General features: G+C 38.9%; 1 protein-coding gene across 1 annotated transcript; it reads left to right on the top strand.

Annotated features, from left to right (window-relative positions):
- The first annotated feature begins 1,169 nt into the window (after positions 1-1,169).
- On the top strand, positions 1,170-90,488 carry DTWD2 (DTW domain containing 2). Its single transcript, XM_064438112.1, has 6 exons — positions 1,170-1,386; positions 27,713-27,803; positions 33,227-33,321; positions 47,555-47,744; positions 82,342-82,470; positions 86,748-90,488. Exons 1-6 carry the CDS (start codon positions 1,247-1,249, stop codon positions 86,916-86,918), a joined length of 816 nt encoding a protein of 271 aa, XP_064294182.1. The 5' UTR covers positions 1,170-1,246; the 3' UTR covers positions 86,919-90,488.
- The last annotated feature ends 53,691 nt before the right edge of the window (positions 90,489-144,179 follow it).

Here is a 144,179-nt window from a genome sequence, read left to right on the forward strand (position 1 = left end):
TTTGGAGTTTATACCAACTTGTCTTGTCACAAGACTTTCAGCTTAATAAAAAAGTTCCCTCCCCCTCATTGGTCCCCCTGTCCTAAATTAGGTGACACATAACACTAGTAATAAATAATAATTTAAAATTTGCATAGCAGTATTTTCCTTTCCCTTACCTCTTCTTTTGAATTCACAATATGTAGTTCTACAGCCAGCTTCAGAATAACTGGTCTCTGATTTTTTTTTTTTAATCTTGCAAGTAAAATGCATTCTAGCAGCTATACAAGAAAATTAATTCATATGTAGCTTAAGCTACAAATATAAAACTATCAAAACTACAACACCTAAAAGCAAAGCAGTTTTAATATTGTGCATGTATCTAATACCAGCAGGCCTAAATTACATCAAGTGGCTCTGAAGATTGTAAATGCGTAAACACAATAGATTTTATTTTGGATGCGTAACAGAAAACAGGAAGCAACACAACCCGCCAGCTCATCTGCCGTTGCTAGTTTCAGTGGAGGCTCTCCTGCTCAGAGATTCACTAGTTACTGCATGCCAGCTGATTTCTAAGGTAAACTGCAGCACCCCTGGCGTCGAATTTGATTTAACTGTATAACACACTCTGACATATTCTGTTCACGATCACATCTGACTTAATGAGTGGAGTATAACTTGCATCTAAGCCCTCGTCTATACCTAGAGTTTCTGTTATTTCTTAAAAGCAGACTGGAAGAGGTTGGAAGAGAGCCAGACCGTGTCCGCTCCTTCACCGCCCTCCTACTGGCATCGATGGGTGCTGCGGCCCCTCGGGGGGTTGCGTGAGCTCGGGGGTAGGGGGCGCCTGTAGGGGTGGGAGCGCCCAGGCACCGGCTCTGAAGCACCTCAAATGATAAAATGGTCACATATGACCAGCGGCAATTGTTTTTTTAAACAGAACCAGCGACCGCCCCTGGCACCGCCGCCACCGGCGCGCGCGGCCCGCGCCCGCCCGCCACGAGCCCCGCCGCGAGGCGCCAGGCCCGCCCCCGCCGCGCCGCTGAAGGGCTCCCCGCGCCCCGATTGGGCGAGCAGGCCCCCTCCCCGCGCTCCGATTGGGCGAGCAAGCCCCCTCCCCGCGGCCCCCCGCGGCCCGATTGGAAGAAAGCTCGCGAAGGGGTGGCTCCTCACGAAAAGGCGTGTGGCGCTTCACGTGAGGGGGACGGCGGCCTTTCCCGCCCGCCTGCGCCCCCTGGCGGCGGGTGGCGCCTCCCGCCGTGCCGGTATGGAGCGCGGCGGCGCGGTGGCACCGGCCCCGGCCCCGGCCCCAGAGCGGGGCCAGCAGGGCGAGGAGGAGGGCTACGCGGGCCTGTGGGAGCTGCCGGTGGAGCGCTGCGAGAGGCGGCCGGAGTGCGGGCGGTGCGGGTACGGGCGCCGCGCCGGGCAGAGCAGGACGGGACGGGGAGGCGGTGGGGCCGTCCGGGCCTCGCCCCGCCCCGGCGCGCGGGAGGCTGCGCCGTGGCCCCGGGGCGGCGCGGGGGGCGGTGGGGCACGGGTGGCGCCGAGCTCGGGGTGGGGGCGTTTGGGGGAGCGATAGAGGCTGCCCCGGAGCTGGGGCACAGCTTTGGTTTCTTTTTCTGTTGTTTCGTTTTTGGTTTTGTTGGTTTGTTTGGGTTTTTTTTGTTGTTGTTGTTGGTTTGTTTTTTTTTTTTTTTTTTTTTTAAGAAGTGTCTGGTTCGCACCAGGCGTGTAAATTTGGCTGTGGAGGGTTGGAGCCGGAGCCTCCCCTCCCAGGCGCAGCTGCCTCTGCGACTCCGGGCTAGGGGGAAGATGTTCCCCGGAGCGTGGGGGAGGGGGAGGGTGGGCTGTCCCCTAGGACCCGTGCAGTACCTCGGGCGGTAGTTCACCCGCGGAAATACCCGCGCAGGTACAGTACTGCTGCTCAGTCCGTGGTGCTTTGCCAAAAGAAAACAAGAAACTAACCTTACCTAGCAACTTCACAGCTGGTGGTGAACGCGTTCAAGCACTGGGGAATGGAGGGGTCAACACAGCTTGGGGTCAACGCGGGTATCTTCTTAAAGCAGCCACTGGCTTTTGATGCTATAGAAATATCTTGCAACCTGATTATATGACTTATGTACATATGTCCTTTTAATGGAGTGAGTTGGCAGTGTGTCAGGTGTACCTGAACTGAGGGATGGTGCAAACTGTTCCTGTGGAAAACTGGCGAGGAAAAAAATTTCCAGGACCTACGTTGTTTTGATCTGTTTCTTGTTGATTGGTAAATCAAATAGAAAGGCATGTAATTTTACTAAGAGTGTAGTTATAGTCCCTTTAAAACATCAGAGGTCAGGAGCTGATCTTTGGTGATGTTCCTGTATATAAGTAATCGTAAAAATATGTATCATGTAAAGTCATAACATTTACAAATGTTAACTATTAAAATAAAAAATAGTCATAGGCAATAGTTGATGCCCAAAGAGGAAAACCAAGCATGACACTCCCCTTTTGCTGCTCTCTTTTTCTCCAGTAAGTTTTAGCTCAGGGAACTTAATACGCCAGATGTGTTTTTGTATTTGTTTAATATGCCACAGTAGATATTTTTTTTTTCTTCTGTGAATTTCTGCAGTCCCCCTTGAACCAGTGTAAAGTTCTGGTATGCTGGCAAGAAGGCACCTCAGGCCTACAAACTGTGTGTGAAATGAATTACCTTATTGTTTATTTTCGTAGAATCATAGAGTGGTTTAGGTTAGAAGGAACCTTCAGCGGTCACCTACTCCACCCCCCCTGCAGTGGGCAGGGACATCTTCAACTAGATCGGGTTGCTCAGAGCTCTGTCCAGCCTGACCTTGGATGTTCCCAGGGATGGGGCTTCCACAACCTCTCTGGGCAACCTGAGCCAACATTTCACCACCCTCATTGTAAAAAATGTCATCCCTATATCTAGTCTAAATCTACCCTCCTGTAGTTTAAAACCATTACCCCTTGTCCTGTCACAAGAGGCCTTGCTAAAGGGGTTGTCCCCATCCTTCCTATAGTCCCCATTTAAGCACTGAAAGGCTGCAGTAAGGTCTCCCTGCAGCCTTCTCTTCTCCAGGCTGAAAAACCCCAGCTCTCCCAGCTTGTCCTCATAGGAGAGATGCTCCAGCCCTTGGATCATTTTTGTGGCCTCCTCTGGACCTGCTCCAACAGCTCCATGTCCTTCCTGTGCTGAGGGCTCCAGAGCTGGATGCAGCACCGCAGGTGGGGTCTCACCAGAGCAGAGCAGAGGGGCAGGAGTACCTCCCTCGACCTGCTGGCCACGCTGCTTTTGATGCAGCCCAGGATACAGTTGGCCTTCTGGGCTGCAGGTGCTCATTGTTGGCTCATGTGCAGCTTTTCGTTCACCAGTACCCCAAGTCCTTGTCTACAGGGCTGCTCTCAATCCCTTCATCCCACAGCCTGTATTGATACTGGGGGTTGCCCCAACCCATGTGCAGGACCTTGCACTTGGCCTTGTTGAACCTCATGATGTTCTCACAGGCCTAACTCTCCAGTTTGTCCAGGTCTCTCTGGATGACATCCCATCCTTCTGGCGGGACAACTGCACCACTTAGCTTGGTGTCATCTGCAAACTTGCTGAGGGTAGACACGATCCTGCTGTCTAAGTCATTGATGCAAATATTAAATAGCACTTGTCCCAGTACAAACCTCTGAGGGACACCACTTGTCACCACTTGCCATCTGGACATCGAGCTGTTGACCGCTACCCTCTGGATTTGACCATACAGCCGGTTCCTATTCCACTGAACAGTCCACCCATCAAATCCATATCTCCCCAATTTACAGAGAAGGATGCTGTGGGGGACTGTGTCAAAGGCCTTACAGAAGTCCAGACATGACATTTTGGTTGTGGCTTCTACCTTGCTCTTTTGCATGTTGTATTCAAGGTGTGAGCAAGCCAGGGATTTATATCTTGGGTGATATGCTTCTGCTTATTGTTATAAGGACCCTTCCTCACACTCTGGCTGCTTAGTTTCCTAGTGATCTTTCAGTAAGGGACTTCTTTTAAACGTCTTTTGGAAAGCCGAAGTTGATTTATGAAAACTGCAGCACCCTCACCCCCATATTTGTCAAATTTTTCAGAGATCTTAAGTAGTTTTGAAAAGCAGGATTTCCTTTTGCAAAAGCCATACCAATTCTTCTCATGTAAATCATATATTTTCTAAGTGTTCACTAACCATATGTTTAGTTATAGTTTCTGCTTACAGTAACAGTTTTCTTTGTTGTGGATTTTTATTTTTTTAAAGTTGTTTCACGTTTGCCATTTCTAGTCCTGAGGTGCCAAGGAACTGCTGAATGAGAGTTAACCCTCTGTCATTCCTTATTCAGCTATTTAACCTTGAGTTCTTTAAAAATGCCTATAGGATGCTGCTGATTATTGTTGCTTATTTTGTCAGTGTATTTAATAAGCTGTGCTCTAGTTCCTTCAGTTTTGGACATTCTTTGATGAGTCACCTACAAAAATGGTTTCTAGAATAGGCACCTCCCTGTTTTCTTTCATAGTAAAACTTGATGGAAAGTATTTACTCAGAACCTCATCACCATGTAGTACTAAAAGTTTTGATTGAGATTATGATACAAGACTGAATTGTGCACTCTGTTTTTGCAGTGTATCCTCTCCATCCTCTTCCTCGGGAACATAACTATGCTTGTCATTGAGCACAGCATTCTGCGGCATGACTTGGAGTAAAAGTGAAAAGCTCAGTGACTTAGGGTACATCATAGGAAGGAATATTATGAATCTTGATTATTAACCACATATTATCATGATGGTGATGGTTGGGGGCAGGTATCTAACTGAATCCCTTAATTTTCTGAATTACGGATTTTTACTGTAAAGCACCTTAATCAATGTGATTTAAGAGTATTTGGAATCAATGTTTATAGCAGTGCTGGTCTGAATTCAGTACAAGAGCATGGAAGAATGGGTTCTTTAGCATCATCTGGTGATTCCTTATGGGGACTGACTTAAAGTGTTGCCTTTTTCTTTTTTTAATATGGCAAGACATCTAGCTGATTGACAGCTTTCTAACAAGTGCTCAATCAGTCAAGAAGTGAAACAGAATTGTGGGAGTAAGGTAGATAAGTTTTAGTTTTGGATAATGTGAATGACTTGGGTGTCCTGAAGGAACAGAATTGTTTCTAAGTATTATGTGTTTGAAACTTTCTATTGCTTATGGTGGTTGTGGAGAAAATGCTAGCATTTGCAATAGCTTATGGTGGAGAATTTGAATGAAATACTGTAATGAAATTTTACATTGTGAAGGTTTTTGTGTATGTGTATAAGTGCTAGGTTAAAAAAAAGGATTGTGGAAAATGATCCTACGTATAGTTGGTGTTTGAGGTGGTGATGGCTGATGCAGATGAAGTATGTGCAGTTGACTTTATGCTGTTTTATTTCTGAGGCTACAGTTTAATATCTATTCTGTTTGCCGGCCAAAACCAGAAGAGGTCAGTGGGGATAAACTTTGAATCACTGATTGTTATTTGATCACTTCTTAAGGCTTTCTCAGCTGACTTAAATGTTCAACTTGCTTTCAGAAGTTAAAGCCCCACATTTAAATTGGAGAATAAGCTCAATATAGTTTCCAAGTTGCTGTTAGTGTGGAAAACAAAATGAGGAGGCCCCACAACTGAAGCCATATAGGACAACAATCTGCTTTTGTTGTGTGACCGTCTGAGAGCAATACAACATTTTGGATTTGTGCTCTTGTGTGGGTCAGAGGTCGCTCTTCTCTAAGTGCTTGGTGTGCCTTATGGTAGTACAAAAGCAATAAATGCGGAATGACTTGTTACCAAAGACCTCGACTCTGCATGTGCCAAATTTTACTGTAGTAGGAGAACTTCTAAGGATTGTTTTCAGGAAAATGATACTAGGAGTATCATTTATGATCTATGGGCATTGCTAGGTCTCTCATGGGCCATCACAAATCCCCACAGGAAACAGTCCTCTATGTTTGCAGGACTAATTTATGTTGTAAAGGTAGAATAACAACCACTAGTATTTCTCAGGTTCTGCTATGATATATTCTGTTATACAGTATTTGTATTTCAAGGGGGGCGGGGGGAAGAGAAGGAATCACGTTAACCCTTTAATACAAATGCTTCCTTTGCCTATATCTAAAATATTACAGATACTACACTTAATCTGGGTACTGTGTGAGTGCTCTTGATAGCACTGATAGATTGATAACAACATGTGGTGGCATAGTGCTGCTTCATATTTTGAGGTAAAATATAATGTTCTTACATAAGTGTCCCATATTTGTTATAATCCTGTTAAGTCATGTAAAGGCTGAGTCTGAAGAAGCAATGTGGTCGTTCTTCAACGCAATAATATATGCAGTTGCTTTATAGCACATTCTAGCACATTGGTATGGTATTTAAGTGTAAATGTGAATTTTAGAGATTAATTAACTATCAGAGAAAGTAAAATAAGCATGCATTAATTCTTTTAGCAATGCCTGCTGCCAGAAAGTAGTTTCATAGCCTTTGATTTCTTTGATGTTCTTAAAAAATGCCTAGAGTTCATTTTTTTCATTGCTCTAAGTTTATTGCAATTTTTCACTCCCAGAAAGTATTGACTCCTTATCATGGTTTAAATGAATTTCTTGTGTAACTGAAACTGTATATTTCCCCATGGTTCATGACTTGTAAGAGGCAACTTACTGTTCTGTAGGATATTTTTAAAAAAAGTTTCATGTATTTTCTATTATGTTTGCATTGAAAAAAAAGAAAAAAGTACACATGGTTAGGTGACAGGCATCACCTGAGTGAATTTTATTATTCCAGGTTCTTAAGTGATGTATCAAAGGCAAATTTTTTAAAACGCTATTAGCATGTTCAGACACTCCTGAATCAGAGCAATATTTTTGCTGAATTTACTCATTTTAAGTATAGTTAAATGAATAAAGTGGGTTTTACAAGTGTATCTGGGAACCTATATATCAAAATTACATGGATAAATAAGGTGATTCTGCAGAGTTTAGAACGAGCTAAATTTGTGCATCATCAGGAGACAGAAAGGAAAAGGCTGAGCAGATGAAACAAAAATGAGATCCATTCACATGCACTTTAAATTTGGCAGCAACTAAAGCCAGGTTGTGCCAGTAATTATTTTTCGTCATCAGGAGAGGTGGGTTCACCGTGTGACTGGAAGGACTTTTGTAGGATTTCAGGAGGGAGTTGCTGAATCTCACCATTTGGTATTAGTGTGTGTATTTACAGCACTACTGTGAAGGACAGCAAGTATCATTTAGTCTATGGGGATCTCTGTTATTTGGTGAAGCAGTGATAACAAGGTACTAGTAATATAGCTAGTGAAGCTGGCAGGACCTCTTGAGATTATCCAGTCCAGACCCCTGCTCAAGCAGGGTCTGCTAGAGCAGGTTGCCCGGGACCATGTCCTCTTGGGTTTTGAATATTTCAAAGGATGGAGACTCCACAACCGCTCGGGGAACCTCTTCTAGTGTGTGACCAGTAAAGAAGTCTTTTCCTGTGTTCAGATCAAGTTTCATGTGTTTTACTTGTGCTCATTGCCTCTTGCCCTTATAGTGGGTGCTGCTGAGAAGATTCTGGCTCTTTTGTCTTCATTCCTTTCCATCAGGCACTTATACACAGGGATAAGAACATCCTGAGCCTTCTCTTTTCCAGGCTGAAGAGTCCCAGCTCTCAGCCTCTCCTCATATGAAAACTGCTCCAGTCCTATAGTCATCTTTGGCCATGTGCTCGACGTGGTCCAGTAAGTTTGTCTGTCTTGTATTAGGAAGCCCAGTACTGGACTCAGCGCCCCAGACGGGGCCTTAGCAGTGCTGAGTAGAAAGGAAGGATCACCCTTCTAGACCTCCAGGCAGTGTTCTTAATGCAGCCCAGGATGCTGGTGACCACTTTTGTGGCAAGATCAAGGACACTTTGCTGGCTCATGATTAGCTTGTTATTTGCCTGGTCCTTCTCTACAGAGCTGTTTCCCAGCCATTTGGTCCCAAAGCAAGTACAGGTGCCTGGGTTATTCTTCCCCATATACAGGACTTTGCATTTCCCTTTCTTGAAGGTTCACGAGGTTCCTGTCAGCCCATTTCTCCAGCCTGTCAAGGTCCCTCATGTCAGAATCCAGTATTCCCTAATGAGATTCTTCTGCATATTCTAGATAGGAAAAGGTTGAACGCTTAATAGCAGGTTTACTTTTTTAAACATATCTGACATTACACAAGTTTTGATTTAGCAGAGTGATACAGCAGTGTCCTGAAATCACAATAGAATCACAGTATGGCAATTGCAATCTACAGCAGATGTTGGATCACAATAGAAATGTGATTACCAGTCTCTATATTCTAGCCAATGTTGATTAAATGATTGTAGTTTGTACACTAAATTCTGTGGCTTCTATTGGCTGGATTTCAGTTGATTTTTGTTCTGCATATTGTATCCAGAGTAGTTTATCATGCTGTTACTTTTTTGGCCTGTATTAGCAGTAATGAGTTGTGCCAGAACTGTTGATGAATTAAGAACTTTAGTGACTTGAATGTTACTTCTGTCTGTTGGGCTAGATTTCAAAGGCATTTATTAATTTCCTATTATATTGTGATCAGATTAATGGGTAGTAGCCTTTTTAGGCCACTTACTTTGTTCTCAGCCAATGTGGTTAGCATCAATTTTGATCTGCTGGCATTAAAGTAAAAAAACCAAAAAAAGGTGTGTCAGGCTTGCCACATCTTTTTGATTATGGACAACTATAGGCTAGTAGGAGCACAACCAGATGTGAGAATTGCAGCAGAGAATAATCTTGTTAATTAAAGCAATTCTAGTACCTTTGATCTGCTTCTTTTCTGTAATTACACCAAGTGCAACTTTGCCTTGGGGATGATGGTAGTGTTTTGTAAGAGAAGTGAAAAGGTGTTTCAACATTGATCAGACCTTCCCAATTTAATCATAAGGAATACTAAAAACACCAGTGGTTCCTTTACAAGAATTGGTATTGATTTTTATGAACATAACACAAAGCAAAAACCTAAAAAAAAGTATTTTACCTTCCATGCTATGGTGCTTACAAAAGTATATGAGAGCTAAAGACTGTTATCCATATACCCAAACAAGAGTTGGTTTAAGCACAGCCAATTCTGTGATTTTTTTTCTTGTAATTTTTGTGTCTTGCATCTGAGATTGGCATAGGTGTATTTCACCTAGAACATGAAACAGAACAGTGTTTCCTTTTGAGGAAAGCCATCTCTGACACGTCCCAGAGTTGTTTATGACATAAAACTACTGTAGAGCTTGTCTGAGCATCCTGTCACTGATGTGGTCTTACTTCACTCAGATTCTTCTTCAGTTACCCCATCTTTTTATTTTTTCTTCTTTTATTTTCCTCTCAGCCTAATTGAGTTTAATTCTGACAGCCAAGCTTTCCTGTTGCTTCAAATGCACCGCTCAAATGTCCCTCCCTTCTTGAACCTGTACGCCTAGAATTTCTTAGGTGGTGTTTTTTTTGTCCCTGACTTCCCCGATAATTCATTATCAGGGTGATCTGACTTCTTCCATCTCTAGTTTTTTGTCTGCCTTTTACTCATGATTTTTTTTTTGGTCTTCCATTTCAGTTATGGAAGGTGGTTGCTAGAGTCTTCTCTCATCCTTCTAGTGACTGTATTTCAGTCCACCTTCTGATGTCCCATCCAGATTTATCCCTTGCAATGCACCAGTGTGTCAATTTTCTGATTTTTTTTTTTTTTAAGTCAAATGCTGTCTTCTGAGTACTGGATTCAGTTTTCTCTTGGCTTTTTTATAGCTTTACCAGGATTGTACTTTTGCTCCACTCTGTTGAAATGTTTTTTTTGTTGAAGTGTGTAATGCTTTCTGCTTGGAACAAATAATCCAACTTCAAACTCCTGTATATGTCAGCCTAATAGTTGCCTGGGTTGTAACTGGAAGTGTAGCTCTTCTTTGGCTTCTAAGGCATAGTCCTCAGCTATTTATTTGTTTTTTTCTATCTTTCTGTGTACCATTTGTGACTTACACCAATGATGACTATCATTTCTGGTAAGAGTTTCTTTTCAAATTCCTGTCCTCAGTTCCTAATGCTATTAAACATGTATGTCAATATTGCAGACCTGCAAACTGTCTGTAACAGGTCGTTTTCTTTTAATCTCAGGTTTGTCTTCTCACAGATGTCCAGCTACATCAGTGTAGTCACATAAAGGAGAATGGGTCTTTGCTGTACTTAATTTTTGTCTTGCATTGTGTACTGTGCACTGGGTACTGTGTAAAGAAAATAGACAAAATGAGTTCTGGAGGCCTCATTCTCTGGCTCTTCTGGCACAAAAGTAGTAGGTAGTAGACGGTTTATGTTGTAGTGTTAACTGGATTTTTTCTTTCCTAATGAGTAGCCCAGTACTTACTGTGCTGATCTTTATTTCTTTCTACATGTTTTTTCTTAATTGTTTCTATATTATCAATCAATAGTACAATTTTCTGAGGGTTTTTTTTTGTTTTCTTTTCTTTTTAAGTGATCAACTGTTACCCAAAAGGCTAGAGGTTTTAAATAAAATTGAGTGTGCATGCTCCTTACATTTTGAAAGGAGCACCCTAAAAAGCATACTTTTTGCATGAATGGCCTATACAACCTTACAATGTTTGTTCTAAAGCATTTTCATTTCCATGAAGTGTCATGGAACAGGCATTCTTCTGTATACTTCTGTTTAGTACCAGCACTTCAACATTTCTATTTATTTAAAAAGTCCAGCTTAATGAAATTCAAAATAAGTGAATTGTGGACTAGGGGGAGAATAAATGGAGTAAATTGCAATGAATGTGAAATGTTCGGGAATTGCATATATTGATGCTCACATTAGATAGTGGAAAGAAAATGCTCCTACCCTTAAATAAAGCACCTACAATTTGTGGGTTTATTAAGGAAGACAAACATTCTGGAGAAATCCACTGCAAGAAAAGTTAATCAGGGATAAGGTCAGACTGTTATGAGGGGACAGTGACTAACCATGGCTAGTTTTGTTAACACTGGATTCTATTCTTAACAGCTAGAAAATGGTGATGCAAGAGAGTGGTATTTTACAAAGAAGGATGCACGAACAGGATGATTTGGGGGTTCTTATGATTTATAACTTGTACGGAACAGCAGTAGTGGTCTACTTCGGTTTTATAATATACAGAACTTGTTTTTCCTGATAGTTGTAAATTCAATATTACACTTAGGCAATTTGGGAATAATCCCTTTATCTTTTTCCTCAATGTCTATTAGGATTTGATTTAGAAACTCGATAATTTCTCTCTCTATGTTGGAGTTTTCATCAAATGGAGTTTTAAGCCTGTAAAATCATTAGGGTTAAAATGTGTTTTGCTATTTTTAATAGAAGGACTTGTTAACTGTACCTTCTAATAGGGAATTTCTTCATCAAAATACTAAGGAGAGGAGCAATTAAATCCAGATGTGTTCTTTCTATTGGAGCCCTACATCTAATTCTCCATGAACATCTAAGTTCTTTTAAACACCGTAATGTATGAAAAAGCAGGCAGCTAACGCAGTATGTTCAGTCGATTTTAAGTGCCTTTTAGAATATGTCAACCCCAAGTAGACTTAAAACAAAACACCGAGTATAGCAAACTCTCTTATATGTATAGCCCCATCGTGCCTTAGGAAACTGAAGCTGAATTCTTACGGGTATGTATGTGTTTAAACTCAATTAGTTTCAAAGGGATCTAGACACCTAAACATCTTAGAGCCTCAGTTTCTAAAACTACTTTGGTAATGTCTTTGACATGTATAACAGTACAGTGGATATAATCCGTCAAACCCTATTAAGTTAGTTATCCTTTAATATCATTCTGTTATGAGCCACTGCTTTGGTTTCATATTCTGTTAATGTTTGCAAATACATATTATGTAGCTATTTGGAGAGGGCTTAAGGGAGAAATTTAATAAGGGCACTATCAGAGGTCTGATGAAGTCATGTGCCACAAAGACAAGTGGGGGTAGGGGACAGAAGGAAGAACAGCATGCCCACCTTCTTTGCCAGATTAATGGATTTAACAGTATGTAACCATGATGACAGGTTTTGAAATAGTGGTGGTTATTTTTGGCTGAGTGGGTAAGAATACTAGGGAGGCATTTGACAGTTTTCTACAATATCCTGGTACCCAAGCCAAGAAGATACAGCCTAGATGAATGGGGCTATGAAATGAACCAAGAGCTGGCTGGACTGTTCAGCTCAAGTGATCAACACCTCAGAGTCTATGAGAGAACTGCTTAGGAGAGCTTTCCATGGGGGTTTATTCTGTGTGCAAAGCTGGGGAACATATTCCTAACGTCCAGGTGGAGGGAGCAGTTGCTGTACTGCAGGAGGATAGAGGTGCCAATCAGAGAGATGTTGACAAACTGGCTTATCATTAGGAACCTCACAAAACTCAGCAAACTCCAAGCCTTGTGCTCAGGGCTGAACAAGCCCTGGCAGCATTGCAAGTCTGGATACTGGCCGGCGAGGCAGCCACTCTGCAGCGAAGACCTAGGGCCCGGAGCTGGGCAGCAGGCCGAGGGGGCCAGCAGCATACCCTGGTGGCAGGAGAGGTCCAATGTATCCTGGCTGTTTCAGTGAGGGTGTAGATGTGTTTCAACTTCACAGAAAACAAATTACTCTTTGTGAGAGTGGTTAAATGCTAGAGCTGGTTGCCCGCTGAGACTGTGGAGTCTCCATCCTTCGAAGTGGCAGACCACGTTGCTCAAGGCCTTTGAAATTATTACTGCTTTGAGTGGGAAGCTCACCTAGATGGCCTCTGGAGGTACTTTCCAATCTGAGTTGCTTTGAGTCTGCTTATAACTTTGTACTGTTGTGACCTGTCCGAGTTAATACCAGTGGCCTCTCGGACCAGGCAATGCTAATTTTCTCTGTTCAAAATCTTACTGTTGTGGTCCATCTCATCTCTGCCTCTTAATGAGGTACTCAGGTGCATTCTAACCTTGGTTTTGTTAGCTTTTGTGAGCATTCTTGCCAAATATACTACATTAGTTATAAAACTAGTGTTTCCAAGTTACACAAGAAAGGTTAATCTATGCAAGACTTACAGACTTCTTATTCAAAATAAACTATTATCCTAAGGTATTTTTCCTGAGACATGCTGCCTGCAAAGCATCTTGAGTGGTCATTAGGTGCAAATTAATATGGTTCTGGGGTTTGATATAGTGACTGCTATATTCAGCATTGAAAAGCACTTGTGCTTAATTGGTTGTATACCTTAAAAGCAGCATCTATCCCCAAAAAGCTTTAGAATAACTTAATGAACTTGATTCCTGGTTAAATAAATAAAATATTACGTATTCAGTAAAAATCAACATGTTTTAACGAAATATAACAACTCTTTAGTAACAGGTATACTAATTCATTGCATTATACCAGGAAACTGCTTGATTACTTTTTAATAAGACCGATTCTAGATCAAAATCAAAGTGAAAGTGTGTTCAATTCAAGTGCCTGCTATTCAGGAAAAGGACGCTAGAGTGTAGTGTAGCATTTATAGTACTCTTACAGCTAAGAGGTATCAGGAAGTCTTCTGAACAGAACATTGCTTGCACAATGCCTTTTCTTCATATGGTGTTATAATGTTCAATTATACAGAAGTTCTCTGAATGTATAAACACAACTCCATTCTTCTACCATCTAGGGCAGAAGTGCATAGTATACTAGAATACTTTAATTGAAGATTCTATTTAATATTTAACCATTTTCCTAACATTGGTTATTCATCATATGAAGGTCTTTTAACTCTATTGCTCACATTCAGTTGAAGATAAACTGCAGAGAATGGTAGATTTTCCTTTTAGCAGGAGTATGTACTCTTTAAAGAAGTTTTGTCTGATATAAGGCATCTGCTGTTATGTTAATGCTAAGTATAGATTAGAGTGAGCTTTCTATTGTGTATTCATTTGTTTTACCAAAGTATAGCAATACCTTAATTTCATTGCACTTTTTTTTTTTTATTTGTGAAGGGAAGAAAGCTTAAATTAATAGCTCTAAGTGACAAGGTATGGCATTGTTGCATGGATTGAGAGATACAAAAACCTAGCTCTTAACTTCTGAAAGATGTGTGGGCACTGAGCCTGCTTTCATTAAAAATCAATGGCAGAATTCACTTCTGACTTCATATGGTGCAGAACTGAGCTTTTAATTTAACTCCTCTTTCTCTTCTGTTTGTTTCAAACTAAGATTCGGACTTGTTTTGCTACTAGCAAATAAAGTACACATGCCAATAGCCTGTGTCTTTAAAATACCCCATTAAATAAAGTGAAGTTGTGTAGGTAGACCTAAATATTGAAAGACCCTTTGCTTATGTGGAGATAAAAAAGTCAGTTTTGTTGATACTTGTTCTGTTTTTTTGGAACAAGAGAATGCTGTGGATGTAACTTTAACTTCAGAACTGAAAAACTTCATAAAAATGGAAAGTTAGTGTTAGAAGCTTTTATTCTTGCATAGATCCTTGCAAGGTTACCCTTAATGACAAGTTGTAAATATCCTTTTATTAATCAAGAAACCAACAATAACAAAACAAAAATTCATAAAGCTTTTAGGTGATTTAACTTGAGATTTGTAGACCACATTTGCAGACCAAATAGCTTCAGTTGTTGTTTGAACCACTGAATGCAGCTGAAATGCACTGTCACTAGCTCCAGCTAGCAGTGTCTTAATCCCTCAGTTTCTCAAGGTGCCTTTCCCCTGGCTCACTGCCATGTTCATTGTGACCATTTATTCCACATGGGGTGCAAAGCCTGTGCTCCTTCACACCAAGGTACCAGACTGAGAAGGAGAGGGGGAGAAGGACTGGTTAGCCACAGTTTCTGAGAGTCCTCCGTGGGGAGGCTTGTTGGGCAGGTGTGCAGGGGGCTAGCAAGCCTACCAGACCTGAGGCTAAAGAGAGGACCCTGCCCACAAGTCCTGGCAGGTCAGAAGAGGTCATCTGCTGTACAGAAGTCCAAGTTCAATGTGTAATATAATTTTGGTCCTCTTCTGGATTGTAATGAAAGCTTGGTGCCAGCAGAGAATGAGTGTTGAGTTCTGTGTCTGGTGGCTTTTATTGCGTTTGAAGGACCCTATCATTCTGCTGAAAACAGGCTGAGTAGGAAGCAGAAGCAGACTTCCTTTAGGCTGTGCTAATCAGTTAGGTATTTTCATGTGTGTGGAGCTACAGATGTTAGCAATGCACTGGACTGATTTGTCTTGGAAATCTGTTTAAAATGTTATAAAATCTGTGAGTAATTGTGTACATATACAATTAAGACTTACATAATTATTTGTCGCTAACCTAAACAGAAACTGAAAAACTGCTAAAAGTACTAACTGCTGGTGTGTGTATTAATGCTCGCTAAAATGCCATTCCACAATTAATTAAATAAATAAATTAATTAATATTTTATTTATTTATTATAAATAAATTAATAAATATTAAATAAAATTTAATAGTGAATGGAATTTTTTATTTTGAAGCTTGCTGAAGTTGGAGTGGCGGAGGAGCGGGTGCAGCAGTGGAGGGGCCGTGGGCACAGTGCAGCCCAGCAGTGGTGGTGGGCGGCTGGGTGCTGCCTGCTGAGGGCACCCACTGTGTGGCGGGAGCAGTCTGCGTCAGGTTTTGGCTTAGTGGCTCTTGCTAGGAAAGCCACACAGCAGGTACTTTCTAATGTTATGACTATACTTGCTTCTGTGGGCTGTTCTATAGCTTAGCGGTCTCTGCCTGTTCCAGTCCATACCTTGAAGATAGTTTTCAGCTTTTTATTTTCAGTTCCAGTCAAGAAAATCAGATAATGGAAATATTTTGGGCCAGGTTAGGACAGACCTTCCCGATACATGTTGTTGTTGCAGGTAAATAGGCAACAACTCTAATTCTAGCCAAGTAACTGCTCACACCTTTCTTCCTTTTTCATGTATATGCCTGTAGAAAGGGCTTACTTTATATAGGTCAGATTTTATAACTGGAGTTCATAAAATCTGGCCTACACAAAGTTCAGATTCTGTGTCTCTTCAGTTAAAATCAATGGAGAGGCATAAATTAAGGAAGGGTTAGGAATGAAAACTTCAAGAGAGTCTCTTGGGCAGTCTTTATTTTTATAAGCATTTTGTATCCTTATGTTGGAAATGGTTTGGTACAGCATGTTCAGATGCAGGAACTTCTTAACCATCTTTTAAACAAGCTGCATGTCAACTTAAATAAACCATAGCTGGACTGAACTTTATCACATAAAGCCAATGGCACAGTTTCTCATTTTGTAATTATTATTTCAAAGGCAAAAATAGTAACAAGCGTTTGGGGAGACACAGCTCAGTTTGAAGCAAACATTTGAACAAATGTACTTCAGTAGCATTGCAAAACAATTATCAGTCAATGGGATCCACAGACCTCATTTAACTGAAGAAGCATTAATTTAGGAGCTTCATATGCTCTTCAAAAATATATTTCTGTTTTTACTTTATGCTGTTAACTGGAGTGTTCTCTGCATATACACAAATGGATGAAAGAATCAAGATGCTGATTCTGTATTGTTGGATTTTTTTTTTTCCCTTCTTTTTCTTTCTTGAACTGGTGGGTTCCTCTGTTCCCCAGGAAATTCTGAGCTTTTCCACAAGACTTTTTTGGTTACAGAATTTTTCTGGTTTGTCATTTCTTGTGGCAGCCTCTAAACTTCTGAGACAGATCGGGAATTATAAAGCTGGCAATGTAAAACTTCAGTTCAACTTCTTAATCTTAATGTCTCAATGGCTCACTTTAAATGCCGTTACTGCTTCACCTTCTTCAACAAATTTAAAGCTTTGCTAACTGCCTGGCATCAAGCTTGTCAGAGTGCCAGCTATTTTGCCAGACTGTAGAGCCAAGATGCATGAAAATGTCAACAATCTCAGGCTCATTAGTTTTTGGCTTTCCTGGCCTTTCTGTAATGACTGCAGTGCTGCATAAGCTAAATGCTATTTTTTTTTATTTACTTGTATTAATTACAGTGGAAACCACAGCCAACTTTAATGTAAACAGTCGAGATAGTTGAAAGAGTGTTCTATTGATTTGTAAATTTCAGTTAGTTGCAAGGAAAGCTGCCTGCCAATGTCTGCTTCCGTATAATAAGTTAGGAAAATATACAGGGTGAATATATTATTCTTTTCTTCTTCATATATTTTCTCGTTTATAGCGTTGGAAGGTATTAGTTGTTTTTAATATGTTCAGATTAGCCTTGTAAGGCTGCCATGAACATTTCAGGCTAAAAAATCCAAAAACTTACTTGTTTGTCCTTTATTTATGTTTTAATTGGTCAGGCAAAAAGGTTCTTTGCCTTAGGAAATGGTCACATTAGAACACTGCATAACTTAGAGCCTTTAATAAAGGCGGCAGGGACCTTGTCCACATTTCTGAAATATATTGATTTTTGTCTGTATACCTTCAGTGTGAAAATATGTAAAATAACACTCCTTGAGGACAGCTTACACTTAACATATAACATTCATTCAGATGCTGTAGTAATGAATCTACTAATTTTGTTGGGTTCCCTGGTTACCTTCTATTGTAATGTCAAAGTCTAAAGGAAATGTCCAAATTAATTTAAAATTCTAATGTAATTGCCTGTTGCTGTAGTGTTATAAACTTCTCCATAAAAACCACTTCATCTTTAAGTGCTAATTCTCTATATACAACTATCTCTTCAATACATAATAATGATAATAATAATAATACAAATTTGTTGTACTATTTACTCAGTGTTCAAAACCACTGTGAAAAATACAGTAAAGCAAAATAGAAGGGAAGTTTGGAATGATAAATAAACTACCAAATGCTTGATAGGGAAGGTTTTTTCTTTACTAATTTTAGATATTTTTACAAATACTCATTTTCTGGAGAGAAGTATATTTTCTTATTTGTTTAATTTTTGAATAAATTCACTAGTTGATGTGATTTTCCAAAAGACAGGAATGTTGTCCTTAATGAGAACTCTGAGCTTGCCATGAAATCAATAACTGCTTCCATCTCTTACCTCTGGAGACTTGCCTTTTTTGTCCAATTCTAGTCTTAAATCTAGGACAAATGACATCTTGTAATCTTTGTAAGTAAGGCTTTTCAAATGTTTTGCTACAGTTGTTCAAACCCAGAGCAGTTGAGCTTTGACTGAAAATCATTACAAACTGATAGCTGTTTGGTGCTGAAAAAGAAATGAGTTGGTGATGTATAGCCCATTTCCAGTGACTGGGTGTCAACAACAGAAAACTCCAAACTCAAAATCAGCACTAACACAACAGCTTCTTTAAGACTTGCATTGAGTATAGTTTTGATGATTTTGCTTTTTGAGATACATTTTGTCACTTTTTTTTCAGTAAGAGCTCAGGACATAGTTCCTGAAATGTATAGGGTTACTCTGAAAGTAATTGTTAAAACAGAACCACATATAGTCTGTGTTCTTGTTCAGAACACTTGCTGAACTTTATTTTCTGCTGTTGAGTGTAGGAGATGGATATGGTCTATATTTGTTTCTGAGATCGGTGGCTCAACAACTTGTTTATATTGTTCAGTAACAGTAAAACATGCACTCATGCTTAGCATGCTGATGAAGACTGAAAGACCTGAGAGCTGCTTGTACATGGCCTTACAGCTGTGTTCCTTTAAATAATGATTTGTGCCGGTAAACCATACTCAGAACAAATGTGTGGTGGAGACTTGACCAGTGGTGAGCAACAGGTGCCTGGGGATCAGCATAAATACAGGGCAACTGCAGAGTGATATTTCGTGGCTGATAAGAATAGTGGCCCTGGGATTTTCTGAACCAAAATTTATATCTTCATGCTTTAATAGCTCTTGACGATAGATACCTTTCTTCTTGCTGCGAATTTTTTGTTCCCATGGTCATGTGCTAAGATGTACAATGAAACAGATGCTAATAGGTAATTCCTTTTGAACTTACTCTCTGCTGGTATGGCTTTATGCCTCTGTCAGTTAACTGCCTTATTCTTTGGGTTTTCTGAAGTCTATTGCTCTGGGCAAAGGCCCAGGATTGTTTCAAATTTGCAAGACAGCAGTAGTTGTCAAACTGATGGGGAAATCTTGGTTGAATATGATGGAAAACAGAATCAGGGTTTTGGTCAGGAGGGTTGTAGCCCATGTTGCAGCCCATATTTCTGTACCTCTTCTCTGATGTATCTCTGACCCCATCCCATTGCTATGTCCACTGGCCCTGATAGTTCCAGTGGTAGAATACTAGGTAGGTTCAAAGGCAGTTTTTGTCTGAAAATATTGTACTGCTTTTTGGGTGCCTCTGTTGTGTATCATGCCTCTTTACACAGTGACCAAGCTTGCTTTCTTGTGGCAAGAAAGAAGAGATGCTATGTTGTGTCAACTACACAACTACCAGAAAAGTTGTTTGGAAACCAACTTGTCAAATACAATGGTAATCTGTATTTAATTGCTCACTTTTATGGTCCTGTTGGTTTGGAAATTTGTGATACTGCCTTGAATCTCTTCTGCTACAAAATCCTGAACTTAGTCTGGTATATTTTAATGAATTTAAAATGTAGTGCCACAGTGGTTTTTGCTGGAACTAGATGGAAAAATTTTGAAACTTGTAAGAGAATACATTGCAGGTTCAAACTGGTCTGGCCTGGTAATGCCCTAATACAGGTTTCTAGAAGGATGCTTCTCTGTTTCTGTCTGGAACTCCAGAGCAATGAAAGGAGGAAGCTGGTATTTGTAGACATTACACGGGGTCCTGATATTCAAACTCAGTGCTTCTAGCTCGTTAGCACAGTTCATATTCCCTATGCATTGGAAAATGATCTTCCACAAAATGTAGACACCAAATGACTTCATAGCTCTCTCAGGGTACGGTGGTAGAGCTTTTGAATGAATCAGAACAGGTAACCCAGACTTCTGATCAGCTGAGTAGATTTATTCTTGTGTCATATTGCTTGAAGTTGCTGTCCCTAACTGTGTTGAAAAGGATACAAAAGCCTTTGCACAGGATAACTGTAAAATTTCTTTATATAGTTACCTCTTTACACCTAACGGCAGTTTGTTTGCAAAGTAGTTGATGCAAGTTGGCAGGTAACATGGAAATAAATTTTTTCTTGTTGTGTGTGACCTTTTCTTTGGATACAATGTCTTCTGTGCACGTTTTTACAGAGGAGGTTAGCAGAATAATTACTCTTGTGCTCTTTAAATGCTTCTAGAGCTGATGAAGAAGTTGAGGAGCTGGATATGCGATGGAGTATTTGTGTGATTTGTCCAGGAATACAGTAGATGCCATCATCAGTTTTGAAAGTTGTATTTTGTTAAAAGGTGATTAATTATATAGGTATATTAATTAAGTTATAAATTTGAAATTCAAAAGGCACAAATAATTTTTACTATGGTTTGTATTAGATGCTTCTCCATTTAAATGTATTGTTTTACTTAGGAAACTGGGATATGTTCCATTAAATTAGCTGGCTGCACCACTTGAAAAAAACCAACAAAACAAACCAAAACCATACGCCTGTCTTATTTATTTTTAACTTCTCATGGGAAGCAAACCTCAGCGATATGCCTCCCTTTTTTTGTTTTATTTTTCCTTTTTTCTTGCCAGGAAGCTGGTGCTATGCAGGTTACAAAGTTCAAAAGGAAGTGCTTTGTTGATTGTTCTCGATATTCTCTCCACCTGTGTTTCTGATAGTGTGTTTTTAATTTATGTCACTGCTGACTCTTAATTAACTTTGTAAGAATTTAATTTTAAATTTTTATGCCTTAATACTCGTGAATGCCAAAGTGTTTTGAAAGAGACTGGAGGAAAGCATGGAAGCTGGAACACAATGGAGTCAGAATAATCTTCTGTGCCTCATTTTTCTCAGGAAACACCATTAAACTAAGGCTTGGAAATTTTGCTTGAGTAAAGAATGTTCAAAATAAGTCTAGAAGAAACCTAAACAGTGCTGATGGCTCCTTGAGTTTCTCTGCATTTCATGAGAGGTGTAGCATTTTTCAGGAAGGTGGCTTTCCAAAACTTACTTCAAAGGCAAATTGAAGAGCTGGTAGGCATGTAGTTAGAAAACTGAGGCTAGAGAAGGATGAGCTTCTGTTGCATTTTACTTGGGATAAGTTTTTATTTCTTGATCTTGTCTTTGGGAGTCAGTCTTCTGTGTTGTTAATTTTAATGGCTGCAAGGATAGTAGTAGACGTCTTAAAAGTACAGTAATGCAAGCAGGAGAGTTAAAACAACAAAATATGATGACCGTGACTTTAATAGTTTATTCTGAAGTATGGCAGAGATGATATTTTGTTACTTCTGTGCACCAGGGTAACTGAGCATGGGACTGAAGGACTATTAGCACTGCAACTGTGAGAAATATTTACATGGTAGTGTTGCACAGCCATCCTGTAGTGCCTTAAAATCACCCACCCACATTAATGACAAATGACCTGCTACTGAGACAATACGGGCTGCTCATAATAATGGAAGCAGTGGTAGTGATTGATTTGGCTCATCCTGTTCAATTTTAAAACAAAAGAAGTGGGACAACTCAAAGTAATTAATTAATTTATTTTATCAGTATTATAGTTCAGTTTCCCTCTTAGTAGTTCAAAAGTTTGTGTGAGTTTCTGTTAACAAAGCAGATCAGCAGAGCTCGTGTATTTGGGACAACAGCTAGTTGAAATCTGACTCATATTTATTAGAATCAGAGGGTGGATAAGCCTTCAGAAATCACAGGTCTACTGTATAGCCTTAGCTAGAGTGACCTTAGGCCTGTCTTTAATATACAGTTCAGCTGGTGACCATGGCAGTTTGGTCTTCTTGCAGGATCTATGATTATTATTAGCAGAGCTAAAGAGAATACCAAATCCTCCTGCTGGCTGCACTGGCCCTCAGTTTGCCACACGGGCCTTGGCCGTGTTTAGGACAAAGTAATCATTATTTTACTCTGTTCAGTGCAAGAGAGAGAGGTTTTAGTTTAATAGGGATGGCTTCTTGTCTTCCATCAAAGTTGTGGCAGTTGCATTAGGTCACATACTCTGTAGCCATAGGGCGAGGGAAAGCAGAAGCAGAATATACTCAGCAAATTCTTTTTAAGATGGCAGTAAGTCTTGTCAGTTACAGAATGTTACGTGAAAGGAGCTGTAAGATTTTGCCCAGGGAAATGCAGAAGTACATACAGACAAATCTTAGAGCTAAAATACAAAAAGTAAAAAATTACGACTTGGTAATCTCAACCCACTGCAACTGGCATTGTATACGTTCATTTTAAATTGCACAGACTGACTGAGAATAGAAGAATAGCCATACTAGAGCATATCAAAGGTCCCCCTACACAGCATGTTGTCACCAGCCATGAACCAATTTAGTAATGAGTGTATGTATATATATATCTGAAGAAGAACTCGTAAGCATGTGCTGATGGTTCTCTCTCCAACTGCCTTTATCTCAGGGGACTTTCTGAGTTGGCTGTGGCTTTGTACCTTCATTGATAGTGCTTCCGTATCTGATGGATTTTTATTTCACAAATTTTTCCAGTTTCCCTCGAACCCATATAAAGTTTTTGCATCCACAGCATTGGTCAGCAAGGAGGTCTGTGACCCTTGACATGAAGAATTACTGTTTGTTTGTGTTTGTTTTTGACCTGGCTTCTTCAGCCGTTTTTTGCACTTGGAGTGTGAGATGGGGCTAAACCAGAGGTTTATGCAGTGGCGTAATAATGTTCCCTCTTTAACTCTTTCATCCTTTCCTAGTAACACTTAACATCTGATCTGCATTTTTGACAACTGCCAGGCATTAAACTGCCATTTTCACAGAACTGTTTATCATAAAGTCTTACTCCTGAATGTCATGCCATATTAACCTCAGACCCTGGGGTTTTTCTGTATGTAGGGTTAGGATTGTTTCTTCCTAAGTGCATCATTTTATGTTTATCTATGTTTAATTTAATCCACTCAGTCTTTTAAGGTCCTTCTATAGCTGTAGTGGTTGAGGTGGAGGATGCAAAATGTAATCTTAAAACCATTTTTAATTTGAGTTTATCCTCTAACATAAAGCTAGCAAAAATAACATTTGTTCTCAGATTTTATAAAATGTATGGGCCTGTGCCTTTAAACTTCCAGCACAGCTGTCCTGACTGTTGTTTTAAAACATGTGTGTAATGGACTTGTGTTAGTATAAAACATGTATTAAAACATTAGTATAACACAAACGTATGGTAACTTTGTGGCTTTTCTCCAGACTTCTCAGGTGGGTTTTGACCTCGAAACCCTTGGTGTTTTGACCTAAACAGTAGAGGAATCTAATTTACTTGAAGCAGCCGTTTCTGTTTGGGCAGGCATGTTTCTTTGAAAATACAGTGTCTGCTGCCTGACCTTGGCAATATGCGTTGGAACATGAAAATGTTGCCACAAGTGATAGTAGTTTAAAAACATCAGCTTCCTCTTTATTTTAATATTTCAAGCATTGTTTCTAGAACATGTGTTTGGCACACTTAACCTCTTTTTATCTTTCCCTAGAAACATCTACAAATGCTGAGCATAAAATTATAACGTTGTTATTCTTTGCTCACTCTGGGTTTAAATCCTGGAATTACCTACCTTTAGTTTTCTGAATATGGGTGTAAGAGTACACTCATTTGCATTCCCAGAATGGCGCCTGTTTTCAGAAGCCCTTTGGACATGTAACAAGGTAAAGTTAGTCTTGAAGCAAATACAGACATTTATGTTTGTAGGAAAATCATACAGAGACTTGGAAAGAGTTTCAGAATTAGCCCACTATTTTCTAGGGTGCTGCATATTCACTTTTGGGGTATCTCTGCCCAGAAACTGTAATCACACTAAACCCCACACCACAGTACAGCACAGTCCACTGTCCAGATTCAGTTCTGCTGGGAGAATAGACAAAATGTTATTCTGAATCTGAACATCATTAATTTAGATAGGAGTAATGGAAGGAAAACTATGAGAAGTACACAGAATTTTTTTTTCTTTTTTTTTTTCAGTCCCACAGATGTGATGGGTTACTTTATCATAAGTTTTTAAAACTAGAAATGCTGTATTGAAAAACAGGTAAGAACCCACTGGATAGCTTTGTGGTGTAGTGAAATTGAATACAGGTGAATAATACTGCTAAAATTATCCTCCTTCAAATCCTAATCCCTACCCACAAACCTTTTCCTTAATATTCTGAATGCTACTCTTGCTGCCTGGAGCAGATTGCTACTTTCATTTCCAAAAATGTGAGAAAACTGATGTTAATCATTAAATAAGTTCCCTGGTGCTGCCCCCACTCTTCTGTAACATCAGCTGTGTATGTAGGACAAGACTGCAGCAGAATCTTTAAACAAAAGAAAAAGACAAAAAGCCTTTTCTGCCTAGGTGGCCTTTCTCAGAGCAAAGGTGGCTTCTGTGGTAGTGGAACAGAGCTGTTGTTCTGCAGTGCTTCCTATCCGGCTGATGTAGGCTGGTAATGTCAGTTTCACATAGGAATAATGGGGTTTTTTGTCTCCACAAAATAACCAAAGTGAAAGTACAGAAACAAGCCCCCGAGATGGGGTTGTAAAACTACGTATTCAACATCATTAGGTACCTAATTGGGTGCTTAAAGTTAAGTAATGCATATACAGATGTAAGTAATTAAATTATATTGGAAAGTATTTTATTTGCCATGGTTTGTCCTCTGGTCCCTTCAAATCAAATTATAGATAGAGTTTATTCTGTAACTATTTGACAATGCTTGCTTTCTAGGTAATTTCCTTTTTCAGTCTGGGGTTCATTTTTTTTTTTTTTTTCGTGAGGTTAACAAAGCTTAAAAAACTACCTGTGAAAAATCCAAGCCAGTGTGGAAAATACAAAAAGCATATGCAAAAGGGAGACTTGAAAATAAGTAAGTTATATCTAGCCAAGTTTGTAATAGTTAAACACCCTGAGGTCAGAAATCACCGGAAACTGTTTCCGTCTGCTTGTAAAAGCTAGTGAACAATGCAGCTCTTCAGACTGAAGTCACCAGCTAACTGTTTTGGAACAGTTTTGTGTAGTAAATTTTCATGCCTTAATCTCTCAACAGTGGAAAATGTCATAATGGGGTAATGGGGAGAACTTTAACAGCTTCTCTTGTTAGCGAAACCAGCCATTTAATAATGGGGAGACACTAAGGTAACGCACTTAGTACAGAATAGAATTTTCACTAAAATTGACGATCAAACAGAGGATGAGCTTCTACTTAACCACTGGGGCACAGGCAACAAACAGCCTCCAGCAGTATTTGCTGCTTCCAGGTTGTTAACAGAACTGTTTTCAGAAATTTCTGTTTAAATTGTGAGAAAATATTGGTGGGGGAAGCAGTGGTACAGCACTGGAGAAATTCAGAATCTAGACCCACCAGACCTGGAAGCAAGGTCGGCTTCGGTTCATTCACAGTGAAGGTCCCTGGCAAAGCCCACCAAATAGTGATATTAATGAGTACTTAATTTTAGGCTCAAACCCTGTCCATTAATACAAAGAATATGCCAGATTTCTACAGGTTTAGCAACAGGAAAATGCCAGCACTGGAAACATGAAGGAAAGACAGACAGTAGGCCACTGGAACAGTATGCCAGAAAAGAGTACGAGAATAATTTCTGTTTTGTCATTAGGCTGATTTCTTTGCCATGGGCCTGCCTTTTACTCTAAATATTCTAAATTACTTTTGCCAGTGCTTATTTTGATCAGTACCAATTCCTTCCCTTGCATCAACACTCCCCTACCACTTTAGATTTAGGCTGTTGTTGGGTAACCTTTAACTGTATACCCTGTGAAGAAGGGAGTAGTCCCTGTGTCTCGGTAGTTGGGGCTTGAAGAAAGGGTTTTTCATTGTCACAACCTGTCAGCACTTCAAGAGGAGTTTATCTATTGTTATTGCCTTTCTGTAATGTTGCAGTTTACTGGTAAGCACTAATGTTTGACAGTTATGCCGGCTTGGATTACTGTAACATTATGTAGTAATGTAGGCTGGGTGCATGCTCCTGTGAACACGCAAGTGCAGTGTCATCATGGGCTCACCATGAACTTCATCTGGACCCATCTTCAGAATTCACTTCTGTAAATAGTGTCTCATGCAGTGATTCCTTAACGTCTCTCGTGTGTGACCAACCTATGAACTGTTACCAATAAAAACTACAAGGAGGATGCAGGCGAAGCTGTGTTCTGGGTCCCTAGCATTCTGCTTAAAATCCTGACTGTATTTGTTAAGCTCAGAGAGCTTCATTTGCAGGGATGGTATGATTTTAAGTGGTGAATACTGGTAATAGTTTCACTGTTAAAGGAAATCCTTAATTTTTCTGAGTTATTGAATAACATATGCCTGTAGCTATAGTGATTTCTCTGTGTGCACATGCATGTGTCTGTGTAGTTTTGGTGCGACAACTTCAATTACTGTATGTATAACTTCAAGCTTAATTCTTTGCTTCTCTTTATTCTTGATCATACAACATAATAGTTTCATGCCAAGCGATATTTAGGTTCCTTTCTTTGGATACAGTTCTTCTGCTATTAAGTATTTATTTATACTTAAGTATTTATTAATAATTAAATTAGAAGTTCCTGATAAGGATTTTTTTCATACTGCATGTCTACTACATCTTTCAGTATACATGGTGCCCTGGTTTTGGCTGAGGTAATTTTCTTCATAGTAGCTAGTACAGGGCTGTGGTTTGGATTTGTGCTGGAAACAGTGATGATAACGCAGGGTTGTTTTAAGTTACCACTGAGCAGTGCTTGCTCAGAGTCAAGGCCTTTTCTGCTCCTCACCCCACCCCACCAGGGAGTGGGCTGGGGACACACAAGAAGCTGGGAGGGGACACAGCTGGGACAGCTGACCCCAACTGGCCACAGGGGTATCCCATACCATGTGATGTCATGCTCAGCGTATAATGCTGGGGGAGAAGGAGAAAGGGTGAGGGACATTCAGAATTATGGCATTTATCTTCCCAAGTAACTGTTACACTGGATGGAGCCCTGCTTTCCTGGAGATGGCTGAACACCTGCCTGCCCATGGGAAGCAGTGAATAAATTCCTTGTTTTACTTTGCTTGCTTGCACAGCTTTTGCTTTATCTCTTAAACTGTCTTTATCTCAGCCTATGAGTTTTCTCACTTTTACCCTTCTGATTCTCCCCCCTATCCCACTGAGGGGGAGTGAGCGAGCAGCTGTGTGGGGCTGAGTTGCCGGTTGGGGTCAAACCATGACAGATGGAATTATAAAAAATGAACCCAATCATAAATATAGCTTGTCTGGGGTTTTGTGTGTATATACTTCTAAAATTTTCTATTGTAAATAATGCATTATAAATACTATATAAATTATAAATATTATATAGACTATTATAGTAATTTATCAAATTGTTGAAACACTAACTTGGTATGAAAAGCAGTAACAGACTTCTCTGATTGGGCTATGGATATTAGTAAGTTGCTCTTCTTGAAGATGATGAAAGGATTTTTAGAGTCGTTTTATCCTAACCAGGCCACAGAAGAGATCTGAACACTGTTCTCAAAACTCTATTTCAATGAAAACCTTGCGGCTTTATTTCTAGAAACAGAAGGAGTTTCAGAAAGAAAAATTACATCAGGTTTAATACACTGTGTCATAAGGGGAAGTTCTTAGTGTGCCTCTTGGGATGCGGTATATATTTGTGCAACGTATTTTATGCCATGTTTCATAAATTGCTGATTGCTTTTGTTATTCTCTCACTCCCTTCTCTCACATAGCCGTCCTCAGAAGGTGTGTTTATGTCCATTCCTGCCAATACATCCACTAAAGGTCTCCACCTGCTTGTATATAATTCAGCATCCAGCAGAGGTGAGTAAGGCTGTGCTAATTGTTGGAGTTCAGCTAGAATCTTAATGCAGCAAATGGGAAGCAAGAACAAACAGCTATGCCGTTAACATCATATAATGATTTTTCCTTTTAAACTTGATGATTGAAATGCCAGTTCACCTGAGTTATTGTATCTTTTATTCAGTTCTTTTGAATTATTGTATCTTGTGAAATCACACCTTATTACTGCAACGTCCATGCACAGAAGACATCTTTTCTTATCTGAATAGTCCTGCTAGAATCTGAAGTCTGCTTGCCCTGGTACAAATTGCAGGAATTAATCTTGACATGATGTCTCACAGAGGTGCTCAGAGTTGATCCAGGGAGGAATGTGTTTTGATTATACCAGTGGTCTTTTATTGACGTTAGTGCTCTATTAAAAAGATTAATTAGGCAATTCATCTTAGTGATGACCTTAGCTGTTTAGCCAATGAAAAACTGTAGTTTAGCTCAGAACAGTATGTTCTGGTTTATCTAGTAGGAGAATTTATGTTGATGTTTTCTTGTCTGTTAACAGTGGAGTATGGTGGTGGATTATAAGGATTTTAGAAGTTAGACTGCAGTTAAACAGATCTGAATAGATGGTGGGTCTACAAATTAGACTGTGAAGTTTAGAAACCTGTACACTTTGGGTCTGGCTGTTTACTCAGCATTATACAGGAGCTCATTCAGCACACAGAGAGTTTTTGCCTGAAGGAACTTAAGTAGAATGTAGAAGAGCAAGTTAGAGAAAAGTTTCACAGAGAAACAAAACAGAAACTGTTTCATATTTCATCCCTAAATAAGAAAGCTGTGATTTTCACTTGGCTGTTTATAAGAGAATATTGTGTTGTGTTACTTCTTATTTCAAAAATACTTAAGTATATACTTAAGTCACTTGCAGAAAAAGGAGTTTTAAACATGTGCCAGAGAATTTTGAACTGGCATTTGAATTTTGTTGAATTTCTTATTCACAGTGGAGGGTATTAGAAAAAGTTTGCAGGTTCTTTTTTAGATTTCATACAACACTCCTATCTCCTTCTGAAAGGACTTCTATTAATCACAACAGCTGTCTGTTACAATGGGATGCAACTTTTCCATTAGTATATGTTACATAATGATAATTCACATGATAAACTAATATTGGAGGAGCACTCTATTTGAAGACAGTCCACCTGAGAGGCAAAATTTAACTGTCTGGACTATACGAGGGCACTTGGCCTCAGTGATAAATCCAAACAAATGGTTGGAAGTTAAGAATATCTTACAATGATCTTTGAAAGTGTTTGTCTTAGATGATCACAGGTGATGCTTTTGATTCTAGAACAGCAGAGGCATACCTGACAAAAGATAGGTCCTTTTGCTGTAGCTGCTCATACTACAAATACAATCAGTGTTGAAGGTGCATAAGCCTTCTGGACTGTATCTGAGCCTTCAGTCTGCCATTTCATTACAGATACACTCTAAGAGCCTGTTTCAAAAGTATCTCATTAAAGTAACCAGACAGGGAATGCCTTTCCCCTGCTGCACATCAGTGCCGACTGTCATCCTCCATGTGGTTCATTATTTATTGGCTTTCAAAGTCTGAAGTGCAGTGAAGTAAGCCACCAACTATGGTCAAATGATGCTATTGAGACTTGTATTCAGGCAAGATTGTAAATTAGGAAGTCAGGGGCAACATTTCCTGTGTTCTGACTAATGTGTCTGTGACTCCACATTCTTACTATCCAGAAGCCATGCTGCCAGATAGACCTGTATAGGTATCAGGTACTGTGAAAGAGAGAGGAATCATTTATTGCAGAGTGGTGGATCCTGGGTGAGGGATCCTACCATCCAGCTTCCATTTTGCATAATAGGTCATGAATTAATTAGATTTTTATTTGTGAAGGAATTCAAAGAGAATTCATCATTCCATGTCCAGGGGTAAATACTTGTTTTCTGAATAGTGTTAGTGTAGCATTGTTCATAATGACAGTAATTTAAAAATCAAGCATATAGGAACCCAGTATCCCAAACCCACCATCAGGACTAGTGGAAAGGTGAAGGAGTTATTTGCCTAGACTAATTTCTTTTTCTCCTTTGCATATAGATATATATGTAAAAGTAAATAAAATAATTTTGTCATTTTTTCCCTTCTCATGCCTACTGTTACGAACCTTACATCAGGTCAGTGGCATAGCTAGGTGTACGGAACCGTGCACACGTTTGTCTTACTTTTGCCTTTTATCATCCTTGGAGTGATCTCCAGCAGAGTATAGGCCGTTATGTACTTTTTAAGACCTAAGTGATAGGTATAACTCAGGACAGAACCCTTAAAGCATAGCAGAGAGTTTCTGTTAAGTGGTTCTGCTTTCCTTCTTTCTTTCTACATGTGTAAAAATTTTCATTGTTAAGCATCTGAGAAGAAAACTTAGATTGTGTGTATTTAATGAATTTATATATTGATCTACTGCCAGTAATTTGCTTTGACATTCTCCTTGTATTACTACTTCTGTATATTATTCCTTATTGAGCAGTAAGAATCAAAAACAAGTGGAAAATTTTTGCTAATTGCCCTAACAAGTCAAACAAAAATGGCTGCTGGGTGTAATGAATATATTTTTTAGTTAGGACTGTCCTGGTCATTGTAGATGGATAATGCTATGCTAACCAATTGTACCACTAATTCCCAGAAAAGAAAAAAAAAAAAAGGTGAAAGTAAGTTGTGCTGGGTCTGGCTGGGATAGAGTTAACTTTTCCTATAGCAGCCCTCATAGTGCTGTGCTTTGTATTTGTGGCTAGAACAATGTTAATAACACCAATGTCTGGACTACTGCTAAGCAGTGCTTGCACAGCATCAGGGCTGTCCTTCTAACAGCCCCCATCGCCCCCAAAGGCCAGTAGCCTGGGGGTGGGCAACAGATTGGCAGGGGACACAGCCTGGACAGCTGACCCAAGCTGACCAAAGGGATATTCTCTACCATATGATGCAATAAAAGCAGGGGAGGGATGCAATTTGTTATTAAGGCATTTGTCTTCCAGAGCAACCTCTACACAAGCTGAGGCCCTACTTCCCAGGAGGTGGCTGGACATCGCCTGCTGATGAGAAGTAGAGAATAAAATCTTTTTGTTTTCCTTTGCTTCTGCACATGGCCTTTGCTTTTCTTTATTAAACTGCCTTTATCTCTACCCAAGAGGTTTTTTTCATCTTATTTCCCCCCCCCCGTCCTGTTGAGTAGGGGGAGTGATAGAGCAGCTTGGTGGGGCACCTGGAGGCCAACCAAGATCAACCCACAACATAAGTCCTCCAATCCTATTTCTATTTATGTCCTTCAATGGTAAAATATTGAATAAACAAGGAGTTGTGAATCACATATTAGAACACTGAGAAGAACAAAGGAAAGAGTAATTGCTTGCTTTCGAACCAGTAAGTGGAAAATAGCCAATAACAAATAGATTATATGTAGTCTAGTTAAATACAAATGGTTTTTAATGAAGAAAATTAAACCTTTTTTAATGTTAGTTTGACTTAGCTGTTTTTAAGCTGCTGTTCTCAAACAATTCCTTTCAGCTTTGAATTTTATGTTTTGTCTTCCTGTAAACATGGATTGTTTTTTAGATTGGAAAATTCCATTTTCCTGGTTGGTGAGAGAATGTATTTATTTGATATAAAAGGTAATTCTGAAGTATTGATATGACATGGGAGGGAACAGGTGAATGACTTTCCCTTGAGTGATGATAGCTCTTTTGGTTTTGCTTATCAGAGACAAATAATTGATTTTCTTACAGTTCTTTTATTGCCACTTCTTACATTCTCAGGAATAAGGGAGTCTTCTGACTAGTGGAGTGGTATTTAATTATGTTGAAATAAAGACAAATACTGTACCACTGGTGATGGGTTATTCTGCTTTGCTGAGATAGAAGAAATCAATGGTAGTTTGAAGGATATTTCTCCCCTTGCTAACACGTCACTCCCCAGGTACTTTGATCTTCAGCTATCCCTAAGAGACATCATGCCGCTGCTGCCGTGCAAAGTGGTGGTGGATGTAGCAGGACAACTTATTCTTTCAAGTGCATGATGTTTCATTTATAGATGATCAGTAGATAGGGATCAGAAAAGCAGAATTAATAAAAGTTTTCAGCAACAGTGATAAAAGTCTTCACAGAACTAATTTAGCAGCAGTTTGGTAGCAAGACAATGTGAGAGCTGCAGGCAGCTGCACATTGATACTTCTGGAAGGTAACAGCTGCCCAGAGAGAGCTAATCAAGGCCTTATGTGTTCACAAATACTGAATTGTTGATATACGGCTCATAAATCAAAAGACGGACCAAACCCCCCCTGGGTTTTCATTAATTAATCCTGTGGTTTAGGGACTAATCTTTGGATTTTCATTGTCTGAATCATGAGACATTCAGGTTGAGAATATTGGAAGAACTCATTTCTTCCTGGGTTTAGGGCTTTTGTAATCCTCACCTGACCTCTAGTATCTTGCCTCCTCCTATATTCAGCTAATAGCCTTCATTTGTTCCTATTGTGATACATAAATAAACTGAAACTTTCATTCAGCTCCCAGTGTTGGCTTTCTGTCTTCATTAAATGCAAGATGAATCTATGCTCCCTCTTCCTTGACAAGAGACCAAAGATTCACATCCTAAATATTCAAACTCAGTTTGTAGTACTTCTTGTCTGGACAAAAACTAGTGTGTTTCCAGCTGTGTTAAACAAAAGACAGAAAGAAATTGCCCTGTTTACTAAGTAGATAGTTTCCTTCAGCTGGCAGCATGTCTCTCTTCTTCTGCTTTCTGAGTCCCTGCTCCAACGCAGCTCTCTTTAATGGTCTTTGAGATCTGAAGAGCCCTCGTCCCCACCGAGGCATGGCAGTCACCTTCCTCATCAGTGGCACAAAGATGTAGGCAGATGCCTGGCCAACACAACCCTAATGGCATGAGACAGAGAGTTGTGGCAGTGTTGGTGCTGTTGTGCTGGTTACTGTGAAGTCACAGCAGAGTGGAGAAGTTTGTATTTCACACTGTCTGTGCTGATACACCAGTGCTTTTATTTTTAGCACCTGTTTGTGGAAATCAACCCCTCCCCTCATTTTCCAATATAGAGACATGAGCTTCCCGCCCTATTACATTAATGCTAATACTGGTTTTTGCCTATTGTTTAATATTCTGTGAAGTTTCATTTTTGTTTTTGATACTGATACCCTAGTTCAAATTTATGCTCATAAATTTATGCAAATTTATGATCATAGGTTACACTAAGTTTTTAATACTGTCAATCAGAACAATATGATTTGAAAGCATCAAAATTGGGTACTTTTTCTGGTAGATATTTTTTTCTGTTGTCTGGTAGTCAAAAGAATTTGAAAGTAAACAGAAATATTAAAAATTCATAGGATTCCTCCTTGATTTTACTCAAAAGTAACTTTTTTTTTCACAGGAAAGTCGAGTGTTAAGGACAGTACCTTTGCTGGCAGCATGTCTCCCTCCAGACAAATGTAAAATTTTGGTTGGTCGACGTTTTGGGGAAGACAGGTGAGCAGGGTTGCCTGTGTATTTTCTGGTCCTCTGTAAATTATGGAGATATTTTTTCAGTGTTTTTACTAATACCCAGCAGTGTTCTTAATTTTTCTAAAGTGTGCATATTAATTTTTGATACAAGCTTCTGATTTCCAGTGAAGATAAATTATGTATAATAGTCAGAAACACTTGATATGTCTTCCTCGAGATAGTAGCTTTTACTGTCTCAGTTTTGTGCTCTTGGAAAATTCAGGTGGTTACTCTGCAACTCTCAGCTTTTCGCAGTTCTGTTCGTACCTGGTACTAGGTTTGTCTTGCTGTTCTCTGTGGTTCGTTTCATACTCTATTTGCTTTGTCTGACAAACTATTTGGTGTTACTGAAATATAAGCAATAGTTTTTACTTGAGAAGGGAGTCCAGTGGTGAAAACCTGTTAGAGAATGTATTTTTTCAAATCATTTCCTCTTTCTCTTAAAATTAATTTTAAGAGTGTAGCATTAAGAATACTTTAAATTATTTTTTATTATGCTGAGACCTTGGACAATATTGGTCTCCCACGTAATGTCTAATCTTCATTAGATGAAGCTAAGGATTAGAAACCAGTTCTTGGTACAAATGCCAATGGAATTTTACTGCATACATTTTCAATAAAAGCAGATAAAATCATGAATACTGATGAAGGACATTAATTCTAAAATTTAATCTTTGGAGAAAACTTTTTGTAGAATTCAGTGAACAAAAATGTCAGAAGGTGATTCAGAATGGTGCTCCCACACCTTTGTGCTGCCTGTGTAGTAACCAGAGCACATTAGAAATACATTGCTTTTCTATTAGTCTTCTGTGATAATAACTGTAATAATTATCTAAGAAGTTCCAGGGAAATTCTACTGTCTTCCCATTAAACCTGAAAATGAAGCAACTTTTCATACTGATGTGCACAGGGCAGAACACTATCAATACAATCTGCTTCTAGTAAATCTCAGTAGAATTTTTTTTAGAAGTGATGATTATAGTATTAAAGCTTCTTCAAGTTTGAATCCAGAGATCTTTCTCTAATCTAAAGGAGCCTCTTCAGGTCAAAAGCAGTTGTGGAACATCTCAGCCTCAAAATAGTTTAAATAGATTCATAATTACTAGTTCCTATGTTGTTTTTTTCCCATAAAATATACTGAAGCTGGTGAAAGAAATGGAAGTTTTCCTTAGGTTAATATGAATTTTGGTGATCTGGCTTACCTGGATGTAGGGCTAAAAGTAATTAGGTAGTAGTCATGGCTCCACTCTTAAGTATCTGCAGTATGCCTGCTTTGCGCTGTGGATCCGCGTGAGACTGCAGAAATTGGGAGTGCTCAGTCATGGAGTTCATTGCCACCTTCCTGGTAGGAGGAAGGATGAGAAGGGGAGAAAACTTATTTTCTACCTTTGCAATGTGTTATTTCAACATAGTTTTTTTCCTTAGCTACATATGCATTCTGCCAATGTTTTAATCCATATTTCTCATTTGTAACTAGCACTTGGTACTTGACTAGCTGGTGAGAGGATCATATCAGTGTAATTTTGGACTTCTAGCATCTTTTCAGGCCATAAACTGGGTAGATGTGCTCAGGGAGCTCACATTAATCACCTGGAATGACTTAAGTTCCTTCCCTGGTGTGGTGTGCTCTAGGAACAGGCATCTGCAGACGGGTAGAAACATCTCAGTGTTTACCATGAATGGGGAGGGCTCTACGGGTCCCTGCCCTGCTCTTAGGGTGAAAATCTCTGCTAGTGGGACTTCTAAACCCTCATAAATTGCAGTGTTTCGGCTCGCGTTTTATGGCATATTAAACTAAACAGGGCTTGGGTTTTTTCTGGTTTTCTCAAAAGCCATGCTGTCTGTAAGCAATTTGGTAGCAGCTGTACAAACAACTTAACCTTGCCCCATGTCAGGGGAAGACTTCTGTGTTTGTTACTTTGAAGAAAAAAAATTATTAAAGAGTGCTTGCTGATACATAAGTATCATTGTTTTGAAGCTCATTAAGGCCACGTGCTTTTTTTGAAGTTTTGTGATATTACTTGCGTCCTTTGCGGCTTGCACCAGAAACGCATGGGTTTAAAGGGAATAGAAACAGTATAACTCTAAATCTGTGCTTGCAATGATCTTGCATGTGAACAGTGGCTGCAGGTGGAGGGGTGATGTGGCACACACATTTTTTTTCTGCATACGTATAGAAGCCCTACCGTGCAGCAGACCAGGGAAAGTGATGTCCTTGGTGGTTGCCCATACATCTGTAAATTGTCAGAATAGAACGGTAGTGGCCATATTTGTGTTATCATAAGATCCAGCAGCTCTTGGCAGCATCTCTGAAAATGTAGAACACTTCAAGGTAACCTTTGGGAACATAAATAATTGTCATTATGGATTTGGGTGAAAATTAAGCCATACACAGCAGCTGATATTTTTTAAAAGTCTCCATCACAACAGCTCTAGCAGTGGCATACCAGCCAGCAAACTGACAGTTGTTAACCTGTAGCTGTCAGAAGGCGTCTGCTTTCAGGTGATGGAGAACACACTACCTGAGCTGGGTAGCTCTTTCAGTCTTCAGTGCCCCTCTCTTGAGGGGGAAGGCAAGCTTGTTACCCGAGTGTATGCAGGTTAATTTTCGTCATTTGTCTCAGTGCTACAAAATTACATTTTTCCTGTGCTTTGCAATCAGCATCCAAAACTAATGAGGAGCACAAGGGGATTTCATAAGGAGCTCCACATAGAAATGGGTACTACAGAGTAACTGGGATGATATGAAAGCTTAAAATTTAAGCCTCTGATGTTTATGACAGTAAGAATGGAAATCAGGACTTTTTTTAACTTATGTTTGGGTGAAAGAGTAAAGATAAAGCACATTCTTGTTTTTGTTTTTTTTTTTTTTTCTTCCCTTTAGCATTCCCTCTACCCAGTTCTATCTTCTCAGGTCACCTTTTCTTGTGGTTGAAAGCTGATACACAAATTATGTAGATTACATGTACCATATTCTTGATTGACCTTATTACAGAAAAGCTAAAGAACCAACTTTTGCAAGTCCTTCCAGAAGTAAACAGATAATCAAAGCTTTTTGAAATTGGTATCTTCAACATAGAATTAATACAGTAATGGTAAAGATAGAAGTGATTAATCAAATTGTTTTTATGTGCTAATTTGTGATTTTTTCCCAGTCTTGTCCATTCTTCCTGCAGCATGGCGTTTCAATTCTACAGAAAGTATGTAATGTTTGCATGGTGACTTGACTCATCAGATGGCGCTCCTGAATTAAAAGAGCAGTTCTTTCTGTTGGTTATCTGTGTTTTTTTTTTTCCCCTGAGTACTCAAAGACTTTAACTTCTCACCTTTTTTGTACTGATTATGTTATTGTCAGATATTAGGGTTAATCTGTGATGTGCTAAAATGATTAAGCTAAAAGTGAACAGTTTGGCATGAGTACTTACAGAACAGCATACTATAAAAATAGCGCTTCTGTGAGTTGTTAATATTTTCTGTTCAACTCTTTTTATAGATTTACAATGAACCCAGTGTCATAGTAGCATGTCAGTCAGGGGTGTGGGAGGGTGGGGTTAGCATCTCTGCCAGATTGGAAATTGGATTTTATGTAAAAGTGTAAAATACTACTTTGTGTGCCTGACATACCTTATTAGTATAGATGCTGAGCCTATTAAATATAGGCACCTTTTAGAGATAGGCTAGAAGGACAGCATAAGCAAGCAGAGGGCTCAGTTCACTTGTACTGAAATTTTCAAAACTCCTATGCAAAGCAAGCTTCCTCACTTGCATGAGCTCAGGCTGATTCCATAGTAACTGGAGTTTTCGTGTCTGACTTTGTGAAGTGACCACATACCATGTAGCAGACACTGAAAAATTGATAGTGAGGATTAGCCAGACTTACCAAAACTGTGTGGTAGGACTCTGGTTAATTTCTAAATTGGCAGTAGTTTTAGTTATTTCTATTAATTTCTGTTATAGGCTGTTGTTTTGTGCTGTTCATGCTGCAAAGCACAGGATTATATAGAATGATTATATCCTCGACTAAATATGTTTTACCAATAAATTTGGCTAGAGACTGTTCTAATAGCCTGTACCTTAGATTTTTGAACCTTTTAGAAAGGAAAATGTGAAAGTTAGTTTATATGGATATCTCAGAATATTTTATCCTCTGTTTGTGAAACAAATTGATTTTAACTGTTCGTGATAATTGTAATGTGTGTAACTTAATTACTTTCATTAGGAATGTAGGAAAATATTTATATGCATTTTTTATCATTATATCTATTTTATTCTTCTCATGACTATAGTTGCTGTTTGCTTCAGGTCTTTTTTTTTTTTAAATAGTAGTTTTGTATTGACAGCTGGTGCAATTCGTATTGCTCCTTTTAGGCCTGTCAGCATTCAAATGTGCATAACTTATACATAATTTCCTTTCCTTTTTCCCCTGCCTTCTTTGGTATGTTCATGTGTTAGAAATTACAGACATCTTTTGTCTTTCTCCCATTCTTTGCTTAAATCTTCTAGCAGCACAAATTCAGATAGCATTTCCTAATTTTTCCTCTCTTACACTATCATTTAGTGTGATTATTTTACAAATGCCATACTGTTTTCACTATCTACCACCTATCCAAGCCTTTCACATTTGACTTAAAGATTTCTAGGTCTCCTTAGTTGATGGTATCTCAAATTCTCTGTCATTAGTTAGGACAACTTCTGCTTCATAGTTCTTGATCAAAACCTGTTTTTTTTTAAAATCAGTATCTCTGGTTCAGTGCTTCTGCTTGTCAAAGTCATATATAATTCTTCAAATGTAATGTTCTCTTAGATTTCTAAATAATCCCACCTCCCTTTGAGTAATTTCCAGCAGCTTCCTGCTTTCTGCTCGTACTCTGTTGTCAGATGGTTTCCGATTTATCAGTGTTCACTGCCAAGATTGTCAGCCCCAAAGCTGCTTCCTGTTCTCCATTGGTACAGCTGACCTTCCCACCCATGGCAGAACTTAATTCCTGTGGTCACCTTATTCTCTCCTTCAGCTGTGCTATCTTTGCAGCTAAGCAATTCTAAATTTTCATTTAAGTTAACCCAGTGTATTTTGCAACATGTACTGCCACCATTAAGACTCAGTTTCTTGAAATGTGCAGATCTTCCTCAAACTCCTTTGTGTCTTCCCTCAATACTGATGATTTTTCTAGGATAATATTGATGGAATGTAGTAGCGTGGTTTTTGTTCTTGCCATGCTGGCTTTGCTTTGTTCTGCTCTGCACTGGCAAAAGAAGGTATTTTTCTGATCCCTTCCTTTCTTCTAGCTTAACTATTTCATCTGGTGTCATGTTATCTTCTGATTTTTCTTGGCCTGGTCTCATCTCCCCTATTACCTGTCTTTCAAAACTTTCTTTTAATCTTGGGATGTTTTCTACATTTTGATATTCTTGAACTGTTTAGTTTCTGTCCCTCTGTCATCATTTTGGTTTCATAATGCTGCTGTTCTCCGATTCAGTGCTGTGTACTGGTTTCACATAGGCTTACTTCTTTCCTCTGCATTTGATTTTTACTGATTATCTACAGGCACGTGGTTGTATCTTGCCCAAATGGTAAAAACTTGCAAATCTGTGCTCTTTTGTAATAGAAGGAGAGGTCCTAATTCTCTGATATGTTCTCTGATATATGGTGACCGTTAAGCTGGACCTGACAATTCTTGTCTTGACTTTAATCTGTTTCAGATATTGTAGCATACTTTTCTTTCATATTGATAAACATAAAGATCTTTTCCCATGAAAGTCCATCCAAAACATGATGAACAACTGTTTTCTCAGCTTATTGAACTGCTTTGTCCTGATTGTTTGACAAGTTAGGATGATATCTCTTGTTGTCAGACTGAAAATAAGTCTGTTGTTTTCAGAGCTTTTTTTTTGCCTGGTGTCCTGTCATCCCACTCACTCTAGAATGGGTACTTTTACCTCCTGTTACTCAGAGATTCCTGTTTCTTTTGGGTTGTTGGCTGATTTTTTTCCCATGTGTCTGTGCTTGGTTGATTGTCCTGTAAACACTTGTAGAGTTAATTAGTCTCTGTTTTGTCTCACCAAAAAACTCAATTTGTCATAAATTTCAGTCAGGCTTCTAATATACTGAAAATACTTGAGGTTTTTGGTCCCCGTTATTCTGAGAAGTTCCCATTAACCTGATGGTTTTCCACAGCTAATAAATTAGCATGCGTTCTATAATATTAGTACTGTTTGCTACTAAATGTCACTGTTGGATTTTTAAAATTTGAACACTTGCCTTTTGCACTGGCAAAGCTTAATAGGTTCCTGCTGAATTAAGACCACTTAGAGAGTTCGAGAGAAACTGAGTATAGAAGTGTAATAAAAATGTTTATGATACAAAAACTGGATTATAATGAGGTAAGATAGTGTTTAAATTACACATCTCAAGAGCATGCATCCCAGAAATAATGAAATGCTACTTGTCTGAAGTACGATCCTGAGAATGTATGAATCTGCTATGACAGAGTGGTTGGATTCAATTCAGGCACAAATGACAAATCTGAATAGTTCTGCTTAGCGGAGATTGTTATCAGAGTAAATGGGTTATATAGGCCTGCAGTGCCTGCTGCATACCAAAACTAAGGCTAAACAGTGGTTTGTATGAGAAGCAAGTATTGCAAGTATTTATCTTAGAGAGTTCAAGACCATAGTTGCACCTTAAAACATATCTTTTAAATCACATAATGTTTTTGCGCTTTACATTAGCTGTCAGTCATGGGAAGATATGTAACAGACAAAAAATTTTATATTTATGTATTTATAGAAAGAGGAAGTTGTAATCTTCAGACTGATATTATTTTTAATTATTGCAATAAAATGTTACCTGCATTGAAGTGGAATACTGCAACTGTAAATGATACAAATTAATTTTTCTTGGGAATCCCAGCATTTTCTAAAGTCTACAAATTATTAATGGAAACTCGAAGCTGGTAATATATCTAAATACAGCAGGTACAGCTCCAGGAATGAATGTTAGTAGCAAAATCATGGGTTGTTAAGTACATGTGTGAGAACAGTGGAAACGTCCTGTCTGTATGGAGGATATTCCTTCAGCATAATTTGATTACTTGAAATCATTAAGTTTACGAATAAGATCAACTAAAGGCCAGTGTTGGGATTTGATATTCATTACACGTATATATCAGCACAGTTGGAGAAGTAGGGATGGGAAGATCCTCAGGATGACACTGTTATTCCTCTGCAAAAGTGAGATCAACTGCACTTAGGCATGGTATTAATATCCTGTACAGGAGAGTGCAGAATTCTCAGTGGGTCTGTTTTAACATGTGAACTTATTATCATTAGAAAGCTTGTGAGGTTTTGTCCCTGTTTAGTTTTAATCTTTATTACTGCAATTATACTTATTATTTCTTTTCTTGTCCTCTGTGGACATGGAGAATAGGTTATTTCCTCCCTCTTGTGATTTTGGAGACTATTAACTACGTTTCCCTTTGGCCTTCTTTTCTCTAAAACTTACAATCTCAGTTTATTCAGTTTCTCTGGGAAAACTTTTACCCCTTTTGCTGTTGTTTTAGTAGACCTTCTCCAGCTAGGTCACAGCTATATGTTTGTGTCTTTGAATTTCTGTTGGTTTTTTTTTTTTTTTTTGCGTAAGAAAGGACACTGTGCTTTAACTGCAGTGGAGTACTTTTTGAGATGGCCTACATTCTAATGTAAGAGCTGACTTGTTTGTTGGTGCTGATGCCTGCATTACTTTGTTGATAAGATCAGCTGTGAAATTCAATTTTTGAGGTTTTACTTATTCCTAATTTTAGTTATTATTAATTTTGCCTCTGGATCACAGATCAGTGTTGTGGTTCGTGTTTGTTCCTCTTCCCCCCCCCATCCTCCCCCTCCGCCCTGCCCCACCCTCATGCTCTGGTTTTAATTAATGTGCTTATTTTTTACCTAGTTTTTGTGGTACACACATAGACTTGTGCTATGCTTTTATAACCATCCTTAGTATGTTAATGAGTCTCTGTTGTATCTATATTAATATTTGCTTATACTTCTTATATTTCATACGGTTTATGATATCACTGAAGTGTTCAGGATTTGGCGACGATTCTCTTTGTTCCTTTTTTATCCTTTGCATTTTGTGCCCTTAATTTGTACTTCTTTCTTCTGTGGAAATAATAACTTTTTTTTTTTTTGTCCTTTCATACTTAGTATTGCTCATCTATTCTGTGAACAACTTTTGTTCTTAAAATTCTGTTGTCTCTGTTTGGAAAGCGTGTTGGAGAGTCTCTGCTAGTTTTTAGCAACCTAAAAATGGTTAGAAAAGAGTACTCCAAGCCATCTGATCCTTCATATGCCTCCACTTTATTCTTTTCCTCTTTAGTTATTATTTAGAGACCCAGAGAGAAAAGACTAGATCTTGGTCTGCCTTGTAGGCTTCAGAGAAAGTAAAACCTCTTTTTACCTGAGTGTATTTTTCAAGCAAGCCCTTTTTCTAGTAACATCCAACATTTTTGAATGTAAGGTCCCTTTAGTTCCTATCAAGTGTCACTTCTGTCACATTTTTATAATTACATTGCTTAATACTTACTCTACAGTAATTCACAAACCTAAGTCATGTCTTACAGGCAACCAAGCTATGTTCATTATTAGGTCTTTTCAGGTAACATCAACTAAAAACTGTTATAAACTGTTACAGTTGTAATACTTCCAAAATGAAACATTAAGCTGTATTCTTCTTCTCCCCTCTTTTCTCCCCAGTGGCAATTCAGAAGTCAATTAAATGATTGCCTTGTCTTGGGTGGAATCTTACAGAGCTGCACATTTTTTTCCTTGTTATGTATGTATGAGTGAATTGTGTATATTCATAATTTCATCAGAGATTCACTATATATTCTTCCGAGATTTTTACTTAATGATTGAGATTCATGGCTTTGAAGCCCAATCATAACAAGTGATAATTGCTGTTATAGTGCATAAATATGTGTGACAAAATAAATTAAGGATTTGCTTAATCGATTGTCTTCATGGAAATTAAGTTAACATAGAAGATTTTTGTATTTGAACTTCTTTACCACATCCACTTCTTTAGTGAGAAAACCTGTTTCTGAAGTAGCATGCAAATCGAAGTAATTCTAAAGCCTACTAAGTCTTGGATATATGCTAAAGTATAGTACCTAAATTAAGAAGGACGTTCTCGTTATCACTCAGTTAGGAGTTTATACCATTCTTTTGCAGCATCTTTGAGAAAGGCTGAGGAGGAACAGACTGTTTAAGATATTTTTTTCATAGGTAGCAGCGTTATCTTTCTTTTATGCCCTGACTAACACAAAGCTGTGAATTCTTTAAAAGTCAACCACTGATCTGTAAGAAGAAAAGTACATGTTTAGAAATTCGGCTTCTCAGTCTCCTTTTGAAATTTGGTGGCTTCAAAGTGTCTGCCATCAGCATGTCTGTTCTGACTGAAATGGAAGATAAAATTGAAGTCCCCATTAATTCTCTGAAGTTAGCCATGCTTCATGCTAAGAAAGGTTTCTGCAAAAGTGCTATGTAAAGGTCTAGGACTATGATAAGGAATAAGATGTAGCTTAAAGTAGTCTCATACACTGACCAGAAACCACACTGATCCTTACCCTCTACTTCCCCTCCCAGTTTAGCCCTTTGGGCTTACTGCTGTGCCTCTTTACCATGCCCATTGTCTTTGACTGTCTCCTGGTATTGAGCCACAGTCACACTCCAGCATTTGCAGCTGAGGTTTCAAAGATGGCAGGAAATGTCAGTATTCTGAACGCTGAGAAGAGGAGCTACAATTAAAGAGGAACTTCCTTCACTGAATTGTTCCTGAGTCCAGGTTGTCACAAACTAGCAGGCAAACTAATTTGTGGATACCTTACATAAACAAAGCTTTGTTGTGAGGAATGCCGCTCAGCTATCTTGTCTACAGCAACTGCTGCCCCCAGCACAAACATCCCCTCTCATTCTGCATCTGAACTGCCGAAGCTGCATGTCTTGACAGCAGGCATGTTGTATTTTGCCATGTTTGAAGTCATAAGTGCTGTGAAACTATGTACTGCTTCATGTCACAAGATGGCAAGAAAAGCAGGACCATGTTTGCAACTGTGGGCAGCTGCTGTGTGAAATTCTTCCATCATCATCATCGACTGTTCCTTTGGTAGCTTGGACTAGCTTACTCTGGTGTGGCTGCTTGCGCTTGTGTTCCTAGCTTGTCCATGTGCTTATCATACTAACTCAGCCTTCTGCTCCGAACTTACCTCTGTGTTTCTGTTGGGTTTAATTTCCCCACATATACAAGTCCAGCTGGAATACAGGATTATATTCCTGAATTTAAATAAAAGCAACTTGAATTTAAAAGGAACCAAAAACCACCCAAAAGGATGAAGAGCTCACAGAAGTGTGGCTACAAGCCTGGTGAGATTTACTGAATTATTCTCTCAGCTCTAGCAATTTGGAGGTCTTGGGATCAGAGATGTGTCTTGCTAAGAAGTTGCTTGTCTACCTCCTAGTGCAGTAATCTAGTGTGTGGCCTGAAATTTCTGTCTAGTCATTCTAAACAAGGAAGTCTGGACTACCCACTGACCTGATACTGAGTTTTTGATGCTACCCTTACTTTGCAGGGAATATTCAGGCAGGGATGAAAAGCAAAAATAAGTTTTCCTGCATAACATAGGACTGAGCAAAGAGCTTCTGCTGTGTCTCTGAGGAGAGTTTCGAAACTGGCGTATATTCTTTAATATTTCATGAGTCGTCATGAATACAAACATCAGCCTTAATGAAATTGTCTCCTGTATTTTTAATAAGCCATACTATTTGTCTCAAATCACTCTTGTACTTAAACAATGGAATAAATTATTGGTATTCAAAAAAATCAATATTAACAGTGTTTGTGTTTTTATAGTAGGATTATATGCACTTACTTTTAGAAGGAAAGCTCTGTGAAGGTGAAATCTAATTCCTAGTCCTTTTACTTATATGCTGAACTAAGCTTAAGCATACAAGTGAAAGCATATATAGAAAAAAAAGTAGTACTGTAGGGTGTGGATCAGGTTTTCAAAGGAGCTCAGCAGGCAACAACTCTATTTCAGCATTATAGTGAAATGGCTAATTTTTCACCATTCTTTCCTGTAAATTTCCTTTTAAAAAATCTGACTCTTGCAGAGAAAATCCTGCCCTGTAGCAGTATTTCAGAAGTAGTGTGTGATTAAATTCACTGTATTACAGTGTTTACCCAAAGCAAGCACATCAGAAGCATACTCTTGCTAAGTGGCTGTGAAAAATGATATTGTTGATAGGTACTTGCCTTTTGAATGCCGTATCAATTTGTTCAGTTAACAGATTCATTTTTATTTACCAGATACAAATTCAGTCTTACTAAGACTTTTCATTTCTTTCACAGATCTAATTAAATGCAGATGAAGGATGTTCATAAAAACTGTTTTGGGAGACAAATTCTTAGTGTTGGTAGTATGTGAGTAGAAAAGGTCTAATTGCACTGTGTATTAGCAATAACTAACACTAAGGAACGCCTTAAAACCCAGCAAATACAAAATCTACAGTGGAATTAACAGGATGTACTTGTATAGAAATACAGTTTTTTTTAAAAATTTGTTTTATACAAACTATATTCCTTTTTAAGCAAATCATTATGTGTTTATGTTTAGCTCATTCTTCCTGTGCTGTTCTAAGCCAGGAAGAACAAGCATGTTTTATGAATGGAAGATGCATGTTTTAATAAAGCTACTAGTGTGGACTGTGACTGTCAGTGTGAATCATAACCTAGAAGGGGTTGTGCAGCATATTTTCCTGAGAACCTGTTCTTGTGAAAGGAAAAAGTACTAAATCACTCTCTGCATGTGCTCAGAGTCACTCCAGGATTAAGTCTATGGATAGTAAACTCTCTGAAGATAGCAGCAATCCCTACTAGTTTGCAGGGTGTTCTGAGTTCTTATGGCAATGTATGCATAATAAGCCCTGAAACCCTAGGTTAAAATTGTGGGAAAAATTTACAAAATTTGTTTGAACAACCCCCTGCCTTTGCTTTTACATATAAACTGTTGTAAACTGAAATGGCTGGATTTTTGTATGAATAAGCATTGAAAACCAATGCTTTCAACTGAATCATATTTAAAATACTAAGACTTCAGTTGAAGTGTTCGTAATATAAACTTGTAGTGCTTCATAATGATTACGCTTTTGGATTAGTTTTAAAAATTCTTTTTTTTGTTTGTTTTTAATCATATAAGATATGGTAATGATTTGAAAGCTCTGCTATCCAAGAATTAGGATACCTTGCTCTTTGAGGAGTTGGGTTCTCAAGGCAAACATCTGAAAATAATGACTGTTTTTCTAGATTTAAACCTTGAGTGCCAGGTAGTCTATAGTGAGATACCCCCTTGGTTTTGATTTTGTGTAGCATGATTCTTGGTTAAACTAAAGTGATACCAAATTACCATACTGTAAGTAGAGGTTTAAAAAAATAGTGGGCAGGGAAGTTTCCATGTACTTCTATTTGCCACAGACTTATCTTTACAGATTTCCTGTTCCTATTTACACTTCTTTTCTGTTCATTTTGGAAGGAAAGAGCATTACTCTTTTTTTTAGTAAATAATGTTGACAGTAATGAACCTTGTAGTGTTGAATCAGTCTGGTCTGTTTGCTGGGTGGGAGCAGGATGGTCAAATATTGCAATACTGGCCACGGGTTTATTGGTACACTGAATTAAGTTTTTCTTTAATTTCAGATATTTCCCATATGGTCCTATATGAGTCTTTAGCTCAGGATCTCAATGTCTTAGGCATTTCAATTCTGCCTGAACCTGATAAAATTGTGTTTTCACATATATCGCCAGAAAGTGATAATGGAGTGCATAGATTTAAGTGCACCCAGTATATGTCAACTCAAACCCCATTATTAACCATTTCTTTCTTCCCTAACCTATTTTTCTGTTGTGTCCCACCCCGCCCCAAGAAAGGAGATTCTCGATTGTTGGAGGAGTGGTGCAGGTGCCCAACTCCTGGGGCTTAAAAGCTGTGGGGTCACAGTAACATTACAAATTTCTCTGTGTGAACTTATATATCTACGTCGTCCCTGTGTCTGCGTCTGTGTTCCTGCACCTAGTGGTACTTGATAGGTAGCATGGAGAACCCACTTTGTGTGCTGGCTATTGTTAACCTCGTTCTGATACACGTTATTTTCTCTGATAAGCTGTACTGGCTTCCCCTTTCACTTCAGAGCACAAATAGTCACATGCTATTTCAACTACATATTGCTCTTCTCCTCTTACCACATCAGTTACTCTTTGTAACTGTGAGGTATTATGCAGAATTAATTTCTTATTCTTTGTCACATGCTTCAGACAGTCATCCCTTGCTTTTTACTTCTTCCTGTTTTCCGACTGAGGCAATTCTGAAGAGTATGTGGTACTGCTGAAATTGATTAAGACAAGTAATGAAGTTCGTGTTACAAGGCCATTTCTCACATTCTCCCGTACCAGCCTACTTGACTAGGTGGTTTTTGAGGCTTCTGATACCACTTAAATGACAATGCCTTTCATAGATCTTTATAAACTAACTTCAGTGGTGTCATGCAAAAACTTAAGGAAAATCTGTGTACATTAAGTGAACACTTAATAGACAGTAGCTATTCCTCTGGTACCATTGCCAAATGTAGAAGACAACAGGAAGGAAGAAGAGAATGAACAAGTTTGGGGACTCTAACTGTAGAATAGTAATTTAAAAAAATGGAGATGGTGAAATTTCAAAAAACCCATCCTGTAGATGTGGACTATGAATTACTAGTGTTCTTTACATAGGGTTCAAAATGGGATGATTGTAATATTTTTGTGTCAAGTGCTTGAACAAACTTTGCTAGAATACGTGTTAAATTTTGATAAACAATTCAAAACATCTTTGGGTCAAATAGACATTAGAGAATTAATGATTAAAGCATCGGAAACTATTCCTTCTACATTGCTTTATCAAGCTTTCATTGATTACTTTTGTGGGTGGTTTTTTCCTCCCCCCTTAGGAGCTGAGGGAGAAGCAATGACTTTTGAGGTGTTGGAAAGGCAAAGTGGTGGCTGAGCAATGGACTTTCTTTGAAACTTAAGTAAAATTTTGAGATGATTACTGGGAGTTAGTAACTTGGAATATCTAGAAGTATGTATTGGTCATGAAAACTTTTAATAATTATTGTTATTTTGTGTGTCTGTGCATTGAAGGTATCCTGAATTAGCAACTGTGTGCAGAAATCCCAATACTCTCATTTTGTATCCTGGAGCTGAAGCAACCAATTTGGAAGAAGTCGCTGTGATGTGTTCTAATCCATCTGTTCTAATCATCATTGATGGAACATGGAGTCAGGCTAAAGATATATTTTACAAAAATTCTCTCTTCCGGCTTCCCAAGCAGGTGAGTTGTATGTACAAGAAAAATTTTATGTGTCTAATAGATGCTTGCTTCCTGACCAGCCAGAAGGGAGTGTTTTTGTAAGGATGAAAATCATGGAAAACTTTTTTTTCCTTCTCAGCTGTAACCAGCCGACAAGATAAGGAAAACTTGATCAATCAAATGAAATGACCTATAAGATTGTGAGAAAGATGTCTGTAAATATTGGGGGTTTTCACTTTGCCACTTGAAATTTGTTTTTGTTTGTTTTGAGTTAATGCGTCTAATTTCATAGTGAATCATTGTTTTGCAGAAGTGAAAACTGGTTTGTGTAGGAAATTTTTGCCTCTCGCCTAAAATGTTAGAACATATACAATGAAATAAACATATTTTTTCCCCTGCAGAAGTATTTTGCATTGTAGTAATATGAAAGCTGAAAGTAGGATTTTGTAGCCTCTTATGAAAGTGTCACACTCTTGCCCACATGTTTGGTCTCCACCATATTAAAAACTTTGACTTTTGGCAAATGTTCCATAGAATTTAAGCAGAACAAATACTGGCCATGTGTGGTCTGGGGCAGGTTCTTGGGCTTTTTTGGTTAGTGTTTTTTTTTTTTTTTTTTCCTTTTCCTTAGGAACATTGACACCCACCCTCCTGAACTGCCAAACAAGGCTTAAGCTGTGGTTATACAATGATTACAGCTGCTCCTGCTGTAATGAAAATACCAATTGGATTGTAATACAATGTTAATAATATTAGTGGACACAGGTTGCTGCATTGTGAATGGTATGACACTATTTTTCAAGGAATTTTTAGTGGGTAATTGAGTGCGGCACAGGAGTCTTGAATGTAAGTTTTGAAGGTATACTTAATCTCATGTGACTCAGTTGCTGTTACTGAGTGAGTTTTTCCCGTTATTACATTAAACTCATATTTATGTCATATAAACACACCAGATGGCATTTCCTTATGTACTACAATGGTGTGTCTGAGTTAAATGCTGAAATTACAGATTTTTTTAGGAAAGGCTCTGATTTTGCACGCTGTAGTTTGGTATCTGAATTGTGCATCATTCATTACCAGCTTCTCTGAAATCCAGAAGATGGGAAATGTTACTGGTTGGATTCTTCATAGCTTTGAAAGGAAATGTAACTTTTTGTTTTTGTAGTTTTGTCATATGCTTGTCAAAGGAGCATGGAAAAACTGGTCAAACCATTACATTTCTTCTGTTTCTGGAACTTGTCTGTAATACCATAAGTTTGAATTTGTTTGGAAGTCGAATTGCTATCTAAAGTTTAGCACTGCTATTGCTTGAGGTTTCCTCTTGTGTTGGCTCTTAAAATGAGGTTCTTGATTTTGCTCCTGGGTCAGTTCCCTACAGTCAGGCTGGTAGGGAGCTGGGGAGTGGCAGAGCACACAGCTCCTGGAAGGGTGAAGGGCCTATGGCCCTTTTGAACTGTCAAATGCAATGAACACAGCTATTGTGTAAGCAGCTGTTTTAATTCCAGCCTTTGTACTCATTTATAACTGGTTCGCAGTTTCTCATTTATTGTGCTTTTTAAAAACTTCTGCGGACTCTAGGCTTTTGGTGTGAATTCACAAATAAGTGTTAAGAAGTATTTTGTTTCCATTAGCTAGCTCAGTTTGGCTGTCCAAAATCATATATAGAAGTTTTGCTACAGATCAAAATGGGGCAGAATTTTGTCCTGATTACTTGGGTTCTTGTAGGTGGCATGATGCCTGTAAGATATTTCTACCCATAAATTGTTATAAGAGTGTGTCATGGGGGAAAGTTTTTCAACATGTATAAAAAATACTGCCCACTGGGTGGTATAAACAAGGATTTTATTTCTAGTTCTCGAGTATTTCTATAAGACTAGGGTTTTTTGTCCAGGTTTAATTTATTGACAAAGCTGCCATTTTCTTTCAGGGGCATTATTGAAAGCACATTTTAGAAAAAGTATTAATACCAACAGTTTTACTAATAGAAAAAATTTTCGTCGTTGTTGGATCACCTTTTCATCAGTGCAAAGATTACTACCCCTTCAGGAGGGCAGAGGAGGTGACAATTTGCAAACTTAAAGACCAAAGCCTTATGACTATGATGTTAGAACAGTTTAAATGGAGTTCTGTTAGTCAATATGCTACTAATTCAAAAAAAGAGCTACTGTAAGTCTCTTAAGTAATTTGCTTTATGGTCTGAAATCCCTTTTATATCAAATCTGGGAGTTCCTTTTAGGCTCTTACTATAGTATAGCAATTGGGTTATATTGGTGTGAGTGAAACAGAAGAGTAGATTCTAGGTTTTAGTCAAATAATTTTGGCTGTCAGAGGAAGGTGGTGAAACAGATGGAATTTACATCTGTAAACTTAAGGAATTGATTTCAAGGTATTTCAATTTAACTGCAGCTTTGTGAATAGATTTTATGGAATTTATCTCACTGCAATCCATTTCAAATTTTGCAGAACATTTGTGTATGCTGAGGCACCTGGCCACAGATACGTGACTTGCCTTTAAGTGAGAAAGTGTTTCCATTCATAATCTTTTGAGCCCTACTAAATTTCCTAGCATAAGTCAAAAAATCGCAAATTCTGTAAACTAGCTATTCTCAATTGCAGCGTGTATTCCTGAGTTAGAAAAAGCAGAAGAAAACACCTTTCCTGATTCACTTGGAGGGAGGGCTAGATAAAGGAAAAAAATTGGTTGTTGTTCCTATCCCTTTTAAAACTTGCAAAATAGTTTCAGCTCTGCTAGCCAAAGCCAGTAGTCGTTCCAATTATTCTTGTTGTTTTGCAGCTTCTTCCACTCCCCACGCCCACTACACCCCCGCCGTTTCCTGGGAGAAACAGATTAATATCTTCAAAGATCAAATTGTTGCAGCTGAACTTCAGCCCGCTATTCCACAACAACCCTTTCCTATTGATTTGTACTGTGATTAGCATCCATTTCTTGAAAATTAACTTAGGGAGTAGCATAGCTGTTCTAGATGGCCTTCCTTCTTGCTTCCCTTCTCTTATGTACTTGCTGCTGACAGAACTTCCTCTCAGTGGGTACATGTAAGACAGTAATCTCTGCAAAACCTGGAACAAACCAGAGAGTATTGCATGTTTTCTGACATTGTTTTTTCATCCAGTCATTTTAAAGGTGTGTTTTCGTGCAGTTTTAAAATAACTGACTTAAGTTATTTACTTCCGTTGTGTGTAATTCAACTTTGTTTGAAGTCCATGCCACCTTCCTCTATAAAGCTGAAACCTGATCATTGTTCTGGTTGTTTTGGGGTTTTTTCCTACTGACAGACTGTCTTCGGTAGTGGATTTTGATTTTTGGAAGATCAGTTATTTGAGTGTTTTCCAGGTGATTGCTGCTTTATGGCACTTAACTACTACCTCTGTCTCCCCATAGTCAGTGTTTTTGGCAGGTCAGATTGGTAAGAACGTTATGATATGAGAGACAACTGTGTGCAGATAATCCATTTTGTTATCTGTCTCCTAATCTTAAATAGCATCATCTTCAATTTCTCTTTCATTATGGTGTTGAGAGTAGCTTCTGGGCTGTTAGTTACTCAGCTTAGATTACTGCTATTTCCTAATAATTGCTGTGGTAGAACCTATTTCTTTTCCTGCACTGTAGACTATAAAATTTTATTTTTCTCTAATCAGTTGTTAACAAGTAAGCTAAATTTAGATTCTAATGACCTGTTGAAATACAAATAGCTGAACCTGAAAGAAATTGACAGTATTTCTTTGTTTAGAAAAAAGCTAGTGTGTTGCATATAATTTCACTGTAGTACCTGGACTTTTTGGTAATGATGTTTGTCTCATTTCATTTTATTCCTAATTAACACTTATTTCTCTCTGCATGACACTTGCACATTTTTGCTGAGAAAAACAAATCAGCAGCCAGCTAGCGAGTGAAACAATTGTTGATTACAACAGATAATTATTGAAAATAATCAAGGGAATTAACTAACATGGGCTGAAGTCCTATTTCCATATGGGAAAGGTGTTGGAAATAAAGTATTTTCCAGATACCTTCTTTAAATAAGTTCATGCTGGAATTATTTCCCCCCTGTGTTATAGTTCCATTTTGCCTGTGAACCATACTTTTATTTAAATGAGTGTAAAGAAGATAGTTAGTCATGCATAAACTAGCAGACTTCATTAAGTAGTAAAAAGTGAAATGAGATAGTTGGTCTAGTTTTGTCCAATAGTTGAAAAGTTCTTTAAGCTCAGAACTGCACTGTTCCAAAGAGCAAAACTTTATATATTCCTAATGTAAATGCAGGGGCATAAAAAGAATCTGTATTATGTGTAGAACTATTGATGTTTGTTTTAACCTGCCAAGCATAGGTTGGCATCGAGTAAATAAGGTGCAGAAAATAATACTTCTGGATAAATTCTTCTCTTACTTAAACTTCGGTATTACAAATAAATTAATTTGGCCGCACTGATGTGACTAGAACATCACCTGAGGTGCCTGTCAGAAACTGCTGACAAGAAACATATCTATGAACAAAATACACCATCCAAATTCTGCTGTATCTCTTTCTGATTGCAGTAAGTGTCTGAGATGACAGAATTGAAGTTATTAATCTGGTTTGTGCATTACCATTGTGGAAGAACTCAATGTTAAAAATAAATTCCTTAAAATTCTTTTTTTTTTCAAAGTTCTAGCTTTTTGGTTTTTGTCACAAGTACGTAATGATCTATTAGGCCTTTTGGCTTATCTGTGTTACTTTATTTTATGGCAAGAATGAAAGAATCCATGGGTGAAATTTTAGGGGTCATAAAAGATATTTATTCAGAGTAGAGTTCCATAGAGACTCTGGAAACTACCAGGTCACTAATACCCAGGCCTTGCCATACATTTGAGAATTTACGGTGTTCCTTTCAGACTTACTCTTAAGTTTCATAATTGACTTCAGTTCTCCGTGTGGGACCACTTCTTTATGCTGTGGTTTTTTTTTTTTTTTCCTTTCACACGAGACCCCCTGCAAAGGCTGCTGGACCAGAGTCATAGAACCATAGAATGGCCCGCATTGGAAGGGACCTCGGAAGATCATCTGGTCCACACTTTTGTGGGAAAGGAAATCTGGATGAGATTATTTAGCACCTTGTCCGGTCACATCTTGAAAAACTCCAGTGATGGGGACTCCACCATGTCCCTGCGGAGGTAGTTTCAGTGACTGATTATTCTCACTGTAAAAAGTGTTCTTATATTGGGGTGAAACTTCTCCCAGTGCAACTTGTACCTGTTGCCCCTTATCCTCTCCATGTGGCTCTTTGCGAAGAGAGAGTCTGTGTCCTCTTTGTAACTGCTTTTTAAGTACTGCCCTTTAAGACCTGTGATGAGGTCCCCCCTGAGCCTTCTATTCTTCTAGGAGAAAAGAAGTATTGCAGTGCTAGATGAGGTAATAGTCAAATACTGAAGACGATGTACCCTTCAAGTCTGAAGAGACTCCAATGTTTAATTCCATTTTCAAGTGTTGACACTTTGAGTCTTAAAATGATATCTGCATTACACTTGAGAGGTTGTTTTCCTGATTGTGCATATGTCCTTGAGATAGTTTTGAAGCAACCAGTTTAAACTAGTCTGTCATATATAAATCTCAGTAGCAATCTTACCACAGCAGTTTGAGGTCACAGCATGTGCTGTGTAAGTGTGGTCATGATCCTGGTAAACAGTGGCTTCAGCCAATGCCATTCAGTACTAACTGAATTGAACCTAGCTATATAAACGCTCATATGGTCTGATCATTTGCTGAAAGTTGACGAGAAGTGGACTAAATACATCTGTATTTTGCCATTTTACCTTCCTACATTGTTTTAGGCCTTGTAGCGGAGCGTAAAATATAATTAGTATCCCTTAGGCTGTTAAAATGTTCTCTTTATTAAAATAATGGACAGAAAAATTATGGATCATTTAACACACAAATGATTCTTCTAAAATTCTGAAATCCTGCCTAATGCAAAACGGAACTGAAAAGGTCTTTGATGTGGTGGGGCGAGTGAAAATAACGTAATGAAAGTAAAGTAAGATACTATGCCAAGAAACCTGGAAAAGTGAGCAGTAGTATTGACTATGCTGCATGGAACATTTTTGCTTTTTGAGATAGTACCACTAAATGGTGATAGAGATGAGCATCAGTGTGGAAAACTGAAATATTAAATTTTTGCTGGATATTCTTATCGGTCCTCTTGTAGTTGATACTTATACTTGTCCCTACACATCTGTCTGGATACATATATTTTTCTAAAACAGTGTTAGGACATAATAGTGTTTCTTCATTGAATTTCTTTTTAAGGGTGGAATGATACTCATGATAAAATGGCAGGCAGAGAGAGACTGTTAGTGTTTTACATACTTAGAACTGGTATTCTGAAAAAGTCCAATTAGAATTAATATTCTTCTTTAGTTTTCTTCTTTTGTTCTGTGATTTTGAGTGAAATGTGTTTTTCTAAAAGGTTAATAATTTCATAAGAACTACTGATATTTAATATGTATTAAAAACAATCCAGTAAAAAGAATTAATTTCCTTTAGATTTACTTTACTATGACTTTAGACTTCACTAAGATATTAGAATGTATTTGTGTACTACAGGAAATGAAAAAAATTTGCTGCTTACAAACAAATCTCCTCTTACTGTAGGAGCCTATTACACCAGAAAGACTAGGTATAAATCACATGTCATGTGATTTTGTAGAAACTTAATTTGCCCCAAAGGGTTTTCTGGATTTAAAAATGTTATGTTTTGTACAAAATTTTGTGAATGTAGGAGCAAAGATAAGTGTGTGGGTGTTAATCTGGACCCCTCTGTACGTGAACATGGAGAAAAACGTGTAACTACATGATAGCCCTGAAAGTTCACGAATTGGTCTTCCAGATGCTAGTTGTTAACAGCATACTCTTGTACCTTCACTCCCGCGCAGTGTGCACATTTATAGAGGGGTAAAGACTTCGCAGAAGTGAACTATTGGATATGATTTATCACTGCAGTGAGTCACAGACTTTCCTTCTGAGGAAGTTCTGATGCACTGAGTTATCAAGCAATGATGTAAATGATCATACTCTAAGCCCTCGGGGAAAAATAAGAGCAGACAGCAGGAATATCAAAAACGTTGCTAGCATATTTGCTTCTTTGTGCATACTTGAATTCTGCATTGCACGGATGATGGGCTTTAACAGTTGCAGTTACAGCCTGTCTGAATTAACACTCTGTACTTATCTGATCTTTTTTAAAGGAAAAGAATGTTCTGCTGTTCCTACCCTTCCTTTTATTGGAATTGGATAGCAAGTCTTGTTTTAAAGGTTAAAAAAATTCTTAGTGAAAATGAAAAATGCAGTTTCTTGTGAAGAATTAATAAGTGTATTAGAATATTTTTTTAAACTATGATGGGTAGTTTGGTTGTTACTAAATCTACCAGAGCTAAAAATCAGTGTTTGGTTTGATTTTTATTTTATATGCTAGTTGATACTTGCTATTATTCAAATTACATGGAGCTGTTTTAATGACACTGTTGGAGTTCTCAAATGCAGAAATAGCTTCACAGAAAAAAAAAAAAAAAGGTTTTCCCATGTTGAAGCATGACCTAACTGGCTTTAGTCTCTTAGATCAAGTTTAAAGGTTATATTTTGTGGTTTGAATGTTATTTCAGCTTTGCTTGTGCCGTCCTGGTGGTACAGTGCTAAGCAGAACTTGTGCTGTGACTTCAGGCAGTCAGTCATCCATGAGACCAGTAGTGCTCAGTGAAGACACCAGTGGAGCATGGAACAATGCAGAGGCTATGTTTAAGCACTGCGTACACAACTGTGTGTTAAACTACGTGGTCATTTTTTGCTGAGATGAACTAGAGGTACTTGTGCAATCCACTATAACATCTGAATAGTTAAAATTAGCAGTCATGTGGTAAAAGATTATAATTAATAGAACTGTAAGCAAACTCAAGCACTCTTATGGATTAAATTTTGTTCAACCTGTAATGGTGTTCTGTTTCGTCTTTCTCACTGAGCTAGACACCATGGCCAACACTCTAGGGTTTTTCTGGCTTTTTCCTATTTCTACATTATTTCCTGTTTTCCTATGTTACAGTTAATCTTTAAATACTCTGTAAATGGTTCTCTATCTGAATAAGGAGGGTTTTTTTCAAGTTTTGAAACTCTGGGTTGATATTGCAGTTTTGCAAGATCAAAATGAGTAGAATGTCGTTATATTTGGAATTTAAGGTGGCACGTTTTTGTCCCAGAAAGAAAATGAGGTAGATATGACAGTATCTAAAGAAAGGGAATATTAAAGGAAAAGAGGATATAATTCCTGCAGGCATTATCTGTAAATGAAAAAGAAACTGTTTTAACTAAAATTCTTCAACAAATGGCAGTTTGAGCTTTTAATCAATGTTCTGTGGGTAGAAAAGAGCTATTTTAGTAATGAAGAGATTAGTAATTCTTAATTGTAAGATATACTACAAAGACAATAAATTGGAGGCACTAGAAGATCACATTTAATTGTGTTCCTTCACAGCTTCACTGATTTTGGGTAACACAAATTGCTATACTGAATCATTTTAAAGATACTGTAGGATATTTTAATAAACTTTGTTGTTGTTTTAAATTGGCATTAAAATCTAACGATCTTCAATAAAAAGCTCTTTTAATCAACAGCTCAGTCAGCAGAGCTTTTTTCTTTGAAAAGAATCTTTTGAGAAATTTAAATTAAAGTCCCAGAGGAAATATTTATGAATCTAACATATTTAACTTTATCAGAAGGACTTAAACACGTGTCTTGATCCAGAATCATTCTTATTGTGTGGAATTTTTACAAATGACAAAGCATGAGCTTGGACAAACTGTTATACTTTATACCAGAAACTTATGAGGCGCATGGCTTAAGGTGACTTTTATAGTTTTTAATATGATTACATTGATTATTTCTTGTACTCCATGAGTTGGCACCCTCTGGAGAAGCACATTATCCCAAGATGTTTTGCATAGCCACAACTGAGAAAGAGGCCACAAGCATTAGAGCATGCACTGCAGGCTTTCTTGCGACAGCTGTTGTGGTTTGCAAAGGTGATACAGAGAAAGTATTCCGTTAACTTTGAGCAGCGGATGCAATTAGTTCAGAGGGAAGAACGAGCTGGTTTGCACAGCAGGCACGGTTGGCACAGTTGGGCTGGTAGTATATTGTATGAAGCAATCACAGAGCACTGTGGGCGAAGCTGCTTCTGTTTATGAGGAGATAAGCATAGCATAGTGGGAACAGATGGCTAAAAAAGCATTTGACCTTCTACTCCTTCAGCACCAAAAAAGGGTTGAAAAATTAACCTAGTGACAAGCACACATATAAAAATGTAGGCAAGCTATCCCAAGTACTCACTGCCTTATCAGAAGTAGGTAATACCGTGAATCAGTTTTATTTATGTGTATTTATATATGTATGTATATTTATTTATGTACCGGGCCGCTGTTGTAAATCAAAGCATCTACCATCTAAAACCTGAGTCAATTATTTCTATTGCCTGATATCTTTTTTTTTTTTTTTTTTTTGAATAGCCAGTGAAAATCTTTTTGGGATCATTATGCTTGTGCTGTATAGTTCTAGAAAACAAGAATTATCTATCCTTTTAACATCTTTGAAAGTGCTACATGCTTAATTTTGAGAATTGGGGTGGGGGAGGAATTAATATACTGGTATTCAGGCATCAAAAAATAATTTAAACAGAATGTACAGTGATGTCTGAAAACTGTGAGTGTTCCCCTGTAATTTTAAGCTGACATCAGTCTAGCCAACAGTCAAAAGAAATATGATTTCAGATGGTCAGGAAAGGCATGTAAAGTATAGTTCACTTCTAATTATTTTACTTTTTCTTCCTGTGTTGTTGTACCTAATGTTTATAGCTAACAATGTGTAATTCCTTGACTTTGTGTACATCTCAGAAGAGCACAGTATGTTTATATGAAGTTAGGAGTACTCCAGTTGTAATGTTACCATTTGCACAGGTTGCAGAACTTTTTGCTTCTAGCTTAATTTGCTGCAGTTCTGAATGTGGTGCCTGCTTGTGCATGAGCGGGCACGGTTTGAGGCAGGGGGTAACTTCATATTCACTGTGACTGTATAATTCTTTGTTGATGCATGCCTCTGCTACTTAATGGGCATAATAATGTCAGCAGCATAATGCCAACAAATTATCCTATTTATACATTCATCGCAGCATTGCTGTTATTCAGATATTCAACACGTCATTTTCTTTTCCCATCATGCCTTCACAATTTCTGACACATCTATTTTGTTTTCCTTATACTTGCCTTGTTATATGAAAATTGGTATCATCAGCTAAAATCTGGTTTCTTACAGCACATTTTTAACCCTTGAGATTTAATGTTCAATTCACCTTGCACTATATGCTTAAATCTGCTTGACTAGTGGTGAGCATTTATGAGCATATGCTTGTACTGATCCAAGCACCAGTCTTAAGTGAGTTGATATTTTGATATCCGAGTTAAGATTATGCTTGTGATCTGTCTTGCTGTTCTCCCTCTCCCTCCTCACCCTTCCATCCCTGAGATGGGATTTATTTTCCTAACCAGCTTCCTCAGAGCCCAGCATGTGACTTTTTAAAGACTTCTAGCAGATCTGTGAGCAGTCTTGCTTAAGCTTTTAAAAAATGAGAGGTAGCTTTGAGATCAGGGAATCATCAGTAAATGTGACTTATTGTAACTAGCATTTTAACAGTAGAAAATGATTTGTGTATTTCTTCTGCAGGAGAAGTGAAAGTACCAAATGCCAACTTGGCAATATATGGCAGAAGCGCTCAGAAATGACAAGAATTTATGGGTACAGACTTTGATTGTTATTCAGGGGTTTTGGCAAAAACTGACTACAGTAATTTTTAGTGAATATTTAGAGACTTTGGAAGCTAGAGCTTTTGATTGGTCTTGAGAGCATCTATTTGCAGTAATCCTTGGAGAAGAACAACTTTTAATAGTCAGAAGCTATTTCAACTGATGCAAAGCAAGCTTGCTATGTGAGCATTTTTAATGAGGGACACATCATTTAAAATCATAATTATCATTTTGCTGATCTATACACCTGTCAATACTTGGCACACAGATTAAATATCTGTGTTAGAAAAGGTGCTAATCTCCTGTGTGTTAGACACCATGATGTGTATATAAGGACGTGTAGCCCCTTCTAAGGAGGTGAAGTCATTCCTACCAATGCTTTAAACCTCCAGGACACTTGATGCAAAGGAAGTTCTCAGAGGAAGGGTAAAGTATCCCAGCATGTGTCCCAGCATGATCGTTTGGCCACAAAATTTATGTTCAGCTCTAGAGTTGTCAGTTTTCTGAGGACAATCGTGCCTCATTGCCATCTCAGTCAACAGTGGAGACTTGGAGGGTGTGGGCATCAGGAAGTCAGAACGTCTCCACAGTCTAAGATTATCACAGTCCCTGATTGTTTGTCTGCATGTTACTGGCTGTGTCCTGTCATGTATCTAGGGAGGCTGCAGTAATACCGGTACCAAATAAATAAATGGAAAAGATGATAAAGAATAGAATTAGAAGATCCGTGGATAAATATGCAGTATTGGGTTAGCCCAATGCAGCTATTAAAAACAGATGACATATCTCACAAGTTTACTGGAGCTCTTTACCCACCTGCTTCATGGCTCCTTCAGAAGCAATCTGACTGAAGTGGTGTGCAGAGGTGACTTTTGGCAGGTGCCCTCACCAAATACCCACAACAAAACTGTGCATCGTAAGAAGAAATACTGTCTTGTGAAAAATATGAAACAGGGTAACAGTAACTGGTCTGTTTTCATAGTGACTGTAATTTTATGTTTTGGAGAGATGTCGTCAGTGGAGCCCCCAGTGAATCCATGCTGTTCAGCATATTCTGAAGTAATGCAAAGGAGGTTTTACTGGTTAAGTGCTAAAAATTTGTTGTGACATTAAGTTAGAGTGGTAATGAGAAGGGCCAGCTGTGAAGAGCTGTAGAAAGACTATGAAGCTCAGTATCTGGACATCAACATAGCACAGGAAATTCACTGTAGATAAATGGTAATGAAAGCATACATCAAAAATTATCCTAATTTTGCTTTTCTTAGGAAAAAAAAAAAGCTCTTAACTGGGCACATTACTCAGCAATGAGATTTTGGGATTATAATAACACTTTCCATGAAAATCTCAGTTTGGTGCCCAAAAGCATTGAAAAATTAGGTTTAATGGTAGATGGACAGATGCTTGCTTGCATGCATGCTGTCTCTTTCAGGCCCACAGCCCTCCTATTTAAAAAAAAAAAAAAAAAAGGGGGCAAAAATTCACAAACACCTTTGAGCTTCAAAGAAAGCCAGCAAATGATCAATGTATGGGCTGGGTTGCATATGAAAAAGAGCAAAGTGGGCTATTCTTTAGCTGGAAAGACAACTGGTCCAGCATGATAAAGATTTATAAACGCATAAGTGACACACAAAGGATAAATATAGACCAATAGTTGACTATCTTTGCGAATACATGAAATAAAAAGCATCAGAAGAAATAAGTAGTGAGGAATTCAGATGAAAAAATGGTAGCTCTTCAGACATATATCAAAGCACAGAATTATTCACAATTGGTATTTGTATATTTTCAAAGTTTGGAAAGTGACGGGACAAAATCATAGAACAAAAATCCATCAAGGATTAAATTGTTGTTAAATGCAAAAGGGTCCCTTCCAGCCTGCAAGATCCCCAAGTTGTTGTAGGCTAGAAAAACATTCAGAGGAAGTTTTTATACGTGTACTTCATTATAGGCTTCTGCTGTTTATGTTGTTTTTTTCCCACTGCGGACAGACGTAAACCCATACTTGGCATGTTAAATATTGTCTTGCCCCATACCTCCCCCAAAAGAGGAAGCAGAAAAAATAAATTGGGTAAAAAGATGAAATTATACAGGGGAAAGTGAGCCAGGAGGAGATTGACACTGAGGCCCTGAAATTTGATGAGGCCTTATCTGGGTGGCGGCAGTGTAAATAAGGAGTAGCGACTGATGGTGAGAATAGTACAGCCCAAACCTCGAGAGAGGAGAGGGCAAGAAGTAATTTTTCCAGAGCCTCCGATCACATCATTTTGCCATCCTCATACAACTACTGTTGGCTCCTTCAGTATTAAAATTTGTTAAAATTGAGTCTTTTGTCTTTTTTTGTTTGTTTTCTTGAGGTATTTTCTGCACTTGTCTTCTGCAGATTCATTCATTTACTTGAGTTTCTGTCTTTCTCTTTTGTCCTTGTCTTTATACATGTTCGGTATAAGCTACTTCTAAGAAGACAGAAAACAGCCAATAGTTTGCTCTTTTTTATTTCCCATCTGTATAGCTACCTCTGATTTTTCTTAATCAGGCTTTTTTTTCTTTAACCCTCTCAGTGGTCTTTTGTATTACTTGGTTGTCTTTTTTGTTTGTTTGTTTTGACTACTGGACTATTTGACTTAAAAAGCCATTTCTGAGATTTCCCAGATCCTGCACTTGGTCACATTCCTCTTTTTATTTTAGATCTCCACTCCAGCGCAAGCTGTGTTTCACCAGCTCTCCCCATAACACTTTATTTTTAGATAACTATTTATTTTATAAAGTATTTTATCTTCAGCTTATGAGAAGGCGGAAGTAAACTTTTTTTGACCTCACCACCTGATATTAGCCCAAAATCTTTTATAGAAACTATTTTGTTTCTGATTTTTTAATGAAAGTTCCTGCTATTGATAGAGACTTACAGCCATTCTGGAGGAGTGGTGGTTATGCAGGGTTAGTTATGAATCAAGGGGACAACTAGATGTGATTGATTTTTAAAAGTAAAATTTTAAAGGTAGCCCTCAGCATTTAAGAAGAAAAATTAGGACCAGTGTTTTGCTTCTCTTATTCAGATGACAAATCAGTTACATTTAAGGTGAGTTTACTTGCTATTTTACTGTACAAATAAAAGATAGCAGAATTTGGTCCTTAGTTTTAGAATTTCGTTCCAAGAAACTTTCTCATACCACTATTCATGAAAGAAACTGCTGAATAGTGTAAGTAGTTGCTTTCTTGTAGTCCTTGAGCATGTGCACTTCGGTGTTTGATAGTAATTCTGGCATTTATTTAAAAAGACATTCTCATTTAAGGGCAGAACCCAAGTATCTAGCTACATTATCTGTGTACTCTTTGGACTTTACATACACAGAAGACAATCTTTCAAATTCAGGACCACTGTGGATGAGATACTTTTTGCTTTGAGATTTCTTCACCAATGACAGTGAAGAAGTGAGATTTCAATTAGTTGATATTCTGTTAAGTAGTAGTAATCAAATGTGACAATAGATGAACTTCATACAAGACTCTCAACACGCAGTCTTTATGGACTTGCTTCCATGACATGTAATGTAATAGCCTGTCCAGCACGTATTTGTACTTGAGTCCATTCCAGCTGAGTGGTCTCTTTATCCTGCTCAGCTATAAATTTTACCTGTTTGTATTTTACAGCCTTGGTGACTGGTTAGAGGTCTTATACAGTGTACACAAAAATTTCTCTTGCAAATCCTGAAATATAATTTTTTTTTTTTTTGTGATGAGGCATGAATTCAGAGGCAGCAACAGCTTCTAGTTTGTTGTGCCAAAGGCAGGGGGAGAAGACATGATTAACTGCTGAACCCCAAGATAAAATTCTTGTTTCCTAAAAACAGGAGATTGGTTCTTACATTGCCCGTGAGCTTCCAGAGATTGCTTTCTGTCCAAACAGCTCATTGTTTCAAAGTGAGAGAAAGGCAGTGTCACTTGGCATACTGGGAAAAAGAATTACACAGAGTGTAGGGGGCTTCAGCAAGGTGAGCAGTAAGCAGGGGAATTGACAAAATGCATTGAAGAACTTTGGGTTCTCATGCTAAAGCATGAGATTTACAATTCATGCATCTGTCAGTTTCATTGTTTGCAATTAGTTAAGCATTTGTATTTTTATAGTAGCAATTATTACAGTTAGATATACACATAACTGTGAATGAAACAAATCTGGAATTGAAATGCTGAAGCCCCTTGCACAATAAGCAATAAGAGGTGCTTATAGCTCTACAAAAGGGAGTAGGGGACTATCACTAGTATCTTCTTTCTTTAGTTAATATACAAAATTATGTATGGGGAGTTTTATTTTTATTACAGCAGATTTTCATAAGTCCTAATAGACAGGTGCATATGGGAGAAAAAGCAAAACTGTTTATTCCATGGTCTGTGGTTGTCTATAAGGTTTTGTTGTCTCAGAAAATTAATTTCAACTTTTCTTGATATGGATTTCTTCACTAAAATACAAAACCATCCCACTAATAAAAAGAATTTCTGATGGAATTTAATGGAATTAAATAAATAAATTAAATAAAACAATGGAATTTAAAATAGTTTCCGACTCTATTTCAATGACCCTGATATAAACTGCAGGTAGATTGCCAGGAATTTTTTTTCAGATAACTGTTCTACATCTATATAGAAGGGTTTTTCCTTTTTTTTTTTTTTTTTTTAAATTATGCCATCTGAATAACTGGGAAAATCCAATTAATTGGATTTTCTTACAAGGCTGAAGAATAATAAAATCCTCCCCGTTGTAACTTCTAGTAACAGAGCACCGTGCGTGCTTCAGCTTTCAAAAAATTGTTAAACTGAGGATTAGATGGGAGACAATGGTTCTTACAAGTATTATGGGGAATACTGTGTAGTCACACTTTCTAATGCAAGGCTGGACCTTTTGTGCAATGCTTGATAATCTACAGATGGTAGAATTGCTCTCATTCTTTTGGTGTTGTACTCTGTAGCTAAATTAAGGAGGAGAGACAAATTTCCTTTAAAATAGCTATTAATAGTAAGCTGGAGCCACGCTGTCAGCTAGTGCCATTAAACACGTTTTGAGAAAAACGCAGCTGCAGGAAGCAGAACCCTGCTGTGCTGTTTTGTTGCTGCTGGGAATATGCGGGTGGGCTTACTTCATTTGTAGCATTACTTCGTTAGTTTTTCAGGTTTGAATACTATCCTGCTGCACCAGAGGTATGCCTCTTTTCCACAGCTCTGATTTCCCTCTTTCTCTGTAGCCCCAGCATTTTAACCTGTTTGTATTATCTCCTTTTCTTCTGTCACTCCTCATTTGCTTATGGTATGATTTGATTGCTGGATTTGTTGCAACCAAAACAATTTTACACTAAAAATCAGTAATTTCAATAAACATAATTTGTTGTCAATAAAAAACCCTTCTAGTTACCGATTCTGGTAATAGAAAGAAAAAAACAAACACACACTTAAGGAAGGCTCCACTTGTGTCTGTAAAACCTCTCCTCCCCCTGTTTGTTCTCCAGGCCCCTCACATACCATGATTAGCCCATTCAGTGAGGGTACAGGGGGTTCCCAAACAGGAGGCTGGGGTCAGTGCTGGGTGGTTCCTCCCCAGGTGGCAGTCCCTCCCAGCACCCCACTGCTCGGCCACTGCTTGTGTGGCCGCTACTTAGGCTGCAGCCTCTGCTCGATCTGCTGCTAGTTTGCCTCCTGTCTCCCCTCTCCTCCTCCTGGTCTGCCACAATCTTTTTCTTTTTGTTTGCCTCCTCTCTCCTTCTCTGGCCTTGTTCCTTATTTTTTATTATTACTTTTCACCACTCTTTCTTAAATAGGTTTTTGTGCTGCGAACTCCTCTGGTTGGGTCAAAGGCACCACGCTTGGCTGATGGGCTCAGCTGTGACCTATGGTGGGTCAGTGGAGGATTAGGCAGCCCTTGGTCTCTTCTTGCTGCCCTTCTGCTACCAAAACCCTCAGCGAAGTGTTATATTCATTTCAAGCTCTGCTTTTAGTGTTACTATAACCTAATTGACACATCTTATAAACTCTGCCCTAGACAAAAGGAAGGGCTGTAAGTAAGGAAGGATGGAAGTAACAATGTCTATATGTGCTCAGTGAAACTCCCTGTCTCTCCCCTGCAAAACACCAAAATCAAGAGCATTACAATAGTTTCAACATATACACTGCAACCTCCACCCCTTGTCACCCTGCATCAGGATATAGGTCCTGGTCTAGGTTCAACATTTCAACAACCTTTATCAAGACATGCATCCCTACCATCATAGCTTTTCAAATATTCATCTATTACGGCTTCCAAACTTGGTCTCTGGGGGTGGAGGGGTGTGGTGGTGGCGGCATTTCCTTTGTGGAAACAACAGGATTGACCCGTTGCTCCACATACCCCTCCGTCAGCTCATCCCAAAGGCTTTTTCCTCTACAGAGGACAGCATTTGCAAGTGACATAGGCCCGGACTCCACAGAACTCTGCTCTCTGGAGCCATCACTGGTATCTCCCCAGCTCCAGTTTCCCCACATCACTGTAGCCATTTGTGGTGGGCTGACCTTGGCTGGCTGCCCGGTAACAACCCACCTGCTCTGTCACTCTCTGTCCTCAACAGAATGGAGAGAATATAAAACTAAAAGCTCTTGGGTCAAAATAAGGACATGGAGTTCACCTGCCAATTACTGTCACAGGCAAAACGGACTGGACTTGGGGATATTAATTTATTGCTAGTCAAACAGAGCAGGATAATAAGAACAAATCTGAAAAACACCCACCCTTCCTTTCCTCCCAGGCTCAACTTCACTCCTGATTCTTCTATCTCCCACCTGTGAGTGGTGCAGGGGGATGGGGAATGGGGGTTCTGGTTTTTCTCTGCTGCCCCTTCCTCCTCACACACTTCCCCTGCTCCAGCATGGGGTCCCTCCCACAGGAGACAGTCCTTCATAAACTCCTCCAGTTGGGTGCTTTCCACAGGGTGCAGCCCTTCAGTAACAGACTGCTCCAGCACATGTCCCCCATGGGGCCACAGGCCCTGCCGGAAGACCTGGTCCTGCATGAGCTCTTCTCTGTGGGTTTCAGTTCCTGCCAGGAGCCAGCTCCTGTGCAGGCTCTCCACAGGGTCACAGCTTCCTTCAGGGCACATCCGCCTGCTGTAGTGGATCTTGTCCGCAGGCTGCAGGGTGGAGGTCTGCTCAACTGTGGTCCTTTGTGGGCTGTGTGGTGAGAACCTATGTCAACATGGTCTTCACCACAGGCTGCAGGACAGTCCCTGCTCTGGCACCTCGGCCACCTCCTCCTGCTCCTTCTTCACTGTCATTGGCATCAGGAGGGACGTTTCTCTCACATATTCTCACTCTTCTCCTGCAGCTGCTGTTGCACATATTTTTTTTACCCTTTCTTAAATATGTTATCCCAGAGGCGCTACCATCATCACTGACAGGCTCAGCTTTGGCCAGCGGCAGATCCGTCTTGGAGCCAGCTAAAACTGGATATGTCCGATATGGGGGCAGCTCCTGGTGCATTCTCACAGAAGCCACCCCTGTGGCCTCCTTTCCCCCACAAACACCTTGCTGTGTAAACCCAATACACCATTGCAGAGGTGTCTCCTGGGGCAATGGCTGTGGACCTCCCTCATTTAGATAATTTCACTCTTCTGAATGAAGGACTGTAACTAGAATGGTCTAATCAATCTGTGTTGTTAACTCACCATCAGGCTTCTCAATTTTCCTGTCCCAGATGTTGGGGTGCCTGCCTGGGACAGTTGCTCCCCACTTTGGCAGCGCCCTCCCTCCCTTCCCAGCGTGGACAGCAGCTTCCCAAACTGGCCCCTCAGAACTGCTGGCTGCTGGTTCCCTTCCAAGCTAAGCACTTGCTAGTGTCCCTGCTACTCCAACAGAGGCTGTTGGTTGGACTCCCCAGCTCTGCTAAGCTGTCCTGGTCTTCCTGTAGTGGTGGTCCTGGTGCCAGGCTGTCATCAGCTTGAAGCAGGACCTGTGCATTGTGGAGCTGTCTGGAATCAGCCGTGCCTGGCACAGGGCACATCCTTCCACTAAGGTCTGCCCCGCTACCAAAACCCTGGCAATTAATGCATAATGCTCAAGTTTTTGGTCTTCATCTCTGTGCTGGGACCTCACTTTGTAAGGACTCCAGACAAGCTCAGAAAGGCTCAGGGAGCAGTGAAAGGGTGTGCCTCAGCCTGGTGGGCAAAGTGGGAAGGTTCCTGACTTGATCAGACTGCTCCAGGCAACCAGGGTGGGAATGGCTGAGGAGACACACGTAATAGGTGGCAAGCTGTGGGGCATAATGTTTTCCCTTTGAGACAGGTTGTTCCAAATGGCTGGTGCTGAGTGCACAAAACAGTCAGCAGGTTGCTTTCAGATGATACCAGGTTTTTAGTTCCATGCACATATTCTCACTCCTGTACCAGTGAAGATGAGTTTAGGGAGCCCCTGTTGCTGGAAATGCTCTTTTGCTGAAGTGTTTTCAGCTCATTTAAACAAAACAAAAAAAACCCTTGAGGTTTTTATGATGTCTTCCCATAAGTGATAGGCTGTTAGCTGAGACATCATAGCCAAATTCTTCCCCAAGTAATTAAACATTCTCTTAAATTCAATTTCCCCCATTTATCCAGCTGAATTAAGTGTTCTTTGTTATGCAGCTTTATGGGCTTGAAATGAACTGTTAAATGAACTAGAAAAAAATGTGACCTACTGGTAGGTGAGGTAAATGCTACCATATGCTTTCTTTTTTAAACCCTTTGTTTACAGCCACTCACTCATATTAATATGAGATCTTAGGAATCCTGTGGTAAAATACATCATCATCAAGCTACTAAAATAGGTTGCACAATCGCAAGTAAGTGTAATGGTTTTGAGCCAAGACCTTCAGGGTAATTTGTTTATGAACTTCTTTGTGGCAATAAGCTGCAAAGTTTCAAGGTACCACACAAATACTCTTACTCAGCACTGCATTTATAAAAAGATCATTCCTGCTGAGTTTATTTACTCCCTTCTGTCTGACCTTTGTGGAACATTCTCGCTCCATGCATAAGATGGGCACAGCTGGCTAAAAATGCTTGAATTTGCAAACAATATAATCAGGTTGTTAAGAACAGTTACCGGTAATTTAAAATACCACAGTACTCAAAAAACCACAACCTAATTCAAAATACTTCATTGTCTTCAATTGAAGGGAAAGGTTTACAAAAAGTCTTACTTATGACAGGAAGCTATGATCTTTGACCTCATAAACTGGTTAATTAAAAGTGTTACTACTAGTTCGTGCTTGATGTCATTCTAAAAAGACTGTCAAAATTAGTGTCAAGGTTATATGCTATCTTGAACCCCAGTCAATGAAAGGGAATTTTGGCTATGTATTGGGCAGGAGGAACTTTTCCTTATTCTCAGCTTCTGAAAAGCGTGGGCCAAATCCATATGTTTACAATACAGAACACAGTCTGATGAAAAATTTATGAAACACTTGTGCATTTCTGTTTCTACCCTATTGTTCACTGACCGTCTTGTAATATGGCTGGGCAGTTGTCAACACAAACTGCTGCCAGAGTTTCCAGAGTTCTGATCTTTCACTGAAGTCAGTCACACCACCGTCTGCTTTAAGAATTCTTTGCCAGTTTTCCTTGTTGCTTGTGTCAAAATTTCATGCTGTGCAAAGTAGCAGTTAATAGATTGACTTCATGGTTTCTGTGCTGGTGGGTGAGAATAGGTTCACAGATTCTTAGGGACCCTTAGAGTTAAGTCTTACCAAGCAACTTGCTTGAAATGCTCTCATCCTAGGGACTCTGTGGAAAAGCATTCTCTTCCTTCTTCTGTAGGATTCAGTGAAGGGATGCTCAAGCTTTTGGCAGGACTTCACTGAGCACTTATGTAGTAAGACGTGAAGGTACTGCACTTGGAGTATGGAAAGCAAGGTAAGGGGTCTTTGTTCAAACAGGCTGGTTCAAAATGCTCTTGCCACTCTTTTTGTTTAAAAGAACAGAAAAAACAAAGTTTAAAAAGCTGTTCCTTTACAGATGCTCCTGCTTTTCAATTCTACTGTTGCCAGTGGAGTTACTGGGTAGGAGAAGCACATGCGGAAAAATGAGGGATTAAATGCTAGACAGGAAATTATAAAATGTCATCTGGTTTAAGGGAGAGTGTATGGCAGGTAGGATAAAATGCAAAAGTGTCAACAGGTGCAGGACATGGAACTGCAGTTGGCTGTAGGGTCTTCTGCCACCAATTCAACTTGCAGCAATGGTGTAATTATCAAAACAAAATTGGCAGCGTGCATAATTGAGCAGAAGCTGAAATTAATTCTGGTTTTTGTCCAGTAATGATGGTTAAAGTCATGAATGAGTTGATAGACAAACTGTGATGGTTAAAAGTGTGTGAATAGTTACACTGATGTGCTTTTTAACAGAAAGTGGGTTATGTGGTCTAGTCATCTGGTATGTTTAAATAATAAAACTTTATTTGGGATTTTTTCAAGCCTAGAGGATTAAAGAAGGAGTAGCAGTCTGTTTCTGAAAGCATGTCCAAAACTCAGAAGAATTTCTTTGCTGGGGCAAGCAGCTATTCTAAAATTTAACCTGCCATTTAGATAAATTCCTGCTAGACAAGGTTAAAAACTTTATTCTAATATAGTTAGTTCTCGTAGACATGAGTATAATACAGCTTAAGATGTATAGGCAAGTGTCTGAACACCCTGAGAGAGGATTACATTTAATGTAAAAGTAGAAATATAAAAACATCCATTCATCTGCATACAGAAACACCCAGAACAAAAAAGCAAGAAAGATAGCAAGAATCGCTGTTGTCACCTGGCTGTATCTTAATTTATTCCTTTTCTAATGTTTGCTCTCTTAGTGATTTTTATAAAATCTCTTATTCAGGGAGCTGAGAAGATGGGAAGAAAAATATGCTCTTTCATCCTCCACAGTTATGGGACTTAGGCAAGTGAATATATGAGAACCAAATAATAAATAGTGCCAGGTAGTAAATATATTTTATTACAGTCCCCTTTTATCTTCGCTTTTATCTTTCTGTATTGCTATCTCTGTTTTCATTTGTCACAATTTCCAATTTGTGTGAGAGAGAGAGATTAAATACCAAATTTTGCCATAGGGCCTAAGTGAATGGACAATGCCCAGTTTGATTCTGCAAGGGAAGGAGGTACAGTGATGAATCAGGGGTGCAGGTGGGCAGGAGGCAAATTGGAACCCGAGGCAATGAAGTCCAGCCAACAACAGTTGCTTGTGGAAAACTGTAGTAATGTAGGTCCCAGAAAGTGGGATGCATTCAACCACGTATCCTCATACTAATGGAAGAAAAATACCTTGTTTTCACTGACTTGTTCTATAAATGTTTTTTATCTATGTGTGTGATACTGGTGATTTTACTAATAAACATAGGAGACCCCAGTTATCTGTAGGCTGTGGAAGTGTCTGCAAGCTTTGATAGTAAATTTGTGTTTCTGAGTTGTGTTCTTATATTGAGTAATTTTTCATGTAGTAAGAAAACATGTTTTCATTAAGTAGCCCATATCTTCTGCTGTATAATGCCTTAAAAGGTAATGATAATTGTTAAAATTTATTACATATTCTGAAATGTTTGATGTGTCCAGGTTTTAGCTGCTTTCTCAATACAACTGGAACACTCAAGGAAATATTTTAGACCCTAAGGAACAAAGTGGTTTATGTTAGGACTGGCAGAAATTGCTGTTTGAGAAGACTGAGATCAGAGAGAGAGAACTGGGAATTACCTTGGGTCAAGACGCCATGCACAGTTGAGATATGATGCTGAGCAATCAACAGGAGTCTGACATTCTGACATTTAGGTTAATTTGAATGACATTGGTCCCCTTTGACATTTTTCTGGTCATAAGTATGTATTTATTACCTCTCAATACAGTGACATTTTCTTTGTAACTGAAAGGTCTCAGGTAATTTGCCAGATGTCAGAAGCGTATGCTGTTTTCACTCTTGGGCAGAAACTTTGCTTTTAATTTATTTCTTTGCCATTTCTTTTATAATTATTGTTAAAATCTTTGCTGAACATGGGAATATCCTGCTGCTAGAACAATCCAGGAGCAACTTCAGGATTTGTGTCATTGTGCCTATGCTGAAGTTCTCTTGGGATATGAACACTTCATAAAAAGGAAACTAGAAATATTTTTCATTTTGATTGAGCTTCCTTTCAAAGAACTAGATTAATTGAAGGCTTTTCTCTTCTTTTATTCTTTCTTAACATGTTGCCTTCTGCCCTTACCAAAGTTGTTCTCAGGAGCTTCTTCCACTGCCTTTTCCCTTTCCAAGGAACTGCTTACTAATTCACATCTAATAAGAGAAAAAGAAACCAAAGAAAGCAAAAGTAATTAGTAGATTCCAAAGAACAATGTCATTGTGTTGATGCTACTTTTTGACACCAAGTTATTTAATTTTCCTTTTCAATTTTCTGATATTTGCAGGTAATTAAAGTTAAATGGCTGTGACAATACATGTAATTAAATTTTCTTCCTTCATTTCATGACCCCATTCTCTAGATCTGTACTCTGCTCACTGACTGAATTTACTTGCAGCACTTTCCTGTTATATTAATTATTAAAGGAATAGTGCTGCATAAAATATTGATCTGTTGCCTGACATTCATTTTTGAAATGTAAGCAGAGCAAGAGAGATATTACCAGAAGTAATTTCTGGATCTTTCTTTCTCTAAATACAGAAAATTATAATGCATAGAAATTTACTAAAAATGCATAGAAATTTTATGAAGTGCCAGGCATGCCCTATAAGACTCGCACTTAAATATAATTATTTTTACGTAACATAATAGCAGTATTATTTTATTCCTTAGTTATAGGTAAAAAGCTGAATTCATAATCAGATAGTATTTCAGATATTTGTGCACAATATATGGTCCAAACATTACTAGGTCAGTCCTATCTTCCATTTTGCCTTAGCTGTTAGGACTTTCCTTTCCTTTCCTTACAATTTCACTGTCTGTTAGCTCTTAATTTTATGTAAGCCTAAGTAAGTAGCATCAGCCCAAGGCTGCCTTCTTCTACAGGAATTTGGACTATTTTACATTAGAACTATAGCTTGTGTGCACTTGGGCTTTACTTCAGTTATCTGTTTTAACTGTTGACCACACTATGTAACGTTCCTTAAGAATAGTAAGGCCTTCTGGGTTTTTTTTTTTGTAGTGCTTCTTGTGCTTGAATATGCATACAAGAAACATAAGGGAAATAGTGAAGGGAACCTTGATTTACTTTCATCTCTATAGATAAGAAAGGATGGCATAATTCATGTTTGCTTTTTTTCTCCTTGCTATTCCCAAAGCTTTTGAAGAAATATATCACACAAAAACATCACGAGGAAGATGCTTTTCTTATCTCGACTAACAGCACTGACTGTTTCTGATTTGCCTCGTGCTTCTCCATCATCTGTTCCCTCAGCCTTCAAAGTGCTTTACAGGTTTGGGTAAATATCATCTTATAGATAGAGACCTTGGAGCTCAGAGAATGAAGATGGCTTCCCTAAGGTTGCACTACGATTTAGTGAGGTCAGATTATTTCTTGACATCAAGTTCAGTGTCTTGTCTTTGAGGGAAGCAGCATATGTGCATACAAACTTTCTTCAATCTCTTTCCAGTACTGGAGGCTGGTACTTATCTGTCACTGTCAGCAGCCTAGTATTGGCACCTTAGGAAGTAACATTTTAGATAAATTCTATTGACAATGATTTTCATTAATGTAAAAGTTCATGTTACTTATCTAGCAAGTTAGACACTTACTTTCTGTAGAGCAGCAATGTGTAAGAAATTAATTCTTTTTAGAGATATATATATATACTTACTGTTTACATCTTATTTATCAAATGTAGGCCTGAATATCCTATTTTTTTTCTTTGAAAAAATAGGTTCTCAGATAGGCATAGGTTTATTTTCCAAACTTCTTTTTGGGTAGAGACTTATTTCATACCATATGTTGTCCGTGAATGGTTTAAGAGGTGAAAAACATCATAGGAAGTGGTTTAAAACATTGTGGTTCCATAATTTTACCCCTCCTGTATTATAACTAACATTAAGGATTCAAAATATGCAGATAGCCATAAGCAGCTGAAATAACTTTCAAAAACATTGTTTACTTTGGTAATACTTCTAAAGTATCCAGGTGTTTCTCCTACCTTATTTAACAATCTAAAGAGGAGGCAATTTTATTTGAATCTGCAAGATGTGACAAGTGCTAAACTGTTGAATTCTCTTAGCATCTTTGAGAAGATGCTAAACCTGAGTTCTTACAAAAACTGTAATGGGATTCCTGGTAAAAACACTTCAGAAATGATTGCACAGGCAGAAGAAGGGCCTGTTGTAAATAGTTCTATAAAACAAATGAAGTGCTAAGGAGGTTACTGCAAACTATTCCAGGTTTTTGTATAGATCTTTGATTTTGTAGTCCATTAAAGAGAGAAGTAAGTAGCCTAAGGAATTATTAGGTAGTTGTAGGACTTTCTCAAAACCATCTGCACACATAGTACTAAATATTTCGAATTACCAGGGTCTCCTGCAAGAAAAATTGTGCTTTGGAACCTGAATTTTACCTTAACTTCAAACAGTACCATGTGTAAAGATGATCAGTATAGACATGTAGGCTAGATTATAGATATAGTTAAAAAGTGAGGTATCTATTTTGTTGCTCGTTTTAAACTTTAGTAGGTGTTTAGCTTGCAATTCTTTCAACTATTTAATAAATGGAAGTTTCATGTTTGTGTATCAAATTCTCCAGTCTTTACACAAGCTAAATTACAAAGTGGGAAGCTTGCTGTGTGAGAGACTTGTCTTCCGCAGATAAATTATGCTATTGGTAATTTTTTTTTTTACAGTGGCTTTTTCTGCCCTGGTTCATTTACCACAATTTTTTAAATGTGGAAAATGTAATGTTATCTCATATGATCATAAAAGCTTGGTGTTATTCTGATTTACTTTTTAAAGGCAGTATTTCCTTCTTATGTTCTTTGCTTCCTTGCCCTGCTCTTGGGAAAGAACCTCTATTGAACAAACTTGGCTGAAGCATTGTAGGAGCACTCTAAAAACCTAAAGTTTGGCAGAGGTGGGGTGGAGGAAGTGTGCATACTTGTGGGTATTTTTTTTGCCAAAGTTCTTTTTCTTTTTTCTTTTTTTTTTCCCCCCCAAAATTTTCTGTAGTAATGTGATGTAAGAATGTCTGTCTGTGAAGGTCACATTCCTTTCCTTTTGCAATTTAGTTTCTCTTCCTGTCAATCAACTATGTCTACAAATGAAAGCAGGGAACACAGTAAGGAAATACTCTGTACAATCTGAGTTTTCCTCATTAAAAAGATATTGTAGAAGAAGGGTCAGAATATTGTGAAACACTAAAAAAGTATTTTTTCCCAGAATGTACTTGTGGCATTCTCAAATATTTTTCTATATATCAAATTACAGGATGTTTATTTTCTTTCAAACTTGTTTATACAGTAAGAGGAAAGAGACATCATGAAATACAGAGGTGATATTTTTAAAAGAAGTGTCATTTGACATAGTCATGTAACAAAGAGACCCCAGGTAGGAATATATTCAGATGACAAACATTAAGTCAGTGAGTAGCTATACTGATTTCTTCTGGACCATTTGTCTTTAGCATGTAATACCACACAGCAATAAAATCTGCTTCCTAAATTGTTTTGGTTCCATAAGCCAAGAACGAACATTCTTGAAAGTGCATAGAAGTTTAATATATTTTCATACATTAATGACATATTTGATGAAAGAAATTCTGGGCACTACTTTTACACAGGTGCATTTTGTAAGGGTGTAAGAAGACTTCTGGTTTTGGCCTGCGAAAGAGTTAATTGAATTGCAACTCCTAACTCAGGTTCTTCTGCACAGGCTGAAAGGAGTGTAAGAAAATAGAACCTACACCCAGCCACTGTTCAGCAGAAGCAATTATGCTTCTCTTGCAAAGATGGAATATTACATATTTACCACAGTTCCCATCACAGCAGCAGTGAGATATCCTGAGGCTGGTCGTCGTAATAAGACTCTGGAGTCTAACCTTATGCCATAAAATGCCTAAGAGGAATGGTTTGTGGGATACCCAAAGAGAAAGGTTTTGGAGTTAATTGGAAATTGTCCAAGACTGTGCAAAATATCTTGCCATTTCATAGAAATTGAACAAATTTCTTCAAGTTTACCTGAAAGTCACCATATAATCTATGACTTATTTCACTATTTTACATGGAACATACACAGGAATGTCACAGATTTGCCTAAATATTCAATCAAAAAAAATGCAAAGTGGAAAGAGGTTTTTGTGACTTCTGTGTACTCTTTCAGGCTATTCATTTGTGACAGTTGCATGGCAGTTATTCCCTCCAGTATTTAGAAACAGAGTGCTCTTAAGATGTCACTTTAAATTAAAGCCAAGATTTTTAACAAAATAACTTATTTATATTGCTGATGTAAATTTCAGTAGCATGCTGAGACTAAATTTACTCAGGCTATCTTCTCTGTCACAAAGGTAATTTTATTTAACTTTATGAAATTTCTGTAAGATATAGAAAATAATTTGTTTTGGCTTACAGGTAAAAGGTACTTGTGCCAACTGGATATTGAGTAAAAGATCTCTCCCATGCCTGACTCCCTTTTTGTCTGAGGTTGTTTGTGGAGTAGCACACATAGAATGCTTTTCCTCTTCAGCACCTTAAAAGCAATTTTTTCTTACTTTCTAGAATGATGGGCAAGATGGCAGGATTCAGTTGTACTCTTGCATCAAAAAGGGCATCACCAGCAGAGATAAAGAAGTCATTATCCTGCTCTACTCAGTGCTTGTCAGGCCACACCTGGAGTCCTGTGTACAGTTCTGGTCCCCGCTGTACAAAAAGGATGTGGACAGGCTGGAAGGGGTCCAGAGAAGGGCCACCAAGATGATCAGAGGACTGGGAAGGCTGCCGTACGAGGATAGGCTGAGAGAGCTGGGTTTGTTCAGCCTTGAGAAAAGGAGGCTAAGAGGGGATCTCATCACCACGTACCAGCACTTAAGGGGTAGTTACAAAGAAGATGGAGGCTCCCTTTTTACATGGAGTCACATGGAGAGGACAAGGGGGAATGGACGCAAGTTGCTTTTGGGGAGATTCTGATTGGACACTAGAGGAAAATTTTTTACAGTGAGGACAGTCACCATTGGAATAATCTCCCCAGGGAAGTGGTTGATTCGGCCACGTTGGACACCTTCAAGAGTTGTCTGGACAGGGTGCTGGGCCATCTTGTTTAGACTGTGCTCTTCCCAGAACGGTTGGACTAGATGACCCCCTGAGGGTCATTCCAGCCTGGGATTCTGTGAGTCTTTATGGGTATTTTTTGGTGCCTTTGGAGTTCCTTTAAAAAAATGGCTTATGGTATTTTTTTCTGGAAGGTATTTATTAAAGCAGCAGTACATATGAACAAGAACAAGTGCCTGTGTTTAGCAGGATGGTGGATGGTACTCGCTTACTTCACTGAGAGTTGAGCAAATTAATTCCCAAACATAAAGTCAGATTTTATAGGACACTTTCAATGTAAGTAAAAGAGGAGGGATCTTAAAATAAGAGGTTTTTCACAGAAGCCACAGAAGGATATGTTGTTCCTCTGCCTGTTTTGAGGTCCCTGTAGTCTAATTGCAGAAAACAGGACAGACAAAATCAAGAATTGTTGAGTGCCTTGTGAGACAGGTGTAGTAACTATATAGCCTTGCTATACTCTTGGGGATGCACTGTTTTCCAAATATAGTTTTGCATAATGTTGGATTCTGTTGGAGAATAAACCTGGTAAGAGTAATAAGAAATCGGCATAGAAAAGGTGAAAAGATAAGGATACTGACATTACGGAGAGGACTGAGGATAGCACTTAGAGCTTTCTGCAAGAGCTCCAGTCCTAATATGTAAAATAAGAGCAGAAATCAGTTGCCTGGATGATTTACTGACTTAAATTTTTAAAATTCACACAGCAGGTCTTTGACCCCATCAAGGTAACACTTTTGCTTCCATTAGTTCTGAACAGCTGAACAGGATCAGCTGGGTCATCACCTGCCTGGGGCATCTCCAAGGAGGGCTGTGGAAGGAGAACTCAGCCTTGAGAAATACTGAAGGGTCACCATTTTTACTGTGGTTCAAATCCACTGTAAATGCTCAAAGGCTGTAGCATTTGCTAAGAGGGTGGAGTGTGGGCAGAGAAGCCAGTGTTTAAGTTAAAGTAACAGTTTGTGAGAACTGCAGACATTCAGGCTTTTGGTAATGCTGGGTCTTGAGTTACACAAGGAAATGAAACTTGATTGTGTGTGTTGCTTCATGCTTCTGATGGCTTGTAAACTAAGCCCCCAAACTCCCTTGCATTTATAAAGAGAATAGATACACTAATTTCAGTGTCCTGGCTAAATTCCAGTGGGTAATTGCATTCCGCTGATCTAAATTTCTCTCTCTAGTTTGAATTGGTTGAGATAGTTTCCATATTCTGTCTTATGCTATTGTTTATTTTGGTGAGTGATGTTAAATAGGCTGCCATTTTTTCAACGTGACATTGCTGTATTTTGTTAGTAACTGAAATTATTCCAAAGTGTGCATATGATTTGCAAATTACTTCGACAGCTAAAAAAAACCCAAAAGCGAATTGTTGTATCATCGTATCTTCATCATTTTATGTAGAAGTGGTTATAAAATATCATGACTGTTGTTTTGAAACATCCTTAAATAGGGTATTTATGTATACTCATTTTGAGTTTTTGCAGTGCAATATAAGGGGTAGATGATCCAGTTTTGTCTACATTAGCCGTGGAGGAACAGTTCCATAACTTTGAATTAAGCTTGTTCAGCTGGATTTGAGATATGCAAGTGACAGGCAAAGAACTAATCCATCTAGGTAGCGCAGAAGCTTTGATGAGACTGTTGCAATACCCTACCTGAAAGTATTAACTCCACAAAAGGCAAGACAGGTTTTAGCACAGTTGGCTGAAAATGAGAGAAGTTGTCCTCCTACCCAATCACACTTGAGAACAGCAAATATTTCATATATCTAGGCAATTTTTTTCCAATAATATATTATTCCCATGTCTGGAATATATATTATATATATTAATTACTTTTGGTTTCTATATTGTTTTGGCTTTGTCTTACCTATGTGATAAGTTGATAGAGCTCCCTACTCTGTGTTTTGTTCATTCAGTGGGGGTTCCTAGTTTCTAACAGACAATCAGTCATTTGGTAAGTCTATCCACTTTGTGATAAAGGCTACCCTGACTTTATTTCAGGTGACTAAGGATCTTTTATTTAGATACTGTGCCCCTCTGGATTAAAGAGTAGGGTAAAATGCATGTTTGTTGAAAGAGGCCTAAGAGACAAACTGTAACAGGGAGTTGTACTGGTCAGGCGTTCTTCTGATCTCCACCACTGTGCTGGTCTGTCTGTGGTATTTTCATCTCATCCCAGTGAATATGTCATTTTTTCAGAAAAATGGGTGGGGACCACTTGTTTCCATCTTTAATCACTCTTCCCAGGGAAGAAGAAATTTGGTTGCTGCTGCTGTTGCTGTTAGAAAGTTGCCTTTTTGTACAATGTCAGCTGTTGAGAGCTGCACTTACAGACTTTTTGGCTCCACAGTGTAAGGTGGAATGCAGGCAGCTTTTCCTCTGTAGAAGTTGCCTTGCAGTTATGAATAATTTTGCTTTCTCTGGAATGCTGATGATCTTAAAAGTTTTTCAGCATAAGCCCCAAGAAATGAAGTGGAGAAACCAGCAGACAGAACTATTCCCAGCTCCTACAAAAAAAAAAAAAAAAAAAAGCCAGTGTCTGCCTACCATAGTCCACCATGAGGTGGTTTCTCTCACCTTCCGTAGAGAGACTCTGTGAAGAATGTGCCTGTCAGCTGTTGAGAAAAAGTGTGGATATATTTCTGCTCTGCTGCTCAGGATACATGCTGGAGAAACAATAGACTGATTTCACCCTGGTTTTTAATACCTATCTAGGAATTTCTAAGTAGGAACTAAAGGCTCCCTCCAGCCTACATCTCTGTATACTTAAATAACTGGCCTCCCTACTCTGGCATGATGGAGGTCCATACACAGTCCCAGTAAAGGGATCATAAAACCAAAGCAAACCTTGAGGAACAGCAAATGAAAATATTAATTCCATTTTAATATTATTTTGCATTTCATTATATACACTGATGTTCAAACACTAAATTTCCTCTTCGAAATCAGTTTATTCTCTTTTTAATTCTTCAATACCAAACTGAAGAAAGGAGTTGATAAAGGCTAGTATGTATCCACCAGCTTCATTCTTGAATCTGCCTTGGATCTGTTCCCCAGCATGTGGACTGGATGTACTCTTGAATATCCAAGTAACTGTTAACATCTTTCTTACAGTAGATAAAAATTCTACAGTATGACTATAAATTAAAAATTGTATGATAGATGTCCAGTATAGTGTAATAGCAAGCATAATCTGCTAATGAGTTGCTAGGTAAGAATTCTTTTCTTTCAACAGTCAGAATAGAGAGCTAGAGACTAAAGACTGTGAGGTTGCAAACATGGAATAATCAACTACTTCAACTATCTTGGCTTTAAATATAAAATATCAGGTTTGACTTTATAGATAAAGTAGGAGGCATTCATTGAGTAATTTGTCATACATTGTGCCAATTCATTTGCAGAAATCTGCTGAATAGCTGCAGAAAATGAAAATGAGTTTTAAGTGGAGATGACCACTGAATTTGCAGAAATAACTGTACACCATCACCTGTAACCATTACTTTCAAATACCTAAAAATTATAAGTATGTTCAGGAAACATACATTCATATGTGCTGAGACCACTGGTGCATTTTCAGTTTAATTAACAATTGGTAGTTGTATAACCTCATTAAAACTACAACACATTCCAGGTACTTGTTATGGTAGACAGCTTTAAAATAACAAAAGCATTGATCTTCACTCAAAGGGGCAAAATAGATTTTGGAAGACATAATTTTAAAATTATTAAATTAAAATGACATGTCTAGTATTACAGTTGTGGAAAGAATAGAAGTGTATTCATAGGCAAGCTAAGGAAGTGTGGGTTGGATGAGTGGACAGTGAGGTGAACAGAGAACTGGCTCAGCAACAGAACTCAGAGGGTCATGATCAGTGGGGCAGAGACTGGATGGAGGCCTGTAACTAGGGGTGTTCCCCAGGGGTCTCTGCTGGGTCCAGTCCTGTTCAACACATTCATCAGTGACCTGGATGATGGGATAGAGTGTGACCTCAGCAAGTTCGCTGATGATTCCAAGCTGGGAGGAGGGGCTGATACACCAGCAGGCTGTGCTGCCATCCAACGAGACCTGGGCAGGCTGGAGAGCTGGGCCCAGGGGAACCTGATGAAATTCAACAAGAGCAAGTGCAAGGTCCTGCACCTGGGGAGGAACAACCCCACGCACCGGTACAGGCTGGGGGCTGAACTACTTACTGGAAGGAGCCTCTGCTGAGAAGGACCTGGGAGTGCTGGTGGACAACAAGGTGACCCTGAGCCAGCACTGTGCCCTTGTGGCCAAGAAGGCCAATGGCATCCTGGGCTGCATTAAAAGGAGTGTGTCCAGCAGGTCGAGGGAGGTTATCCTCCCCCTCTGCTCTGCCCTAGTGAGGCCACATTTGGAGTACTGCGTCAAGTTCTGGGTTCCCCAGTTCAAGACAGACAGGGAAGCGCTGGAGACAGTCCACCAGAGAGCTACCAGATGATGAGGGGACTGGAGCATCTCCCTTACAAAGAAAGGCTGAGAGACCAGGGTTTGTTCAGCCTGGAGAAGAGACGACTGAGGGGGAATTTCATCAAAGCTTATAAATATCTAACAGGGGGGTGTCAGGACGATGGGACTATGCTCTTTTCAACAGTGCCCAATGACAGGACAAGAGGCAATGGGCATAAACTGGAACACAGGAATTTCTATCTGAATATAAGAAAAAACTTCTTTCCTGTGAGGGTGGCACAGGCTGCCCAGGGAGGGTGTGGAGTCTCCTTCCCCAGAGACATTCAAAACCCACCTGGAGGCATTCCTGTGCCCCCTGCTCTGGGTGTCCCTGCTCAAGCAGGGGGGTTGGACAGGATGATCTCCAGAGGTCCCTTCCAACCCCTGACTTTCTGTGATTCTGTGATTCTCTATTTTTATTTAATGCAAAAATAATGTTAGTATGCTGTGTTCTTTACATAACTAGCATGCATCCATCTTCTCAGTTTCTCAACCCAAGTGTGTATTCTTTGGCTGTTGAAGTGGTCTCTCCAAACTACCTAAACAATCCTTGCTGGAAACATTTAAAACATTCTGAAATGTGCATGTTTTGGTCCTTCAAGCCTACCCAATAAGACTAGCATTTAAAAAAAAAAAAGAAGGTTCCTTTGATAAAAAAATTAGGACTTTCTGTCACAAAGGTACCTTTTTCTGTGTTTTGCTATATTTGAGTATATTGAACTTTTATAGGTACCTTATTTATTATTTCCATAAAGGCTTTCCTCTTCTCTTGTCAGCTTCTTTTTATTAATTTATTTTTAATTCCCATTACATTGGGGTCAGGTAAGGCACTGAAATTTGATCTTATTCATGTTTCTTCAGCATCTTGGAGCTTCCCTTTTATAGAGGAGATATGTTGAACTTTTAAGAATGGGTAATAGCATGTAGAAGATATGAAGGAAAATGAAGCATTACAAATAAAAGCAAAAAGGGGAGAAGTGAAGAGGGAAAATACCGAATGAAGTGAGGAATGCTGAAAAACCTCTGGGAAGCGAAATGTAAGCGGTATTATGATGACCATAGGGAAGAGTGACTCATTTTTTTGAGAAGAAGGAATAGTGAAAGACAATTGCTGGGATGAGATTAAGAAAAAAGAAAATTGAATTGCTCTTTTATAATTTCTTGGGCTTTATTGTACTGTACTACAATTTTTCATTTAATAGAAACTGATAATTTTTCATTAAGAATAGTGACAGTGTTGCTAAATCATTAACTTTCAGTAAATTATAATTTAAACGTGTGGAGATGGAAAATTTAGGAATAAAGGAATAACACCTGAATTTTCACACAAAGTCTGATTATGTAAATTCTATGATGTTTCAACTGCTGTTTATAAACCCAGTAAAAGCTTTCGGGGCTGATAAAACCAGCAGTGTAGTGGTTGAATGAAATTTATTTCTCCAAAAAAACCTTAACTTGTGAGATAGTTTGGAGTGGTTATATAGTATAGAGTGGTTATCACTTGAGGCAGAGCCAATAAATAATTTTCAAGCGTGCTTTAGGTAAGCAAATAGTTCTAAACAGTGACCTAGTACATTATATGAATAAATGCAGTTTCTAAAAGTCTTTCATTCAGAACTTGACAAATAAAATGTAACCATGGTAAAGAGCGTCAGTGACTACACAGTCACTGTACATTGTATGGGATCATGTGTGTGTTTAAAGTGTGCAATAAAACAAGCATAGGTGAATAATTTTATTTTTGATATAGGATATCTATGGCAACTGAAATTCATTGCTAAAATTTCACTCAGTCTTTAACAAAGAATTGGATATTCTTTACATGTTTGTATAGTAACAAATGTGCAGTTCTCTGATGGCGACTCATGGGTATTACAGTATTATACTTAACAGTAGCACAAGGTCATTGGCTACTGGCAGATGAAGCAGCAAAAAGGAAAGATGACAACTAACCACAGAGGGGAAGGGACTGTATTTTGCTTCTTGTAGTGAAGAAGTATTGTTTGCTATAATGATCTGTTTATTTTACTAGAATTTGATGTTTTTCAGGTGCAGTTAAAAACCAACATTTCAAGTCAATATGTAATTCGTACACAGCCAACAAACACCTGTCTGTCTACACTTGAATGTGCAGCTGTTGCTCTTAGTATCATGGAAAAAAATAAGAGTATACAAGAGGTATGTAAATTTAAATACCTGAGTTTTTCTTTTATGAACAGTAGAGGGACAGTTCCTTAGCTACTAATGTCACATCTGTCAGTCAAAGTCTTAATGACATTGTAATCGTTTTTTTGCATAACAAACTAAAACAAGAATGTGCCAATGAAAACTATTTTTCTTAGGATATTTATTAACTCTAGTATGTTCAGATTACTGTGACTCTTGGGTTCCAAAGGTCTCTATAGTTTTCCTATTCTTTATTCAACATCACTGTCAGACTGCTGAGGGAACTTTTTAGACACAAAGGTCTTGAGTGGTTGTTTTGCTATTCCTCTTCTCAGTATGTTAAATTTTAGTATGGTATTTTTTGTTCTATCCCATAATGGAATTAGATTGGCTCTTTTGTCACAAAGAGTTGTCTGAAGATAAACCTTCAGACCAGATTCAGGGTTAAAAATCTTGCTTTGATGATGTTTAAAGTCAGATCATGTCCTGTAACAGATTATATTTGGTGCTGCAATGTCCATCAAGGCTGACTACTTATCTTACAGACCATTCTTACTCTGGTAGTCAATGTTGTATATGGAGTAATAGATTGGTTATTGAAACCAACTGCTGCCTTCCCATCCCATCTCCTCCGTTCTTCTTTTTGGCTTGGGTTTTTTTTTCCCTCCTTCCTTTTCCTTTGTTGTCTAGTGCTTTCCCCAGACACTTCCACTTTAACAAGTTTTCACTGCACAGTCTGTCAGGTTCACTTGTCTGAGGATTTGAGTTCTCTTATTCCTGCACTTGTATCTCAATCTCCTTTTACTTCTTCCCTCTTTTTTTCCGTTTGTCTTTTCTGTTCACTGTTTCTCTCTTGTTCCTTTTATGCATTTTTAACTCGGCACTTCAGTTCCTTCTCTCCTTCTACCTCATTCTTCTTTCCCACTGTTCTCTCGTCCTGTACTACTTTCTTGCACACTTCTTCTTGTAATTCTAAATATGATAAGAGTGACTTAGGTTCTCTTCACCTGTACATTACTTTTTCTAAAACAGTTGGTTTATAAGGCACCAAATATATGCTATGCTTGCCACGATGCAGAATTAAAATGTGCAGAGATGACAGCTGACTTTTAGCCCAAAACAAATAGAAGTACTACCATGTATATTGCAGGGCAAATAATGCAAATGTGCACTGTTGTAGTTATCTCTTCGACTGCGTACCAGGCACATGTAATGTACTAAATTGTACAAATGTAGCATGCTAGATTGATAGATTGATTTTCTCTTTTTTAAACAGTTTTCTTTTGGGTGTTTCTTTACTATAGTGTATTGAAAGCTACTTTGTTTTATGTATTATTTTAATTAACAGTAATTAACAGTTAACAGCTGTTCAGTTGCTGTAATGTATGGAGTTTACATGTTGCACTCTTATGTTACGGAAGTTATACTCGGTTAGTATTTTGTAGCTAAGGAAATTACTAGTAAACTTGGCAGAGATTATAGCCTATAATCACTCTGACGTCTAATTTTCATGAAGTCAGAAAAGCATGATGATCATTTAGTTGGTTAATGATTCATTGGTACTGAACAAAGTGGCAAGCCGTGTTGGGAATTTTTTTGCGCTGGGTCCCAAAGGCCTTGTGCCATTGACTTTCTTGTGCTTTTTCCTAATAACAGATAAAACCTGAAGCTGCTTAAAGTCAGGAGAGCTTGTTAATTTTAAATTGTTCATCCTATAACAGATGTTAGGAGGCAGTGTATAAGTATGCACACCTTAAAACGTTTTTAACTTCAGCTGAGAAAAAAATTGTCAAAGAAACATTCAGATATTTTCACCAGTCTCTTAATAGTCTAATAGTGGGGAATAGTATTACTTCACGTACTGTCAGCTGAGGCTCTTGGGAATTAGTAAATACCTCTGGATACAACTTGTTAAATAGGAAAAGTATTTAAAAGATGTGAGAAACTTAAGAAAATTGGGAGCTTAGTATCAGTAAAGTTTCTCTCTAACAGGATATTAAGGTATTTAAGTACCTTTAAATTTATGGTTATCTTCTTCAGTTAAGGTCTGAATTTAAAATTACAGGGCTGACAAATGTCGTTAAGAATAACTGGTGCCAGACTCTAAAGTTTCATTTAGTTAGCAGTCAGGTAGGGTTAATTTCCTTTTTAGCATGTGTTGGTCTCAAAATATTTGGTGGGGTCAAATAACTATTTTCTTTTTAAATAGATCCATATTTTTAAATGATCTTCTGAAGTCAAAGCACAGCAAGGTGATCTTTGACTCTCAAAACCCAAAAGCTGATCCAGTTGGAGACAGCCAATTGAGTATATTACTGCATGGACAGTAGTAAGTTGTTTTCTGCAAAAACTAGACAGCAGAAATGATCTGAATACCCCCTCACAGACAGCTCAAAGATAAAATGCTTTTGTAAGCCTCTTCCACTGACCTCCCATACTCCTGCAGGCGTGGAACGCAACCCACTGGGCTATGTCTTCCTAGCATCCAGCTCACAGCTCTTACATGTCATTGGAGGAATTTGGGATTTTACAGTTCTTGAGTTTAAGTTTATCCCAGGTCAAAGAATACTAATTGGACATTAGACCTTTCCTTGCTACTTATGATCCCACTAATCTGTGATGGAAGAGGTTATTAAGATAATGTTCTTCTTAATCTTTTGTTGCTGACATTAGTAATACCAATTTAATAAGCCTTTTGAAAAAGGCCTATGACTAATTCTGCATCATAGACCCAGGTCTGCAATCTGATTGTGTGCCCAGAATGTAGTGTAGAAGAGTCTGTGAAAGAGATTTAAAGCTCATCCATGTATTCACTACATTCTGGGATGCTCATATCCCTCTCCGTAGGATAATTAATATTTTGGTACTTGACCTGAACCCACTAAAAAAGGTTCCCAGGTCAAAAATTGCTTCTGCAAGTGGCATAGTGTAGAGTATGCCACCCCTGTGTCTGCCTCTGTGGCTCTAGAGTGTCACCTCATCATTAAATCAATAGCATTTAGAACCAGACTGGGACCAAGTGTGTGGTCACACAAGAAAATATGGCTCAGAAGTTGGAACTCTGCGTAAAGAAACTTTTCTAGAAACTTGTGTATCTTATATGACAGTGCAACTATCATATGCTTTTATGTTAGAAGAAGGTAGTTATTTATTGCAGAAGTTAAACCCATGAAAAATTAGGAATACTGAAATCAAAGTGGGCTTTGTACATTTACTTTTCCCTTTGGTGTGCTAGGAAAATGTTAGCATATTTTTCCTTCAATAGGACTTCTGGCTTATTCAGGTCCAGAGCAAATGTTTTGTTAGTGTCTACAATTCCCAGTTTTGTATTGTTTTATCCCTAGCACTCACAAGTGGCCCAGCCTAATTTTCAAAGACAAAATTATCAGTTTCTCAAAGGTGCTTCTATAAATGTTGCAACAGCCAAGAGCTTCAGAAACATTCATGTACTTTTTTAATATCTTCTCTGAATTAAAAGAGTGCTATTCCCAGCATATAAGATGATGAACTGAAGTCGAGAGACATGGAAATTAAAAATGAGCACTTAGTTTGATGCCCAGTATAAGTCACTTGATTTTCCTGTGTGCTCAGAAGCAGCGCATTTTACTTGGTAGAAACTCAGCTCCTGCTGACTGCAGTTTCATTTGTGATTGCTTTACACATCTGCACATGAGGCCCCATGACACTGAGTCAGCCAACAAGAAAATGAAGAACCTACAATTAGGAACCACTTGAGAAAAATTTGGTTTGTGTGGCTTCATTAGTCCTACATAATATTGCTGGGCAGAAGCAGGGATACAGTCCAGTCTCTTGGGTAGCAGTCCAGCTGTCCTGATCATGAGTCCCTCCTTTCTTTCTAAAACCCTGCCTCAAGGTATTTTCATGCATGCACAAACAGCTTAGTTATGGTTACTTATTTTATTACAGCTTGTTGGCTGAACCACAGTAATTGATCGTAGTCTATTGCTAAGGTCAGTTTGAAGCCATAACTTACAGTAATGTAGCTGGGGCTGAAGTCAGGATTGAGTGGGTCCAAGGAAGGAGTAAAGGGTGACAGCAGGTAAGTGGATGTATGCCTGCTATGTGGCTTCTTTTTAGTACACCTTTTACTCAGCTGTCCCCTCTGTGTCTCCAAAGTTTATATTTTATCAGCATTTATCATCCAAGTAATATTTTATCAGTATTTTTAAGTAGTCCTTGAACACAGAACCTGGAATAGTTGATGTCTCTAAGATAGCTTACTAAAAGGTTGGGTTTTTGTCTCCCCCCACCCCTTCATCTTTCTGCAGACTATACTCCGTCCACTTCAAGCTCTATGCTCTTTCCAGCTTCAGCATGGTGCCCAGATCCATCACAGCAAGGAGCATCTTCTCAAAAATGGCTTATATGACAAGCCAATGCCAAAGAATAAGCGCAAACTCAGAAGAATGGAGCTTTTGGTGAATAATGTTAAAATATAAGAAAACTGTACTGATAGTACAGTGGGATTTATTTGCAGCTAGCAAATGAATATGAATCTGGATTTGATCCAAACAGTTGGCTGTACTGTAATAAAACAACTTTTATGCCCTTCATAGACAAGAGTTTATCTACCAATGTGACAAACAGTAATGGACAAGCTTTTTTATTTTTACAGTAGGCCAGGTGCCTTTGTTCAGACGATAGAAGATCATTCTCATTTCCTATTGAAAAGAAGAAGAAACTCTGAGCATAAATTAGAGTTATGTTATCTCCTGGGTGACAAGTATGATCCTCAATATGACTGGATAAATTTACTTTGGAGAAGCTTTTATCAGTACGAAAAGACAAGGAATATGAATGTAATGGAACGGTAAGGCTTCAGCATTTAGAAGTATATTGAATTTCTGCTTAGCATTTTAACTTCAGTATCTAATTATAGTAGGCTTTCAAACTATAATTCCCTACATTACTTAGTTCAGATGAACGTAAGGCATGCTATTTGTATAGTTCTTTTTAACGTTATTTTTATTTCTTACATTATTAGAATTAATTTTTGTAAATTTATATACATTTTACAATGCAGTTGGGTTTAGTTTCTCTCTCAGACTTAATTTTTAAATTAAGCCTGCATATGTTTTTACGAGAAACTGAACAATTCTGACTTAAAAAACCCTGTGAATGTAGAGAAATTGCATTTTGGAATTATAACTCAGGTGCTTCATTTTTACTTGAGCAAAAACTGCTCTTCTGCAGAAGGGGACATATTTTGGGTATGGATACATCACACGCATACCCTAACATATAACAGGTTATGGTACAGAAGGAATTAAACAAGCCCAATGTAAACAGCCCTGTAAGAAGTATGATGCAATGACAAATGATTATGTCTGGATACAAACTACTAACATCATTGCAGATCCATTAGATTTACATGTGTTCTTTAATTAGTTCTTCTCTTCTAACAGTGTTATAACTGTACCTCTTTCCAATGAGAATCACTAGAAGCAGAAGAATTAAGTATTTTTGCAAGCTTTGTGAAGTAATATTTTATGATCTGGAGGGAAAAAAAAAGATAAATAAAGGTTTTGATGTTCCTTTCTTCATGTTCATAAATGTCTCCTTCATGAAACAGCTTAAAATGCTTAATGTTTGTCTTTACTATCGGTTCCACTCTAGGTTAACAACATGGAGCTAATTAGATACTAATTAGTCAGAAAAAAAGATATTTTGTGTTTAATTTATGAGCTGCAAAGCAAGAAACTGCAGAAGTGGGGGGTATAAACACAGCTAACCAATATATTAACTGAAAACATTTCTGCAATTAACAAGAGAGGTCAAAATTAGGTCAGAGATTAGCTAAGAAGTTTTAGTTAACCCTGGGCTAATAGTGACCTTTTGTTTAGGCATGGATTAACAATTTAATTTGTCTGGCTATGTTAGCAAAGTTTATATAACCTCTTTCTCTTCTCCCGGACTAGATAAATCCTCTATCTGTCACTAAATTCAGCAAACCTGAATTAGGTTTGACAAATCTGAAGCAAAACAGTCTCACATGATTAATGATAGTGTAGATGCACTTTTGTTCATGTTGGAACAGAGAAAGGGCATGTTTAATGCTGTTAGTGAAGCACAGTGCTACAATCGTCAAACCGAAGTTGCGGTCTTGAGCAATTTGCGTGCACAGCCTTTTGTGTGACTCTGCCTTCAGTTCTGGGGTTGGCAAGGGTCGTGCTGTGCTGGGAATCTGTTTCCCCTGTGCTCTGGGGCATAGTCCAAGCATTCCTTAAGGAAACAAGGGTATCAGTTAGGCTTTATTCTTAATGCTCTATTTACATATATGGACGATGTTCACATTTAGTGTTGTATAGTTAATGTAGTTTACCTTATTTTACATTCATCTGGAACAGCAGTGTATCTTTCAACCTACATTGTGAAGATTATTTTCCTAGACAGAAGGCTAAATGTGTCTTTTCATAAATTGTGAGTTTATATTACGGAGAACAGAAAGAAATTTGCATTACAGCCTAGGATTCACAGACATCTGCAAAATGCCATAGTATTACAGGATCAGAGAAATAGTTGTCTTAATTGAGTTATAATCCTACATTAAATACTCTTGTGCATGCAGTCTGTGCAGAGTTTTCATGTTTTACAGCAAAGGACGAATTCCATACAGCTCACAACAAGCACTTTTTAGTTTTGTTGATTCCTCTTGTTCTTCTAATTTTGCTCCCATGGTTAACAGGATTTGTAGGCTCTAATGCTGGATGCATGGAAGCCTTTAATTGCTAATTTCCTGTGTTGTACAGTACTAGATCAATCACTATGCCTCGGTTGCTGAAGAAATGAAAAACAATTCATTGAAAACCTCCAGGCATTTTATTTTTTGAGTTTTTTGTATGTCCCATCTCAGCTATACTATAGTGATCATTTAGATGCATCACAGCAGTCATATGGCGTTCAATTTCATATCTGTTCGAAGCTATTAGACACAAAATACAATAGTTTTTTCTTTTTGCGCTTTTTGATGGAACTTATATAGCTTTAAAAATACACACAATGTAAGAGATAGAGTTTAGAAAGTTTCTTTTCAGGTCTTTTGGATTCAGAATTTACCTCTAAATACGTTACCTCAGAAGACACGTGTACTCCAAAGTCCAAACCCTTTTGACAAAAATTGTGCGTGATGAAGTAGCACTCTTTGCAAGCAATTTAATTAGAATGAGTTTAATTTGCAATTTTACTTTTTGCTGTAATGGTCAATCTGTTTCATTTTTCACTTACAAAAGGATTAATGAGTCAAACCCACCAGTCTAACAAGATATTGATTAAAAAGAAAGGAACGCGTTGGCTTCTAATGTTTGGTCCTTTGTCCTTGTCTACTTTGTACTTCCAAATATTGCTACCAAAATGAAATCTGCCTTCTGTGTTCCACTATGTCATGCTTTGGGGAACCGGTGATGTGGATAGTAGGCTTTTGAACACAGGAACACATGTAAAAATATTACAAAGGTGGGTGTTGTTAAGTCTCCATGTTTTCATAATCCGTAAGAGAAAGATAAAGGAAAAAGAGAAAGCTAGAAATAGTTCAAAGTAAGAACATAACCCTCCACACACCTTTGGTTTAGAAAGCTTTCAAATTAAAAGTGAAGAGATGCTCAGTACAAACACAAATTTATTTTTCTTTAAGATTTTACTTTCATTGCCTCATAACCACATTGGAATTCCAGCTGGAAGATGGTGTTACCATACTTCCACGAAATTACTCTGTTATTAGTTTTTTAAATAAAAAGAAAACTTTTCAACTGACTTTAAAAGGGGCAAAAACTATTTTAAGACCAAGGGTTTTCTTCTCAACTGTTGTATTAGATAAAAAATTGCTTATGCTGCATTATTTTCTACAACTTCCCTGGGTTTTTTGAAATTTAATTAAAAAATGAACTTTTTAAAAGGGATAGTGGTTCATCCTTTTCTCTGGAGGTTTGTGTTTATTATGCCTGCATACATGAATGCACATAAATTACATATATGTTTCTGCTTCAAAGCAATAAAAGATCTAATTTACCATGTTCATGTGGCACTGTGTCTCTACTGAACTGAATTTGTTCACATGTGCTGGTATCATGAAGGGGTAAGCTTAGTCCTTTTTTGTGCCTTTTAAACACCATTCAGTCAGTTAACAGAGAGATGTGGCTTTTCCTATGCCATTTGGAGAAAAAGTTTCCTTTGCTATCCATTGAAACCTGCATGAACACTAAATTGCTGTGGCAGTTTCTCAAGCGTTTCAGAGCTCTCCTCTCACTTCCTGCAGTAGTGGCTGACTCCTGTTTGCTACCCCACAAACATGCACATCTTCCCACACTGTAGCATCCTGCAAGCACTGCATCTCTGGCACACTGCCCTGCTAGGACTTATGATCTGAACATCCCATATCTCACCTACATTTTTCCCTTCCCCAAATTGTTGTACTTATGTTTAAAAAAAAAAGCTGTTTTTGTTCTCACACAGCCATTCCTCATCTCCCTGCTATAAAACCTGTGCTTTTGGGTTTTCCATGTACCCTTAGTTACCAGGCTTGTTCGTTGTGTCCCTTGTCACAATCCCTCCAAGGCCCAAATGCTTCATGTCCTGAGAGCTGCTGCATTTGTGGTTGGGGACAGATGGCAGGGTGAAATAAGGAGGGGAGAAGGAGAGAAAGGTCTGTGTTTTAAGAAGTTGAATAAGACACTTTTATCTTAAAGTTGCTTCTATTGCAAGGCATGGATGCTATAAAGCTTGATAGTCATCACTATGGCTTGGTGTTCACTTAATACCAGAACTGTCGTAGTGTTTGTGGAGTATATCCTAGGGCAGCTGCTTTGTTTTACTGGTTTAAGATTCACTAAATATTTCTTTGGATCCCTTTGTATTTCATAAAAGATGCTAACTAATTTTCTGTGTGAGAAGCTTATCACTAAGCAACAGAAAAATGGCTATAGCTATGGGGCAGCAGTGCTTGCAGCACAGTTATAGCTTAAGTTGGTCTGGTTGGACCATGCATACTGCACTTCCTCTTTCGTGAATGTAAAAGGCAGCAGATGCTCAGCAGGAAGTAGCTTTGGACTGTTCTCTCTGCCCGTGTAAGTAATAATTAAAAACCTCAGTAGCTGTAACAGACCATATGCTATCCTGTGGCCTACTGTGTCTGTAAGGACAGGTAACATATTTTAGCTTTTACAGCTGAACTGAAACTGGGACTTTATCTGGCATATGAATGACTCTTTTGGGCTTGAATACTAGGATTTACTCTTTATTAAGAGGTGTATCGTAGAGTATATATAAAAGATTTAGAGCACATTAAGACATATCTACTCCTCTATGTGTTAGTGGAACAGATCAACTTAGAATATTTGACAAATTAATAATATATAAACCATGTGCATATATACATGCATGTAATTATAAATCACGTGTTTACAAAATACAGATGTAATTATTATAAGCTATCACCATCTTTTTAATAGGCTTTAAAAATAAGGTTAAATTTCTGTGAAAAAAAAGTCAGTGGTTTTACTTCCTTGTTTTCCTTTTGTTGCCAAAAGGGTCATATAATATATATATATATATATATATGTGCTATATATATATAACAGATGTGTAGATAAAAGTAATAGTAAATTTCTAGTGGGTTTTTTAAAAGTGCTGTTTTTATACATTTTTAAATGGGTGTGTTGAGAAATGGGTCATGTACTGGTTGTGATTAAGCATTTGCAGATTTGAGGTCATTTACATTACATTTGAATCTTTTCTGTAATTACTAGCAGAAGGTAATGAGGAAAAAGTGATACTGTAGTATATTAATTTATCAATTTATGGTACTTTATTATACTTGAAGTAGTCCTCTAAGGAATTTTAACTTTACAAAAAATCAAGTTCCCTATTCTTCTCAGGGATTAGATAGGGTGTCTTGAGACAGTGCTAGATGTGCTGGTGTGTGCCAAATGTGGAACTGGTATTGTGAGGAATACTAGGTTTAGATGAAAAGATCATTTATGTAATTTTCCCTGGAAAGTTTATGTGGATTTTCTTTTTCGCTGAGAGTGTCTATGGAGTAGTGTCTATGGTTTTTTTTTTCCATTTGCATGTAATAAGGTTATCAGAACTGGAATCTTACTGGTGATTCTGTTTCATCCTGACCTGTATCAATAATGGATTTGTTAAAGAAAAGTGCTGGTAGTCAGGTATTAGCCAAAAAACCTAAACACTTATAGTTTCTGACCCTTGCCTTATTCAAAGACATTTTCTTTCTTTTTCTTTTAGCAGACATTTATAGTCAACTAAATATGTACTTCAGTTGATCTTGAAACATTTGTGAGATTCTTGTTCTGCTTGGCTTTGTTCAACCTGTCTACCCCCCGACAGACAGCAGTTCTCCCCTCTGGGTTTTGTGCCACTGGTCATCCTGTGATCTGCGAGAGTTTCACATTCTTTAGCCATGCAGGCTGAACTTACACCTCTGCCTGCAAAGCTAAATCATCCCTGCCTCTGTTCAGGCAGCAGTCATGTTTCCTTTTTGACCCTGTCGTCACTGTGGAGTCTCAGATGATATTTTGCAGAGCTGTTCTGGCACTGTTGGGGCATTATGTGCTTTTGATATGAGGAAGGAGAACACAGTGTGAACGTAAATTTCTCTTGCAGTTACTGTTCACTAGGGGTTTATTTGAAATAGAAAAAAAAAGTCATTATTTGTCCAATGATAAAGGACCAAATATGAAAGCTGAAAGCGAACCTTTAAGGACCAGATTTTACATCTTGCCTAGAAGCAGGTAACGGGAGGTCCTTGCTTATGTGCCCTTCACAAGATGCAAGGGAAATCACAGCCCTTCTTTTCAGGGGAATAGAAGAACAGTTCCTTGTTTCTGTCTCTAGAGGCATGTATCACTTCAAAGTCAGAGGGAAAGAACATGGCTGTTGTACAACTCAAAGTTGTTGTAAAATCATATATTGCTACTATAAAAGTGAATCTGTGGATGGATGCAGCCTTTTCTTTAGGATATGTCCTCTTTCAGTTTTTTAAGGTCTTTACAGCAAGAGAAAGTTAAGCATGTTTAAAAATCAAACAAGAGAAGCATTCTGTTACCTGGCAGCATCGTTTACCTCAGACATAAACTGATCTGAATTACTTTTGTTGATTTCACAGAAGGTATATGAGAAAATGATACTCAATTCAAAGTGATATCAAAGTTTGGGGACAGGAAATTGGGTGTTTCTGGTTGGTTTTTGTTTGTTTGTTTTTGGTTCGTTGTTTTGGTTGGTTGTTTTTTTTTTTTTTTTTCTTTTGAGGTAGCTCTAAAATTCAGGACCAGGGGAGAAATTGGAGGAATTGGATTGCATGTGGAGAGAGGTATGGGTTACAGAATTGGAGAGTTTAGACCCTGTAATTTGTATCTGCTCTGACTTCATATCACTTTCAAGTCAGAAAAATTGTAATGTGAATGCTATAACCTTTCACAGAACTAACTCAGTCTTCATCTTTCTATTCTGTTGAAATTCTAAAGAAAGGTCCTGTTCTGCCCTTTGCAGAGGTACGAACTTTGCCTATGCAAAGCTTTGGATGAAATTTTGGTGATTTCGATTGAATTCTCTGCAAGTTTTACAGTTAGCTTTGGTGTTTTGCCTGTAAAGTACTGAGTATGTTCTGCGTCCAAAATTGCTGAAGCACCTGTAGAAGATGGAAATCTAGTTGTAGTATTATAGCACTGTGTATGTCTTCAGCTTTCATAGTGAAACATCAGCCTCCTGAAGTAATTGTACAAATTGTGTCTACTCGATGGCAACAGCTGATTTTCATCCTCTTTATAAGTTCATCTGAAGTTACAATCATACTCCTTCCTTTATTTTGAGAACATGACTAGTTCCTAGAAGTAGATATTTGGCAGGTAGTTATTTATATAAGATTGTATTTATATCAAAATATTATTTATAGCTACCTATTTGTATCAATTCACTAATTTTTAGTGACTTCATCATCTGCACAACAGATTTCCCACCTTTTAGTCCAAGGTGCTGTTTCTGGTGTGTGGCAAATAATAGGCATTCATGAATAAATGCTTCATACACAATTTCTCTCTTGAGGAAAAAAAAAAAAAAAGCAGTGCTTTTGATTAACATTGGAACTGAATAAAGGGGAAAAAATAAAATATGACAAGAGTGTTCTGTTGAATGATTCTTCCAGTTAAGTTGATGATTTCTACAGGGGAATGTCTCATGAATAATTCAGATAAGATGGAAGCAAGTGCCTTGCTGGCCAATGACTCAGTGAAGAAATCATGTTGGAGCCAAAGCATCCTATGTAAAATGCATGATAGTCTTAATGCTGATGTTTAAGTATTAAGAAGTTTTGTCCTGTAGGATAGCCAGAGGTGCAGTAGGGTTGTACCCCAAACAGCATTTGTGTATATCGCTTCTGAAGCTGTCACAAATGCTCTGTTTTAAAATGGAACCCCATGGACAGTCACTGCTGCCTAAAGTAGCGCCACACTCCAGTTCTCAGGGTAGCTGAACCAGCTCTTTAAAGAGAGCATGGTGACAAAATTTTACCAGTGGGTGTGGAAAAACTACAGGGAAAAAGCAGGTACTCCACTCTATGTTGCTCTGCTTCCTGAAGAGTTAAGCTTCTTTGTGTAAATAATCTAAGCAGGAACAGAAGCAAGCTTTAATAGAAATCCAATATCTTTTAAAAATGAACTATGCTAGCTCCTGTAAGAAATGCATAGTAAATACCAACTGTTGTGTTTTAATTTCCATATTTATTACACAAATATATTTGTTGTGCAAATATGCCCCAGTTTTGAATGCAGCCTGTAGATGCATGAGTTATACAGAGGATAATGGCTGTTATCTTTGAGGAATTTAAAAAGGTTGCTTAATTTCTGCATTTCCAGTGTGGTGCCAAAACCTGCTAACATGCTTCCTTCATGCTTGAAAGGAATTTTTGGAAAGTTAGTGAGTCAATTGTGCCATTCTTATTTATCTGTTTCATTAGTGCTGTTTGGTATGGCTAGAATTCATCCTGTGCAGCAACTGTGGCTATTGAAGGCCTCTCTAAGGTACAGCCAGAGATTGTTCCTTTTGCTTCTGCCCTACCACCATTGTGGCTTTGTACAGTGGCATAAGGCCTTCACTGCAGCATATAAAATTTCTTTCAACATCCCAGAGGTGAAAACGTGTTCTAATGTGCAGTGGCATTCAAAACATCAATGCAATACCTTGTTAATTACTATAGCAGTTTTTACCCCTTCAGTATGTTATCAGAGGTGCTACCACCGTCCTTGATGGGCTCAGCTTTGGCCAGCAGCAGGTCCATCTTGGAGGTGCTGGAACTGGCTGTGTCCAATATCTTTTGGCATCTTCTCAGAGAAGCCATCCCTGCAGCCCACCCACCGCCCCAGAATTGCCATGTAAACCCAATATAGTGTACATGCACGGCTGCAGGAGAAGGCTCCTGGCCCGCAACCAGCACACACATGACATGAATGCAGATCAAGGAGAAAAATGGACTTTTATTGAATGCAGGGATGGCTGAAAAGAGACAGCTCCTGAGAGACCCAGGGCACTGGCAGTATCTTTGGGCTGCAAGAGCAGCAGGCAGGCACTTACCCAAAATGGCCCAGAGAAGCCCTGGCAAGGGGCTGTGCTAAAGTGGTCGAGTAAGGCCAAATCTCTCCAGGACCAGTGCCAATCTGCCCTGCAGGAAAAAATTTCTTCCTGACCCCAGACCCAGGATACCCATGGCATTGTCATGTTGAAAAAGAAGCATCTCGTCACTGCAAGAACAGCAGGCAGGAACTTACCCAAAATGGCCCAGAGGAGCCCTGGCAGAGGGCTGTATTCAATGCTGCAGATGAAGGAAACAAAAAAGCCTGGGGACCAGTGCCAGTCTGTCCTGGGGGAAAAATTCCTTCCTGACCCCAGAGCTGGCGATCCTTTGTTCCCTGAGCATGTGAGCAAGACCTGCATCCCAGCCCCCCATGGGGTGGTCACACCTAGCAGGGACGCCACCGCTGCCTGACTCCTTCCCTCCTGCAACCCAGAGCCATCTCAGGGGCTTCTGAGAGTGGCAAAAGCCCCCAGACAGATCAACCCTGGGGACGAGAATCCCTCCTGTGCCCAGCAGGACACCAGTGGGGAAGCACTGGGGAAGGTGCTGGCTCTGATAGCCCTTGCAACATCTCTGCAGCCCATTCCTTAGTGCCGCTGCCGCTGGCTCTGCAGGGGATGAGGACGGTGAGCTCTGCAGTGCTCCTCAAGCACCGAGAACACATTCCCATGGTCTTGGCAGGCCACCAAGCCAACCTGTGCCACTGCTATCCAGCTGAAAAGGCCCGACAGCTATAGGCACCTCCAGGTGTTTGTGGTGCTTCTCTTCTCCCCAGGAGCTTGTCTGCATTCCCCAAAGGAGGGATGAAGCAGGATTTCCATCCAGCAGATGCAGATTTGAACACAGCCCTGCCAGGAGCTGGGATTGTGGCAGAGAACCTCCAGCAGCCTCGAGCGGCCTTGAACCTTTCCCCCTCAGCCTCTCCAGTTAATCCCACTGACCCCCCGCCAAGAGGTCCTCTCCCATGCCGTGGGGTGACCCCTGGCCAGCTCTGTCCCGATGGCACAGCCTGTCAGGCTGGCGGTGGGGCGCGGGAGGATGCCCTTTTATCCTGCCCGTCCATGGTGATGGCTGCGTTGCCGCATGGTGGCACTGTGTCATTGGGGTGGCAGCCCCCCATATCTCAGCAGAGGGCTACACAGGAGGAAGGCATTTGGGGTGCTGGCCCCCAGGCGGTCCCTGTGGCCAGGGGCTGGGGGCTGTCCCTGCCCTTGGTGGCCATGCACTGGGCACAGCTGGGACAGCCTGCTGGGCTCCCTCCCTGTGACCCTGTGCAGCAGGCTCCTGGTGTCACCATGGCAGGGCCGAGAGAAGGTCACAGCCTGGCCCTGGCCAGGGGCTTCTCCTGCTGCACCACAAACAGCCAGGTAGCTACTTAGCTGAGGGCAACGTTGCCTGTGCCCTCAGCCTGGAGGAGTCCAACAGAGCCCTTCCCCACTAGGACCTGGGGAGACCCCCTTCAGCACAGGACTTGGGCACTCCTTCTGCAAGCCACGCTTCTTCTCCAGGGGTCGGGTGAACAGAGGATGTCATCCAGAGTCTTGCCGTGACATGAAGTCCCTGCAGTTTTGTCCTGCTCTGCTTGTCCTGTTCATAATGCAGCTGCACTAGGGAGCGTGGGAAACACCCTGTCCAGCCTCGCACCTCTGCAGAGTTACCTTCCCAAAAAATGGCCACAGCCAGGGCTTCTGCAGGAGAGGGCAGCCAGCGCCTCTGGCATGTGGAGGGCTGCTACGCTTCAGGGCAGTGCTTAAGCAACACAGCACAGCATGTGCCACTGCGTTGAAGATCCGTGCTGTGGACCCAGCTGAGACTTGGTCCCTGAGAAGAAAAAGCAGCCTGAGAAGGCAGGCCAGCCCCTTTGCCAGCTGCCACTTTGCATCAAGCTGTAAAGATGGCTTCAGGCTCATGTTCAGGAAGGTTGCCTCTTGTCCTCATTGCACAAACACTATCTTGAGTTCTCCAAGATGGAGAGTTATGAGGATGCCTCCTTCTTGTTTCCCTCTCTACTCCCGCACAAGCTGTGAGTGGCACAGGAGGGGAGTGCCTCAGGGCAGAGCTGGGAGCATGAAGGAGAACAGGGGGCAAGTATGTGATGTGCAGCAGTGCTTTGCCCATCCCCCTGGTGCACCATGCAAGTGCCTAAGCTGACCTGGGTGGCAAGAAATGTGGGCGTTTCTCCAGCACCAGATGCTGGAGGCAGCTCTTAGTGCATCCCTGACCCCAGACCCAGGGCACAAGTGGCATCTTGCTGCCGCAAGAGCAGCAGGCAATAACTTGGAAAAGCCAGCCTGAGAAGGAAGGCCAGCCCCTTTGCTGACTTCTGCCTTGCACTGAACTTCAATGATGGTGTGATAGGCCAAATTGTTCCTTCTGGGATTAGAACTTGGCATCCACTGAAGTTAGAAAAACGTGTTCCTAGCTGCAGTAGTTTTCTCTAAGCTTTTTGAGTTCACAGGTGTTCTCCATCTCTGGGATGTCCTTTGGAGAAGTCTGAATGGACCGGAGCACCTCTCCTGTGAGGAAAGGCAGAGAGAGCTGGGACTGTTTCACCTAGAGAGGGAGGTGATTCTCCCACTCTACACTGCAGTGGTGCAGCCTTACCTCGAGTATTGTGTGCGGTTTTGCAAGCCTCAATATGAGGAGGACAGCAAACTGAGTGTGACCAGAGGAAGGTGACCAGACTTTTAGAAGTGGCTGAGGTCACTTGGTTTGTTCAGCCTGGAGAAGAGGAGGCTGAGGGGTGCCCTCGTCACAGTCTACAGCTTCCTCAAGGTGGGCAGCAGCTGGGGAGGCGCTGATCTCCTCTTTCTGGGGACCAGCGACAGGACACAGGGAAATGGAATGAAGCTGTGTCAGGGGAAGTTCAGACTGGACATTAGGAAAAGGTTCCTCACTGAGAGGGTGGTCGGTCACCAGAACAGGCTGCCCTGGCAAGTGGCCATGGTACCAAGCCTGACAGAGTTCAAGGAGTGTCTGGATGATGCTCTTAGTCATATGGTTTAGTTTTAGGCAGTCCTGTGAGGAGCAAGGAGTTGGACTCAATGATCCTTATGGGTCCCTTCCGACTTGAGGTATTCTGTGATTCTATGATTCTACTACGCATCTAAGGTGACTGGTTGAAATACCACTGCGCACTGTTTCCCCATTACTTGGAGTCTTAACAACTTGCTATTTTTAAACAAGCTGATAATCTCTGCTTGGAAAATTTGGTTAGAAATAGAAATAATTGTGTATAGCCCTTGCATACTATCCTTGTCTTTTGCAGTATGCCTTTCTGGATATAATAGGTTTTAATTAAACCTACTCAATTTGACAAAAAATATTTTAATGATGCTCTGTAATGCCAGAGGTTTTACATTTAATGGCACTTAGAGCACATTAACACATGGAAATATTGTGACATGTTTATATTTCTGTTCCTTGGATCAAAAGTCTGTTTTAATAAAAAATGGTACAGTATTTGTGATGCTGTGATACAGAGGTCATCGGTTCTTAAGGCTGCAGAGAATGGTATGGCATGATTACAGGAAAGTAATTGTGATCTCACAGAAATTTAATGACAGTTTTAGCAAGAGTATCAGTAATTCAAGCTCCCTATAGCTTTTGATTTCCTTTAAGGAAATTAACTTTAAAAATATTATTTCCAGATAACAGGTCAGATCCAACTTCAGCAAATAAAACCTAGGAAATATTGGCTAAAGCAAAATATGTCAGTATGGTTTAGTCCTTAAATCTCATACCATACACGGTTGAGCATGATTTTCAGTTAATGATAGGAGCAAAAACATTTCAGGTAATGTTGTAAACTAATGTATTTCCTGATGGGTGAGATGTGGTAACCGGTCATGTGTGTCCTGCAGACAAGCTGCAATGTAGAGTCATTAACTTAAAACATCGTTACGATGTTAGTATCTTGTGATCATGTTTTTCAAGTTGGTGAGCTATCCAGTTAGCTGCAAATGCTCAGTGGAGCAGTGTAGGTCATACTCCTATTTAAGCTTGTTGCTGCAGAAGTACTCAGGAAAGAAAAAAAAAACCAACAAACTAATATCAGCATTAAAAAAATGTAACTTTTACTGGTGCCTTTTTCTGTTCTTTTAATAGACTTTTGTCTCTCTGTGAAACAGAAATCAGGTCTGTAGTCTTGCTGTATGTTTCTCACTCAAGCCACAGTTTATGCATAGCAAAATTTTAATTCTGATAAATTGCAAACATAGTTTATGCTTTACAAAAGCATGAGATACTGCAGATACCCCTTTGGGACTGCTTGGGTTTCCTGAACCTTTCAAATTCATCTGTTGTCTTTTCTTTGATTTTCAACATCTCCTTTATACTTAGAATGACATTCTAACCTCCTTGGTGTCTCTCTTGAGACCTCCTACCAAATTAGGGCATATGTTGACCCACCTCTCTGAAAGGCTGTGTTTAAATATCTTCCCTTTGGCTTTTGTCTGACAAGTTGCTAAAAACAGAGTACCAGTTTTCCCAACTAATAAATTATCAGATCCTTTCTCTTATTTTTGTATGCCTCGTTTTTGATTGGATAGGCTTGAGAATTACTTCTCTGAGTGTCTGGACTTTAATTGCTTATAAATCAGTTCTTTCATTTGCCTTATTGTGATAACCACTTTCTATTAACATTGCTTTCAAAGATCCATTTTCTTCGCTCCAAAGACCTCATATCTCAATATGAGATTACAACATTTTATGGTTCATAAGGCTGTATCTTAAACTAAAGCTGCAACATACAATTGTGTGCTGCCATAGCATCTGTTTTCTGTAAGCTGTTCTGTTTTAAATTTGCTTTTCAGGAAGATCTCACCAATTTTCCCATTTGGGACCTCTGGCCTTCGTGCATGTTAACTGACATTTTATCAGATTATTACTTTCTAGAGAGCACTTACTGTGCCATAAAATACAAGAGCCAGTGCAAGATTTGTTAACTGTATTATAGGAGATGTGTGTGGGTGAGTTTGTAAGGTCATGTGGTGCTCCACTGTCTTCTCTCTTAAACCCTTTCCCTCAATCATCTGTATATTGGTGCACATCAGGCCAGGGCTTTGGTGTGTGTCTGCTTCCCTTTGTGAGGAAGCTTTAGCACCGGACACAATCTCTAGACAAACTGGACAAAACCTTTCCCTTTTCCAGTATGGACACAACTGGTACCTTCTAAAGTGGCACAAGTCTACTGTGGTGGAGATGCAGTGGCATGCACAGTGCTCAGTGAATTTAGGCATAGAGGTGTAGATATTTACTAAAGTCTTTGAAAGGTAGTTCTTCTGTCTGTGCAGAGAGTTCAGTGAAAGCCTCAGCCCTCCTGGTGCCGCTGCTGGTCCTCTCTAGGCTTGGCCAGCTCCACCTGCAATGTGTATCCAGTACAGTAGGAAATACCCAATCCTGCTGATGTGCACAACAGGATCCAGTATCTGAAGGCACAGATGATGTATGAGAACATCTGTCTCTCCTCCTCCCCTAACTTTACCCCAGTATCTTTGTCATGCATCTTTGGACCATAAGACAAGGACTGTTTATTGGCGTTCCTGTGCCCCCTGCTCTGGGTGTGCCTGCTCAAGCAGGGGGGTTGGACAAGATGATCTCCAGAGGTCCCTTCCAGCCCCTGCCATCCTGTGATTCTGTGACTGAGATGGCAAAAAGAAAGATATGTTCAGACACTCTTTTCAGTGTAATCTTATTTGACACAAAATTTTACTGCATTGGGAGTGTAGTATCACAAAACCAGTGGTATTCCTTCCTTGGGAAGGAGCTTGAGCACACTTAATGTTCAGTAATGAATGAATTGAATGAAGCTGTGTTTTTTTTAACCTTTCTGAATTTTGCTTTAGTGTTTGTTACCTTTCTGCCTAATACAAAGGTATCATCTTTCATTAATATAAAACTTTGGGCTCTGATTTCTAAGAGACCCAAGGAAATCCCATACTTTTGAACACTAATCCTGCTAGAAGTCATTTATACTAGCCATATTTTTTAATTTGTGGATGTGGGTAATAGGTGCATAGGCTTCTGATATTTACTCAGTTTTTGTTGACGTTATTGCGTAAGCAATTTTTCAGTGGAATGGAAATATTTATGTGAAAGTTGACTGGGCATGACGATGCTAATGTTGTCAGACCAGTGCCTGTTGCGGACTCCCTTAAACTACATAAGAGTTAGTTCAAATGAAGCTTTAAAGTTTGTTAAACGTGACTAAGATGTGTCAGTGGAACAGGCTGGAACTGGCTGGGCCTGTACAATGATCAATAGGAGATGTAAAGTCTACTAACTGTCCATTTTTCTTTATCTGCTGCTAAAATGTTTCTATCTCTGACATTTCATGAATGTAACAGAATCACGTCAGTGACTAACAGGATTCCATTTTCCCTGGCCTGTTATAGATTGACAAAGCCTTATGTGGCAACATGAAGTATTGTTTTAATACTTTCTGGAAGCATTGGGTGCTCACTTCTGAACATATGTAAGCACTGAAACTATTGTTTAAAAACTTTGAGTTTCATGGTATGCATTATAAGCGTGCTGTTTTTAAGGATGTTGAAAACAAATTTTGCTTTTTCAACTAAGTAGCCCCTTGGTAAAAGAAGTGGGTAATAGTAAATAAATTGATTTGTTTCTTAGGGGATGACCTTTATGTGGTGATAGAATGCATTGTTTAATCCAGAAGAAAGCAGTACAACATGGGGGAACATAGATGTGGTTGAGAAGCAATATCCGTTCAAGGGAAACATGTTAGTGAGGCATTGGTAACTGTGCAGCTGGGAGAGAAGGAAAAGAACAAGGAAATTTCCTAGCGTAAAGAGAGGGACTGTTGAAAAACCTGGTTAGAGGTTTAGTGGAGCAGAGAAACTACTAATATAACAATAGGACACTGGATGAATTTGGAAGGTGAATTTCCAAGTTTTATATTTATTTATATATGCATAAATGTGTAAACATATATATAAAATATTGTGTATGATTAGAGAGAATGTACACTTTGTCACCAAACTGTGTGTAAATGTGTAATTTTGCTTTGAGTTTTTGAGAATGTGCTCTTCAACCTCTTGGTCTATAGTTTCTGGTGTTAGAAAAATCCCTTTGCAGGGGCTGTGCTCTGTGGTGCACTGTTAGAAGAACGTTATTTATAATGTATTTTCAAGCAGAATTAATCAGTGGTAACCCTAGGCAATTGATTTGTCCAAAGCAGAAACTACATTATATTGTTATGAATGCATAGGGAACTGTATACAGAAAGTAATTTTTGGAGTTTGTCTCAATTTTTATTCTCTTTTTTAGTTATTATTTTTAATGATCTCTGTCTTCTCATACTGCAAATGATACAGTAGTCGAGTTTTACAGCTACTTCCCAATTTCTGACATCAGTGAGTATAGTTTGAGAGGAAGAGGGTTGTAGAGCTTTGAGTAAAAGTAAACTTAGAGGGTCTTCCAAGTCCAACTACTTTTTTACTGAGACAGGGCCAAGAAACAGTAAGGTATCTCCTGGTTTGGGTTGGGATTTTGTGAGGCACCAGGTCTTGCAATGAGATTTGTGTGTCCTTGGATTCCTCTGAAAATGCAAACGTCAAACAGTACCTGAGACCAGTGTCCCACTTCATTTAAAGTTCAGCAATGGTCTCTAAGCTTAAGTACACACACCGATACCTTGGCTAAAGGGAGGAGCCATGAAGCAACCGCTCCTTTAAAACACAACAGCAGTTGCAGCTACTTCTCGGGAGCAAGTTTTGAAGCATTTAATCTGAAGGCCATTTTAAGTTAAGCTCAAAATATATAGGAAATGTGTGGGGAAAAAAAACCCTTGAAAATCATGAAGCTGTATACAGCTTTTTAAAGGACTTGAATAGTTACATAGCTGACCCATAGAGCTAAGGGGAAAAAAGAGATCTGTAAGGCTATTTATGAATTTGAAGGATATATCCTGAGGAATTAATCTGGAAGATTATTATGCCATGCTGTTTCAAGAAAACTAACTTCATGATTTTCTTCATTTTGCTGCCAGAAAGAACACATCTCATTTGAGGAAAGTGGGGCTTTTTTTGCTTTTGTCTATAATTCAGTTCTTGTACTTCACACAAGAACTATTTTGCTATAGCAACTTTACTAGCACCCAGTAGAGTTCATACATAGCTTGTAAACAATTTTTTTGTCTTTGTAAACACCTTCAAAGCAAAGATTTTTTCATGGTTGGATGGAACTGCACAATGCAGAAGCAGCCATTAGACCTGAAGACGGACTAATTAGATGTCTGCCTTTTGCTACATGATATTAAGACTTAAATTCTAGCACACCTAAAGTTCATGCAGTTCCAGGCATCAGTCAATTAGACAAAGGAAAAACAGGTCAATTTAGTTAGACTCCGTGACTCAGGCAGTTGATTATACTGAGAAAACACAGGACTTGGTGCTTTAGCAGAGGGCTTACTTTTGTAATTGACTAACTGCTGCCTCCTGCTCTATTGACCTTCACTAATTTGTAGTATTGTCTGTCATTCCTTATCTGAAGCTGAGCGGGGAGGTTCATATGTAAACATCAACATCATTAAGGTCAGGGGGGGACTGCATCTGTCTCTGTAACCTGTTCATTTTAATAGTGTATAGAGTCAGGCTGCAGGCTTATCTGCCATTTCATTCTGCAGATCTATCGGAAAATCTGCCGTCTTTGTTACGCTGTCACTATTTTAATAATAATCAAATGAATAGTGAAAACAGCTATGGATCATTTTAAAACCTCAAGAGTTACTTCTGGTGTGGTCCGTGCACTGCCACAGTGCTGCAGGGGGTGGCATCACCTGGGAAATGGCTCTGTTTTGATGTATAGGGTACTCTCATTAGCCTGTGTAGTGTGGTGGTGTATCACAAAGGCTATATCCTTTTGTTCTAGCTGCCATGGGACTCTGTCCCCTTGGTGCATCGGTGGGGAGGCTGAAACTGAGATAAAACCGCCCAAAACTTCTACTTGGAAAGGTTGCATAAATACCCTCGAGCTGTATTTGTCAATGTTTTGGATATGTCTGCATGAAGTGGAAAAATGTGTCAGTGTTTACAAGGGCCTGTCAAGATTCCAACTTTTCAGGAAAATTATTATTTAGCATTATTACCAATGCAACATTTGAATGTTTGCAGTCTTTTAACACATTGGCAGTTGTGTTAGTTAGAAACATTGTGACAAAAGCGCTGTACGATCACTGTTGTTTGGTAGTTTCTGTCTCATCTCACTTCTGCTGCAGAATGATTGTATGTAAAAATATTGCCTTTTTATTTCCTCTAAATACATACGAAGTTTCAGTTCTGTTTGTGATATTTCCCATAGTCCGGTGTATTTTAGCATCAACTGTTTTTGGTAATAACCATATTAAATGTCCTTATTTTAATTTAATCTCTGTGTTCAACATAGCAAGCTTGTTATTTCAGCAAATTATTCTTCTTCCTTTGATGTTTCTTCCCATCAGATATTTGCATCCACTTATTTTGCCACCTTGGCAAAGCGGACATGCATGATAGTTTTTCAAGAGTTTTTCCAAAATTCTTCTTCTAGCCTTGTAAGTTGATATTGCTTAGTCTGAAGCTTTCAATAAGTTGTCTAGATAAATACCCAGAACTCTTGGTGCCATCACTTTGCTAGAAAGTGTCTGCTCCTTCTCCATCTGTTGTGGTTTAGCGGCAGCTCAGCCCCACACAGCCGCTTGCTCACCCCCCCACCGGTAGATGGGGGAGAGAATCAGAAGGGTAACGCTCGTGGGTTGGGATAAGAACAGTTTAATAATTAAAATTGAAAGAAACAACAGCAGAAACGCAACGTAAAGGAGAACAACGAGAGGCACAAAGCCCCGGGGGTGGGGAATGGAGGGAGGGGAAAGGGGAACGAACCGCCGAAACAAACCACATGCGCCGCAGCCACTCGCCGCCCGCCGACCCGACCCCACGTCTCCCCCGAACCTCAGCTGCCCCCCCTCAATATCCTGGTCACGGTGTCACGTGGTACGGAATGAACCTGCCATTGGCCAGTCGGGGTCAGCCGCCCCCGCTGTGGCCCCGCCCCTCCCAGGCCCCCCTGCCACGCGGCAGAGCGCGGGAAGCTGGAAAGGTAGCCGACCCCCCACGGTGAGGAGAATTAACCCCTTCTCAGCCAAAACCAGCACACCATCCCATAATGAGATAGGGGACCTGAACATGACTTTTTACTTTCCTGCTTTATATCCTAGGGAGCTGTCCCAATTAATAATCAGCTTCATTTAAGTATCAGTATTCTGAATTACTTTGCATACAGAGGTTCTAGTTTGATTTTTTTCATGTTTATTTGCAATGTATTTTGTTTGTATTCCAAAGCTTCTTGTTTTTGAAACAATACGTTTATGCATTCATAATGTCTATCGACAAGGTATCGATCAGGTATAAAATTAACACATTTTCTTTCTACTAAAGACTGTGAATTAGAATACTAAATAAGTGTGTTTTCTCATACTCTATTCTGACCATGAAGTATAAAACCAAAGAGAATAGATACTTCAAGGTCTGGTTTTGAAGCAGTCTTGAACCTATAGAAAGATGGTGAGTGCATTAATGGACAAACAGCAGTTTCACTTTGGCGAAAGTTCATGAAAGTGTTTTTAAAGGCAGTGACCTACCTGATCCTCCCTCCTGCCTTGGTACTTCAAAATGACCTTCAGAAACCAGTGCTAACCTATAAAGAATGCTGAGAAGTGCTAAAACTTGTTCTGTATGTTGTGATGACTAATTGAAAGAAACAGCTTGATGAATTTTCTAGTCCAGTATCACAGAATCACAGAGTGGTAGGGGCTGGAAGGGACCTTTGGAGATCATCTTGTCCAACCCCCCTGCTTGAGCAGGCACACCCAGAGCAGGGGGCACAGGAATGCCTCCAGGTGGGTTTTGAATGTCTCCGGGGAAGGAGACTCCACACCCTCCCTGGGCAGCCCGTGCCACTGCTCTGGCACCCCCACAGGAAAGTTTTTTTCTCATATTTAGGTGGAACTTACTGTGTTCCAACTTGTGCCCATTGCCCCTTGTCCTGTTGTTGGGCACCGTTGAAAAGAGCCTAGTCCCATCATCCTGACACCCACCTGTTAGATATGTATAAGCATTGATGAGATCCCCCCTCAGCCTTCTCTTCTCCAGGCTGAACAAACCCTGGTCTCTCAGCCTTTCTTCATAAGGGAGATGCTCCAGTCCCCTCATCATCTGGTAGCTCTCCGGTGAACTGTCTCCAGCGCTTCCCTGTCTGTCTTGAACTGGGGAACCCAGAACTGGACACAGCACTCCAAATGTGGCCTCACTAGGGCAGAGCAGAGGGGGAGGATAACCTCCCTCGACCTGCTGGACACACTCCTTTTAATGCAGCCCAGGATACCGTTGGCCTTCTTGGCCACAAGGACACGTTGCTGGCTCAGGGTCACCTTGCTGTCCACCAGCACTCCCAGGTCCTTCTCAACAGAGCTGCTTTCCAGCAGGTGAACCCCCAGCCTGTGCCGGTGCATGGGGTTGTTCCTCCCCAGGTGCAGGACCTTGCACTTGCTCTTGTTGAATTTCATGAGGTTCCCCTGGGCCCAGCTCTCCAGCCTGTCCAGGTCTCGTTGGATGGCAGCACAGCCTGCTGGTGTATCAGCCCCTCCTCCCAGCTTGGAATCATCAGCGAACTTGCTGAGGTCACACTCTAACCCATCATCCAGGTCACTGATGAATGTGTTGAACAGGACTGGACCCAGCAGAGACCCCTGGGGAACACCCCTAGTTACAGGCCTCCATCCAGTCTCTGCCCCATTGATCACAACTCTCTTGAGCTCTACCGTCCAGCCAGTTCTCTGTTCACCTCATTGAACTCACACTTCCTAAGCTTACCTATGAGGAGGTTATGGAAGACAGTCTCAAAAGCCTTGCTGAAGTCAAGGTAAACAACAGTAGTGTGGCTTTTGCAGAGTAACTGCATTTTGGAATGCTGGAACACAGCAAGCTGAGACCAAAAAGTTATTGCCTCTAGCAGTGGATCTTTGATCTGGCTCTGACTGATGTTGCATAGCTGTAAGTTCTTCAAGTTGACGCAACATCAGTTCTGAGCTGTATTATTTGCAGATCTGGATGATGAAGCAGAAAAATAACCTGTGTACATATTTAACCCTGCAGCTGTGCTACATTGCATTTACTTGAAATCAAGTTCATGTTTATTCCTCGCATTGCTTTCTTGAGTACAGTGCTGTTTGTGTATTTGAGAGCTCTAATAGTGATATCTCTTCTTCAGTGTGACCAACTGTCACTCCTGCCTACCAGGAAAGTGTAGATGAAAGAAGGGGAACTAATTGATGCCCTTGGGAAATTGAAGTAAAATACTGTCTGCCTGTGTTAAATTTGCACATTATAAGAGTTCTAAAAGAAAACATGTCCCACAGTTCTCTGCGAGCTGAGGAGCTGGGGGTAAGATCAGCCAGGAAGGATGGTGTAAATTGCTCATGCAGCTAGTGGGAAGAAGGAAAATCCTCAAAAACTTTGTGTCCTAACAGTTGTATATACATTGCATGCACATTCTTAGATGTTGTTTTCCTAAAACAGCCAGATGACATCTGTCTGCCTTTGTAACATTGCTGTAGGGATGTGCAGGTGAAGAGTGAATGGAAATCAAGGCAGTGTCAGCCCCAAAATATAAAAGCATTCTGTTTCAACAAGCCCTTTATTCCCAGACAGAAGGGAAAGCTTTTTTCCTTTAAACCATGCTTCATCTTAGTGACATGTGACTGAAACACAGAGTGAAGCAGAGAGAGAGGAGTAACTGGGTTAATTCAATTTGGCCTATGTTTCCAAGATTTGATTGAAGACTGACTAAATAATTTGAGGGGAATTTGTTTGTTGTTTTGTTTTATTATGTTCCATTTTTAAAAAAGATCAACCACATCTTGTGAGGAAATCGTCACAACCCCAGGAACTTATGAAATATTGTGTGAGATCTTGGTGCAACGTTGATACATATTAAAAATAAATAATACATTATTTAGGCAGTGCATTTCATCAAGAATCATTTCAAAGTGCTTTGCAAATGACTGTGGCTTATATACAAACACAGGCAGTGGATGGCAGAGGCCAAAAGAGTGTACTGCCCATCTTAGGAAATTACTTTGTAATTACCGATAAGCAAATTTGCTTTTACTAGATCATGGGGCAAATATGGCAGTGGCTGAGTGAAGAGCTCAGCTGGAAATGGGGAGTCAGGAGGTTCTTGTGAGACTGGCATCAAGACTGGGGGGAAGGAGTCTCTGAATGTGGACTAATGGGGAAGAAATACTGAACAGGAATGAATCACTGATACATGGTGTTAGAAACATCAGAGGATGTGGTGTTAGTGTGTGTGACTGCGCTCTTCTGTGAAGAGGTCTATTTAATACTAGGAGAGAATTTGTTCGCCTGATTACGGCACAAAAAGGAGTGGAAAATTGTGTTAGCAGGTTCATGGAGAACAACTCTGACATTTACAGGTAAAAGGGCAAAAACCTGCTTATTTGAAGAACCTGATAATTAGGCAGCTCGATCCCATTAGAAAGGAATCACAAAACGTAAATGTCCTAAGTCTGCTTTTCTGATTGTCATTATGTTGATTTGTTGAGCATGCTCATTTCGCCATCTTTTCTCATTGTCTGTTATTTAAGAATTTCTAGTGGCAATGTTAGTATTTTCATAATCTTTATGCTTCTAGGCCAGAGATCCCCATCCTCTTCTACATGGAGACAGTCACCAATTCAGAGCTGACTGGATCAGTCAATGCCACACTTCAGAAAAGAAAACAACCCAGCAACTGAAAATGTGCAGGGCAACTATGAGAGTAAAAGGCAAACTTCAAACGTACAAGCAATTTTTGTTGTAGTTTGCATTTTTATGTAAGTGTTGTCTTGCTTGGCTGGAAGGAAATGTGATATGTTATGGTACAATGGAATAGTGCTGCTTCTTTATAAAACTGGGGATTAAGTGTACTGCTTTGCTTCTCTGGCCTTCTCATCCATGAACAGAGGTTTTGAATAGAGCATCCAGCCATGGTCTTGCCTGGAGAAGTCACATTTCCTGAGAGTGTGATACTTGTTTCACAGTGTCAAAATACTCCAAGCTGCTGAAGACTTGTACTAAAGAGATAAAGCCAACAGGGACTGTGGAACACCACTGGAAGCATGTTAGTCTCTGATGAGAGAAACTGGATGCTAGTGGTGGCTATGGTTACAAGGGATGGTGTTACCTGCGACTTTCCACCCTCTGTGGGTCTGTTTTTAACTAAGTGTGATGCTTTGTTTAGGTCAAGTGTTCAACTATGACCCTGTATCTTGTCTGACAAAGTCGAATGGGGGTGATGCATATGGAGATGTGTTGTCATGTTCTCACAGTTTCTGTTGACTTGTAGTACAAGGGTGCCCTGAGGCAGAAACATAATGTCTAAGAGGTCCATGATGTTCAGTTTTCCAAGTAGAATCCTACAATTAGTTTTAGCTTGAGTCACCAGTGTGAAATACCTGTCTTTGTCATAAGCATTTTCTCTGTAGTTCCATTTGGGCATTGCAGCAGATAGACAGGTAGATGCATCAACCCTAAAAATTCCTGTTCAGAGAAGCCCTAAATCCTCTTATATCTACTTCAAGATGTTAGGACCGTTTGAACAAGATGCAGAATGCCAAAGGCTGCAGCTCCTGTGCTGTAATGCATAGGTCATCTAGAGGGGCTCACTTCATTCTAACTAAAGCAAGATGATAGATATCACCCATGATCAAGCTGCTTTGGCTAAGGTAGTAGCTGATGTCATGATATTAATCAAATTAAGACACAAACCTGTATTTGACCTGTGTTATTTAATGACCAGTTTTACTATGTCATGTTGGTAAAATCTCTGATGCACTGCTACTGATCATCACGGATTTCTCCTTTTAGCTTCTTGTTCTTCCCCATGAAGGCTACACTTGACAGGGCTTGGCAGATCTGGGCAGAACAGAGATACCCCCTAGTTCAGTATTGACATTTTATTGGGCAGGTGGGTCTATGGTACATACCCCATCCTCCCCTGGACCAGTTATGTTCCCTCTGTGTTGCGTAAAAGTTCCTCGTCTTTTCTCATCTTCTGCACGTGGATTTAGAGTCAAGGCTGAAAATACAGTGTTTGTTTTTCACTCTTTACTACTGGTGAAAAATAGTAAAGCACCTGTTTGGATTAGGATAAGAATACACTTAAAGGAAAACCTGTTTGTTTATGTTTACGGGATTTAGGAAGGCAGATGAGAGACTCATGCAGTGCAGTAAGGTCGATTATCCAGGAGGTGGCAGCTGAAGTATTCGGTTGAAGTGAGAGCAACAGCCGGCCTGCAACTAAAGCACCTTCTGTTTCTCTGCAAGGAAAAAGGCTGTACGTTGTTAACGCTGCGCTAAAAAAAGTCGTAATTGATATGTGCTTTTATCCTACCACCTCAAGCATCCATCCCAGCCTTTGAATTAATTCTGGGTATTATTGTGCAGTGGTACTCAGAATTAATTCAAAGCTTGAAAAAATTTGCTAGTTTGCCATTTCGTGCTTGTGCCTCTTCTTTTTTGACTGGCTTGAAAATTGCTAAATAAATTCTGGGCTTTTGGAGGGGGACATTTTGATTTCTTTGGTACATTTTGTTTTGTGTTCTTTTCAGAGGCTAATGTCTGAACTTGTTGCTCTGGAGTGCCATAGGCAGCCAGAATATCTTTTTCATCATGGCAATGATTTTAATCTTACCAGTTGGGTTTAAGTGGTGTCAGCACAGCTTCCACTTGACTAACAATCTAACCTATATATAAATAAATAGACCCGAAGTGCCTGTTAAGTCTGCAAGGTAACAGAAGTATGGAGAAATCAAAGCACAGCTCCACGGGTAGCCCCTGACTATGTTACCCCTTACTGAGCAGAAGCTTTATAGTAGAGGGCATTGTCAACTGGACTGTTAATGTTATGGAGACGATAGCTCTTTCATCCAATTGCATTAAGTGGTTAGAAAACAACAAGCTGCAGCTGGCCTGACTTCTTTTTATGAAAAGAAATTACACAGACATCCTGAATCATAGGTGTTTAAAACATGTTCACCCTTAATAAGCTGGAACAGCTAGCTGGGGATTCCTAGCTTTTGATTAAATGTTTGGAGCAGCCAGCCCTTCAATTGTACAACTTCCAAAATGGCAGGTGTTGATTTTTCTCCCTCAGGCATTAAGTGAAAATATACTTGTATTCCCTATTACATCCAACCTGACAAAAAATCCCAAATCCTGCATGTCTCAAGTAGAATCTGTACTTCTTCACGGCTCTGAAAAATATCTCACAGCTTCTAGGGAAGAGGACTTTTGTCCTGTAAGGTCCCGAGCACTTGAAGCTTCAAGGCCTGCCCCTGAACCCAGGCCTAAGGAGATGTTTAAATATTTTCTAGGGTGGAGTAAAATCTCTTCTGTGCCGCCTCCTTCTACAGGATGATTACTTCACTGCAATGGATGCAGCAACACCAGTACATACTTGGAGAGCTGTAACACTCAGTCAGGCACCTCTTAATAGCAAAGTCTTGGTGGTGGCAGCAGTATTGTTTCAGTTCTTGAAAGGAAAAGGTGGATGAATAGCAAATGTGTTATTCAATCCATGCCAGGTATCTCAATCAGTTATGAGCAGGGTATGCTTGTCTTCACCTCAGTAATTTGCAAGTGTTCATGAAGAAACCTGTGTGAATTAACTGGGAATGATCCATGATACAGAACTGATGGTTTGACAAACGTTTATTAAAGTTTCAGAGTTCTTTATAGCTAATTTTTAAAGAACAGTATCAATCTTTGGGAGAACAGTATGATATCCCTCTGGGTTTCCATTTGTCTAACAGTGAAAGATACTGCTGGTTAATTCAGCCCATTTCTGCAGTGTAAATGGACTTCAAGTGAGATTCCTGAGGCTAGTTCAGGAGAGACAGTACAAATGCACGGCATGCATACTGGCCTCCATAGGCTATAGGTATGTAGTTAGGCCAGATACGGCAGACCACTGGCAGATAAATACCAGAAGTGGGTGGAGCGTAGTCCTAGATGCCACGTGAACTCAAAGCCTGTGCTTCAAGGGTGGATTTACAGGGAAGCCAATGGATTATAGCTTCTGCCCTCAATCCTTGTTAGCACTGCTCAAGAGTAGACACATTTGGCTCTAAGTAACGGAGCCAGAAAAATCACATATAACTCCAGCCCTGGATCAAACCTTTCTTTAAGCCAAAAGAGAGGTCTGGCTCTTCTCCAGGAAATGCAAGAGCTCAGAATAAAGGCTGTGAGTTACCCATTCCACCACTGAACCTTTCTTCAGCCTAACGGCCTGGTTTATCCTGCACATTTACAAAATCCCATTTGCTTCCCAACATACTTTTTTTTAGTATTTTTCAACTCTGCAGATATTGGCAGCAGAATAATGTATGTGAAATACCTGTTGAGGATGTATGGAACATCACTTATGTAATACTGTAGAAAATTTGTGAAAATTGCTTTCAGTAAATCTTTATTTGAAGCACACTCCTTGTCTCTTGTTTCATATACTTTCCTGGCTAATGGTAAAGCAAATAAAAAAGCATCCTCCAAAAAAACCCTTCCTGCCCCTTGGTCTAGCTGCTGAGACTGTCCTGATGTCCTGGCAGGATGAGGCATCAGTGCAGCATCCATCAGCTGTGCTTTGTATAGAAGCTGATTTCTTTGGTCAGGGCTGTTGGACCAGATGAGAGACGAATCTGGGCTGATCTTCACATACTCTGTAATTTGCTTTTTTCTGATGCTGAAATGGAATTTGCATGTGCATCACAGACTTCCAGGGGATGAACTGTAGCTGCAACGCAATGGAAATGCAGGCCCTAAACACCTCAATACGAGTCCCTTTCAGCAGATACAGTATTAGCACACAGGAATTACTGATAGAAACAGGGAAGTCACCTGGGGGCACTATTGTAGCCAGATACTCAGATTTCATGTCATTTACATTTGAAAGTTTATAGCAGCAGAATATATTCCTGCTAAAGTTTCCTGCCCTCCTAAAGCTGCTCTTTATCAAGAGTTTTCTTTTGGCTCAACTGCTGGTTATCATTTTAAATGATCTGTGCCACTGAGTGGAAAAACAGCAGCAAAAAAAGTCTAATAAAGAAACTTTCCTGGGTTGCTTGCTGTTGAAGTTTAGTTTACTTTATTGATGAGCCAAGCCTTATTTTATCTCTAAAAGTTTCCTACAAAACAGTAACCATTTCCCTGTGAGTTCTGCCAAAACAAATATTCCCATCATTTTATCTTGTGAGGTAAGCTGATGTTCCATATACTTTGTTTCTAAACACACTTTCTGTTGTAAAAAGACAGCCTGTATCCAAGATGATTTTCCAATATCCATGCCTTGCTGCAGGAGACAACAAATGCTTTGAGAGTGTTTATTGCAGTTGTTTCTGGAATTAACTCTTACACCAAACAGGTATAGCTCTGTTTGACTTTATTTTGTTGTAGGTAATGGGAAGTATAAAGAAGAGAAGCAGTTTCAGTTGTGATTGTGACATTACATGTGCTGTGATAAGGTTGCAATGAAATAGTACATGGATGAATTAAAACTGTTGACAAAACAAAAGCCATGTTATTTGTGACATTCCAGATGCTGAGAAGATTGTCAGAGTCATTGGAAATTGTGTCACTGATACCTTATGCAAATCTTACGTTTAGAAAAGCCAGGTAATTATCATGCTGAAAAGAACCTGTATAAGACATTGTGTAATGTCCCTAGTAGTAAAAGCCCCACCTTAGCAATGGAAATGTACCAAATGGTTTCTCTCAGTAGAGGACTTTAAAAAGGAAAGTACTGGATGTGTTAGCTAGACAGAGGCATCATCTGTTCCAGCAAGCAATTTTTGCCTTTCTGCAAAGAAGGACTGTAAGAGTGTTAAGATTAGTGAGTAAATTTTTCCTGCTTGACTTATTACTTGTGGCCTTTTGTAGTATCCCTTTAGCAACTGCTACATGACATGACCTTTTCAGCATATTTATCAGTCCCAGCCTTATGGATGATGCAGTTATAAATGTGGTTGCTGGCAGGAATGACCAATTCTAGGAGACTGTTCCAGAATCAGGTTTTGGCGGAGGTTCTTTGAAATGCTCGTGGGCTGGTGCATGTGCCTGACTTCCACTCGGAAGCTCTGACATCTAAGTGTAAGGCATAACTCTCATTCCACAGCAAAAACTGGGAAAGAATTTAAAATTAGACTAAACAGCAAATAGGCTGCACCTGATGAAGCATGAGTATTAGTTTCAATAAAAGATGCAGATTTACAACATTCTACTTTGTGTTGTATATATATAAATGCTTTTATGGGTCTTGTTTCTAGAGTAAAAGTACAACATTAGTAAAGAAAATGACCTAGTTTCTGAGTAACAACATGAATTTACATCTTTAGAGGCTAAACCAGACATTTATGATGCAATACATTGTCTTCCAACAAAAAAGTGTTTGATTTTGTTGAAAGTTCTTTCTTTTCACCTTTTCTCTCCACAGGAGGGATTGTTCTGTGGTTCCTGTTGTAGGGAGTCTTATCTTTGAAAGGCAGAGGATTTGATACTTGAGCAGTATATTATACTTGAGGGATATGCTGACTTATTATATTGGTTTCCTGATATTCCACTGTGGCATTTCTTGAATGTGTATGAAACTTCAGATACTACCAGAGTTTGCCTTCATACCATTGAAGTCAGTAACAAAACTTCTCTTAATTGCAAAGGATCAGGGTCAAGACCTGGGTGAACTGCTGTACTGATTCAGCAGTTCTGCTCTTTACTGCTGAAAGTTCATGCGCTGTGACCCATTTACACACAAATTTTTACTTCCTAACTTCCTATATTAATCCATTTACAGAAAAATTAATAATATATCTATGTGAATTCTTGTGTGACATTCCTGGCACCACAGGCAGGTTTTGCACTCACTCCCAAAATCTTCAGGTCTTTCATTGGCAGGTATGAATAAGAAAAGAAAGTAAAATTGTAACCTAAAAGCAGATAGGGATCAGACAGGAGAATGCCACGATCCACTATTTGTGATACTAAAGAAGGAAAAATATTGTGGTTAATCAATCACTTCATTATAACATGTAATTTCTAATAGAACAAGATTTGTGTATAGTGCCAGTGACTATGTGTTGCTATTTTAACCTATTTTAAACATTTATTTCTGATAAAGTTGACAAATTTCTGATAAATTATGTAGTTTCTTAGTCATCTAGCATGTTTTTTCTCATCAGTTTTATGGCTACCCTGCAGGACTTGGGCTTTCCACTGTGACTCAGTTACTGACATTAGCACCTGTTTTAGAGCCTGGGGCCTTTCTAGGGCAGGGACTTATTTCATAGCTGGTGCTGTGTCACATGGCTGCAAAATCTGGGCTATGAACAGTGAAGAAATTCTCACTGTGTGCCTCCCTGAAGCTTTAGTTTTGCCTTTTGTGTAGATAAATAATAATTAATCTGCCCACTGGCTTCATATCGCTGAACTTGTCTCAGAGGTTGGTTAAGGCTTCTTCTGAGCATCAGGATGGTACCTCTGCTGAGGCCTGTTCCTTCTTCCTGCAGGGACTTGCTGTTTTGGGAAATAAGACACCGTAAGTATGAAGTGGGGTGCATTTGAGACACACAGGTTGGGGAATCCAGTGACTGTTTCAATTCTATCCTAGCTCATGTTGATTATTGCTCACATGATGTCACCTGTGAGTGACTCCTTTGACTCCTTGCTTGCAGAAAGAAATTCCCAGTTGTTGTTAGTCCCTTCTACATTGTACTATGGAAACGAATTTAAAAATGAGCAATCCTACATTTTTCTTTTGATTTAGTTTGGGTTTGGCTTTGTTTTGGGTTTTTTTTATGTATTCTGCCAGTGACGTGAAAACGAGCAGACTTCCAATGGGTTTGTGTTGTGCTGTCGAAAATACCCAATACTTTCCAGTCCCAGTTTGCAAGATGAGATCAACTGGAAAAAAAGCATGAAGGCCTGACAAATTTCTGGCTTCATGAGGTGAGGCCCATAGAGAGGGAGTCATGCATTAGTGAAAATGTACAAAATGATCAAGTACAGCATAGGATATGTTTAAAGAATGACCTCTTGTAAACTTTTATAGACAATTCCTCTACTTGTCCAGAACTGCTCCCTGAGGTATCATTCAAAAGTCTTGCCAGAAGTAACAGATTTGAACAGCAGACGTCTGATTCAAAACATTTTGCAGCTCATAAACAGAGCTACCTCCAAAAGAAGCAAATAATTTCCATAGAGACCCACCATAGCTTGTGACATTATTTGAGTTGTGGCAATGCTGAGATGCTTGATAGCCTGTGGTTGCCTCCTGTTTAAGCCATGTGTATAGAGCAGTTAATCCTATGGCAATTATCAGCACTTTCAGCATCACACAAAGAGGCAATGACAGACACATGCCAGAAGTCTAGGAGGACATGTCCAATTGGAATTTCCAAATTACAAGCCTTCTGGGAACCTGGACTCTAGTTATCTTATGGCATGGTTGTTTCCTGCCCCTTTTACCCACTTTTTTTATGGTGAAATGAGTTCTTGCAGTTCTGAATGATGCTGGTCTGGACTGGAGATGAGGGACATTGCTGCAGTCCAGCAAAGAGAGGTGAGGATGTTGGGAAATGACTAGAGGAAAAGTGGGAAGAGGTTGTATAGTAATGTACTACAGTACAGAGATTTAACGATAAACACTGCATACTGAGGTTCAAGGCAGAAAAACACATAAAGGAGGTTGATCTTTAAACTTCCAACGTGGTGGCAAGACTGGATTCAAACAAGCTTATTTAAAAAAAAAAACGCAAACAACTCTGATAGTTTAGATTTATTTTTTCCTTAGTGGCATATTTTCTGATTTTTCCTCTTTTTTTGTTCAGTTCTGTTCAGATCTATGTGAATGTATCCTCAAGATTTGGATTTTAGGATTCTAATCCTGCATATCTTTATGTATCAGCAAAGCTTTAAGTACATACACTGGGCCTAATAACTTATCTTTAAGGAAGTCCATGAAAGTACGCAGGACTATGAAAAAATCCTCAGAAGAAAAAGATTGCAATAGGGTAAAATGTTCTACTATTTAGACCATGTTGTATAGGAAAAAATGAGCCATTTGGATAAACTTCAGAATTTATATTGAATTTGTAGTAGCTTGTTATGAGTTTACATTTTTATTTTTTTCTTATATGCCATACAGTTTCATGTATGATGCTGCCATGTCACAGCCACTGAATGGCTTTGCTTTAAGGAACGTGAAAAGTAGCATTGTATTTGTTTACTAATCAGAAGAATTGTAGTCCATGTAAGATGCGAAAACCTTTTTGAGAGAAGCTGCCAGAGTGGTCAGATGCAGATTTTCAACTGGATTTTTTCCCCCTCCCATCACACTGAAAATGGGGGGAAGCTGCATATAAACTGTAACGTGTTCAAGTGAAAACAAATGGCCTAACTGTGGAAAGAGTTCCAGTCAAAAGTCCTCGTGCTTTCTCCGTACACTGTAGCTTCAAAGAAAAGTGTACACCTTGGACACCTTGGACCTCTGTAAATGTGGATGAAGCTGAAAATGTGATAAGTGGAAGTAATCAAGTTAGTCTATCATAACCTAATGTCTAATATATATATATGGCCACTTGAAGGGTAGAAAAGAGGGGGAATGTCAGCTGAGTTTGAGATAGTTGATATTGCTGCTGGATGCTTCTGATGGGCAAAGAAGATTACATGCCCATCTTTTCTTTAAAAACATGCTACAGCATAAAGACTTCATTGATTTGTTGCAGGTATTTTAAGGAGCGTAAGAAAATGAATAGCTTTCAGTGCTGATTTAGCAGTCTGTTCCAGTGGAGCTCCAGTCTGATTTCAGATAAAAGGCAGTAGACCTCGATTTAATTGAGCAGTTGAGTGACTTTCTATTTGAAAAATGGGGTTTCCAGCATCAGTGCCTATGATGTAAGGTGACATCAAATCCAAACCATTTCCAAATACCTAGGAATTCCCTTCTATGTCATAGGAGTACTGACAGCTGTACTACTACGCACCACTGACATCTTCCTACTCATATCTTTAGCTAAAATACAGAAGCTCTGGGCAGCTCAGTGTACTTAAAAAACACTAAATGAGCAAGGTCTACATTTCCCTGGTCACAGATACTGTGGGAATGAGTTTCCTGTACGCTGGTAGAAAGCAGCCATCCTTTTCCTACAGGGTAAATGAAATCAGACACATATATCTTGGACAAAGCCTGTGGTGCTAATTTTGTGCCTCCATGTTCTTATTCAGTAATTGCACTGTGGTAGTGCTGGGGATGTCACCTTGTGAGCTCTGAAAGGCTGATGTTAGGTGTTGCTTAAGCCTGTAGCCAGTGAGTGCTGCAGAATGCCTGCACACCTGGACATATAAGTTGTGACTGAGCACAGGCAGCAAAGCTTCGCACAAGCCAGTGAATGCTGCTTTCTCATGCAGAGACTTGGGAAAGTCTGGGCATAGAAAAACTAATTGACAGAATGATTTGCTGATCTTGAAACAAGCTCTGTCTTGTGGGTAGCTTTGCTTTTTGGCAGTAGTACCTGAAAATAGTCTGAAAATTTTCAGGGGGGCTTGCTTTTAGAGTGGTAATATTTAATATGCTGTATCAGAGGAGTGTATCACAGCAAAGTTCATTTGGTTGCATTTCATGACATCTATCTGGGGAAATTACTGTGAACGCAGCTTATTATACTAAAATAATTTTTCCTGCCAGTTTGCTGAAGTTCATCCATAGGCTGTGTCAAATTTGCATTGTGAATGCTGCTTCTACCCCCATCTCTGTCCAGGTTTCCCCTTCACACCACAATTTTCCTTTATTGTCACGTTAGGCTTGCTAACCTTTTTCATTCTTACAGCAACCTGGAAGAAAGAATCATTTCTGGCTCTGAGTCCCCTAAAAAACAATTTCTGATCTTTTCAGCTTGAATGTGAGGAAGTGGAACAGCAGTATATGAAACCCTTTATGGGATATATCTTGACAGATAGTATTATCTTTCAGAAAGAAATGAGTATGCTTGCTGCCAGAATGCACTGCTGTCTCTGCCCCAAATTCTATTTTTATTTCTGTTCTCCTTAGCAGAACAGAACAATAAAACATTCATTTTATTCTTTTTTATTATTATTATTTTTTGAATTATTTTCTACCCTAACTCCGAAGAGCAGCCTGCAGCAGAGATGAGGTCTTTGTAGAATGACAACCGCAGCTTCTCCATGAGGCAGCCTTTTCTGGCCTAAGCTTGCTAGATCTCTTGGCAGTACCGAGTTATTCTTGCCAGGTGAGAAGTGGGCTGTTTGCAGTCATACTTGACTTGTTGGCTGGCCTGAGTTTTTGTATTGTGAAGTCTTCAGTTTTCTTGGTTAAGCTTGAGTCAGAGATTAATTTTATTGAAATTGAATGACAGTTGAATTTTACTGCCCAAAGCTTTGAAGGGATTGCACTGTGCTGGGCTATAGCCAAAAAGGGGAGAAGCAGAGATAGGATTAGAGTGCCTGGCAACACTCTTTCTTTGTCCACACCGGGAGGAAAACTGGAGCAGCGGTAGACACCACTCCACATATACCAAGTACTCATTGTGTTGCTGCACTGCAGCCAGTCTACCACAGCTGTCCACTTTGCTTGTGCAAGATAGCTGGCTCTATCCTGAATATGCCAAATAGCAATTGCCATTAACTCTTTTTTCTTTTCACAGGAATAAAAATGTTTGGAGTGAAAAAAGATATCTTTCCACAGGGGTGAGCATGCACACATCTATGCCCACACCCTTGAAATACTTGATAAAGTTCTGAGCACTGATGTGCCAAATTCCTGTTCAGTTGAGCAAAGTCCATGTCCTTGCAAAAATGGTTTAAGCTTCTTGGCCTACCCATGTTACAGAAACCATAACAATGTCGAAAACTATTATGCAAGAGGTAAAACTTGAGGACAATAGGTGGGAAAAGGAGAAGCAGTTTTTATACAAAAGTAGTCATGTAGAGGCAATTTTGAATTCGAAGCTCTTCCACCGTTTATCCACAAGGGAATGGATAGGATAAATGCCTTCTAAAATTTTTCTCATAAGGATAGCCATTGGATTTTAGGATCAGATAACACCATATTACATGCACTAAAGGAAACTTTTCTTCCAGTACCAAAATAATGATTTCATTAGAATTTCATTCTAATGAAGAATGTATTAGTTAATTTTCAGATACTTTCATTCCTGGTTTGTGTATTCTGAATGCAGTGTTCCTCTACAGGGTTTATTTCCAGATTCAGGCAAGCTTTTAGAAAGCTTCATGCTGAAGATGCCCTCTTGTACTACTTTAATCTTTCCCTGGTGTCTCATCTACCTAGCTGTCTTTGCTGCAGAGACCACAATCTGCATTGGCATCTCTTATATTCCAATGTCTGGTTTCCAGTATTGCTAAATGTAGAAAAGGAAGATAAACTACTTTTTCTGTACCTGACAAATGATGCATATTTGTTCTAGGGGTAATAATACAAACAGAATAGAATAGGAATTTTGTTGGCAATAGAAAAAGACCCAGGAGGCCTTGGGATGTTTCTATGAGCAACGTATGCAGTTTCATTAAGGATGGACTTCACAGGAAGAGCATGGTGTGTGGTTAAAAGGGATGTTTATATGAGAACAAGCAGAGGTAAAGAGACTTGTAATAAATACACAGAGTCTTGTGCTTGACTGAATATGAGATCTGGCTACTTCTTAGTCAAGCTGGTTATGATGTGTCTTTAAAGTCATCTGTGAATTTCAGTTGTTCTTGTTCTTCACTTTGTACTATTTGGCCTCAAATTCACACTCTGCATTAATTGATTCGCCCATACATTCATCCACCACTTGCTTTTTCTCACTGGAGTTCTGCACATCAATATATAAACTGCAGGATTTCTGCAAGTGGATAGAAAAATAATAAAATGCACCAGCTATTAAGCATCTTGAACAACAAGCTAGACCACAGTGTGATCATGAAATGTAACTGACTTAGTTTTTCAAGTAATGGTAGTGAGGCAGGGAGAACATAGGCATTTTTTCCTGAATTATGTAACAACCCTTGCAAAGTTATGCCCAGCCCAGGGTATTGATCTGAGTAATGAACACTCTATCCTTTAGTCACTGTTTCAGTAAAACACTGGTTGCAGTTGAACAGGGACAATTCTCTTCATCCAAAATCATGTTAGAAAAATATTTTAGCACCCAACATGCTACAATTACATGTGCCTAATCTCTTTCATTGAGTTCATTTTAAAAGCTGCTCCGTTTCTTGGCATATGTTTTCTTATTGTAGTTTTGGTTCCCTCTTATCTAGGCAGCTTGTGTCAAGGTTATTTGCCCCCAAGTTCTCAGGAAAAAAATTTCTTGCCCCTTGCTCTCTGAAGTCCCTGGCATGGATTTATGAGCTTTATAAGAAGCAGTAGGTATTAGTGATACCAATGGAGAAAGAGTGCTCACCTACAAGTCCTATGAGTTTCAGGGAGGAACCTGTGGTGGGGTCAACATGGATTCTTTTTTGTAGACAAACACACTCCTTGGACGCTGACTGTGCTGCCCTCCTTAAGAGTCATTCAGTGTCTACATGGAAAAGCACCTGTTAATCTGTTTGATGTGATGGATGTTCTGAGTTTTAAATTAAATAAAATGGTTTTAAGAGAAAAGAAAGCAAAAACTCTAAGATTAGCTTTGTTGGAGAGTTTAAATGAGCCCTAGGCCGCTGTTTCTCCTTTTGTTTATGAAGAAAGAGATGGTATTTTTGTCTCAAGAGCTGTGCTGTTCACCTCTGAAGGATCTGGTCTCATGATGTGAAGGATGTATGTTCTGTGGTTTGGTTGGCTCTTAAGACTCTTGCTTCCCACCTCAGATTTTCTGGCAGTTGAAGGTAGAGGGGAGTAAAGGTTTCTGAGGAAGGAAGGCTGTTCTCCTCTTCAAGAGAGAGACTTCTAATTGTGTCTAATGAAAGGATCTTAAAAGTTTGTTTCATTAGAGGACTGCAGAGTGGTTCTGAGTTTTAAGTCAGATGTTATTCATGGTGTTTTCCTTATCTTTTCCCATTTTTTTCTGATGTCAAGCTATTGAAAAACTGTTCCTTTACAATCTTTTGATTCTTTTTTTTGTATTTGGCTTATTTGGAAAACTTCAAATAGTGTGGCCTCTCTGAGGGGGAAGGGGAAAAGGGGAGTATTTATTCTCTTTGATCACAAGCCAGCACTTTCTTTTGAAATAGTATTGTTGTATATAAATACAGTAGAAGGACTTCAAGAACTTCTGCCTACAAAGATGGGTGAGGACAGAGGAGTGATCTTTCCTGAGACAAAGATTGCTGAGGAGTAATTACTGGCAGCAAGCCTATAAAGCTGAAACTGATGCTAGGCTTTCATGTCTAGTGTAAAACTTCTATTGCTATCTAGTTAGTATAGACCAGGTACATCTAATAAAATGCTGGTTTTGTCTAATTCCCATCAAAGCACATCTTCCAGCCAGGCACGTCCTCTTTGAGCAGAGGACCAGTTATAATTTACTGGGCTGATAAAAGCTTTCATTTCTCCTAAGATAAAATATTTGCATCTATAGCAAGAATAAAAATGCCTTTTCTTTTCCTGTTGTGAACTGCCTGTACAGCAAGCAGAAACCATTCTAGCACAGATCAGCTTGCACACAGAAGTAAAGTAGGCTGTGGGGACTTTTTAAAAAAAAACAAACATGCTTTTGGGAAAGAAATATGGAGTACAAAAGACCAAATTTGCTGATAGCCATCTTTTAAATGAATCACAAAAATATTTTAATCAATTTCCCCCCTCACTATTTTATAATACAAGATTATTCCTTAGGAATGACTGCTATACTCACAATACCAGCTGCTATTTCGATTCTGCCTGGCGTAATACAATACCTTGACCTGAACAGTTCTAGAAACATGTGACAGTAATGATGTGATAGTTTTAGATCACTGCGGAATCAAATGAGTTAAAGAGCAAGTATTAGAAAGGAAATCAAGATGGCATCTTCGTTGGCACCCCATTTTTGGAGTTACTCTAATTAAAATAACAGAAATGTTAAACATGTCAGGTTAAATCCTCATCTTGGATACCACTAGCTTAACCCCCACAAAATGAGAGAAGTTTCTTTGGATTTTCATCAATGTCATTGAAAGTAGAACTTGGCTTTGATTGTGCCTTCTTGTTTGTCAGGATTTGTTACTTCCTGGTGGAGAGATGAATAAAGATGGATATTTCATTCTGATGACAGCCAGGGGAGTACTTTCACCCTGGTCATAGAGTTCCCCTCAAACTTCATGATGCTTTATGAGTGGGAACAGAGCTTCAAATTCCAGATAATCAGCAATTGTGTATTTGGGAGCCAGGGCCCTCAGGACTTCCAGACCTGTCAGTTCTGGCAGGTCATTACATTGCCCAAACAGAAGATATAATGTTCATACATACAAAGTAAGACATCTAAGAAATAAATAAAAAAAAAAAAGGTGGAGTGGGGTCTGCTAGAGATCTAAAAAATCATAAATGCTAAGGAGAAATAAATAAAAATTTATGTTTTTTCTTAGTACAGTCTTGCATCTAATGGTGAAATCAAGGGCACTAATTAAAAGAAATTAAAGAAATTAAAAGAAACCATCTGCAATGGTTTAAAGAAAAAAAACCTAGGCTTTTTCATTTGTTATTTAAAAAAAGTAAGGACTTTTTTCCCCAGACTCAAAAAATTCATCCCAGAGTAACCATCTTGTACAACACTTGGAATTAATAGTCAGTGTAGCTTTTTGCTTTAGGGAATATAAAATTCTTCTTGAGATAATTTAAACAGGTTATTTCCTTAGTTGTTCTCTGAAGCATCCTTCATATCCGTGAAGATTATTATGAACCAGAAGACTAACATTTTTTTTTTTTTTTCATTACTGCACCCATGAGACAAAATGTCATAGAAACAGGGGGGTGGCAGTAAGGTCATGTGCTCACACCATGCCACAGTGATGCTTGGCTGTGGACTGCTGGAGTATACCAATGTTTGTGACTACAGCTTGCTTCCATTTACCTCCAGTATGTGTGGTTCCCTGAGGCCTTGAAACTGAAAAAACCCTGCTTTTGGCAAGTGGTAACATAGTCACTTCACACCTAAGATATGGTGTTAATAAAGAACTAACAATTCTTTTTAAAACTCTATGCAAATCACTCAAATTAGATTTATTAAAAATTATGAAGGAAAGCAGGGAAGTTTTAATGAGTAGCTATGCTGTGCATTATCTGTGCACAAAGCAGATGTAATGATGCATTATAAATGCTGAGAAAATTTAATCAGTGTAGAAAAAATATAATGAAATGGTTGTTTAAACACTGCAAAGCTAATGTTATAGTAATTACTTCCCATTGAGCAAGACATGGTGCACGTTATCTAGGGTGTGTTTGATTAGTGATCTGCTATGACATCTTGCCTTTTCTTAATTTTATTTCAATACCATTTAAAAAATCTTCAATTCAAACCCCAGTTAAAAAAAAATAAAAGCAAGCATGTCATCAAATTCAGTTCTCCTTCCCTTTCCTTTCTGACCCTGTCTGCATGAAATTCTGCTTTGATATACTATGGCTGTATGTGAGGAGGCTGAACACTTGCACTTACAGAAAACGTGGTTCTGTGGTGTTTGTTGTTTTTCCCTCTGCAAAGTGATACCAGCAGTATTACTTGTTATGATACTCATATTTTTCAAAATGTCCTTGTAGAAGGTGGATTGGATTATATATTGAAGGTTTTTTTGGTAAGATTTCTTTTAAATGAATAAGACATGGTTTTCACCACTGATCTTTCTCAGCTTTTCAGAGCCTATAGGGATACTTTTCTGCTAATAGGTGCATGAGAGCTGCATACGGAAAATTCTACTCATAGGTCCTCTTAAAACTCTACGGCTTAGAGGTGAATAAACAATGAATTATTATTCATCTTGGCTACTGCTAATTATTTGTAGGAGCTGATTAGGGCTTTTGCTTTAGGAACTGTCTTAAAGTCACAGAGATTCTGAATTGTGGATGATGGTCTTTAGTCATGTTGGATCATAAATGATAGACGTAAATAGAATTTTTTTTGAATCTCCAGTAAAGAGACTTACTCCAGGTTTTAGGATATATTCAGCTCTCACTGAACACAGTAAGCACTTTCCACTGCTTTTTTGGGAACAGAATTAGAAACCTTTATTGGAAAGTTTACAAACCACCATCTTGCATTACTGAAGATCAAATCAGAATTGTTTTGCAAATGTGGAGTAACAACCTTTTATAGAGAAACCAGATCTAGAGAAGAAAGAGTAGTCATTTAAAGAAAAGATACTCTTCCAGTATAAAAGATTGCTGTTCTCACTTTCAGTTTGAAGCATACAACTCCTGCATGTTTCTTCATTCTTTCTCTTATTGAACAATTTCAGTTATAAACATGAACTTTAACTGTTATTTTAAATCATGATTTCTGTATAAGCCCTAAGTTGATATTGTCCAGGTAGAGTTTATTGATAGTCTTAGAGTCAGTAAGAGCTTAATAGGATAAAAAATATTAGAAAGAGAAAAGGCCTTCAGTGAAATAATATTTTTATTTGTATGTGGACTTCAAAACTTTAACAGCTTTGTTGCAGTCTGACTGAAGATTTTGGAGTCAGACCATTTCTAAATAATGTAATCACTGGCTACCTAACAAAAAACGTTTTCTCTGGTTTTGGTTGATTGCTCAGTCTTGTGGAGGTGAAATTATGTACTTTTTTGTTCCTGAGATATATGATAGTATCTGTTTGTATATTGCATGTATATTGCTCAGGAATTGTTTTCATTTTTTTAATCCTTGGTCGAATTTTGTAAACCTTTGATTCCATTCAAAGAAATTAAGAATGCATTGTTTCAGAACTGAATGGCCCACTGATCTCAGGCCTAGGTACCAGTTGGTACAGTTGCTACTGTTGGCATAAGCCTAGAAATGGAAAACAATTTTGGGCTAATTTGAGAAAGGAACAGGTGAAGCTCAAATAATATAGGAGCAAGGAGAAAAAGAACAAGTGGCAGCTGCTCCAAGAAACATTGGCTTCTATCAGTGCAGCATATGGAAGGGCAAATCATAAGCACATGATTTCATCATCCCTGTGATGAAGGTTTTGCCTTTAGATCAAGACTACACAAATTTTATTGGTTTTTTGGTTAATAAAAAAGTTTGGGTTACAGCTCCTCCAGGAGATTCCTGCAGAGTAACAAAAGAAGCCAAGGCATGGCTTTCCTCCAGAAATGCTTTTTTCTATCATGAAAACAGCATTAAACCAATATCTTCACAGCTAAACTGAGCTGACAGTGCATCTAACTGCTGCTCACTTAAATAGAAAAATAAGAAAAAAAAAAAACAGAAGAAAAATATCCGTATACAGCTACTTACTTTGTTTGTTTGGTTTTCCTTAACTAGGCCTCATGCTCAGTTTAAAGCTCTTTCTAAAATCTTCAAGTTACACGATGCCTCTAATCTTTACAAAAAAGTAAATAGTCTGTCACTGTGATGCATCCTACTTTGTTCAAAGATTGCACTTTGGGCTCATATCTGTAACCGTAGTCATGACATGAAGATACAGGGCAAACCTTACAGCCTGATTTATCTTTGTCAGAGAGTAGCAATGCTCAGCACTGAAATCCAGGATATACGTGACTCTAAACAGAGCAATTTGTCAAGTATTTCATTGACACAAATTGAAATGAAACTAGTTCTCAGACTCTAGAGGTCACTTTGCAACAGGAAGAATTCATTATCTAAGTATACACAAAGGAAAACTATTTCACAATTGAAGTTGATTTGTGACAGATGGATGTACACACATAAAACTAAAAACTCATTGGTCACACTTGCAAAGCAAACTATAAGAACCTACAGGCTCAAGTATTCCCTGGCTAATAGCCCATTAGTTCCTCTGAAAAAACCAGAGCAGCCACTGTCTTATTGAGGTCTATCAAGTGTTTCAGACTTTTTTTTTTTTTTTCATAAGGAAAACCATAAATTACCTGCCTCAAATCTTATACGAGGGAAATGTCTTTTTAATCATGTATGTGTATTAAAGTACTGGAGATAGATATACCTGGCATCCCATCCTAAGGGGAAAGACCTTTTTTAAAGTTTGCATATTTTACTTAATCTACGGCCTACTTTCAGAATGTATTACAGAAATTCTCCTCTCTTAAGTGTGTTCACTTTCAAGTCTGTCACTGTCACTTCAGAAGCCCAATTAAAACCTTTCCTGGTTAAATCTCAATTCTATCATGGAAGAAGAGGAAATCTGCTATGCAGAAACAAACTCCACTTTCCTCATTTGCTAAGAGATTGCTGGGATGTGAAAAAGAAGTGAGAAAAGAAAAAGAGAAAGAAGAAGCAATGATAAATATATGAGGGGTGAAACACAAGTTTACAGCTGCAGTGAACTTTATTTTATGTGTGCCAGTGTTTTATGGCAGGGGACCATAACCACTGCTGGCAGGCTAAAGTCATCAGAAGGAGTGCCGCTGATCAGCAGCGACACCAGTACAGTCCCGGTGGTGTAGATCCTCCAGAGGGGAGGAATATTGCTTTCTGTTGCAGAGCTCGAGCAGTACCTAGGCTCTCTTTTTTTAAAGGCTGCAAGCTTGTCTCTGCTTTCACTTGTGTGGCCACTCTGGTTGACAATGACAGCACTTCACATCCACTTTGCACATATGTGAAAGATCTGAAGCTGCAGCAAAAGTGGCCCAATATGCAGGATTTTACTTCATGTGATGGCATCTCTTGAGGGCATGTTTTCCCACTTAAATGGCTGTTGAAATTTGAATCTTCTGTATGGTGTGAAAAAGAAAAAGGTTAAGAGAGGATTAATTTGAAAACAGTGAAAATAAAGCCGAAAATTCACCCTGAAAGTTGGAAACATGTTTACTATGTTCTCCAGCATCCAGCAGAGAGACAGGTACACATATGCGGTCCCCAGATGGTTTAGACCAATTGAAAAACCTTAAAATATTGGGACCATCATGTATCCTTTCCTGTACTTTTATTTATAAGCATCAGAGATTTTAACACTTTTGGGTTTTATTTTCAGATCATACTGTGAGAAATACTAGTCTAATGTATTTGGGAAACTGAAAATCAGTTCAGGATAACAATTCACTGCTCTGGGTAGGAACATTTTCAAGAAAAAGAGCCAAACTGTTTGATCTAGTATAGTTTTAGCCAGCAGAACTTCACTGGCATCAGAGACACTACTTCTGCAACTCCACTATCTGTCCAGATAAAAGGTGACATGCTCTGAAAAACAAAGGCAGGCCTGACTGACAGATTTTCTTCCTCAGAAGCATTAACAGTGGTTTTAGTGACCTGCTACATAGTGGCTATTGGTTGGGATTATTTCTTTATGCTTGGTATCCATGTGGTATATAACTTGGTATCTCATAATTTATCTCAAAATGATTTTTTTACTAATTCTTGGTTTGCAGAGAACCTGTTTCACTGAAGCAGTAACATGCTTTTTGATTGGCATTTGTCACTGGGAGGAAAACCGCCTTTTGAATCCTTTTCTCCTGTTCTGATTCTGCAGATGTCTGTTAATATGCTCCTGCTGGCTCTCCTAAAGCTTATGTGGTGTTCTTTGTTCTGAAATACAGATGGACCAGAGCTCTGGTTTGTAGAGGGCAAGTTGTGGCATAAACTGCAAGAGAAAATGTATAATTTGCAGATGCAACTTCCTGTGCTATGCAGTATCGAAAAAAACAATGGTTAAAAACCCATTGCCACAGGTGGCTTGGAAAAAAAAATATTTGTACTAAGGTGACTGTAAATAGATAAGAGTAAATAAATAGGCTAGACATTTCTGACTAGTGAAAAATGACAACCAGGAGATACTCAACTTAGCTAGAAATATTTATTCTGGTAAGTGCACCATGTCTCAACCTCTGAGGAAAATAAATACCTGATGAAAAAAAGAGGGCAAAGAGAACGCACCAGCACTGAGATGCCTGATGATCTGTCATTGAAAATACTGAATACTCAAAACAGGACTTTAATGCAATAGAAATGTATGTTTCTCTTCAGGACAAAGGTTTAAATTATGCTTACACAATTAGGCCAGATTATGGAGTCTTCAGAAAATTTCATCAAATTGATTATGTAAGTGGGAGCAAATTAGATGACAGCATGTTGCACAATGCAGTCTGTAGAAAGCTTTGAAATTATGAAAGGTAAAAGAGAAGAAAGTGGTCAACTTTATTCTCTGAGAAAGAGAGAAAGTAGGAAATATTAAGAATTCAAATATTCAGTCTGACAAGTATCTCTGAAGATTTGGTGTTTTGGTTTGGATCTTAGAGAAAGGTTTTGTAGCTGGTGACTTCCTGTAGCAGTCTTGACGGTCTAGTTGGAAGGAAGAGTGCTAGGGAGGCAAGTTTGACACAGATTAGAAGAAAACCCACTGTGTTAAATGATAAAAATTTAAATTAATTAGAAAAATATTGTCTATTAATTTTTAATAAATTTTTACTAATTGTATTTAATGGAAAATTATTAATAGAAAAGTACAAATAAAAGCACAATAAATATTAACAACAAGCAAGAGGAAGTTGTGAATCCATGTGATATGAAAATCTTTTGTATTTCTAATGCCTGATTAGAACTATTTATCAGTACTGAAACATTACAAGAAGTCAAGTTCATTGGGTAAGTTATATGTAGGACATTTGGAGTAGTTTAGAGATACAGTTAGGGGGACGTGGCATTCTGATAAAATACCTTTGCTTAATTTTGAGAAATCAGTAACTAATAAAAACATAATTTAGAGCTGTAACAATTATGGAGGAATATTATAGTCTAACTTCTGGAAAGTTGGAGATATTTAACTATTATTGAATCAGAACAAAGAACAAGAAAATTACACTTCAAGCACTGTTTTGAATATATAGAAATGAGACCATTTTTTAAATGTGGAATTTCAATTTGGAAGAGGTGTGCAAGTGGTCATAGGAAAAAGTCATTGTTACTGATGACGACTTTCTTTCTCTAATGATATTAAATATATTTTTTAATATGTTTGTCAAATTTAGAGCCTTAAGTTGATTGATTAAGGTAAAGTTATGACTGGATTGGAAGTTAGTTGGTGGCTTATTAATCAGTAGTTATGATCTGTTTACGATTCATATAGGGAAAAGGGAAGAGAACTCCAAGCACTCAAATATTATTTTAAGTTATTAAAAGCCTTATTTAGCAAAGGTAAAGGCAACTATAAATAAAATTCTGATGGAAAAACATGAATAAGAATTTGACTCTTACAGTTATGGGGAAGTGAAGGAGCTGCAATTATATAGTTGAGAAGGAGGACAATTTTAATTAACCCCTTCTGTTTCAGTGGAGAAATAAAGTTTTCAGTTAAAACAATACAAGCAATATCTAAATGAAAGGACAAATATGAATTACTATAAAAATTAAAAGAGATATATAAAACACTCTTAAGGGAATCTAGAATCATTGTGCTAACAATGACAAGAGAGGCAAAAGATTTAAAATTTCATGTATACAGGAGACAAAGAATGGCAAAGTCCATTTATAGATGGAGGTGGTAGAATGATGATGGAGGGAAGAGGCAAGTATTCATAACCCTTTCTCTTCTGTATCTGAAAATATGTCGGATGATGTGCCAGTATCACCTGAGGATGACATACTGCCTTCTCATCCACTAAGGAGAATAATAATTAAAAATGTTTAAAGATAAACACTTCAGACAGAAGGCTTGGACAATTTGTACACAGTCTAATACCACTGGGTAAGATGTCTTTCTTGCTAGCATTAATATTTAATAAATGTGGAAGATTATAACACTTCAGAGAGCTGTTTGAAGTAGACAAGCATAGCAGGGGTAACTTGTTAAACTGAGTTCAGCCTTAGGCACTGTAGTGGAAAGGCCTGATGTTGGATTTGATTAAACAAAACAGTAATGCAGCAAGTTCCACATTTTTCTATGGAAAACAGGTCTTGTTCAATAAGATTATATCTTTGGTTGCTCAAAGTAACTGCATAATAAATATCTGAATGGCATTCATCCAATGATATTCCAATTTTAAAAGGACACTAAAACAATATCAGTAAACCAAGTGTCTGTTAAACAAATTCAAAGCTGGCTAACTGATGTCCCAGAGAAAATCACCTTGAATAGTGGTATTTCTAGTGGATTTGCTGAATTATGTACTAGATTGATGGAAGCATTGAGTAAGGCTTTATTGTCTGCAAATAAATAAAGTTATTGTTGTTAAAAAATTACTGACAATAAGATTATAAAGATTATAAGAAGAGTAAAAAAGGGTAAGAACTGGATTTAATGGCCCTGCTTCGTATTATTTCAGCATATTTTATTTTAATACAGATAATTTCTGTATTCCAAAGGAGAAAATGAATGAAAAAATATGCTGAACTTGTTTTGGAAAAAATCCAGATGTTGCAGCTAACAAAAACTGAGAATAAACTACTAGTGAGTGATTTCATGCTTTAAACTGCTGTAGATGCTTTTTTGGAATCAGTGAAGTGGGTAGGAGAAAATGGAGAGTGTATATCTGGTTTTAGAATACTGTGTGTTGTACACAGTTCTATATCTGTGTTTCAAAAACAGAGTGAAGGAATAGGGAACATCAGAACAAATATCCACCAGAATGTGGTGGTGTAATGTTGTAAAATGTGTTGATGTGAGAAGCCTTTAGCTCAGTACATCTAGATCATCAAGGAAAGTAATTCAATCAGAGAGAACAACAATTTCCTGAGGGGGAAAGGCAGAGTGTTTAACCTAGCTGAGATGGACCAAAAGGAAGCACCAACGTCTGCAGTCTGAAATATATTAATTTGGGTAGGAAGCAAGGGGAATTTTTGTCTTCTTTGAGGGAGGGTGATGAGTCATGGGGGGAGATGATCAAAGGAAATGGTGTTTTTTCCAATACTCCCTGTCCTGCTATTTTTGGCTTAAGACTGAAAGACTGTTTAGAATATACGTTTAGTCAGACACAGTTTAGATATTAATATCCCTAATTATTAAACTCCTTACTAGTCCAGCAAGGTTAAATTTAGTGGTCTGTCATATAATGGGAATGTCCTGTATGTTGAAATGTTCTTTATCTGCATCAGTACATGAAACGGAACACCTTATGCTGTTGACTCTTCTTGTCTGTTCCTGCAAGGATGACAGAGGACAGTATATCAGTATTGGCAAATGAGAAGAAGTGAGGGTAATAATTTCTTGGGGTTCTCTGAAAATGTAGTCCTCTTTCATCATTACCTAGTGTTTGAAATTTTCTTGTCTGGAGTCAGTAGCACTCAGGTTACAAGCCAGCCTGAGGGACATCCTATAAAATGCACATATTCGCCTCTGAGCATTGCTATCAATTCCTTCTGCTTGATTGTAGTTTAATGTCTTGCATGTAATAAGTGCTAAAGGTATTTTGGGCAATTTCTTCTTTCTATTCTGCTTGAAGCAAAACATTATGAGCACAAAAGAATTCTATAGTGGTGAGTGACTCATCCTTTAGCCAAAGTTAACTTAATCAACGTCTAAATAGTGAAGATGCTGCACATTGATTTCAGTAAAAGCAAAGCTTTCAAAATTACCTTCCTATTCCCTATTAAAAAAGGAGTAGAGGAAATTGCTTTCCTGCTTTGACTAAAATGGTGAAATGCTAAACAAGAGTTTGATGCAGATTTGCATTTATTGTATTTGTTATCTTGAAACGTAAGAAAAGGCAGTTGTAACTTTCCTGAATGATTTCATTTATTCCTATGCTAGCTACAGCTTATTCAATACTACTAACAGTAGGCAAGAAAATTAAATGCTTGTGTAAATTTTAAGTCATCAGAAATTTGAGGTTCAGAGGGTCAATGGTAGAATCCTCATGTTTTAGAGGCATAAACATAGCTAATAATCTAATGCAAATTTCTTCATATTAACAACAAATATAATCCTTCTTGCAATCTCTCTGTTTTGCAAATACCTTTTCAAAATTGCTTCAAGGATGAAGGTAATTTTCTTTGTAAGCTATAGGAAGTGTATGCTAGGAAATGCACAGGAAGTGGTAGGGGGCCCGTGTCACCAGTTTAACTGCAGGCATTTTAGTTTTTATTTCTTTGCTTGCCTGCTTGGTAAGTTAGGACTAATTTAGCAAGTATATTGAGTAATATTGTTGTCAAGTGGTACTAAATGCTTATTCATGGTTTTTAGCATGTCAGCACTTAGTGTGGTAGGTACTCTTGAGTGTCCAAAATGTATGCTTGTGTTATTAAAATGGTAGAAACCAAAGCATGACAATGCGATTTGACCAGCTGGAAAGCAAATGGCCTAGGTAATGTGAGCAGGGCTTCACACCTGCTAGTCTCTTACTGATTTTACTTTTATTGTTTTATTAAATTTTTGTAGGTTTTGAGGAAAGGTTGGAATTATGTAGATGAGCTGTAGAAGAGTTAGATTCATTGTGACTGAGGTACTGGAGGGGAAGAAGGTATAGATCATTCTAAATTGAATCATACTTGTATAATCATGGGTTCATCAGGAGCAAGAAAAGCAAAAGTAGTTTTCAAAGAGCTCTGAACACTGTAGAGAGCAGATCTCTTACTGTTTGGTAACTGGTTTATATCATAGCCTTTGAAATTTAGAACATTTTTCAGGCATTTCTTTCGCATCACTGTCATAAACTCACCCCATCCGAGAATCTAGATTTTTTTTCTTGGACACAGTTACTCCACAGGTGTGGAGTGGTTACTAATGATCTTATTGAGTCGGTACTACTGTGCAATGTATTACTTGCCACAAAAGTCACAATGCATTTCTTTTGTTAAGAAATGGCTAATCGCCCAGGAATACAGTTGGAAACTTGTTTGAAATCAGACAGAAAAAGGTGTGCATTCACAGAAGGAAAAACACTGGGAGAAGAAATCGCTTTGTGGCTTTTTTGATACAAATGAAGATATTACTCTAATAACTGTTAAGATGGCTTGAACCCAAAATATGGTGCAGACTCTCAGGGATGCAAAGACTTGCTAAAATAATTGGAGGCCAGTTTTATCTGCTATCTCTTGGAAATAATAATTTTACACAGCTCTGCTTCTAGCATCCATTTCCAATCTGTGGAATGATTGATTTGTCGTTGTTCCAATCCCAACAAGATTGTTCATGTTCACAGTGTATTTCCCAGTAGTAAACACAGCTTTAGGCATATATGAAATGAAGCACCTACCCCTGAGGAAAGTAAGGGAAAGGAACTCCCATCAGTACTATAAGCTAAAAGGAAAATGATTGTCCCAAATAAAAGGCCTGTGTTACAAGTCCCATAAAAACAGTGAGCATTCTTATTTTAGTACCACTGAAGTGTCCCACCATACCACACCAACGAGGACAAATTAAGTAAAAAGGCAGTATGTGCAGTAGATGCCACTTGTAGAAGAAAATCCTGTAGCAATATTGTATGCTTCTTTGAAATGCTGTTAAGCCAACAGCTGACTGCTACTGTAGTTATAACTTTGGGTATTGCAGAGCAGTGGCTGACCAGATTGGACCACTGCTTGCTGACAGTTTGGATGTTCTGCTTTCAGATGTCCTATTTCCTTGCAGACAATGCACTCAGGCCATGTTTTCTGTTTTAGGATGTTCAGATGGAAAATTCTGCGTTGAACATGGGACCAATAAAAGACATCCCTTCTCCTTTTTCTGGTCTTTCCTGGAGTATCTGGCATAAATATTTTTACTTTGTGGGTGAAGAGAAGTTGCACTAGGGAGGTAGGGAGGTGCAGACTGATTCCTCATACCATTGTTTCTAGTTCAACCCAAACACATTTTAAGAATTTGGAAAAAAAATAGTTTAAGATTGATGTCCTCTTACTGCTAATACCTGGTAGTGGATATGACAAGATCAGGAAAATGGGTGAAATGGAAACTCTCAGTTCTGACGGCTCTAGAGTAGGGAGGTGACCTAGGGGCACTGTGGAGCCAACTGATACCATGAGAGGAGGAGGGGGGGAGGCTGCTAGTGACAGAAGAGTGAGTGGAGTCATGGAGAATATTAGCCATTGCTGCAATTATTAGTGTGAGTCTGTTACCGTGGTGTTCTCCTGAGGTGTGTGCTTTTGGTACTCCAGTAAATACCTGGGTTAGATTCAGGCTGTCAGGATACATAGCAGTGGGCACTGGCACATGACATTAAGAATAGATGTTTATGTTGCACCCTTGTTCAGATCACATCAGAAAATGAAAAGCCGAAAAATTATGAGTTGTGGGTGGGACTTTAAATGGTTGCTTTAATTACGAAAAGCCCATGGACAGAGAGTAAGTAGCCAAAAAAATTAGTTTCATACCGGAGCCGCATGTCCTTTGCTGCAGAGGGCGGACAGGCTGTCCAGGGAATGAGGTAAGCACTGGGTGGGCGGGGGGGAGGAGGGGAAGATCCTTTCATAGGAAGCACTGCAGTAGAGATTTGGCTATTTCAGCCTTTGCCATGGGGACCTAGATGAAATTTTTAACAGACGATTGGCGCCTGTTTTCTGTTCTTGACAGAGACCTCTAAATTGCAGGGGGACCACTGAGCTGTTCTTTCAACATGAAGCTTTATAGACCACTAAGTACTTTCTGAAATAAGGTTGTAGTTGTCTTATATTGAGCATCCATATAAAACAGAACATTTTGACCTTGTTATTTCAGTAAAAGAAGAAATGCAGCAGTGGTCACCTCACCATACTGGAGCGATTCAAAGATGTGATGGTTATTGTTTGCAAAGTTTTTGGCAACCTAGAAAATCTGGGCAATAAATGCAAACATGTTGAGCTGTATTTTGTAGTATATCTGTAACTGTTACTAATGAGTCTGTGGCTGTGTTTGAGAATTCAGGATGCCCACACAGAATCTTCTAAAAGTAATCTCTTTCAAAATACTTATTTTATAAACAGATAGATCAGGACTTTGCTGTAAAAGATTTTGCTCTTAATAGACTATAAAATCAGCAATTCCCAGAAACCGCTGACTCTTCTCATTACCTTGTTTAAATCAAGGATTCATTTGCAGCTAGAATTTTTATTTTTTCGAAGGGGAGATTCACAGAGGTGGTGGTAACAAGGACTAGTTCATCTAAGAATATACAATACAGCTTAATTAATGTGTAAAGCTCACAAAGATAATCACTCCTTCTGAATGCTGTATCGTTAAGATTAGAGGCTGAAAAATCTTCCTTCCTGAAGGTTCTCAAGACAAAAATAAATCTGTGAGCTTTACATCTTTCGTTTTTCATTTTTATTTCCATTCAGTTTTACTGATCGAGCACAAACTGTAGGAACCCCGAGTGTGTGCACACAAATGAAAATATGAAGTACCTTTTTTATAAGCCTCAGAAGCCTCAGAGGGACTGTATTACTTTCACTCAGCAAAAACTACTTAAAAAAAAAAGAAGATAAAACTGTATTTGATAGCTGCTGAAAGAGGGAATAATCCAGATACAGACATTATGGCACAACACGCCATGCAGTTTCAATCTGCTATGCTTTAGTAGCACATCAGTCACAATGAGCCCATTGTGAAAGGTTTTCTCCTCTTTGTATATTTTTTAGGAGACCTCTGGAGGCAGTGGGAATTATGTATATTTTTTGTTTGAGGGAGAGGAAACAAACTATCTTTGGGATAATCTGAACAGTTGTTGATTGATAATTCTTATATGGATCCTAAAACAGAGATTTCCCAGCTGTGCTTGATGAGACTTGTCATCTCATCTAATGCTGATAGCTCCTGAAAGACTGTTCCAGATCTCATCAGTCCTGAAACATGAGATGGGTGGAGCAGACCATAGCAAGTGCCCACTTCACAGAGACCCCATTCAGGCATTGGGTATCAGCATTTGCCAGCAGACAGCAGTTGGAGTCAAATCAGAGACAGACAATGACAGATTTAGCATTTTGCTCCAGTTGTAAAGGCAGCCCAGTGCACATGCACAGACTTGTAGTATGAAGAGCATGCCAAGGAGCTGCCAGCGCCTCCCCTCTATAAACAGCACCTGTGATGCCAAATGGTGGTGCTGCTCCATGGCCAGCCCCTTCCACGGTGCCTCCCATTTATGAAGCCAATTCTCAGGGCCTAGCACCACTTTCTCTGGGGATGAGGGGGTGGTAGAATTAAAAACCAACATCCCTCTTCTCCCTTTCATGTGAGCAATTCACCTGACCATGTGATGCTGAACTCTTTCTCAGGTTAAGCTCTCTGCTCAGTGAATAAAAGCCATTTGATTCAGGTAGTGTGACTGAGAGCACACTGTTCTGTGGATCAGCCTCCAGAGGCTGGCGTACCTAAAGCTTAGGTTAAAGGTTTCTCTAGACATATCTGTCTCCTACTCTGAATTGCCTTCAATCAAATGTTGCAAGTGAGGCAGAACTGAGAAGTTGCTCACACCCCTCAAGTGCAAAGACCTGCATTTTTCTCATGTGGCTTTTTTCCTGAGATCAAGTCAAATTCATTTGCGAACAACAGATTCTTTTTTCCCATCTTGCCAAAACTAATTTTTTCACAATATTCATAATATTCACAACATTAGGATAATTCCCATGGCCTGTGGTTGTGTGAGATATTCTGTGCTATTTTCTGTATCCTTAGAGGTAGTGAACAAGAAACAGCAATGGGAATTTCTTCCATTCCCTTCCCACACTGCTGTGGGAACAAACGTCCATCAGAAAAAAGCCCACCAAAGTTGCCCTTATGCCCTCTGAAGCTGTTGATGATATAGCCTGCCCAAGATGCTGTATGTATTGCCTTCCCAGGGCAAAGCATAACTATGAATTTCAAATTGGCCTTTGCATGTGGATTTACTGTGCACAAGAAGTCTATTGAGCCTTCAAATCCAGATATAGGCCTCCAGCAGTGGGTCAACCAAGCCCCCAAACCTCCAATCACTTACAAATAAACTATTGTTTCAAGAAAAATGTAAGAAGAAATACCCTATGCTAAATGCTGCTTATGTGTTTTGTACTTTACAGTGGCATTAAGGGAAAAGTAACTGGGAAACAGGGTTACAAAGTGGTGGTTGCCTGGGGAACTTGAATTCAACTCTTTTTGCAGTATGTTTATAAGTCAGTCTTTGAGTACACTATTGGATACTGTTGTATTTTATTTTTCTTTCAGCATGGGCAAAACAGTTGATCCTCTTCTGTAATTCACTACTCAGAAAAATGGCTGTGTTTATTCTGGAACTGAAACTGAAGCTTAAAAATATGTAGGAAATTTCAGCCTAAGCAGTTAAAGACAAAGTTTAAGCAACTAGAAAGAGAGCCTTATAATGGGAAGTGCTGGGTGAACTTACTGAATGGGAGTTCTGTGACTTATTTTACCAAAAATATTGAGAAAATTATAAAGCTTTTTAGGTTTAGTCTGGTTTTTTTTAGTGACTTATAGACTTATTTTGCTCTTGATCATAATACAGAAAAAATTGTTATTATTGAGAAACAAAGGATCAGTATTTAATAGTTTAAAAGAATCAGTATCTGAAAAAGTTATTACAACATTATCTGAATTATTGTAGTGTTTCCCTGCAGTCTCAGGGAAGACGTGCCTGGAGTCTCTGCTGAACTAAGTAATAACTTCATTTGCAGGAATGCTACTGCTTGTAACATAACCCCAGCCACCTTCTCTAGCCCAGGGACTTCTCATGCAGGTGTACATCTATAGGAAGAAAATCTGACTATTGACTTTGTAATAGCGACCATTGTGAGCCTGTAACAAGGTTTTTGCAGGAACTGCAGTCTCGCAGTTTGGCCTTTACTTTCGGTGCCATTTGCTATATTTACACCCTGAGCGCCAGGTCTGTTTGACTATCAGATCTCCCAGACAGATTGGTCAGGACACCATAGAGCTCCGTTGTTTCTTCAGTTTCTAGAGCAGTGTAACAGCCAAGCAGGAGAGTGGGCAGAGCAAGGCAGTCCCATCCTCTGCATCTGCACAAACAAACCCTTAGTCAAGCCTTGATGTGGTGCTTTGGGTAGGTTGTTAGGCTGGTTTGAATTAGAAGTCAGTATAATGAGTGATGTGATTTGTATGGTGGAAGCAGCCAGATAACGGTTTTGAGCCGCCATTCATCCTGTTGCAGACAGGATCAGGACAAGCTGGTGGGTACCTTCTGCTTCTCTTCCAGTGTGGGTGAGACGGAAATATCTTAGGCTCTAAGCCCTAGTTTTTTTTAAAGAACAAAAAGTGATGTTAAAGTAGCATGTGTTACCAGAGCAGCTATTGTCTGACTTCCCTGAGGGAGAGTGAGTAGCTTAGTAAGGAGTTTCTCAGTGCTGAGTCTTGTCTGTCATTTGAAGAATATGGATGTAAGGTATCTGTTAAAATCTGGATTTCTGTTGTTCTGTCGTTGTTTTGTTTTGTTTTGTTTTTTTAAAAAGAGGGACCCAAGACTGATGCATTTTTCAAGAAAATAAATGATTGACAACATTACCACATCTTATTTTATACGAAATTTGACCTTTAAGTCATATCTTTGCATTAATGAACTGCAATAGATCAGTGAAATAAATTGGTGAAATTTGGGAAAGTTAAAGCATGGAGGTCATCCCCTCCTGCTTGTCTACCTTTGTACATGCTGCAATAGTTTCAAAAACACTTAACTTGCTTCAGCTTTTGTGTGTTATGTGGGGTTTTTTTTGAGATACTGCTCCTGGGCTGAAAATGAATTTAAATTTTAGGTACTATTGCTGAGTCAGTGACCATCTTCCTAAGGCTGTTGTTTTTTTCCCCCTCTACCAATCTTTCCACAGGGACTGTTGAACCCCACTATTCTATTTTCATCACCAAGCAGAAATAGCTGTGTAGCAATGTGTAACATCTTTCCCAGAACAATCTCGCAGAGAGCCTGTGTGGGTAAGTGAAATATTTTTTGAGATAATTTTAAGTTTCTGATGGTTGTGTTACTGCCAACTGGCTCTTCTCTAAAAATATTTTCAACATATTTTTCAATTCAAGGTTCATTATTTTTAAGTGTCAAAAAAGGATGTGTGTGTCATGTGACAGGATCATATTAACTGCCATGGAAGAGCAAAAATGGTCTTCTTATTAAGAATCCTGGTAAAAGACTTGTTAGAGATATTTTTTTTAAAGGGAAAAAACCAGCATTTTACAAAGAGTGGTAACTGTTTGCCATCCAGAACACATCAGTGATGAGCTGCCTACAGATTGTCTCTCCAAGTAGACAGGGTCCTTGTTTATGACATCTCCTGTTCAAACATCTGGTGTTTTCAAGATATTTCTGGAGGCAAGTAGCTCTCTTTTCCTGTGCCCAGGAACCATGAGGACTTGAAGAGTTTTCCAGCTATAATCTCTCTCAGAGAAAGCTGTCATCCAGGTTGTTCTGGGCAAATGGGAGATAAAGGGAAACAGCTTTTCCCTGTGTGGCATGAGGCCAAGTGTAGCAAAATATGGTGGTGTGACCCACAGAAGAATGACAGAATTACCCCTTCCCTGGCCCTGAAGCTCTGTTGTAGACCTTGGAAGAAATGTCTGTATGAACTCTTACTAATCCTCTGCCTTCACCCTTAATGATATTCTTTGTGCAGCAGAGTTTATTGTTTAAAAAAATCTGTGAATACTGCTTTATGAGAGGCCATCTCACAGGTGCAGGTGTTCAGTGTCCCTTGTGTGGCATCTGAATGCCCTTTATTAACTAGAATCATGTCTTAATGCATTATCTAACAGGTAGAAAATAGCATTTGCTCCCAAGGGGCTGTTACGTTCAGCCAGCTTATATGTGATGATCAAGGTGGCCATTAGCTTAGGATTCTGCTCATTGCTCTGTGTTGATGAATACAAACTGCTTGTGTTCCTCAGGAACATTGCAATTATTTGGGAATTGAATACTGTTTACATAAGGAACTGTTGTAAAAGCTGGAGATGACAATCTATGGAGTCAGTTTTTTACCAGTCAGGCCCGCTACCTAGGGAAATGAGTCAGGAAAATAAAATGAGGAAAAGGAGAATGTGAATTGGAGCAATAACAATACCTCCTCTTGGTGCAAACAGTTTTATAAGGACTGCTGTCCAAACTCAGTCTCTGCTCAACTTCATCTGTATATTGCTTTTATAGTCATGAAAGACAAAAGCTAGAACCTAAATCAAGAAAACCTCTTTAAGTCACAGTATTTCGTAACACTAGGTTTTTGTGTAACTATTTCAAAAGGGCTGAAACATACTCTTACACTGAAATAAATATCTAAATTGTGCTTTCAGTTGGAGCAATCTTAACCATATGCTAAACTGTTTTCACTGATCTTGTAGTCAGTTGTTGGCCCAGGCTATGTAGCAAAATCTTTAAAGTTATCTAGAGCATATGGTTGATCATGCTCATCCTTTCCAGTGAGCAAAACAGTATTATATGCAAAGTCAGACAGAAATATATTTGATGAAAGAATTCCACCTTCTACTTGTGAAATATAATGAAAAAAAATCCATAAAGTCTTATATTTCACAAGCCAGAGGACCTTGTTGATTTTGGTGTAGAGGTCGCTTCCAGCATGCAAAGTGGCTTCTGAGCCATGGCTTGTATAGAGAAGTGTCATGTCCTTCTTGTACAAGAAGCTGCTGTTTACTTATCCAAGCTGAGGTAGGAAAATTGTCATAGCCTGCCTCACTTTTGGATGCTACCTGTGTGAGATGGAAGTCATCATCACTGTTTTCAAGGCTTAACAATAAGATTCCTTGTGGTTACAGCAAGAAGTAGATTATCAGACTCTGGGTTTGCTTTCCTTTTACCTGAGGCCAAATCATAGATCTCTAAGAACAGACGTGTGTGTGTGTATGTGTGTGCACACGTGTGCAGAGAAGGGCTCAAATCTCTCATCTGTTAGTGTTTTATCCTTGTTGATTCTGTCTATAATTTTTATGAGGAAACAACATGATAAAAAGTGGATAAAGTTTCACTGTTTGGGCTCAAGATGGCTGTGAAGTCTTTACAGCTGTGCCTTGTCTTTATTTGTATTTTAATGCAAAGTAAACCCAACTAAGAGAGTTTCAGGTTCATTTTGTCATGTCACCCAAAGAGGTTGCCTTCTTGCCTACAGCATAATCTCAGGGTCTGAATCTCTGAATCTGTAGCCATCATAGACTTAAACCACTGTTGACTGAGAGCCTAATGCAGTGCTGTGTGGTGGGCATGGTTTGCCGTGGGCATGCTGTGAGGGAAATCTGGGGAATAAAAGGTGTTACAGAGTGCCTCCCAATACTGCCTCACCTGGTGGGAGCTCCAGCCTCGCCAGTACTCATATTTGCAGTCCATGACTGCTATTTCAGAAAGGTAGTTTTAAAAAATGTAATGTATAATCAAGAATCAAAGTGAATTTTAGAATGCATCCAGCCATCCTGCACAGAGAAGGGAAGAAGCATTTTAAGCAAAAAAAAAAAAGCTTTAAGGAAAACTCTGAAGAAAACAGTCTTTTTCTTTTTTTAAATATCTGTATCTGTATATATATGCAGTGTATGTGGTGCTACCTATGTATGTGTATATATGTATGTGTATATGCATGTATGTATACATATGTATGTGCAGATAAGCTTTTTACACATATATAAGTATGTATGTGTATATAAGTATGTTTGTATGTGTGTAACTCCATGTGAACATTTAAGAAAGAACAGACCTGGGGGGGGAAAGGAGGCAAAAAGCAGTCAAACACCAAACATCTCTGCTCAGGGGTTGTTTGCAGTTTTCCATTTTGGCTGTTTGTTATTAGTTTTGCTAATTACTTTATGCCTTTCAACTTGTAGATGACACCTCAATGATTAATGTGGGAGAAACCATTAAGGAAGAGAATATGGAGTCACCAGGAACCAGATTTAAGTTGACCCATGCAGGCTAAAAGATTATCTGATAAAATATTCCTATTAAGAAGGGTGTTTTTTCTCATGACTTGAGGGTCATGACAGATAGAGATGACTCCCCCCATCCCAATTCACTTCTTATTACTATTTAAAACTAGAGGTTTTAAATGCTACGTAAAAGGAAACATTTAAGAAAAAGAAAGAGAAAGAAACAGCCCAGAGCAGCCTGG

This window comes from Phalacrocorax carbo, chromosome Z (genome assembly GCF_963921805.1).
Source record: "Phalacrocorax carbo chromosome Z, bPhaCar2.1, whole genome shotgun sequence".
Classification (NCBI taxonomy): domain Eukaryota; kingdom Metazoa; phylum Chordata; class Aves; order Suliformes; family Phalacrocoracidae; genus Phalacrocorax; species Phalacrocorax carbo.

What these genes read in the sequence shown, in the direction of transcription:
- DTWD2 (XM_064438112.1), top strand. Translation starts at nt 1,247, where the DNA reads ATGGAGCGCGGCGGCGCGGTGGCACCGGCCCCGGCCCCGGCCCCAGAG. An exon ending in CGACGTTTTGGGGAAGACAG is followed by an intron (nt 33,322 to 47,554) that starts GTGAGCAGGGTT and finishes TGTGCATTGAAG; the next exon opens with GTATCCTGAATTAGCAACTG. An exon ending in AAAATAAGAGTATACAAGAG is followed by an intron (nt 82,471 to 86,747) that starts GTATGTAAATTT and finishes ATCTTTCTGCAG; the next exon opens with ACTATACTCCGTCCACTTCA.